This window comes from Lichenostomus cassidix, chromosome 4 (genome assembly GCF_008360975.1).
Source record: "Lichenostomus cassidix isolate B80296 chromosome 4, HeHo_3.0, whole genome shotgun sequence".
NCBI lineage: Eukaryota > Metazoa > Chordata > Aves > Passeriformes > Meliphagidae > Lichenostomus > Lichenostomus cassidix.
In genome coordinates, this window is record NC_139484.1 from 37,757,598 (window position 1) to 37,901,776 (window position 144,179).

Below are 144,179 nucleotides of genomic sequence, written 5' to 3' on the forward strand. Positions count from 1 at the left end.
TAGACACCACTTTAACTTTTTATGAATGACCTGAAATTTTCCTGCAGACTTTGAGCCAGTGGTGAGGCTTGTGTGCTGGAAATTATATCCCATTCTAGTATGGATACATGCAAAAGCAAAAAGTTTCTATGTTCTTCTCCACTTTCATGCCTTCAACTTTTATGTAGATTAATGTGGTTTAGTTTTGCATGAAGTAATTTTGTCTATCATTCATCACTGTAGTAAAAGATTTGTTGTTATCATGTAATAAAAGTCTAAAAGATGACTGACATACTTGTCCTAGAAATCTGAGCAAGCAAATAGAGTTTTTTTAGGTTGTATTTGTTACCCTGGCAAGTTGTTGGGGTGGCAGGAGGAATGACAACAGTAAAATCCTGATAGAGCTTTCCTGACATGTAACCTGTTATTTCAGTGCATTGAAAGTGTCAGTAGTGGGTTTGTGTATAATCGATGAAGGGTTTTCAGTTACTATCAAAATTAAGTCTGTTCTGTCTTGTAAAGTAGAATATCACTCTCTCCTCTTGTTCGTACAGTTAATGAAGAAATCCATCCTTCCTGTGTTGGAAGTAATTTATCTTTTGTACATCCTAGTACAATTCATTTTACTCATATCAAGCTAACTTCATTCAAGGTTCCAATCTCACTGTCGTTGTGTTGCATCGTAAATACTTTATATGATTGTTCTGGGATTTGGTTTCCTTTGTTTTTGTTTTTGGGGGTTTTTTTGGTGGGTCTTTTTGTTCGTTTGTTTTGGGGGTTTTTTGGTGGGTTTTTTTTTTGGTTGGTTTTTTTGGGTTTTTTTTTTTTGTAAATTTTTGGGATTTTTGCTGGGTAAAGGGCAGTATGTGCATCAGATTCTAAACATCTACATTGGCTCCTAAAATTACTGGAAATATATACTGGCTTTTCACTGTATACTAAGTCATAGAGAAGAAAAGAAGTAACAACAATACAAAAGATGGTACATTTTTAGTGACAATGTAAATTTTTTATAACTTTATGACGTAGAAATCTGTCTTTTCTTTTGGGCAGGCAATTAAATGGGCGACAAATACTGAAGATTAAAAAGAAAGTAACATTATTTTTAGTAGGTACTGGAATGGTCAAATTTCATGATAAACTAGTGTTGTACTAATAAAACAGAGATTTAAGCTGGACTGTTAATTATATTGCTATATGTAATGGTATGCATTCATTCATATAGTGTTAATCAACTGTGAGAATGTATTATTAACAGAAAATTAGATTTAAGTTTCCAAAATAAATGGCCACTAATTATCAGCATGTTACCAATAAATATTCTGACAATGTGAAACTTACCTATCATGGACATAAATCTGTTTCCCAAGGCAAGTATTGAGGACTTTGAATTACTAAACAACTACCTAAGAAGAGAGACTATCTAAAACATGGAAGTTTTTGTGCCAAAGGATATTTCGTCAGTCTCTGAAGTACATATTAGCAGAGAGCATTTGTGAATTATTTCTTTAGGGCCACATTTTTGGCACACTAACTAAAATACCTGCTAATACCTTTCTTAATAAAGAATGGATCATTATACAGTTACATAAATCCATCCAGATACTCCAGCATTAAGATTTAAATTCAAAAATGCTTTTCATTTTTTTGTAGATTTAAAAAAAATGCCTTCACCTCAAATATAAATGGAACACATTTCTCGTGTGTCTCTGTTAAAGTACTGCTTTAATTACTTTGCACAAGGTAATAAACAAACGTACCATATGCTGCCAAATTAGTCAAATGCCAGGAAAAGCTAAATATAAAAATGGAGGCAAACTTTTAATTACACTCTCTGAAAACCTTTGGCAGTAAGTAATATTCTTTACTTGGCATTCTGCTTCAGTGTGAAAGGGCAGAAAATATGACCAAGCTAATGTATTAAATGGTAATAAGAGAATTTTCCAAGAAAAAAGGAAAGAAAAATCCAAGAAACAAAACCCCCACACAGCTAAGCTAATATAAAATTTTGTTCTAAAATTATTTAAATAAGAGTTGACTCCCAGAGTTATAAATTAATAATCCACAGAAAAATAAAAATAAGGAAATGAGTTTTAAACAAAAAATTAATTATTTCAAATCATACTGGAAAAAAGAGTTTAACTCATGTTAGTTTTGGACTCAAAAGTGTTGGTACTTTGAGCTTAAAAAAACCAAACTGAAAAAATTAAGCACCTTCAAAGCATAGTTTCTCTCCCTCTCACATGGACCCTGGAAATAGTGTCAGTGAGTTGAAGATGTATGACCTGAGCCCACTGCTGCCTTTCTACTTGTATTGTATTCCACAGGAGAAATGGATTATGAACTTACTCAACAGTACCACTTGACCAGTAGTTAGCATCGTCTTACAGGTAACAAGAAGCTAACACCTTCATGCAGATGAAAGAGCTGCAGATTTCCCACAGTTGCTAGATATTCAGGTGACTACTTTATTGTATTACAGAGAATAGTCTGACACTTCCTCGTCTTTTTCCACATTTATAGAGGAAAACTAAAAAGCTAAATTTTTATATCAGACTTCAGTGGAAGTAGTGATCTGCTTAACAGCCTACTCTCTGTAATTGTATTTGTTTTTCTTTTAGTGTAAAAGTGCTCTAAATGACAGTGATATTTAGAAATAATTACATATATGCTATATTGCATCATAATCTACATCTGTTATGGAACTCTTCAGTGGACAACCCTGATTTTTTTTAAACTAGTAAAGTTTAAAGACTGCTTTGGCAGTAAGAACAACAGTGAAAAAGAGCTCACAATACTATTAAAAGATAGCTGTGTGCAGACTGTGTGTTTGTAATACTTTGGAACTCACATTACCCTGTACTGCCCCCAGGAATGGCTGAAAGATTGGCTTTGGTTGGGCCAGGGTTCCAGTGCCTACAAAAATTTACAGATGTACCCTATGTGCTCATGGTTGTAAGTGTTGCTAATTACATGAAAGTTAGAATAAAAATTACATTCTTGATGCATTGACATTAATGACATAAGTCCTGTTGGCTTCAATAAAACAAATATTCCAGAGCACAAAAGAGAAACTACAGAAAAAAAATGTCTTCCAACATAACAGGTTAATGCAATTGCATGTGTGCTCTTAAAAGTATTTCTTTGTTCTGATATGCAAGTTGCTGATCAACACACTATTTAAAAAAGGTAAACACCTTTGAAAAATGCACTCCTTTAAAAATAGCATCAACTATGAACTCTTAGTCCTTTAGAAAAATTGGAGACAAGTTCTGCAAAAGTTTATGAGTTTCTCTAATATTATTATTTCACCAAAGACAAGTCACTCAAACAGAAGTTTGCACAGTTTGATAGCTGAATTTTTTCTTTGGAGAAAGTGTTATGTCTAAATCCTGGTATTCTTCCAATGTTTTCATTCTTTATTCAGATAGATTCTCAGTGAAAGAAGCCCTTCATTCAGTCCTGATTACATTAAATTAATGGAAATAAAGACTTGGTAAAAGTTAAGTAATTCTCAAAATACCACCTAGTAAATGTAATTTGGTTAGTCCACATAAATATAACTTTAAACTCTCAAAAAATTGAGAAACTGTACTGTATGTAAGTAAACATAATGAGAAAAGTTATTGCTTTGGACTGTTTTTTTAATGTTATTTTATGGAACAAAAAAATGCAGTGTAATCATCATACTCCAAGAGATGCAAAAATGAATAATAGAATTGTTTCCTTGAATGCCCTTCAATGCTACATTATTTGAAATGGAGCAAAATTATTGCTCCTTCATTGCTGTCTAAAACCCATTAAGATTATAAACAATACTGCAGCTGACTGGGCTGTTATCTTAATAGGGTATTCATCAAAGTCTTTGCAGATTTGCAGTACAATGTTTCTGAAACTGAAACCAGAGTATTATTATGCAAAATTTTAGTTTAATTCATGTTTTATAAGAACTATATTGAAAGCAGAGTGTTACTTCAATTTTTTAATTGCTTTGTCAGTATGATGACTTGGAGACACATATGTGCACTGTATCCTTTTCCTGTCTTTAATGTTACCTACAGATAAAAATTACTGTGTATTTGGTCAACCAGGGGAAAATGTTTCATATAATACCCACAATTGATTGTTGCTATACATTTAGAATTCTCTCCATTATAGTTCTCTTGTTTACTATAGTAGATTTGCACTTCACATTCATTTGGACTGTATGGATATATTCTGAAATTATTCATTCTATAAGTGTATGGGATTCTGTAGGTGAGTTGAAATACTTCATCTCTGATATGTTCAGATGATGACCACAGAGATGGATCAATGGAATTTATGGGTGAAATTACTTTGCTAAATGTATATGTGTGATTCTTACTGATTTCCTTTATAAACTAGTGGTCTGGATGAGCAGGACAGTTACTTACCCAGAGAGAAGCCTACTCTGAACCTATAGTTTTAATAACTTCTTTTTTTCCCCCAAAACAAGAGTTTTTGCAGCAGAGCAGAATTTCCTCTTCAGCACAAGTGCTTTAGCAAAACTTTTCAACATGTTGAATATTATATTTCATATATATATATATATATATATATATATATATAACCAATGGATTTTACTTATTATGATAAGCTATTTTGTACGGAACAGATTTGACTGCAACTGATTTATTTTGCATAAGATATTTCTGGATATCAGGTAGTCAGTAGTCACTAAACAAAGAACACTGGCATAGTTTAGGCCCACTTAAAACAGCTTTGCTAATGTAATTGGGAATAGAATAAAGTCTGGGACTCTCATTTTTCAGATTCATGCGCATGCTTTCCTGTAGTTTGAGTAGTCTGTTGTTTCTGGGTATTACTGCTGTACAGCAGCTATATTTATCTAATTTTATCTTAAATGACATCTCTACATGCAGGCCATAAATATAAGGTTTTGTTATCATTCTTAGCCTTAGGAACAGTCTTTGTATCAGTGATAACATTGATACTATTATTACATTTCTGCTCTTGTCTTATATGTATTCATCTGTAGAGGAAAATATGATTTTTACATCCTAAATTCTGTAATTATGAGTTCTTTAGCTGTAATTGTGTAACAGAGTTTTAGCAAGCCTACATTGTCAGTTTAATTCTGCCTATATAGAGTTTGGGATTATATCTATTAAGGTCTCTAGAACAGTTATATTTTAGATAATACATGCATTTACTTTGATTTCTTACATTGGATAATTTAGAAAACCTATTTCTAAATAATTGCAGTTAATCTCTGTGACATATCTGCATGCCATACTGCACTGTAATATTAGCTGGAACCCTGTCTTGCACAACCATAAAGGATCATAAAACCGTATTTTCTGCATTGATATTGGCTATTGACTGCTTGCAACTCTTTGACTAAATTAATTATGATTGTGTATTTCCTTAATATGTTATTATAAAATGAGGGGGTTTAGGTTAACCAGCAATTTTCTGTTGTGATTAACAGTTCTCATACCACTTTATGCAAGTATATATTAGGATCTTGAGACAAAAAGAAACCTATCTAAAATTTCAATTTGATCACTCCTACCTTCCTAACCAAATCTTATGTACATAGCTAAATGATAAGTTACTTTACAAGAAATGACAGTATCCCACTGTGCTCATATGACACTGTTGGAATATGTTTTAGTATGTAGTATTCAAATACTAATAAACCTCCTGCATGTAATTTAGCAGTGGTTCAAAAGTATGAAACAACAACTTAGCAAAGAAAGCAAATCAATTTCAGTCATTCATAATTATTCTTTAGTATAATGTGAAATGCAAACTAAATGCAGACATAAAGAAGGCTGATTGTGGTCTTAAATTTATTATATGTAAAATCTTTTGGAGTCTATTAAAAAAAAACAAACAACCCTACAGGTATTAAGCAAAGAGAAGGGATGCTTGCAAGGGAAAAGTAGCTGTTATCTGCTTCAGGACAGCTGCTTTATCCACAGTTTTGGAATTTCTTATATTACATTCTTGAGATGAATGTTATCTTCAAAAAATTCTCTTTCATACTTCTCAAAAGATCCCCCCAAAAAAACCGAACAAAAAACTAAAAAAACCCTCTGAAACAAAAAGAAAATCCCCCAAAACAATAAAAACAAAAAACAACCAAACCCCGCCAAAAAAGAACCAAACCAAAAAAAAAAAAAAAATAAAAAGGTTTCAAAATCCTCCAGTGTGCTAAAGAATCACCTTTTCCTAAGAAGTTACAGGTATGACTCAAGAATCTATAGTTTATATGACATAGTAATATTAATATTTTTCAATTTTTAAGTTTATTTTTTGTTACTGCTTCTGTGCCACTGTTAGAGTTTGGGCTTGTTTAGCAAGGCTGAAGTGGGGTTTCTTTAGTTTAGAAGGCTGTGAGTTGTTGTTACAAAACTGAGGTTTTAAATATGTAATGTAGATTGAGTAATGACTGAATATTTTTTAACCAGAAATCACTTATATCACCTCAAAACCTGTACAACCATCTGATTATCAGCTATGCTTAGGGGGATATAGTGTGAATGCATAGAATAAAACCAATTTATATGAAAGTGATTTTACGGATAAATATGTCTTTCTTTTTTCTCAAAGGGGATACAGTTTAAATCTTAGCAAAGATCCGTATTAGTCAGGCAGATTCACTTTGATTTCTTTTCCTACCCTTTAATGAAAACAAGCTGGGTTATCTTTTTCTTGTGAGGTGTTAGGGGAGATTGTTTTCTCTACATAAAATCAAAAGAAAAAAAATAAACTGAAGTTATCATTTAATTCACTGTCTTATTTTTATTCCAGCACACCATTGCAATTTAATTGAAAATATTTTTTTACATAATCTCTGTAAAAATGTGTGAACTACAATAATTCTTTATTAAAGAATATCCAATTATTTGTTTCAATATTATCAAAGTTGCAAAATAAACTGATCTTAGTAGCAATTGTTTATTGCAGAAAAAGCTCAATGTGCTTCTCTTATCCTGAAAGAAACATGTCAAGAGTCACACATTAAAAATCATTCAGTAGTTTTGCTGACTTGTAATTGCAGAGATAAATGATTTACTTGAAGCTGGAAAATATATGTATTATTCATCAGCATTCAGTCTCTCCGAGTGTGTTGAGATGTGTTTGAGAGCTACCCTCATCAGGAGACCGGAATTGAAATTAATATGCTTACATATATTTCTCTGTATTCCTTTTCTTTTTTTCAAGACTCTGTTACTGGATCAACCATAGATTTTTTTTATTTTCAGATAGTAAGAACCATATCTTCCAGATGAGGATGGACTATTAGAAAAGTATTTTGAGCATAAAATCAGTTTATTTTTTCTTAGTTCTTTTATAATTCTGGTACCATGTAGTTTTGCATGATTTTTGCAACAGGTCATGAGATCAGACTGGTGGACTTCAGTTTTCCTCTTGTGTCACCTCTCAGTTTCTTCCTTCTATTTTTTTGTTTGTTTGTTTTGTTTTAATTTTCACCTTTTACAAAGCAGGAGTGTCACTGTCTTTCTCTTTTTATATTTAGCATGTTTTCTTATCAAAATGCCTTGATAAGTGTTTTCACTTATTCCCATACACTGCAGTCTGGAACAGTGTGGCAAAACCTATTTTATTAGGAGGATACTAGAAGGCAAATAGTGTCTCCTGGAATGAGGCAGACGGTGGCATGTATGTTATGTATGTGTATCCAGAGGCTCCATTAACAATAGCATTAGTGGCTTCATTCCAGAACCATGGGATGTTATGCTGCAGCCTGCCTTTTCCTATAGGACGGAATAGGTAATGACAGGCTTTTGGTTTGGTTTTTTTTGTTGTTGTTGTTTTTAGCAGTTAGTGGTGCTAGTTCCCAAATTGACTTTTGCAGCCCCTAGTGTCTGAAATTCCTGAGATTTGTCATTTCCAGCGTGACTTGGATGGTCTATTGCAAGGAAGTCGTAGGTCTGTGAGATTAACACAAGTCTGTTATAAATATTACACTGGCATGAAAGGGAGAGTTCCCAGCTGTAAAACTGGAGAGAGAGTGCTATGAGAGAAAACCATAAATAAGAAGTTACACACTTAAAATATAGCTGACTTTTGCTCTTACCTCTGTTAGTCACTTGAGCAATAACTGTTAGACTAAAGCATCCAGAGGTTAGACTGACTCAAAGCAGAAAAGTCCTAAAACAGCAAAAGTGATCACTGTCAATCTAATTGAGCATAATGATCATCAGAATCTGTCTAAGCATATTTAATCTTTAAAGCTGTACCAAAGTACTTCGAACTTCCTTAGGTTTGTAAAATGTAATTTTTGCCATAGATTAGACAATGAAATATTACTCTTGATTTTAAAGCTGATCAATTGTACAGATGTTGTGATTTTTTTTACTAGAATTCTCTATTCTTCCTATGATACTTGCTAAATTTTTTTTCATGTTGGAGAGTATAAAAAATGTTACGAGATATTTCCTGGTTTGATTGCAATTTGCAAATTCCATATCACTTAAAGAACTTGCTGGTTTTGCTGAGAAAATACATGAAAAGAAATTTCTTTGTCACATTTATAGTAACATTATAGCACAGCAAAAAGCTACACCAGTGCTGCAAAAGAACACACTCTGAACATTTTAAAGGCTTTTGACAACAATCATCTTTTAATCTGTTTTTGTTTTCTTTTGTTTGTGATCTATATATTATTATGGCTATGAGTCATAATGATTTTACAAAACAAAGTAATTTTTGTTTTCATTTCATGTATATGTTTTTCCTGTGGCCCGTTTTAGAAATGTGATGTCTGTCCTTTGTGAAACAGGACACAATAATTTCTTCTGTGTACCTCAACAACTTCCGTTTTGAAGTGGAGACATCAAAGTTCTTTTAATGTGAAAAACTTAACAGTTATACCTGTAAAAGTGATCTTAAGTAAAAAGTCAAGGAATGCCTCCCAAAAATGCATCCATAAAGGCTTCTCATAGAAATCAGGCAGGAGTCATGTTAATTTCTAGACAGTCAGTCCTTCAAAAATGCCTAATAATCAAGTTCACTGCTGGTAAGATTTTTCTAAGACTGGAAGGAAAGGGAGTTTACTTCTAGCAGGTCTAATGTGAAGCACTCTGGCTAAAGAGATTTCAGACATTGTGGAAAAAGTGTTGAGCAGTTTGTTAAGAGGACAGAGTGTAAGAATTTCAAATACTTGTAAATCATAATTGTGTGCTTTAAAAAATACATATTTATATCATACAATAAAATTGCATCAGAAGAAGGAAGAAATTCTCCCTGAATTCTAACTCTGTCCTGTGACTATCTTCATATCTTCTTACTCTCTCATAAAGTCTGCATATCAGAGAAGTAAATTCCAAATCCTTAATTATTTCCACATGTTCATGAAGAGTATTTATTTATATTTTTTCTTTCGTATTCTCATACAATTTAACTATATTTAATGCATTAATAGCCTTGAACTGAATTTCCTGACAGAATAAAATTTTTCGAATGTAGCTACACTTACAAAGATCTTGTGATATTTTTTATCACAATTTCTTGTGATCCATTTTTCACAAGATCTTGTGATATTTATTCACCATCTGAAGAAAGGATGTGATTTCTGTAGTCCTTAATGAATATGAAAAAGGTATCTGGGTATGCATTTCAGTACCACTGCTGCAATAATGTTTTAGTTTTTTGTGGTAGTAGTAGATTTGTTCTTGTTTGTGTTCCAGACAAGAAATGTAGCTGGCTATCAGTCAGAGTAATTGTGTCTTTGGACTATGACGGCCACTTTGCCTACTTTGCTAGGTATTCTTTTTTTGTCTGCATTCAAGTCAGCAGTTTCAATGTTTGCTTTTGATGATACATCTTATAATGTGGTACACAATGTGCCTTGATAGCTTTCTGTGATCCATCTTTTGGCTTCATGTTTCTGCTTTCTTCGTGTAATTGTTGCTTATCAATTTGTGACAAAATAGTTCTGTCCTAATTGTCTTCCGTTGTTGTTTCAAAAATCTTGTTAGCTGCAAAGAACCTTTTGTTTGGAAAATAAACCTTCAGACACAGACTTTTAAAATATATATGTACTTATATCATCCTTAGTGAATGTCCTTGGAATCTTGTGTACAATTTTTTTGTTTCTGGCAGCCTTGTATCCCATTAGCATTCTTTTTTCAACTCTCTGTAAATGCTAAATTTCAGAAAGATATAAAAGTTTATTGTCTGATTTAAAGGTTTTTATTCTGGTGAAAGGGAAATGCAATGTTAACAATGTTTACCACAAGCAGCTTGTTATACTAGATTACACAAGAGGTCAAGGTTAGCAGTGCTAAGCAGTTACTGCTCCGGACTAGATTTTACAGGCCTGATTGTGAAGCAGAATTTGGTATTTTAGTACAGAATCTTGTCAGGTTGAGGAGAGCCATTGCTTTTCTCATGAAAATTCTTTCATTTTCAGCCTTGTTATAAGCTGTAGAAAATCACATGGACAGTTAGCCTCATTTCTTCCCTGAAAATGACATAAAATGAGGAAAAAATGCATGGAGTCAACTAGTTGTTCAACAGCAATAATAAAAGTGTCACCTTTTTGCTTCTTGTTGAATGAGGTTTTATGGCCTTAGTAGAGAGGCAAATACCAAATATACATCCCTTTTATGAAGCCTGTACAAGAGAGAAATATTTTCAGTACCTGGAGTGTGTATTGCTATTATGTCCTGTGGATAAGTCCAATAGTATTAGTAGCTCCTTTTGAAAATTTATTTTTAGTAACAGACTAGAAAATGTCTATACAACAATTCTCCAGCCAAAAAGTTTCATATTTAGTAATAAAAAAAAAAAAAAAGATAAAAGGCTGCACGCAGCACCACAGAGGTAATTCCAGAGCGAAACTTCAATAAACAATGTCAACAGTAACACATCATCTAAATTTTTGGAGAAATTGCACTAACCGAAGCTTTTGTAGGTCATCATACCTCGGCCACACAAAGACTATAAAACAATAGTATGGACTGTATTCCACACTGCAGAAAAGAGATATTCCTGATACTAAGTAGTATTAGTGCTTACTAAATACTTCTGATACCTCCTTTTTTTTTCCCCAGGTATTTTTTAAAAGAATATCTCCATTATTAGAATGTTAAAAGAAGAGATAAATAAAGCAGCAATGCATTAGGCAACAATGCCAAATTGACAAAATAAAAATAAAAATAACCCCAACTGGGAAAATATTATAGCTATATTTTATTATAGTGGGCTTACTATGACTTCAAAGCATTCAAGATGTCAGTATGAAGATTACATTGCAGTTATTTTATGATTTCCTTCACCCTTCACTTTACAATTGCTTTCTGAAAACAAATTAATTTGAAGCGTGTTTCTCATGTAGTAGTTTACAGCAGTTAAATCTGCAAACTGGTTACTTTGTATTGCATGTTAGTATCTAGTAGGTCGCGAGATCAGATTCTTTACTAAGCTAGTCAGTGAGTTTCAGCAATGGCTCAATTATTTGTATTCCATTCCACTTACCTTAAGAGCATAATTGAAATATGATTGGAATAAACACTAAGTATACCAATTTAGATATACTCACTTGAAAGATAATGTCTCAATTGGGAAAATAACATTATAAACAGAAAGTTAATTTTATATGTAGTCCTAAAAGCATACTATATAATACTGTTTCCATGTTTTTAAGATACTAGCACTGGATTTTTTTGCAATTTGTAAAATTGAAATAAGATTTTAAATTATTGTTTAAATCTCACTTTACATATGATATGTAAATTAACATGTGCATATTCTCCAAAAGTAAGTGGAATTCTTCGGCTCCTAATGCAAAGTATTCTGGGAAAATAATTATTACCTATTCTTGTCATATTCTAAGCTACATCTGCTACTTCTAAATTAATGTTAAAAGATTGTCCTCTGTGTGTGTGTGTGTTATCTGAGAATTTATTTTTTCTTACCTTCTTACCTGTCTTTGGATAATCTGAATTTTAAGGTGGATAACATCTGAGGGCCACTAACTAAAGAAAATATGTGAGAAAGAAAGAAACAGTTGAGAGATAAGTTGAAAATCAGGGAACAGATACCAAGAAATAGTTTGTGATTGCAAAAGAACAGAGGAAACATGCAAAGATCAATAGACTGGAACAAGTAAAATGCAAAAATAAAATTAACCATAAAGGAATGCAGGAAGGAAGAAAACATTGTGTCTGCATGCAGTGTATCAGCAGCAGTTTAAATTCTGTAGCAGAGAAGTCAAATCCAATTGATATTTCTCAAATCATTATTCTGTCACTGCAAAAATGAAAAAAGATGGGAACGTTGTCAATAAGTGAAACACAGAATCTGCTGCAGAAGCCCCTGCAACTTTGACCAGCACGTTAAGAACAATCAAGAAGACTTAAAATGAAAAGGTGGTGTTTATTGAGCCTTTACATATTTCTACAAGTCTAAGCTAGGCAAGTCTATTGGAATTAATCCTGAATTTGCTTTTCCTTTTTTTTTTTTTCCCATAAATAAGAGCTTCTTCAAAACCTGCCCACATTCTTTATTTTTTGTCCTTCTGATGTCAGAATTAGATTCAGTCGTGTGTTGACATAATCACACATAAAATAATCTAGTAACCAGTTAATGAGATTGATAAGTCTTACAATAGTTAAAAATCTTCAGAGGAGATTTTTTTTTTCATTTAAAATAAGGTACTTCATATTACATAGTAATTTTTATCCTAGTATTTAATCACTGGGCTGAGGCAGAAATTTTTGAAAGCTGTCTATCTGAAGTTTGTTAGTGTCTTTTTTCAAAGGCCAACTTCTCAAAGCTATAAAACATCCACAGTTGTAGCTGAATCAACATTAATTCTGAAAACTTATGTTGCTAATTACCAAATCTGGAAAGGCCAAAGCATATTACACAGAAATATGTATACAAAACTGTTCCTTTAAACACCACAGTAATGTTAAAAAATATATTTGATATATTATATCTAGTGTATATATATACAGATATATGTGTATATTGTTATATATATGTTGTATATGGGTAGTGTATATATGACATATATTGATACATTTAAATTTCAGAAAGTGTATAAGGTTGCAACTATGGTTTATTGTGATTCTGTGATTATTTAGTGATTCAGGAAATACTCTGTTTTGCTTGTGTTTAATAGTAAGAGGCTGGTGAGTTTTGAGTTATTTTTTGAAGATGTTTTAATAAACATTCTGCTTCAGTTTGTTCCCTAACAGTAGGGAATCACTTGTGGACAGGTTCTATCCCCATTGAGCATAGGTGCAGAGATGTTCAGTGGTTATAAAGTATACTGAGCTGATTTTAAGTTAGCTATGCCAAGCACAGTCTATTTCTTGATGATCTTTTGCAAGTAATTTTCCTTCTGTCCAGAATTGCCCTTATCTGACCTGGTGCACTTTGATATTCAGTAGATGTTCTTTTGGACTTAATGAGATACCTTGATAGCAGCAAAGTTTCTGACAAGGGAAACCTACTGATGTAGTTTGAAAATACTGTAGCCAATTTCGTGGAATGATATGGAAAGGAGTACTCCCTACTTAGGTCTTACATTCCCTGGTCTTCTGGGAGCTGTGGACTGGATAGTGAGGTGGGTTGAGAACTCATTGAATGGCAGATACCAGAAGGTTGTTGTCAGTGGCACATGGTCTGGTTGGAGGCCTTTCACTAGCAGTGTTCCCCAACGTTCTAGGATTCTAGTTCTGAATCACTAAATGTTTATCTTGCTCATCAGTGACTTGTATGAAGGGGCAGATGCCTCCTCAGCAATTTCACTGACAACACAAAGCTGGGAGTGGCTGATAGCCCAGAGTGCTGTGCAGCCCTTCAGAGGGACCTTGACAGGGTGGGGAGATGGGCAGAGAGGAACCACCTGAAGTTCAGCAAAGGCAAATGCAGGGTGCTGCACCTGGGGAGGGAATAACCCCAGGCACCAGCACAGGCTGGGGCCAACCTGCTGGAAAGCAACTCTGTGGAGAAGAACCTGGGGGTCCTGTTGGACACCAAGCTGTCCATGAGCCAGCAGTGTGACCTTGTGGCCAAGAGGTCAGTGGTGTCCTGGGGTGCATCAGGAAGAGCATTCCAGCAGGTCAAGGAATGTGATCCTCCCCCTCTACGCAGCTCTAGTGAGACCACATATGGAGTGAGAGAGACATGGAGCTCCTGGAGTGAGTCCAGCCTAGGATGACAAAGATGATTAAGGGACTGAGCCATCTCTTTTACAAGGACAGGCTGAGAGAGTTGGGCCTATTCAGCATCACGAAGAAATGTCTGAGAGGTGATCATCAATGTCTGTCAGTATCTGCAAGGGAGGTGTTAGAGGATGGATCCAGGCTCTGCTCAGTGGTGCCAAGCAATAGGACAAAAGGCAGTGGTCAGAAATGGATGCACAGGAAGTTCCAACTGAACATGAAGAAAAACTTCTTTACTGTGAGGGTGACTGAGCACTGGAACTGATTGTCCAGAGAGGCTGTGGAGTCTCCCTCACTGGACATACTCAAGAGCCATCTGGACACAGCCCTGTGCCATGTGCTCTAGGATGGCCCTGCTTGAGCAGGGAGGTTGGACCAGATGACCTGCTGTGCCCCCTTCCAACCTGACCCTTTCTGTCATTCTGTGATTTAACTTTTGCCTACCTTTATAGTTAATAAATACATTCATTGTCTAAAACTAGAAATTACCAGCTGGAAAGAGGATATTTTACAAAGTCTGCTATGGATGTTCAGTTTACAAAGATATTTAATATTACCAGGATGTATACTATACACATTTCTAAAAAAACCTTTTCTGAAATTAGAGTCCTTGTAAATATGTTACTGATGTGTCATTGTTAAACAGCTCTGCAGGAGGTGATGATAAATGTCATTTCAGAATAAACATCAGTGATTGCTATCCTAATCATTAAGAAAGAGACAAATATTTATCTATAAAAGTTTAATCACTGAAACTTGAACTCAGTATAACATTCAAAGTAAATGCCTGTTATAAATAAGTAATAAATAACACTATAATTTAAAGGACAATATTAAACAGAACCAATTAGTACGGAAATGTCTACCATCTCATCTTAATATATAATTCTTCATTAGATGACATTTAAACTTTCTGTAACTTGACTCTCAAGTGTAATACGTCATGACCATTCTCATTAAAACCAGCTTCTCTTATAGCACTTACAATGTTGGACTCCTACAGATAACATAATGAGGGTAGAATGCATTTTGATTGAGTTACCACTAGGGAGAAATTTAATTTAATTAAACTGGTCTTCATTAAAGTATTACATTGAAGTAAAGTAATTATAAAAGCATGTACAGTATTACAGAAATCCTGCTGTTTAAAAGAGAGAGAGGGTTCATTTTAAAATGATCATAATTTTTAAAAAAATCTTTGTTCCAATAATTATCTCAAGATTTCTAAAGCATTCATACCTTTTAAAATCTGGTGATACATATATATCATTTAAAGCTAACGCTATTCCATCAACTTGTAATTTCTGCCAGTCTGCCTCTGAAAACAAAGGAGCACCATTCTGCTTTGTACAAACATCTGTTAAAATGTCAACATAAAAATGTGGGTGTTGAATATATTTAGATGTTTAGATGTTTAAAAACAGATAAAAACACAAGGAAATCTCAGATTTTTGAAGATTAGTTGTTTTAGCTTTTAAAAATAAACTCCAACACATGTTCTTTTTTCTTATGCTTTCTTATGCTTTCATTTACCATAAATACAATACCCCTGGGCAGTTGTCATCCAACTAATGCATTCTTAAAGTGCAAAGCCAGTACATGTATGTCAAGAAGTACATAAGTACGTTAGGGTAGTTTTCAGACAGAGTACAATGACATTCTTACTCTTTTATTCTTCTTTTTCCATTGTTTTTTTATTTTTCTCAACCCCATTCACTTCTCTTGCTTTCTTATTTCTGTGTGAATTTTCCCACTTGGTTCATTTTAGTTTGTTTTGGCATTGTGGCTGGCAGTTTTCTTGGGCAGCAGCATAGGCTGGATTTTGGATGCTGCATCTGCTCCAAGAGATGACAACGACTTTCTTAAGTAGTTGGTTTAGCTCTTCATCATTATAAAAGCAAGCTGGAGATTGTGGGGTCATAGTTGTTTTGCCCACCAGCCCAGAAATCTCTTGTCTTCAGCCTGGACTTCAGGTACAGTAGGCACAATTTCCATCTTTGAATGGAAGGTGATGTTTTACTATTTAATTTAATTTGAATACTCCATATTAATTTATTGCATTCGCTTTCCAATGCATCATATTACATTTTATTCCAACCTGTTGTATATAGATCTGGAGATTTCTTTTTTTCTTCTTTATCTGTTGTAACACTTTCATCTTTTTGCATAGCTTAAATATAATCCAAACTTCACAAAATTAAAGGCAGAATTGGTATTGCTGATCCCTTTGTTAACTGCATCATGTCAATTCAATCTCTGTCTCATATTTGACCTTCCTGCTTAGTCTAATAGGATGGAGCTGGAGATTTTATTATAGTCTCATCAAGTAGCAATCATTCAAAATAACACATTTTGTCCTTTCCCCAGATTCATTGAAACCTTGAAACCCATTCCTTGTATTTTATATTCTACATAACTCTCAAATTGCCTAAAGGATTTACTGCATTCCCCAAATAAGGTACTTCTAAAATATTTCCTGGTTATGGATTTAGAGTCTGATCCTTCATTGTCTTACTGTCTCTGCAGTAATACACATCCTATGTGATTTTGTGAAGACAGGCTGGGTACACAATGTTATCAAATCAGAATATGACCCTAAGTTTTGTGTGGTGAGAACATGCCTCCATATAGCTACTAAATTCTGGCAACAGGGGAGGCTGTTGCTGAGCTGATACCAGCCCTTCTCACAGTGACCACTACCTCATGGTTGAAATTTCTTACATGCGATTTGTAATTAAATCATCAATAGTAAAGTAAACAGTCCCAGGAATGTTCCTGAGAACTAGAACTTTATCATATATGCTGCTGAATTGTTATGATGGCCTCTGGAGTATTTTCCAGTTATGCCTTTTGGCTTGCACCCTTGCACTTGCTCCAGACGCTGTGCCACGGGCATAAGGCTCTGACCACTGGTCCTACCCCAAGGGCTGGCGCTTGTTGTCACTCACTCTGGTCTGCCTGGTCACTGGGACCCAGTCTGTCATGCTCCTATTCTCCTCTGGGTATGTAGACAGGCCTTTGCTGGATGGATAGCTGGTGACAGGCCTGGCAGGAGCTCCTCTCATTATCCCTCTGGTCTACTCTGTGGGTGTGCAGATGAGCTTTTACACATAACCTAATATTTTTGAATGGTAGAGAGCTTTTGTTGTGTAAATTGCTTTGGAGGCATTTAAGTGTGCAGTATATAAAAGGTTAAAGGGACACACAGAATAATATGTTTTTTTTAATATGATATGACAAAGTAGTTTTAATTTGACTTAAACATGTGGTCTAATTTTAATTAGGTGATGCAAGTTATTTCTGCCTGTAAGATGCACAAACATATAAGATTAAATATACCAAATATCTTTATGGACTTGTCTAGGTCCCAACAGGTGCCTGATAGTCTGCAAAAGTTTCAGTAACCTTAGACTTACTACTACAATTTACCTGTAATTTAAAGTTGTCATTTACCATGAAAGAAAGCTTATTTATGCTTTCATGTTCAGTTTTCATGTAAAGAATTTTAAGACAGTTACCGTTCCTTGTAGTACAATAGTAAAACAATTATAAAATGATCCCTTCAATTAGCTCAAATTACATGCCAGACAAAAAAAAAAAAAAAGAAGAGAAAGCTTTCAGAGCATTACACTATCATTAGTACATCTTAACAGTTCTTAGCTTTTACTTACGCTATATTCTGTCTGTTGTCCAGACAAAACAGAGCCACGTCCCTTCTTTCTTCCTGTTTCCAGAGGAGTAAAGGTCTTCCTGTGCTATGCTGTTGTCTCTCATGCTAGCACATATGGGAATTACTTAATCCTTATTTATAAGACTTCTGAAAATGTCTTAGAACAAACCAAGCAAACTAAAGTACTAAAGCACAAAATAAGAACCAAAGCAATAGGTGCTAGCTGGAGTATTTAATATTGCATGGATCTAGGATGTTAAGTCTGCACAAGAGAAGCAATTTGATGTCCGGAAGTAAGTCTGGTCTAGAGTTTTTTAAACTGCTTTTTCATATGGTTTACGGGTAGTGACCCTTTGTCATTTTGTAATAGGCCCTTATATCTGCCAACATCCCACTGTATGGTTGGGTATGTTTTTTCTTTGATTTGGTTTGATTTTTTTCAGAGTGACATCACATTTTTCTTTGGTTGCTTCAGGAGTTACTTTTTTTCTCTTCTTTGTTGGTGCCCTCTGCATTATGTGTCTCTCAGCTTGTTGCTTCAATTAACTTCTTAATGGACCCCCTGGTAACTTGCATTGTCTCCTGTTTCCTATTTCCCTGCTGCTTTTTATCACTTTGCTTGTATTTTGGTGATCACTAATCGGCTGCTTAGACAGTTGTTTGGAGCACTAGTGATTCCCTGCTGATTTTATCACTTATTCTTTACAGATCTTTTCTTAAACTTGTGTTTTGTTCTTTATCCGATTTTGATATTGGGTTTCTTTCTGTGGAACTCTATAAACCAAATCCAAAATACCTTTCTGAGAAAAGATCAATCTATTTAGAAGAAAATTACTTTTCTCTGAATTTCAAACATTGAAAGTGCTTATATGAGACAGAAAAAAATTTCCAGTTAAAAGAAATAAGACCCACAATTTTTTACTTTTTGACTGTATTCTTCTTGCGGTTCTTTCTTGTATTTTATTGCCAGTTATTCATAAATTACATGAAGTATACTAGTACATTGCACTGTATGACTTCTCTGTTTCTCATTCAAGACATGTAAAGTATCTGTCCCTGCTTGTAAACATCACTTAATACTTTACAACTTTAATACTCTATTTAATAGTTTAAATATTAAAACTTTTCATGGAGACTTATGGTCTCATGGGACAGTCAGAATAGTACTATGTCTAAGTCAGAAACCAGAAGTTAATTGTATATATGTTACAAATATTGTAGCATAAATTAAATAAAGCTATAACTTCCAGATGTATGGGTTTATACAGAGAAACAGGTGTATTCAAGAGCCCAGCTACATTTTTCTGGTAAATTACTCTAAAAACTAACATATTTTAAATTTCATTGATGAGAGAATGTTTCACAAATCCATCAAAAATTGTTCTTTCCCTATTACAGTCAGACATTCAGAAAAAAAAAAAAAATTGGAAGTGTAATTTAAACACATCTTCACAGAAACACATATATTGAATAGCAATGATCTGCTTGTCCTGCTCAGGACACCATTCAAAGTAACCTTGTATTTATACAGAGACATATGGCACTGTATAGTCTCCTTTAATATTCTAAGTATAAAAAACAAATTAGGGAGTATTTTCTTTCAGTATTTGATAACACATACTAAACGAAAGTCCGTACTGTTTCTTACAGAAACAGTATGTTTGTAATATGTTAGAAATGCATAATGCTACCATGTTTTATTGTTACGGTTGATAGGGAGTTGCCGAGGTGAAGTGTTTTTTAAACTGCATCAGTCTAGATTGTCAGATCAGATTTAAGTCAATGGCAGGTGATGGTTGTAGAGTTCTGTTCTGTGGATTAACTTTGTATCAATGCTACTACCCGGTTCCTTTGTTAAGTATTAGCATAAGCTTCTTCCAGAGCAGAACGAAGTCCTTTAGTGTACTTCATTTTAAATATTGAGAATGAGCATGAGATCCCCAGTTAGTCTGGGGTAAAAACAGGTAATAGTTTGTGTACTAGCCATGTTCCACATGAGTTTGCAGTGACAACAGTTTGGGTCTGAAAGTCTTCAGTGAACGAATGAGGAAACACATTTTGTGATTTCAGTCTCCCAACATTTGAGGATGCTCATAAAATACGAACTAGGCAGTTAGCAGAGTTCTCCAGAGTAGTTCTGATGTGATAGTCTGTCTGAAATTTCAACTGGATTTTATTGATTGTTTGTCAGCCAGTATTCACAAAAATGCTTCTGGATTCAGTGATTATGACATAGGAGGGTGACAGTATTTTTTTAACTGAAAAATAATAAAGGAATGACACTGTCATTATGGGAGGACACACCTGTGGAATAAAGAAAGCTCAGACTGAGAATAAACAGCCAGTTTGGGTTCTGTAAATAGAACAACACATGAAGATGAGAACCAATTTTGTACGTATATCAAAGCGACTCCAACAGTTTTAGCAAACAATAATTTTAATTACTCTCAGCATCTGTTTTCCAATCTGGAAAATAAAAATATCTCACCTTCTGTAAAATATTTATGTATTAAAACTGTCTCCCCGCATTAGCAACAGAGAACTTACTCTGTATTTTTGCATTTAGTTTATCATAATTGCATTTATAAGTACCTGTCAAAAAGAAGCTATAGCATACACAATACTTTCATATGAAGTTAATATATGTTTGATAGATACAGTTGCCCCTATTTTCAATATTATGAACAGATATATTACAAGTACATTTTATTCAAGACAGAAGTTTTTTCATAAAATTGGATGGGATTTTATGTTTTTCTCTGAAAGAAAAATATTTTAAAACCATCAGAAAGACAAAATTACCTTTTTTAAAATTTCTTTTGTAGATATCTTGAAAATATTAATCAAATGTGAAATCCAAGATTATGTTAACTATGTGGTTATTTAATTAAAGGTCAACTAATCCAATTATTGTGCTCATAGTAAGAAAAGGTTGCCACATGAAACAGGACTTACTTATTTCCACATACAGTCATGAAACCTAGTGCTGTGGTAGAAGCTCTGAGTCTGGGCTATCATTGCTGTTATTTCTTGGCTAAACATTGTAAGTGAAGAATAGGGAAATTACTCAGAGGTAGTAGAAACATAAATTATATTGTCTACATGTGTTACTACAATATGATCAACATTAGTAACTCAGGTCTAGATGCAGCCACAGTAGTAAAACCTCGAGGCTAAGTATGTACTTCTCGTATAATCTAGCAATAGATCAATGCAGCCAGTTTGTATCCAGCCCTAACAGATTGTATATGAGGTTGTGCTCAGCTAAACAGATTTACTGTCAGTTTAGTGCATTTCTGTGGAGATACTCATACATCAGTAATGGTCCCTGTCTGACACTGGCTTAAACAAGTAAATGTCAATGTGATTAAGGTGTATTTTCTATCATCTACTACTATCAACAATTCCTGTTGTTACTTGTTATACTTCATTTTGATTTAAGTTTGTTTGAGAGTAGGCTCTATGCTGTAGTATGTGTATCCATAACACTGAGGAGTCTCACAATTCAGACCCACAAAATTACTCAGAGCTCAGTTTGATGAAGTTCATTTTCCTCGCCACACTCTATTTGCACCAGTGAAAAATGCTCTTTTTCTTCCTGTAACTGAAATTAATTCTCCCTTATGTGTTTCCTATTTGTATTTTTTTCTCCTTGTTACTCTCTGAACTTCTCCCAACACCCAAATTTTTATTGCTTGTTAAAAGAGAATACATAGTGGTGAACACTTCAAAGAAGCCGAATGCACAGTTAATGAGGACTCCAAGAATCCTACAGTTATGAATACTCTTTTAGTTAAGAGTAGGATTTGAGATTTCATTGTTTGTTTGTTCTTCTTGAGGCCATGAAAATGGATATTAAAAGAGTAGCTTTAGTATGAATGTCAGCCTGGGCTGAGTGCATTAACACAGCTACAGTGATAATTGTTCAGGTTTTACTTTCACAATAAATAATGACAAATTTGGAGTGAATCTGCTAAAATAAATGAAGTTATAATAGGTTTACACCAGTGCTGAAGGTGATGTTAGAATACTTATTATATTAGCTAATTAAGTCAGGCTGAACATAAAATAAGTAAGCATGTGGAAAGGGATAATTACTGATTTTCTCCATATAGCTTAAATATGTCAAAAGGTGTGTCATAGGACTTACAAATTCCATTAATGCTATTGGTGCACTTTATATTGTAACTTTACTGTAACAAACATGCTTAATTTTCTGTATGTTTTTCTTTAAAATTAGCCATGTAAGTATTTACTTCATAACAGCAATATTTGCATTAAAACATGCTGGTTGCATAGAAAAAAAATTCACTCATCATAAAGAGAAAATAGTTGTTAACAGAATTCTGATACTGAACATCATATAGGATACAAATTTAACTATAAATTGTACAGCTCATTTTTTATGGCATGGATTGTAATGATTTGGGAGTAGAAAAGGATTTTAATAAATACCTGTTCCAGCATGGATTCCATAAAATTAAACTACAGTTGTACAATGCATATTTTCTAATTTTGAATTTTGTATCTATTAGAACAAATGTTCTTAAAACAGCTTTTAGTAGAAAAAAGAAAAATGGAACAGCAGATGAATCACTTGTAGAATCACTTTCTTACACCGAAATATAGGAAGGAGTTAAAAATAGTGATCATAACTAAACTTCACTGTGTAGGTCTGGCAGTGTTCTTGAAAACAGTAAGTTTAGGTATTTAATGAATACTATGGATTAATTTGGAAATGGTTATAATTGCAGAAATAAACTTATGTTTACATAAAAATAGGCAAGTTCTAATTGGTAGGTAACAGGGGTCATATTCAGTCTTTGAATTTGATGTGTCTGTGTAACTGTTGCAGAACTGTTGCCAGCAATGCTAAGTTACATTTTAGTTCTGATTCTTGTGTCTTGTCCTAGAAAACATAGTTTTGTCAAATAATAGCCACTCTGTCCAGAATTGCCGATTTTCCCTTATAGTTGCAAAATAAAAATCTAAGATTCTTACTCTGGTTTTCCAGACTAAGAAGTTTGCTGTTTTTCCACCATAAGTGTATGTTGCAGGATGAAGACCAGAAGGTGAGGTGCAGGGAGGTGCCACTTCTCTCAAGGCCTCCAGTATCAAGTAAAATCACAAAAATGAGTGCTCTTTTTTTTAATTCACTCACATTAAATAAGCGGATATAAAAACTTGCAGAACAAAGGTGTGATACTGAAATTGTTATTTTATTACAGTGAGAGCAGATGTTTGAATAACCCTAAAGAAAGATCAGACTTAGGCGCTTTAGAATTCTTTTGTGTGTGGAATAAAACGTACAGAGAAGTTTCTGGTTCTCTCCTCCTTGAGCATCTGCTTCTGTCAAGATATTTTCCTATTAGTCTGAGATAAATCTCATCTCTTAACCAAATCAGAAACTTGTCTAGCTAACAGTTAAGATTTTCCCTTTTTTTAAAATTCAGAAGTATTTTCTTAAGCACCATCTTCTTTCTCAGATAGTCTCATTACAGTAGGAAAAGATTCCCCTCACTGGAAATGGTACAAATGCCTCATCAGGACCAAGCTGAGTTGAAGATGTATACATCCTTCAACAGTCAAGCTCTTCTTAAAAAAGCAACAGGCATTTGAAAGCATCTGTTTTTTGAGGAGGGATTTAGCTCTGGCTCAAATACTGTGAGTGGCAAAGAGGATGTAAGAAAATAAGTACTAAATTATGTACTTTTGGAGTTTTGCTCAGATAGTGCTTTGGTGAATGCTGTAGGAATGTCTTTGAGTTTTATCTGAACAAAGCTGAGATAACATATTTAATCTTCATAAATGTTCATGATCCAAATTCTGTGGAACTGCATTGTTCTTTTAGGTATGTGGTTGCACAGTAAATAGTAATACAACACACAGTTTAATTATTTCAACACGATGTCTTTTCTGTTTTGTATCTAGAAATTAAATCATCCCAGAACATTTCTTTATTTTGCTTCACAGACATAGGTAAAGTACAAGCTTTAGATATTTTTCCTTTTTTAAAAAACTTCACTCAAGTCAGTCTGTCAAAAGATGCTTCTCATTTGTATACCTTGTAATAATAAGACATAATCTTATTACCCTAAACCTTTAATAATGTATGGCATATAACTGATTTTCAGTTTTTGATGGTAGAAATTGCTATGGCAGATAGAAGATTCCAGCTTTTATTACAGACAGTATTACAGTATAGAGAAATCCTCCACTAATAGTTGCATTAATATTATATGATTAACACCATGTTAATTCTGTCAGTTTCATGAAAAAATTTTAATCCTCCTTACTAGTTGAATATATCCTTTAAAACTCCTGTCAGGTTATTGGTTTGATGAAAAAATCCCTAGTCATCTTTATTTTAAAAAACCAGTAGTAATGAGAAGGTTTATTACTATTTATCACAAATAAATATTATGTTTATCATTAGATAACCTTAAAATCATTGCAAATTGTATAAATACTGCACAGCAACGTACTGATGTTATTACAAATCCATTTGACTTGTAGGTCTTTCCTGTGGTTCCAAATACAGATCCGGTGTATATTTTATTAGGATATTTGGAGAACAGTTAATGAATGAGAACGAGACCTTGCTGTAATACCTACTATTTGCAGTTGTAGGTTATGAACTTTTATGAATAAAAAGGAAGTGACTAGGAAGCTGAAGTGGGTTTGTGAGGGAGTACACTAGGTATGATGGAGCCAAGGTAGGCATTGGATAGGAAAAGAGGAGCACCCCAAGAAATTCATACACTTTGGCTCACAATCACAGTTCCCGATGTAATCAGCTTGATCTCCCTTAAGCCTCCCTCATTGTTCTGGAGTTCTTCCTCCACTTTCCTAATTCCCTTTCTTCCCCTTCTACGTCTCCTAACCATTTCATTTGTCCTCAGCAGCCCTTTTGAGGCTGCTGTCAGTCTAGGTTTCCCGAGATCTGCTCACATCACTTTTATCAGGTGTCTTCCTCTTCCTCCTTTTGTTTCTCTATTAGATATCCTTGCTTATCCTTTTACAATGATTTTTGACTTAAAGGGGTATGACCACAGAGATCAACTTTGAGGCATGTCTGGATCTGGCTGCCTTCTAAGTCTCAAAAAAAGGAACCTTCTTAAAGCACTGATCTAATTTTCCCTTGTGACACCCAGAGTAATACTCCTATGCTGTTGTTCTGTTTCTCTTAAACTGTCAGCTTGTATCCATGGGATCATGTGGTCAATTATGTGATTAGGCTGAAAATTAGGTTAAAACAATAACAAAAATTCTTCTTGGGTGAATCAGCCTCTGAGACACAGGCATGCAAATGCTTAGAGTGGGAGCAGCTAGAAATTCACAATGAACAAAAGAAGAAAGACTGTTTTATACTCAGATGGTGTATTCATGATTTTAAGAAAATGATTTGATTCCAGTTTAGGCCTAACCATTTATTTTAGCCTTAATATTTCACTGTGAGAAACTATGCTTAATAAAATGAAGAATCTGCCATTCCCACAGGGCTTCAAGAACAAGGATTTGGTAAATAAATTAAGCTTTCCTGCCATCTCTAAAAGAGCACACGGGAGTGTAACATATTTAATATACAGGAGTGTTTTTACTGTTTTTGCTAAATTGTCTTTGATCAAGGAAGCTTGTCAAGAGAGCAGTTGTACTACTACAGGTGACATTTTTCCTAACTTGCTAGAGAAAATTTTAAAGTCATTGAAAGTAATCTATTTTTGCTGCCTGTTAAGAAATCCAACAAGGTTCACAAAAAAATCTCTGTTGAGAATATATTGAGTCCAAGAGAATGCTCAAACCAAATTTGTAGAAATAAAGATTGCAGAATAAGTACATTTGTGTTTCAGTGTAATCCATGGAAAATCAGCAGAAACACTTGTGAGACTAATGCGTTAATGTCATAACTTGGGAAATAAAACTTCATGTCCACATGAAGACTAAAAATAATGATCTAAGTAATACACAATTGGTGTTGTAGTGCTACTAGAAATTGAAAATGATGAAGGAAAATGGGCTTTTGACTAACTTGGCTACAGTTTTGCATTAAATATATTTCTTCCGTATTTAGCAAAAACAATACTATATAGCTCAATGTGATTACAGGACTCTAATTAATCTAAACAGTTATATTCCAGCAACCATGGCAACACCTGGAGGATAACATAGTTAAGAAAGGGAAAAAGTTATTGCTCAGGAGCAAATTGCAGCCAGTGGAGAGAGGTAGACTATGTGAGAGCAACAGGTCTGCAGGCAGTAAGGTCAGTGCTGAAGGAGTTGTAGGAGGCACCAGAGCAGAGATTCTGCTGCAGCCTGTGGTGAAGACCATGGTGAGGCAGCTGTGCCCCTGCAGCCCAGAGAGGTCAGTGGTGGAGCAGAGATCTTCCTGCAACCCCCTGAGGACCCCACATTAAAGCAGGTTGGGATACTGTGGGAAGGACACACTGGAGCATGCTCATGGCAGGACCTTGGGGAGAGCAGCCCACAGTGGAGCAGGTTTGCTGGCAGTGACTTGCTTGGCAAGGGACCTACATTGGAGCAGTTCATGAAGACCTGTCCAATGGGAAGGGTTCAGGTCTAAGAACTTGATGGGGAACCGTCTCACATGGGTGGGACCCCATGTGTCCCCCCCCACTGTTGCAGGGGAAGAGTGTGAGGAGTCCTCCTCTTGAGAAGGAAGGAGCAGCAGAGACTGTGTGTGATGAACTGACCACAGTCCCCATTCTGTGTTCCCCTGTGCCACTGGCAGGGAGGAGTTGGAGAAAATTGAGAGTCAAAGAATGTGAGAAGAAGGGAGGGGTGAAGAGAAGATGTTTTTTAGTTTTATTTCTTATTATCCTACTCTGGTTTGATTGGTAATAAAATCATTTCCCCAAGTCAAGTCTGCTATGCCCATTTTGGTAATTGCTGACCGATCTGTCCCTGTCCTTATCTCAACCCATGAGCCTTTCATTCTATTTTCTCTTCCCTGTCCAGCTGAGGAGGGGAGTGATAGAGCAGCTTTGGTGGGCACCTGGTGTCCAGTCAGGGTAAACCCACCACAGTTCTAATTACACTGTTTAAACAGGTGATGAGAGCTGTAGTGAAAACTAAGGGAGGAAACAAATATTTATGTTTTGCTGAAGAAACGCATTTTGTGTTGCTGCAATTCATGTTAAGATCATTAATCTACCTGGTTTTTAAAGTAGTTGAATTATCTTTATGTTACTGAAATTAAAATGATGTCATTTATAGATTGAATGTACCTTTGTACTTTGAGTCTGTCAGCAGCAGTGCAGATTTGAGGTGAAAATTGCTTTTTCCAGTTTGAAATTTTGCCCATGAATTCACTTTCTGCTTTTATTTTTGATCTTATACTTAACCTTTGAAGCTATTCAATCCACTCCTGATATCTATGCTCTTATTTTCTGAATCCAGAAGCTTTTTTTGAAATTTCACTTAAATCTTTGAAGAGCAATAGTTTTATACCTTCAGTTGCTATTCATCTTATGCATTTTGTCTTCCAATTTCTTTCTCAGAAAACCACATCCAGTGTTAGTTAGATGTTACTAATAGTAAAAATGTATTTGCTTTTGTATTTTTGTATTTAATACAGTGGGACATTGGTATAATATTCTTGTAGTTTAGAAGAGAGATGCAGAAACCTCTGCTATTTGCCTGAGCAGTAGAGTGAGGGGCAAATTCCCTACTTTGCACAGGAACCATGGCAACTGCGTTATCCCAGCGATATTCCTCCTGTAATGGGTAACTGAAGATTTTATGTAACTGAAAAGGGCTGATGTAAAACTCGAGAGACATCAACTGAAGTGTTCAAGAAAGATTTCAGATCATCACTGGAATAATATGAGGCATTTTAGAGCATGAAACAATTATTTGTTACCAAAAAATTTGGAAATGTGTACATATTGGTAGGATATAAGAAACTGATAATTGTGTTTAGATGATCCATATCCAAAAATAATGTTTGTCTGTCTCAGTTGTGTGTAAGCTACTTCAGTATCTCTGATAATGAAATTTCAAATACATTAAACACATCAGGATGATTCCTATTATACTCATATTCATTGCACTCTATTACAGACATTATCAGAAGCTTTTATCAGATCCATTAGTTTTGAATTTAAATACGAATCATCAGTTTTCATAGAATCATAAAATGTCCTTAGTTGGAAGGGACCTACAAGAATGACTGAAGTCCAGTTCCTGGCCTTGCACAGGACAGGCACAAGAGGTACACCATGTACCTGAAAGCATTGTCCAAATACTTCTTGAACTCTGTCAGGCTTGGTGCTGTGACCACCCCAGTGGAGAGTCTGTTCTAGTGCCCAGCCTCTGGCTGAAGCACTTTTTCTTAATATCCAACATAAAACACCCCAGCACAGCTTCAGGTCATTCCCATGGGTTCTGTGACTGGGCACCACAGAGAAGAGATCAGTGTCTGCCCCTCTGCTTACTCTTATGAGAAAGTTGTAGATTCTATTCAGGTTTCCCCTCAATCTCCTCTTCTCCAGGCTGAACAAGCCAAGTGACCTCAGATGCTCCTCACACAGCTTCCCGTCTAGACCCCTCCCCAACTTCATAGTCCTCCTTTGGATGCTCTCTAATGGCTTAATTTCCTTCTCATACTGTGGCATCCAAAACTGCATGCAGTACTTGAGCAGAGTGGGCCAATCTCCTTTGATCAGCTGGCGATGCTGTGCCTGATGCACCCCAGGACATGTTGGCCCTTCTGGCTGCCAGGGCACAAGGGCTTAGATTCAACTTTCTGTCAGCCAGAACCCCCAGGTCCCTTTCCATGGCACTTCTCTCCAACATCTCATTCCCTGGTGTGTGTGTACATCCACTCCCCAGTCTGTGTGTACACTCTTACCCAGAGGTTCTCAACTGTGCCTTTGTCAAATGTAACCTCCATAAATTCCAGCCCTTCCATCACATACAGCAACACCCCCTATCTCACCTCCCCTGCCTATCCCACCTGAAGGGCCTGTAACCATCCAACATGGCATTCGTGTCACAGGATCCATCCCACTAGGTTTCACTTACACCAGTGAGTGGGCTCTGGGGCTGGACCAAAACTTCAAGCTTCTCTTGTTTGTTCCTCATGCTGGTTGCATTAGTATAGAAACATTTCAGTTGAGATTCTTTCTAGCCAAGACCTCCTGAACAGATTGAAGGATCTCAGTAGAGCTCAGTTCTTCAAGTATTGGTGTGCTCTCCTGTTGCCTCTCACTGGCAAGCCTGGTTGTGTCCCTTTGAACTTCTCAATCTAGTTTAAAGGGCTCTCAATGAGTCTTGCTAATTCCTGATCTGAAATAGTTTTTCCACTTTAAGACAGGTAGACTCTGTTTGTTGCCAGCAGCCTTGGTCTTGTATAAATTGACCTATTATCAAAACCATAAAATTCTTCTGGCGACACCAGTGTTGAAGCCAGATGTTCATCTGAATGATCTTCCTGTTTCTTCCCTCATCATTCCCTGAAACTGACAGGACAGAAGAGAACACAACTTGCCTTTCACATCTCTTGACCGGCTGTAAGAAGCCTGAAGGTCTTCTTGATTGTTTGCATCCTTCTTGTTGGGACCTCTTTACTGCCCACCTGGAAAACCAGTAGAGGGTGATAATCAGTGGGCTGTACCAGGCTGGGAAGTTTCTTTGGAATGTCCATTACCTGGGCTTCAAGGAGCTAACACCTCATGAGTGCTGAGTCCAGTGAGCATACTGGACCTCTCAAAAGGGACTCACGAATAACTACTACCCTTCTTATTTTCCTTTGTTGAGGAGATCATGGTGACTGTTCCACCAGTCAATCTCTTCCTCAGAGTCTCCAGTACTTCTTAGTCTTTCTACTTCATCTCTCAACTCCACCACTAGGATGAGCAGATCATCAACCTAATGACAGCTCACCCAGTTGTTGTCCCTGCTGCCCTCTGTGAGCAGCACCAGGCTCTGGCACTCTCTACGGCCTGAGACCTGGACCACTGCATGCTTTTGCGCGTGCTCCATCTGAGTCACCAGATCCTTTCTGGTGTGCGCAGAGGAAGGAACTTCGTAATGATTTGGGGCTTTTTTGCCTCCTGTGTGAGTAGTTAAATAAATTATCTTACCATCTTATGCAAAATAGTACAGTTCATTCTTTTGTGTCTTTGCCTGCAAAATTGTTTGTGTACAGTAGGAATATACTTTAAAATTTGTGCAGTTTATCTATTACAATATATACACTGGAAAACTAGATGTAAATAGTACAGAGCTCATTTTCAAAAGTGCCTAAATGTTTCAAGTTTACATAGCATCTGTTCCTTGGGTGAGAAAATATGGACATACAGGTGCTTTCATTTATTGCAATTTAAGTGACTTTTGTGCACTGAGGGCTTTGTGTTCTAACTTTGATTTTGTGGTTTATATTTTCTTAGGCATATTACTTTCTTTACACTAATTATTCCTCCCTTTGTGGTAAATACTTAACAAAGTACAGAATTAACATTACAAGTTGTGAGAACAACAAAAGTGGATCATGTCCAAGTCTTCCGTTATTAAATCCTTTTTGAAAGTCTGTGCTGAGAAGCATTATTAGGCATCATTTCCAGGCCATTGGCTCAACATACAGTTGACAATTGTCAAGACCAAAATAAATGCACTTTCATTTTCAGTAATGCTCTTACATTCAAAAAAGGTACATTTTAACAAAAACAACAAAGGAAAGTAAATGTTCTTATGGAGTCTCTGACACCTTCTCTTTGCTAAGTCTGTTGGATTCTGCTTTTCTAAATATTGTTTACAAATTGACACAGTAAACATGTTAGTCAAAAATATAAAGTGGCTGCTTTTTTTTTCTACACAGTAAATTCAGATATAATAGTCAAGGAAGTCTAAAGTCAACATATAAAAAAATAATCTCATTAGCTCTGGGCAAAGATAAAATTTTGTTAGTTTTCACTAATACTCTCAGTGACGTTGTTTTCACACAAAACCAAAATAAAATCCTTTTATTTTAAGGATGCTGTAAACAGTGACTGTTGGTGTGAATACAACACAACAGTGGAAAAGAATGTGCACAAACACGTGACATGCACTTTTACACATTTTTTTTCTGTTTTTAAATCATTGTGTTGTTAGCATGAGAATTAGTTTTGTAGCTCTTTCCCCAGACAGAGGTCAGGCATAGAGTTCCTGGGAAAAATAAAGGGGGTTTTATGATCTTCTACACCTTGTACTTCTAGAGAAAAACTGCTATAAAATTTATGGCTGTAATAGATAAAGCTGAAATTTATAGGTAAAATTTATGATTAAGATTATCTTATTTACATGAGTATCTCCATCCATTCATCCATATGTTGTTTATTGGTTTTATTTTTTCATTCTTTTACTCAAGTAGAACTAAACATCTTTCTGTAAGTTACCACTTCACTGATTAAAATGCTGCCTTTTGTTCATACAGTTTGTAATCCTGCTTCTGGAAATAGGAGGTTTCTTGCTAGTATTAATGACTTGGGTTTACACAGCTGTGTAAAATTTCAGATTCCTCCTGATAATGTGTAGACTTTTCTCTTAATTGTTTCATGGGTATTGAATTCTTGAAAAATACAGCTCTTACGAAGTTAACCTACTGCATTATTTTAATCAACTTTTTCATTCTGCAGTGCACAAAACATGTTTCCAAGAAAATTACAGGGCACAAATTGCAAGTGAACATTGAATTCCTAATTCAGCAATTGTTCAGAAGTTCAGTGCAGTAGTTGTGCCTAAGAGTCTTTTATGGATCTGGTCTTATTTGTGCTGAGAAATTTCACAGTAATTCCTGCAGTTAAAACCTTTGCATTTCAGACTCTTGCTGAAATCTTTTTTGCTTTATTTTCGCGATTGACACTTGTACTTACTGGTCTTTTACACCAACATTTTCCTGGTGGCTACATATGTATTCACACAGTAAAGAAGCTAAAACAATTTTCTTATATGAAATTTCACTTGAGCAATGGTTGCTGCCCTGTCAAAACCCCATATTTATCAATGCATTTTCTGAGCTTCAATAGCATGAATAAACTTGATGATGGCATTTTTATTTGTTATGAGTTGTAAAGACTGAATGAGAGAAATCAATTTAGCAAGGCATTTCCAATGTTTAATCTATATTTATTCTTCCTGAGCCCTCTGCAGAGATTTTTAAACATAGTTCTGAGTTTTCTGTGAAGAGTTTGAAATACATACGCAGGAAGATGTTTGGTATCTAATGTTTTCCTAATTACTATTTAGAGGTTCAAATAGTTAGATTTCAATTTGCACTCAGTTTTGTGGCTAGAAACAAGGGAAGCTTTGTACATTTCTCATGTTGTCTTCAAGCCCAAACTTTCCTTTTGAGTAATACCCACAGAACAACTTTTAGTGATTTTCAGCAAAGATTCAATGTGCGTCACCAGGAAAGTGATGACAGAAGTCTCATTTTCTGCAAGTCTAGTCTCCACTTGGCAGCATGCTGAAAGGAGGTGAAGGGGTTTGCTTCTTCATCTTCGTAAGTGTCCATCTATTCCTTCAAAACTACCGAAACCAATGGCCAGTTACTACAGGCATGTGTGAATGGCCAATGAGTTTGGCTGAAGTGGGAAAAAGAGCTATTCTTCCCCAAAACAACATCCTCCGAATTTATTTAAGAATGAGATTAATAGACACAAAAGACATTTTCAAAGTGCATTAGACTGATACTATGTGCTAGATCACCTTGTTTAAATGGCAATTAAGATTTTTCTTCTGACATACCTGATATCTGAATGTTTTATATGAAGATGTAAATTAAGCTCACAGCCATATATGAATTGCAGATATCCATGATGCTTTTGCCCAAAGAAGGAATCACATAACAGGAAACAAGTTGGATTTTCTTTTTTGCGTGACTAGCCTGTGAGGCAGCTATCATGCTATGAAACTAAGACAGAATAGCAAAGCTATCTGTCTTGGAAGGGAGGTTTCTTTTGAACATGAAAGTGTTTCTGGCAATGATAATTACAATTCTGGCTTTAAATCAGTAAAGCACTTAGAGCACCTGAACTCAAAACTTACGTTTACAGTTGAAGTATTTGTTGAGTTGGGGCTTCAGCAGGTGGCACTATTCATTCAAGATAGTTTAGTGGGAAATGACATAGTTCTGAACCTTGTTTTCAGTCAGTGAAAATATGTAAAATTCAATGCAGATTCTCAGCTGGTGAAGCTGGCAGAGCACCATTAACTAGGGCTATGACACAAACTGTCAAAGGCTGTGCTTGGTATTTGGTTTTGGAAACTGGCTGGATTCCAGACTAAAATCAAAGTGCTGAATTTGGAAATCTCATATTGAAAAACCTTTCCTGTTAGTCTTAAGGAAAAAAACCCCACGTTTTAAAAAGACAGAGAAATTGCTCTTAATAAGGTATATAATATCTAAGAGCATGTCAATAGAAGAATTATTTTAATCATAGTGGCATTTTCTATTTAAAATACTATTAACCCTGAATAGTTGGGTTTGTGTCCTGGAATTAATATTATAGCTACTACATTTGTTTTCAAAGCACATGTGTTTGTAATAATTACGCATTTTTATATGTGATCTTACTATATTAATGTCTATCTATCCTTTTATAAATATCTGTGTACTGTAATTTTGAAGTCACTCTTTAATATAAAATCTGTCCTCACTTGTAAAACATAAACGAAATTTTAAAAATTCATGTAGAGAAAACAAAGAAGTGTAAAAATATAATTTAAAAAATAACATTTTCTTTATTAAAAAGGATTAGGTTTTTAATTATTATTATTTTATATAAATACAAAGATCTGGGGTTTGTGTGTGCTATTGCCCTTCTTGCACTTGAGTGTCTTTTAATAATAATTTCTGCATATACTTAGTATCTCATCTGAAGAAGCAGCTTGAAATGTATTTCTTCATTTGAGCTAACACAATATGGATCAAAATAGAGGCATTTAGTATATTGACCTAATATTGAAATTTTGCAACAGTGCTTTCTAAGTCAGTAATTGCAATCTCTTTGTAAAGTACGTGGCACTCTATTGATCCAGGGCCCATCTCTTGTGTCTAGCCTGGTATCTGAGCCTGCTGGTGATAACACTGACATCTGCAGCAGGTGAAAAGCATTAGAAAATAAGTGGTTTCCTTCTGGTTTCTCACTTTTCGATCAGTAGTTTACTTATGTGTATTTCTGTACTCTCTTGGGACACAGAAGACCGTTTCTGTTGCAAAGCAGTTTGTTAAAAATTTGCTTATTTATTAAGACTATTTGACTGACATGATACTACATAGAAAAGTTTTTTTTTGTTTAAGATACACTGTAGAATAACTCTAGAATTGTATTTAATGGTTGAAATGCAGCATTATAGCATAAAAAAAATGGCAAAGTCATATTCTAAGGATTTTATGCATATCCAATCCAGCTTTCCAATTCATATGAGGTGACATATGCATATTTATTACTGTCTAAAAAAGCTTTTCATCTTTTATTGCTTCATTAGCACAATTAGATTAATGTCATCATTCTCACATGAATTTGTGTTTTAATGGTATACAGTATATAGCATTATGATAGGATGGTCACCATTTCCTTGGCAACAGACTCTGCATACTTGTAGACAGGTAAAAGATTTCTATGTATGCCATATTTTGTACATCAGTAATGAAATAATTTTAAAGAAATTGTATTTTTCAATTTGTGCCAGTGAATACAAGAGAAAATGTGTTTGTGAATCTAGAATGGAATATTCTAGAAGGGGCTTTTGAAGAAGTTAAAGGAAAAATAATTGAATTACTACAGCATCTTTAGGAAACATGCGTTGGCACTCCTGTTTTTCAGTCTATTATCAGACATCTTCTGGTCAGGTTTCACTAGGTTTTCTATGGTACTTGATAAGAAGCCTTTGAATGCTTCTGAAAAAATTCTCAGAACAGTTTGTAACGTAATCTGACCTGTACTGATCTCTGCAAATTGTGTTGTGTTGCTATTTTCATTTTCCTGATTTTCACTTACTATAGTCAGATCAAGAGTAAAATAAATTAGTATATTAGAACATATTTTAGAAAATAGGATAGTATTATAGCTACAGTTCAAAATATCACAAAGTTCTGCCTCTAATGTTAAAATCCAGATGACAGAAGCCTATGAACAGATTTGTGTGTCTGTTGACGTGTATGTTTGTCTAAAATGTAAGTTTTGCATGCTTTTAGCACAGTTGGATTTTCAGACCAAAGTTTTCTTGCTATGAGTAAGTAGAAACATTCATTCATAAAATTATTTCAATTTACATATTTATATTCAGCGTTTTATATCAGCTTTGCTCACAACCTTATGTGAACAGAGATACTTCATACTAAAATGTATACAGAAAGAAATCATGCTGTTTAGAGAGTCAAGGAATCATTAATAGTAGAGTACAGTAAATGGTACCTAGTCTCCCCCACTTACACTTCCAGAGAGAAGATGGTAATCCAACAGGTGCAGAACTCCTTCTAGATGCCTCAGGAAGAAATGAGGTTAGAGGAGACTACATGAATCTAACTTCCTCACAACTGAAGCAAAAACAAAATATATGAAAGAGTTGGCTACTTTAGCTTATCACTTCAAAGAAATGCAGCCAGAAGTGGAAAACATAGTGGAAAATATTCTTTGAGAGTGGGAGTCAGGTATTCAGCAGGTTGCCAAATACTGGAGCAAGAGGTACCTGACGCAAAAGTGTTGTAAAAGTTTGATCTTTCGTCGCTGTATGTAAATATTTGCTGTTAAACAAACACCTGAATTTGCATTTTGCTTTAATTTGGCTTATGTTAAAAATGATTTCAAGATAAATGGCGGTTTTTTCCCAGTGATCAAAGATTAGGAGTGAAATTGTCTGGGAAGTGCCATGAAAGCACATATGAAACCAAGATCCTGAGGAAAGGCTTACACTTCATCCAATACTGAAGCTTTCTCTAATACATGGAGGATTTCTGCGTCTTGCTGCCATTTTGTTTTTTGTTGGGCTGGTTTTTGTTTGGTTGCTTTTTCCTTATGGCAGCCTGACTGTTATGGGAGTTACCATCACCCTGGGTTTTCTGCATACATAAAATATCTGTGGCAGCAGTGTTCCATAATAGGGAAAGGGATTGCAGGAAAATCCCCCCTAGTCTGAAATAGAATGTGCCCTTCTACTGGACTGCAATTCTCATTTTCCCAAGCTCTGTTTTCTAAAAATGATGCAGGCTTTTTCACATTAAATATTTTTTAATAATGCAACATACTGGAATTTCATGCTACTGTTGCTGCATGTGTCATTCATACATTTTACAATCATTTAGAGATAATGGAATCTGTCCTACAGTTATATTTAGTTAGCCATCTTGACACCATAAACTGCTGTTACATTATAGTTCTTACTGCCCTGAGAATATAATGCAACTCTCAAGTATCTCATTGGACTACAAATAGAGTAATCAAAGTGGGGAAAAAAAAAAAAAAGAAAAGAAATAGTTAAAATTACCTATGTAGACTTTAACTGCCTTCTTTCCCTTTTTTTGTTCTGTCTTGTTTTCATACCGGTTGTAAGACACCAGCAAACATCAGGTTTATGTGTAGGGACAACAGAAAAAGCAGATTAGAGTTTAATATTGGATGATAAGAAATTTTAAGCTTTTCCTTGGTCAATAGTGATAGTTCCATGTGTCACACCATGACAAGAACAAGTCATAGTTTCCATGTCTCTCAATTTAGTTCAGATTAACATTACAGCTAGGAAGTCTGCCTACCTCTTAGAAGTGCTTTAAAGCCAAAAAAAAATATTTTTGTATAAAATATTTTTAGATATTTAGATAAAGTGTATCAAGGTATCTTTAATTTTTTTTTGTTGAGAAATTATAAATTAACTTGATTTAATATGAATTCTATTTTAAGAAAGAATAAATAATTAGTATTGTCTGAGGAAGAACATAATACCCTAGATGAACAACGTTTAGGTATCCATTTAGTGCAATAAGAATTTCTATTATCCTGTCACTCACAGAATTTAAATCAGAATCATGACCTTAGAACTCATTAACTGCTATAAATAAACATGTTATCATCACATACTTTTCTTTTGAGGATGGAACTTCTTTCACCTGCTTAAGGACATAGATCTAAAGTCAGTAACCACATTCCTTTCCTCCTAATGTAACACTTATAATAATCTACTATCCAATCTCAATTACTGGTGCTAGACATGATAATACCATTGAAACTTGTGAAAATGAACAGTTTGTTTCTCCCAGTAAAAAAGTTGCCTTTGATTTAGATTTTTACTCTTCTGACTTCTACCTGTATTTTTTAAAGGTAGATCGTTGCCTAAAAAGCCCTACTGCTGCAGTTCACTTTAGGTGATGTGAAGCGCAGTGCTGTTTTCTTCCCTCATATTTAATAGATCAGTGTATTTACTAATTATTTCCATGCAAGTATTTAGAAAAACTCACCAGGCACTAGTTTACCCTAAGTTTTAGAAAACAGTTCCCACTCTCTACATTTTTCCCTTTTTCTAAGCCTTCAAAAGAGTAATATTTCAGCCATGTTAGGTTCCCCCATTAGCTGCCCTCATGCTAGGTGCTGGAAAAAAGCAAAATATTTTCCTCTGAACTATCAGTGTCCTTTCCATTGTTTGATATTCCTCTTCTAAATCATGTTCTTTGGAAGGACTTTTGGAGCAAATAGGTTTTCTATCCTCTCTAAGAAATCCACTAAACCTCCTATACTGGTAAGATTTTATGAGATTTCTCTTGACTCTTGATGGTTCTTCAGTTTTGAAGTGTGACGTATGCAATTGATCTTCTATTCACTACCATTTCACCTGAATGTGGAATAGAGTTGAAGGAAGGGTAATTGAGGAATCAAAGTGGGAGCAAACAGGCAGGAGAGTATTTTGTTTCAGCCATGCTCAAGTGCTTTGTGGTCCCTCTAACCTTCCCCATACCAACCCTCTCTTCCCTCTCAGTCTTACCCAATTTCTCCAGTCCTCCTTTTAAAATACCTTCCTGCTTAAAATACTAATCTTATCAACAGCTTTCAGATGAAAAGTTATGTATCAGGGGTTTTCTATGGGATGCTAACCATGCATCTTTCCTGGACTGACTTTATGTAAGTACTGTTTTGCAAGCCAGCTTGTCCCGTAGTCTTAGTAGCAAGTCTTTGGAAGTAGTAATAACCCACAGTCCACTTCACAAAGGAAGTGGGACTCATTCCTTGAGTTTCATACATGTTTTTTGATAAATGCTTTGGAAAAGTACTCCATATCTTATCCTGCAAAGTCAGTCTTCTATCTAGATAGCACAGAAATCATGGGCACTAAAAAAACAAAACAAAACAACACCAAAAAACAAACAAACAAAACCAAAAAAACCCCAAACAAACAAACAAAAAAATCCCCCAAAAAACCAAAACAAAAAACCAAAAAATTTTCGGGCTGTAAAAATGCAAAGCTTTTTTTTTGCAGTAATTCATATTATATCAAAGCATTGCAGGATTATTATAATTTTTAAATATATAGTATTTGAAGAAGCATCATAAACTGGAGAGAGATTGCTTTGCTGCAAAAATCACTTCTGGGATAAACTTATATTGTAAAACATCTCTTGTAAAAGAAAGAATTGATAACTTTAGTAGCTAACATTCCCAGTAGCTCATCAATTAAATTTTATTCATAAGTGCCCCACATATTGATCAAATTTAGCTTAGCTGAGACATTAAACCAACATCATATCCCTGTATTTAACTGTTGCTGGTTTTTCTGTATTAGCAAGTACAAAGATTATGCTTAAGCCTTGGTAAAACAGTACTCTGTATTTGCATTAGACAAGTGTCTCCACCACAAGAACTAAATACAAAATGTGTAAACAACAGTTGTGTTTACTAAATGCATAGTACATATCTGAAAATAGAGTTTTATTCTTTCTTATTATGTAGTTACACACATTAATAAAAAATAATAGATAACATTTTTAAAAGATGTCATCCCCTAAAAGTAACAGTATGTACTCCTGTTGAAAGTCTCATTTGACGTTTCTGTTGCAGAATTTATAAAATGCTTTTTAAAGCTTCTAGTTTCCTGAGAGGAGAAACTTATAGTAATTAACAGTTTTGGGGAGCAAAAATATTATCTGCTGTCATTTCTCACAGCCCAGGACATAAAGGTGGCAAACTATTTCTTTTTAATGTTTTTTGTGTAACTGATGTTCCTCTGCCACAAGGCATTTCCTTATCATAATATGAAATTAAAACAAAAGAGGACCATGTGGACTTGACTGTCTGGAAACTTTAATTTGTTTTGGAATTGTATTGAGTTGTTAAAATAGTGCAAGTGATCCATTCTTTCTCCGATCATTGCAGTTTTAGGGTGAGCTACCACCTGGCCTCCCATCCTGCAGCAGCTTACTAATAAGGCTCCAGAGCACTACATCTTACTGGTGGAAGATATACAAAACAAACAAAAAAATATGACAGAACTTGTAAACATTCTCCTGTCATGTAAACCTTAAGTGGATGTTAGCAGAGGGATTCTTGTTCACTATCAATGGGCAGAAAACTAAGTGTTCCCAGCTTTCTTCAGAGCCTTCCCTTTCTTCCATTTGTAGCTCTAGGTTATTAAGGAACTGGTTGCTATGGGAAAAGTACTAGGAATGAACACCTGCCAGAAGGACAATCCCAAATTACCTTGTTAGACGCTAATCTCAACCTAAAATTAATTTAGATCTTGGACACTTAATAAATCTCTCTTTCAAACCATCTGTTTGTTGCTCCTAAACAACTAGGGGTATGCCTGCACTGCAAAAATAGAGGTCCCAAACCATTTAACCTAGAAGAGCTTTAGTCAAGAGCTTTAGATAGAGCTGTGTAGTTATTTTTCTCAAAAGCTGATAGAGGAATATACTGAAAACTTTGGTTCAAACAGATATTCAAATAATTATTTTTTCATGTTCTTTTTTCACTGCCCCACATCAATGAGGAGTAGTTAATTTTTAAACACCATCATAGTTTTGATTGCTGGGAAAACTTTATAATCTAATACTGATTTTAATAATGTTTTGCTAATTGTAATCCCCGGTGTTTTTCTAAACTTTTGCCTTCACCCATTTCAAAATCAGAGCAAAGTGACTTACTTTGTCACCCCAAGACTAATATTTCAATAATCACATTCTTTAACCCGGCTTTTGACAAGAATAGTTCATTGATTATTTCCTATGTATGCATATATATATATATGTATGTATATATGTATATACGTACATTTACATATATACTCATATACAAATATTTACATACATATGCACATATTTTAAACATGAGTACCTGTGCAAAAATGGATGTTAAAATTGGATATGCATTATATGCACTTTTTTAATTCTTCCCCTTGTTGAGAGCTCCTTTATCTAAGTGATTTGACCTCTTTCTTTAGCTATGGAGAGCAGAAATTGCAGCCATAATGAACCCTGTAATAAATCTCATTTGTGTACTCAGTTCTTTGTAGAAGAGAACAATGCATAACTTGGAACTGAACATCCTTAGGGACTCCTGACATTTTTCCCCAGAGGCAGATTGCTATATGACCTACCAGTGTTCGGAGCACATACTCAGCATTCTCTCTGCAGCCAGATGTACAGAAATTTCTTTGCCATTAATAAACCTTAGTTCATAATATTGTTTTCTATCACTGATATTCTATGAGAACCATAAGCAAATAATTTTCATTCTGCACAATTTGTGCACCAAGTAGCTACTGCACCTTGTGAATGCTGTTGGTCTTCTTACAGTATCTGATGCTCATTTATTTCATCTGTGGTTTGAGCTGCATGTGATTCCTTGAAAGCATACCCTTTTCATTTATTTCTTCTGACCCTAACAGTTATCTGTACCCAGGCTGTTTTTTGTTACACTAGGATGTATGTGTTAACTCAAGAAGAATGCTGCTACTGAGCAACTGTCCTGATGCTTACATTAGTACACCTTCACAGACACAAATAGATTTAAACTGGCTTACACTGCTGAGGTTTAGATCTGGTTTTTTTGCAATCAGGTAATGATTAGCAAGAAGTCATCTAGGAGGTAATTAATGAATGTCGGGTTGGGAATGAAGCTGAAATGGAAATTTTGTCTCTCACTGCTGGTTTGAAAATACCTGCATGTACTGTTCCACAAATTTCAAAGCTTTGTTCTAATATTGTTAGAGAAAGGTGCGAGTTAATTGTAGATGAAAGATTTACTGTTACTATAAAATGCTGTCAGTAAAAAATGTCATTTCTCTTTATACAAGCAGCCTGTATGTAATTAGTTATTGTACTCTGTTAAAGGCTCAGAGCACAAGTCAAAACAGGCCCTGCTTGCTCTTAGCCTGGTAGTTCATGACACTGGTTTCATATGAAGTGGAATGGTTTCAAACTCAATAATGCTTCCAGCTACAACTTGTGGGAACTCAGCTAAAATGTCTAAATATTTTAACAAGAATTAACTGAACATCTTTAATATGTTTTTAGATGTGTTTTTGGCAAGATAAATTACTGCTTCCAGTAATTGAATATAAATAATTTGATAATTGAATATAAATAATTTCATATTGACAGAAGGCTTATTTCGTATTAAAAAAAGAAAATGCTGGGAAACAGTGCATAAAAATGGGGGGTTTTTTCCCTCGCAAAGAAGAGGTAATTGTTAAACAAACAATTTACATGCTGTCACTAATGAGATTGTTTTGTAAGCCCCTAAATAATATAAATTATGGTGCATTTAAAGTGAATGTTTATTAGCAAAAAGTAAAAAGTACAAGCAATAAAACTATTAAATGCACTCTTAAAACAATTTCCTTTAGTCTTAATCCACTGAGATTGGAATTTCTTGGGAAAGATGTTTTTTTCTATGTCAGGTGTGTATTAAAGTATGAATGTTATTTGGATCCTTGGTCGGCATACCTATTTGATGTAGAAAATAGCATACTGGGCTCCATGACTGGGACATATTAGTCATCAGCCTGTCTACTTTGGAAAAGAAATTTATTTTTATAAAGGTTAACCAGGTGTATTTGGAATTAAACTCAAGCTGATAATGCTCTAAGGCATTTCATTTGATTTTGCCCTTCATCAGCTTGTGAATCCTGTTTAGAAAACAGCAACACATTTTAGAATGATGTAAATGTAGAAACACAAATTTTCAAATAGTAAGTACTCAAATTGACAGTTGCAAAAAAGAGCTTCTAAACAGTACACAGATGAAATGGATTTAAATGAATTGTTTGCCAAATAATTTTGAATAGGGAACACTTTTTGGGAGTATCAAACATTATATGGACAATTGATGAAGCAAAGGAACACATTTTAAAAATTTGAATTGCTTCTGAGTTGATACTTTGAGCCATGAAAAATTTATGTTTGGTATCCTTGCAGACAAGTATGTTTTAAATAGGAATTTTTTGCATTCCAAAACATAGAAGAATATGCTTGTTTAGTATACATGACTGTTATTACTCAGGCTTTGTTTTAAAGTAAAGTTAGCTAGATTTTCTGTGGCAGTGCTTGTGCATTGTTCATTGTGTACATTAACCACATCTATATTTTATTTCTGTTTCACTTGCACTTTTTGACAGCTTGAAAATTTCTACCTTTATCTTTAAGTTTCATTAGGAAATATCTGCAGGGTACAGGCTGATAGTCAGAAATAAGAGGAGCCCTATCATTCTGACCTTATCAGCCTGCTGTGGACAATTTTTCTTCTACCAGCAGTACTTGATTCCTTTAATCTGATGCTTTTTATATTAAAATTTAGCATATCTACTGAAAAAGCAAAGCTGTCTTGAAATAAGAAATGTTGAACTAAATAAAAAATTCCTTTTATTGTATACCATGTGTTTAAGGGTTAGCAAGATAATAGTTGAGATATCCACAGCTGCCCTATAAGTACTCCTAAAGATTTTTAAGTTATTGGCATGCCTTTTTTACTCTAGTAACCAACCACAATATATGCAGTGCAAATGAGTCCTTTTCACAGAATTGTGTGGTGATGGGTCAATAGATTGAAGTGCATAAAACACTGCACAGCTCCTTGAATGGAAGGAAAATGTATGGGGATGACTGTTAGCTGAGGTGGACATGTGCAAGAGTGAATTCTCCAATTAGTGGTTTTGTCTCACTTGAATACTCAAAATAAGCATGCAGGGGTTGTTTTGGGTTTTTTAAAATAAATTAAACACATGCAAACCCATTTACTACAATTTGAAGTGAAAGCAATAATACATGAGTTTCTTTATGAACATAATTAATTTCCATTAAATTCACCACTATCAAAATATTTGAAAGATCTGTATGTCAGTTGTTTTTTTCCTAACTCATATTTCAGCAAACAGCACATGCTTGGGAAACAGCATGGATCCTAACGAGTCCTACAAGTCTTGATAATAGGTGCCTGTGTCAAGGACATAGATATTTTGGATGCAATTGAATAAGAAGTATGAATGTATCTAAAATGCATTTTGTGTGTCATTTCCTTTATGCAACATACCTTTTTACCCCCTCCTTCATGGTCATTGGAAGAAATTTACAATAAACATTGTCATAGGACTAGAAAGAGGAAGAAAAATATCACGTTGCTGTTGCTGCAGTTTTTCATGTGTAACTTCAGCTGACTGCTAAAAAGACTGACTTGTACATTTGAGTCCTTTCTATGACTGAGGACAATTTTGTGTACAAGAGAAGCTTGAACATGTATGTTATTGTCAGTATAATGCCACTGATTTCAAAAAGACCAACTAGTTGGTATGATCCAATTATTCAGGTTCCTTAGAAATTCCTCTGCCCGAATTAAGGTGCAAACGAGACCTTATTTATTTGCACTTCTTACGAGCTTTTTATTTTTCCTTCATTTTGGCATGCTACCTCTGTGTAACATACAGTACTTTTTTAATACACTTCTAAGACATTAATTTTGAGGTGCTATTCCATAGCATCCCTGTAGGTAGCCTGGAAATACTTCAGTAACCCTTCAGTTTGGTTTAGGAGAGCTCTGCCTGTAAGTTAGTTCAGTCCTGCATCTGTTGTATACGCTGATTTTCTAAATTTCCTGCCAAACAAAACTGAAATTTAGTAGGAGAAATATCTTGGTTCAGTGGATAAGATAAAGTGTTTTCTAATAAGATGAACATTTTATAGAATTGTTTGCATTTAGGGATTTTGAGTAAGATCATTCAGGAGCAGAAAATTTTGTGCTGTGTCGCTGAAGTAGTGTGTAGGAGCAAGTATTGGTAAGACATGTGAATGGAAGTGATGGATTTTGTCCAGTAATCCATGCTGGACAGCTGATCTGTATTGTTAAACAAGGAAGGATTTAAAAAGGAAGGATGGCTGGTAAAATTCATTTAAAAATGGACAAAACACCTCAAACCTATCACTCATTCATTTTGGTATTCGAGTGGTGATGTCATGCGAGACACACTGAAGTTAATTTTTAAATACAGGTTATCAATTTTTTAAATAACTAATACCCACATTAGGAAGGAAAAAAACAGTGAACCTTTTTTTACATAATTTGTCTCCTAAATATGTGTGGTTGTTCTGTGATTTATTTTCCTGAGTAAAAATTTTCCTTTTATCATCATCATTACTACCTAAGAATACTATCCATGACAAAGTTCAACATTCTGAGTTTATTAGTTACAGGAAGACAGTGGTTCTCTTATATATACAACAGGCAGGAAACAATACTGCAGCAACACATAATAAATCACAAGAAGTATCATGTTTACCTTAGAATATCATATTTTATCTTAAATATCTGTTTATCTTAAAACTATTAGGGCTATGCTGAATCAGAAAATGATGAATGAAATTACATTACAGCAACTACTCCACTCTTCTGTAAGATGGTATTAACTTAAAAAATGAACAACACCCTCCTCTATACCTGTCCTTTATTAACAAACCCCTTATTTTTAAATATATAACCTTAAATAGAATATTTAGGCATTTGCTCTAGTCAGCTTTCTCAGTGACAGAAATTTAGTCTTTACAGTTTATTTGAACACTTCCTCTGGATTTTTTTTCCATATTTCATGCACTGCATTATATCTTTCTGTTTCAACACCTTTTTTTCTATGAGTGCCAATTTTTAATTTAGGTTAGAATAATTCAGCCGCTGTATCAAAGATTTAAGTTCAAGACTTAACATTAGGCTAACTTTATATTAATATTTCTAATAACATTCCTGTCATTCAGAAATATATCAGGTCACCATTATCTGCTGCCCCACAGGTGTAAATTTTACATATTTTACATAAAATTCATGAAAAGTTAAGTTAGGGGAAGGTCACTCTGCTGTGTGGAACTGTAATATTACACTTGATGTGCTATGAGAACTCCAAACAAATAACCAGATTTTCCATAATAATTAATAAAACCTTTTAAGAAAGGATGACAACTTAAAGGCAGTGAGGTTACAGACATATTTTTAATATATTTTTGTATTTAGTATCTGTGTAATTACTTCCAAATAACACAATAAGAGCACAGAGGGACTACAGAAGTTACAGAAGAAACTGGGTGCACTTCAAGCATGTGTTGCTGCTGTTGGTTTATTCTGATGCTGTACACACAAGTGTAAGAGAAGCAGCTGGCTTCAGTCATGCATTTCATCTCTTACCTCACGGCCTTCCCCATATGCATTACCAGCCTTACCATCTCTCTGTGCTTTGTGTCAGTTTCTTCTCCACTCTTTCAGCACTCCAGTTATTTTGTGACCTAGTGAAGCTGAAGAGGAGCACGGGTGATCCTTAGGGATTGTGTTTATCACTGAGTTTCTCTGGTTCCCTTCTTTCTGGTGTCTCTCTGCAGTGATCTGCACTAGCGCTGCAAGGGAAGGAGCTAGGAGAGCAGCTGGCACTCTGGAAACCAAATGCTGATCCCGTTCCTGAAACCAGAGACTACGTTTCCCATAGATCTCATTTCAAAAAGTCCCTGTTTGTAAAAACTATCTGCTAGATTTAAGCTTTTTAGAAAACCTCATTCCTGGAGAAAAACGCAAACTTCATTTTTCATGCAGTTAATAGAACTAATATATCTTGTAAAGCTTATTCTTTTTGAACACTGTTTATTAGTCACCACTTGAGTCCCCTGATTCAACTGGATCAACACTGAGAAAATGGAAATGCATCTTTCTTATCAGGAGACAAAGGACATTCATATTGTAGAAGTTGTAATTCTGGATAATCTGCTCCATGCTAGACAGGCTCGGGTGAAGTATTGCCTATTTTTGTGCATTTTTATGATATTTGAAGATTTAAAAAATATTCTGCATTATCCATAGACATTTTCGCATGTAATTGCTTTTGGGGTAGTTGTCATCAGTTTTGTAAAGTGATTTAATACTTCTGCAGGGAATAACTGCACAGGATGTAAAACAGCTTAATAGCAAAGAGATTATGACTACAAATGTGATTCTTAGAATAGTACACTACTCTTGTTATCAAATATGAATGAAAGATTAGGACCATCATTGTATGTGTCATCTACCTGCATAGTATCCTTCAAGCCAAACCTTATGATTTGGGTGCTCATGCTTTGGATTATAGCAGTGGCAATATTCTTTCATAATGGTGTGGGTGAGGAAGAGGAACACTATGGGCATTCCAATGGCAGCACAAGTCAATCATTCTGAAAATGTCCTTTTGGAAAGAACCGCCCAAATCAAGCCAACCAACTGATCTGTGGGTTTCCTGGCTGTTGTTTATTCCAATAATATGTTAATTTCCTATTTGTTTTTCTGTTAAATGACTAATTTAATCTGAATGGGCTTCACTGATGTGAAGTTATGATGTGTTGACTCTGGCCTGCAACTAAGAATCCACCAGCTGCTCACATATTCCAGCAGTTTGGGGAAGAGAACTGGAAAGGCAAAAGTGAGAAAACTAGTGGGTCAAGATAAGCATAATTTAATAAGTGATAGGAGCCAAAGATGGGGAAAATAAAGGTGATGCAAAAGCAATTGCTCACCGCTTCTGACCTGCAGACCAATGTCTGTTTCTGTGTCCTCTGCAAAGGGATATCCCGTTAATCAAGATGGCATGTTTCATGAATTGCACTTCTGAAAGAAAATGTCAGTGCCAACTTTCTCATTGCACTTTAAGCTATTTACACAAACCTCCTCTCATGAAATAATAGGCATTTCATTCCCAGTTCCGATGAACTACAAGGTCCTTTGATGGTCTTCTTGCTTCTGGTTTATGTACTAAGACCAATAACTTCTAAATATCTGTCCTACGGTAGATGCAGTATAGACGGCCATGGTGCTTTTGTGCTCTCCCTTAAATATGTTGCTGCTTAGTGAATTTAGCATTTAAGATAATCAGTAAATTTCCTTCAGTGTATTAGGCCAGTTTTTCACTTCAGCATAAGCTGAAAGCAAAAATAACTTTTGGTGTGGAGATCATATCTCCTCACTGGAAAACATTAAAAATATGTCAATTTCTGAAAAAGTTACAATAGCTGACCTCAATATTTTCTCATTTCATGAGTTAGAAGACTGTGATTTTATAGTTTTGTTTCTATATAGTAACTTTTTTTTTCTTAAAAGAGAAGATCTTGCAGCCTAAAAAAATGAATTCATAAGTATCTGCACAGCATTTACTGAATTGTTTGTACTGCTCAGGCTATCACCCTTTTATTTTATGTTGTGACTGCTGTGAAATAGTTATGAAATAAAGGTTAGATGCTTTTCCAGTTAGTCTACTTTGCCTTCCATAGACATTCAATCAGTGTCAGAGAATGCTGTGAAGGTTACATGAAACCACAAGCAAGAGTGTGAAATCACATTGAATCCAATTAGTCAAATCATTAATAGGGTGAGAATGATTAGCTTTATACCTTAGCTGTATTTTGAGAATCATATTAAAACTGATATGTACTATCACACTAAATCTTTTGAGTGAAGAATTAAGCTTTGCAAGAAAATTTCTTGATAGAATAGCACACTGAATTGCCTCTTAAACCTCCTGAATCCACGAGGTATAAGATAACTTCATGAAGTCATCCCAGTAGCTCAAAATTTTAAGGATGTTAGATTGTCTACTTAAGGTTGAGAGCATTATGGAAGATATTTCCAGTGCTACTTTACCAGGCTGTTCAAGCCTCTATTATATTTATTTAGAATCCCACACAACAATCCTACACGATTTGAAGAGAACCAATTTAACCAGGTGGAAGCCAGCCATTTGATAATAACTCAGCAGTCATAGCAACAGTCTCCCAGCCAAGGCAAAAAATTTGTCTTTTTTATCTTGCCTCAAAATACAGTCTAAGAATCACTAGCTGACCTCAGCATCTATATAAAATAATTAAGAGAGAAATGAAAAAATGTCTGCATTTTTTCCCAAGATCTACAACAGTATTAAAAACAAGAATATTATGAAATCCAGATACAGAACAATTGTTTAGGCTGTAATAGTTTATAATGATTCCTTTTTATTGAATTATTTCAAATTTTATTTTAAGAAAGATGTTCCCATTTACAAATGCTTTAAGAAACAACCCATTTAGTTTAGGCATGTTTGTATATATATTTTTGTATGGGTATATATGTATGCATATATTTAAATTTATTTTTATTGATTATTTTGGACTTCAATCATAATTTTTTCACCAGTTTCCATATGAAATGAGTACTTTATTCTCACTAATTTTGTGTTGGGTATCCTGGTAGTTGACACCTGGAATTCCCAAGCACAGGCATATGATCCACTTTTGAAAAGACTGATTTTTAGTTCAGACTGGTCATCTGCCACTGCTGAAACAGATGATCATTTTTGAGTCCCAATAATAGCAATAGGAAGGAAAATGCCATAATATATTTTTAAAGAGGATTTTTTAGAATAGATTTACTTTAAATCTGAAGTCTATGAAATAGTGCTTGCTGATGTGCTGCCAAGATGCTTATTCAAGTTAGTAAACTTGTTTCTGAAGCAATTATGATAAACAGAATCGACTGTTGTGAATCGTCATTGAATTAAAAAGGAGTTTCTGTGCTTAAAAAAAAATACCTTCTCGTAAGACAGGAATCATTTTAAAGATCATAAAGTTTTAGTTTGGGTTGTTTAGTTTTATTTGTTTGAAGGCACAAAGCATTTTCAATGTTCTGGTAAACTGTGAGCCATAATTTTATGGTTTTGCAGGGCACGTATTTGGTAATGGGGGGAATAAGGGGGCTTCTGAGAGAAGCTGCTAGAAGCTTCTCCAGTGTTCAGTGGAGCCAATGTCAGCCAGCTCTGAGATGGACAAACCTGAGCCCATCAGCAACATCGTTAGCACCTCTGTGATAGCAGAGTGAAGAAAGGGAAAAAAAAAAAACTTCACAATTACAGCTGTAGACAGGAGTCAGAATATGTGCGAGCAACACCTCGGCAGACACCAAGGTCAGTGCAGAAGGAGGGAGGATGTACTCCAGGCTCAGGAGCTGAGATTCCCCTGCACCCCGTGGTGAAGATCATGGGCAGGCAGCTGTGCCCCTGCAGCCCAGGGAGGACCATGCCAGAGCAGGGGAATGCCTGAAAGATGCTGTAACCCCGTGGGGAGCCTCTGGCAGAGCCTGCAGTCCCGTGGAGAGAGCAGCCCCGCAGTGGGGGAGGCTCCTGGCAGGATTTGGACACCGTGAGGGACTCTGCAGCAGTCAGTCCCTGAAAAACTGCAGCCTGTGCGAAGAGCTCACCATGGAGAAGTTCATGGAGGACTGTCTCCCGTGGAGGGATCCACACTGAAGCAGGGGAACAGTTTGAGGGATTCTCCCCCTGAGGACGAAGGAACAGCAGAGACAATGTGTGATGACCTGTCAGTAACACCCATTTCATGTCCCCTTGTGCAACTGAGCAGGAAGGAGCTGGAGAATTTGGGAGTACTGTTTAGGCTGGGAAGAAAGTAGGAGCAGGAGCAAAGGTAGTTTTAGGATTTGGTTTTATGTCTCATTATCCTACTTTGATTTGCTTGGTAATAAAATAATTTCCCCAAGTCAAATCAGTTTTGCCCATGACAGTGAGGACTGAGTGATCTGTCCCCACCCTTATCTTGATTCATGAGCCTTTCATTATATTATCTCTCCCCTGTCCAGCTGAGGAGGGTGGGCACCAGGCATCTAGCCAGGATCAACCCAGCATATAATATTATAATATTATAATATTATAATATTATAATATTATAATAAATATTATAATATTATAATATAATATTATTTTAACAATTTTGTTTAAGCAATTTTTAAGTAATCCCCTTTCTTCTGATAGGCAAATCATTAATCTTCATTATTTACACTTTTACTTTTTCACCAAATCTTAAGGATGTAATTTTAATTTTTAGATACTCCATTTTGTTAATAAACTGGCACCAGAATTAGCATACTAGAAGACTTTAATGCAAAAATTCTGTACCCTCATCAAAATAAGATTAAAAGTACGTCCCAGATTAGGAACATCCATCAGTGATTTATGTAAGATAAAGAGTGAACAAAAGGCTGAAATATATACCTTGTGAAGCTGAAACCCTATTTTAATAACTGGGTATGTAACTAACTGGCGTTGCTTTTATGAGTGCTTCATCAAGTTGTACTACACTTTTACCAAAGCCATTGAAATCATGACTCCATTTCCAAGGTGAACACCAGCTATGAGATTACAATATGTACTCGCACATATTACTGTGCTCTGTAAATTCATTTCAGATACCATAAGGAGCACACCAACGTTGGTAAGCTTCTACATAAAGGAACCAGAGAATATTGTTTAAAAATCCACAAACTAATGCTTGAAATGTTCAGAGGTAACTGGATTACTGTCTGCTCCTTTAATGTAAAGCCCTGAAGTCAGGTTTTCTATCATGGATTTTCCAAATAGGTAGGATTTCAGCGAATTTCATATCCGTTTGGTCTGTACTCTAGCCCAGCCTTATAGAAATCCAGATACAAGGCAGTTAGAGCCAGCGTTTTTGCTGGAGTATCAAGCCTGATTATGTCTGGAATATCCTGAATTCTTTGTCCTGCCCATGTATTTAACCTGCTGGTCTAGGGAAATTGACGTGCCAATACTTCCAGAGACACTTTTTGTTTAGACTCAGAATAAATTGTATCAGCACTGTATCTTTTTCTCTATCTTTAGAAAGATCCAGACAGGGTTTTCTTTCACACTACTGAAATTGTATGCTACTATTCAGGTTTGGGAATGGATAGCTCTGAAGTCTGTAATATCCCTAATGTGTGTTCAGATCATTGGTTGAATGCTTGAAAACTATGAACTGGAACAGCTTGTGGCAATGGAGCTTAACTGAAAGCAGACCTGCCCCTGTTGAGAAGGCTGTTTGTTTAAGACTGGTTTTGGTCTTATCTTTTGACAAAGGTTAAGCAGCTCCCTGCTAAGAGTGTTGGCTGTTACAGACCGCATTGTTTAGGAATTCTGTTCTTCCCTTGCTAATACAACTGCAGAAGAGAACCACATAGCTGCCTAACCTGGACATAAGCATTCTGCTAGAGACACAGTAGAAAGAGTACTATTCCTAGATAATCGGTGAACAGGAATTTAGCCCAAAGAGATTTAAACAGACATTTTTCAGCACACTTAGGAATGGTAGAGAAATTTCTAGTGATTCATGTGACTTAAAATTTCATTAATTGTATGTATATTTCTATTTTAAACACAGTAGATGATGTTTTAACTATACATTTAGCAAGAATGCTGCTCATTATATAAAGCACTTGAATATTAGAAAATCATTAAAAATAGCTATCAATAATGATGAATTTTTATGCATCCCTAATGAGTTAATTAAAAGGACAGTAATGTTTCAATTTTAATAAGAATTCTTCTGCTGTCAATGAGATGAAAGTATTTGGGCAGATTTTTAGCACCTTACCTTGGTGCCCAGTGGACATAACAACAGAAATTAAGCACATGTAATTAATACCAACAGAAAAAAATAATTGTTAAAAGCGATAATTGCCATCTGTTCTTGTCAGTATTATTAATGTGCATAGAATAGCCTTTATTGCAAAACAGCTTACAACTGTAGTGTTGACAAAACTTGTTTCTTTCAAAGTAGCTGGACTTGCATTAAAGAAGGTAAGGTGAGCAAACAAATTCAAAAAGTTAACACAGCCTAAGAGTATTGGTGTATCAGCCAATTTATAATTAGCAGAAGTTTGTAAGGAATGCAGATCTCACAGGAATAAAACCACAATAATATTTGTGGATAAGGTTCAGAACCATTCATGCATTATACCTTGATACCTTGTAACTTTTAGAGTTAATCTGGCAATGTAAATTTGATTTCTTACTTTCTGAGGAAAAATTATGCCTTGTTTCAGTTTCCATGGCTACTAGTGTTCAGTTGATGTATTTGCTATGCAAAAATGGGTCTTTTTTCAGTTTTGTAAATTTAGTATACTCTATATTGCAAGATTTTGGAATAATTTTCTTGGCTTAGAAGGAACAATTTAATGCAGTTTAGTAAAATGATACTTTACAACTAGTCATTATCAGATTCTCTTCTAACATAGTTTCCTAAGGCTTATTTGTGTTCTCAGGTTATTGCCCAATCCCTACAGTCTCCTGAATCTCTTCAAATCTGGTAGTTAAGTTCTGCAACTTGGCAGAGGAGTAGAGGTCTGAAATACTAGGTACTTAAAACATTCAGGTTTAGGTAAAAGAAGTGTGATTGGTAAAAATGATTATTTAGGTAAAAATAACATGATTTTATTCTTTATTCTCCATAATACAGAGGGAGAATGTTCCATGAGCTGAGGCAGAGCTCACAGCAGAGTGAGCCAGTTGCGGGTGGCCAATGCTTGTAGCTCACAGAACATCTTCTGTCTAGCCTTAAAGAACCAAATGCTGCAAGTTCCTTGGATCACTGAAGAACACGTGCTGCATTTTTTTTATTGGCACAGGATTCTAATTACAGTTACTTCTAGTTTGTGGAGAAATTAAATATACATTGCTATTCAGGACGGTATTTAAGCAAATGCATAGCTTTAGCTAAATGTTTATACACAGATTTTCTGGTGCAGAAAAAATATTTGAAATACTTTCTGAACTGAGGCAATAGAAATTTGTCTCTTGAGGCAGTGAGCTCTGCAGCTTATCAAATTCATAGAGACATCCAGAAAGGTAGTTCAGACAGTGAAACTGAGAGCCTTGATGGTATCTCTGCTCAAATAACAAAATCAGCCTTTTTGCTAGATTGGAACAATAATAATTTCTGTTTCAAATGTAAGGGACTTTGGTTTGATTTGTGTTTTTAATGTGTGTGTTACTTCATGTACTTCTATATGCCCATTTTGTTATACTGGTCATACATTACTCTCATTAATTAATTTTTTTTCAGTTTAATTTAATTTTAATGCCTGGAGTTCAAAAGAAATTCTTTTAAACAACAGCATCTGTTAGAGATCACCAAGTGTGTCTTGAAACTAACTCTCTCCTGTGTTTTCGGTTTTCTCACAGTACATTTAAGATTTAATTCTTCAAATTGTTCATCACTGGGAGATTACCATCCATTTCTATACATGGATAATATATGACAGGGGGTTTTTTTTCTATGATTTTCACAAGGCTATTCAATTGCTGTTTCTAAGGCATAGTTTGAGAAACATTTAAAAAATTATGTCATGTTAGGTTTAATTAACCTGAAAAGAGTTTCAGATTAAAAATATTCAGTTCAATATATAGAGGCTGATGAGCACAGAACGTCAATACCTCTGGAAATACTTTTTTCTCCATATAGTAATTTCAGCTAAAGAGATAAAATGGCAAATTTCATGTGAGAAATAGTGACATTTCTTAGTCCATCATTAAGAATCAGTTGACATAAATATGTTGCTGATGCTGACAAAGAATTTATATATTCCTTTTATATTTGTCAGTTTGCAAAGCACCAGTAATCACTCACAGCAGTTTATAATTCTTAAAGCTCTGGTCTTAAATCTCTTACCAAGAACTTGCCTGTGATAAAAGATCTTAGAAAACTTCAGTGTATTCAACTGTTTTGTGCTTTGGATGTCTCCTTGCACTGGAATAAGAGGCTTTTAATTATTTGCAATACCGAAATAGCTACTTAAGTTGGTTGATGTGTCTTTGTTGGGTCACTCTTGTAATTCCTATCTCACACAGTTAAAAAAAAAAAAAATACAGTGCCTATGGGTTCTGTTTGTGATCTGCTTTTACTATTACCCACTGTGCATACAATTGCCAGGCATGGCTTTTTATGGATTTGGTATGATATAATTGACTTCCAAAAGAATTTCATGACATTAGATGCTTTCTCTGAAGCCCTTGAAAACTGTTGTATTTCAGTGTAGCTAAATTCACAGTAAAGTTTATTTTCTGTGGGAACTTTAACATTATTGTTCATATACAATGTGTGTGTAAGAGTCAGGAAACAGCTGCTGACAAAGATGTTTCCAGCACTCCTATATTTAAATACAGTTATTCAATTGCATATCAAGTTTTGAATGATGCCACCTCATCACAGTTAACTGCTAGGAAAACAAGGACCAAGATGTAAATAATAATGCACTTGTACACCTCAATGGTGTAATATTTCATCCAACCCAAGTCAATTAATTTATGCTGTTTTCAAGTATACAAGAACAATGGTTCATGCCAAATATGAATGCTTGCTATGTTATCTTCAGGAGATTTTCTTACACCTTTTTTTTTTGGTCAGTATGTTACTCAGAGAACTCATGGTTCTTGCCTTGTTAATATATAAGAATCTGGAATAAAAGAGCTGTGTGTTTAAGGAATTGTTAAGATCATAATAATTAGAATGTAGGAGCATAATAAGAACATAATCCTGGATTAGGAACAGATACCAAATGATGAAACAAGATGCTATATTTTACTTTCATTAAGGACCTTCAACTCCTATCAACTATAAAATTCCAGAAGCAACGTGGTAGTCCTTGCCTATAAAAGCTGAGCATCCATTCTTCATTAGTAAATGGTCATATACACTTAAAAAATTATTAAGAAAATTAAAAAAGCCCAAAAACATCCAAGAAGGGTGAAAAAAAGAACAAATGCATTACTTAAATAGATCAGAAAATAAATGCTGATGGAATATTTCTGATTAAATTACATGAGTAGATGTCAGTCTAGACTGATTGGTCTAACTGATCCTAATTATAGTAGTATGTGTACAGGTTGTCTCCTCTACCGTAGCATAATGAGTAACTTCACAATTATGTGCAGTAATTCTATAGTATGATTCTGCACTACACTAGTTTCTATAAGCATCTGGCACTACTAAGTAGCTAGACTTTGTAAGTTCATAAATCCATGTATTAAAACCAGTACAGCTACAAAATTATCTCAGTTTAGGACGTAGCCAGCTTACACACAACTAAGTTATGTGAATTTAATGCATATACTGTCTTTCTGAAAGTCAGAATATATGTAAAGGGAAATGTCCAGACTTGTGCTGTGGAATTCCATTGTAAAGTTATTTTCCTAAAAGCTGTGTTCACGTAGATGGTGATGTTTACATTTAACCTCGGTTCATTGAAGTAATTCTCTGCTTTTGTCTTGAACACCAGGAATATCACTTGATGAACTTACAAGAGAGTTTTGATTTGGATGATCTTACAAAGTCATCTGTTTTTAAAGAATTATGTCTGTAGACAAGTTCTTATCACTGGGCCAAATTCTACATGAGGAGAGAATTCTTCAATGTTTAGCTTCTTAAAGAATTACAAATGCTAGAGTAGATTCATAAAATTTATTAATTTATTATGCCACTCATTATCAGACCATTCTGTTCATTTCTTACACTTAGCATAAATACAAAAAGAATAAATAGACTTGCTTTTGTAATCTGAGCAGTCCCTAGTTTTCTCCAGGAAGCTGTCTCCTTGCTGGATGCCACTGATAAAAATGAAGGAAAAATGAGCAAACTTTTTTTTTTCCTACTTTTGTTTACTAGAACATAAAAAATAATTGAGAACTTCTGTTTGGACTCTTTTGGTCCTGTTTTGTTGAACTGATCAATGGGGGAAACACCCAGGAGGAGTCATCTCTGAAGAGCACAGCAATTTTGTTTGTTGTCAACTTGCTCAAATGTTCATTTTACATTAATTTTCAGTGTTATTCAAGCAGCTTTCAAATTAATGTAATTAACAATATTAATGACCTTTAAAAAGCAAAGGAAGTATTAGCAATGGAGTATTAAATATAGAAACCTTCTGCATTTGATATCAAGTTCTCTATCAAACTACAAGTATTTCTGAAATGATGGGCACTAGGAGAGATACTAAATTTTTAAACCAGGTATTGAAAAGCCATATGTGTGGCAATAAAAACTTCCTTCTCTGACTTTCTCTTCATTTCTTCATGCATACAAATTCATTTCCCCTGTTAGCTGTATGCACTGATACAAGCATCTTTTGATCATAATTTCTTATGTATAGTGTGCAAAAATATTTTGCAGGTGCTGGACTTAAAATTGTCACTTCAGCTACCATTCAAATGGACACAGGAATGCAATTTCAACAACACCATAAATCCTTATGCCTCCATTGTCTTTATGCAGCTGTCTTGAGGGCTATATGTACATTTAATTACATAGCTGTATTACACTTAATTTTTCTTCATGTTTTCTTTGTTTTCTTATTTTGGGTGTGGCCATTTGTGTTGCAGTCACTTAATTTTTTTTTTTCTGACAGCTTTCTGTACAAACTAAGACCAAATACTATGACTTTTAGAGGGAGACATGAATAGAGGCAAGATATGATACTGAACCAACACTGGAATATCAGTTACAGAAAAAAAACCCGTAATGACCCATTAGTTAGATTTTTGAAACTTATATTTTCTTCATTGTCTTGTATTTTTATCATATAAGTAGTAATGTCAAAGGCTTCAGAAGGATAAAAATAACATAATTACAATACTATTTCAATAGTGTAGTGCATGGGTCAAATTAAAGTGAAAGTGAGCATCATCATATTTGTCTTCCTGTGAGACACTTCTTATTCATTCATCATCTCTAACATGTATTTTCTAATTGTTTAAGTGTTTCATGCAATTTTACTAGGCTGTGACTGGGTTATAATATTTATGCTGTCAGTAAAGTATAGGTAGATATTTTCCTGTAAGTCTTATCCTCAACATTTCTATACTGTTTTACTGTGTGTAAGCTAGAAAAGGAAACAAAAATAATAGTAACAACATCCCCCCAAAACAAAACCTACCAAATAAAAAGTCAAAATCATAAAAGCCCATAATGATGTCAGAAGTGTTATTTTTCATTGTGTTGAGTAATGCTTTATTTTTCCTTATTTCCATTGGAGCTGGAAGATACTAATTTGTATTTGAGTTGAAAAATTAGGAGATGGGGAAGATAACAACTTCAGTGGAAATACTTTCCATTTCCTGGTAATTTTTTTGGTAGTGTTAGTATAAAGTAAGGGTGGCTTTTTTGTGTTTTCTTTGTTTTGAGACTTCAAATAGAAAGGGATAAAATATTAGTTATTGTACCATATTGTACTACTGCAAGAGTTAAGATCGTAAGGTTTTTTTTCTGAACTGGTAGTTGGGGGGGTTTTTCCCCTCCCCACTCTAGAGCTGCAGTATATGGGAATTGCTTACCATTCTCTTAGTTTTTCAATAATCTAGACAGGTTCAGAAAAATTTGTGTAGTATTTGCAAGTAGGATTTTGTGCTTATCTAAGAAAAATCAGGAAATGCTTTGTATATTTTATTTATCATTCTTAAATTCTGTTTTCTTTTTAATATGTAAACCATTTTCCAAGGGGAATTATCATTTAGTTCTGTTGCTTTCCACTTACTACTTCATTTCAGTTTTAAGTCATCAGTGCATTTGGCAATTCTACAGCTAGTTTCTCTGTTTTAGTAATTTATGTAGATTAGAAGCAATGAAGATCTGAGAACTGACTCCCCTGTGGCCCTTTTCAACACTTTACTTTCTAATCACTTTACTTTAATCAGTTCTTTATCTGTTCCCATGTTTAACCTGAATCTTTCCTGCTTTCAGTTTAAGATGAAGACTATCATTTGAGACACTATCAAAGACTTTATGTAGATTCAAATTATGGTGCTTGTACTATTATCAATTGTATTACTAATCTTCTCAAAAATAAAAGATGACTGCTTGTCAAGATTTAAATTTCTTTAAAGGTATTATGAAGATAAACTGTATTTGTTTTAAATTATTGACCATTATTTAACTCTTATTATCTTTAAACAAGCTGTATGCTATTGTGTAAACTACAAATTTTCAAGGTCAGTTCTCTCACTTGTTTCCTGCTGATGCCACCATGTGTCACTTAGTGTGTGTGTGTGTGTGCACTCACACACAAATATCAGCAGTAATGAGGCAGGCAAAGCAATGACTAAGAACTATTTTGGAGTTTCAGCACATGAAAAGCAAATTACTGTGGAACTCTTGCAGGTTGCAAGAGAGTTATGTACTTTTGGTCCTAACAGATCAGATGAGACCAACTATTTAGACAGTCAGAGAAATGAACCTCAAAGCTTTTCTCCTCTGCTCACTGTCTTCATTTGAGGGAGATAGTAAGGTCATTCCAGATGTTAAATGCCTTTTTGGACTTTGAATGTGAGTGGTCTTCTGCTGAGCTTAAAACTGATGTCTATGATTGTGAGTCATAATAATATGATCTATATAATTCACTAGGTTTTTATTTTCAAAACATATTCTAGACCTACTCATGTTTAGAATAATATCCTAGGTAATGCATTAATTTTTCATTTACAACAGAGAATGTTTAAGATCGAAAAATTAGAAAGCTTATGGAAAAGCAGAAAAACTCGAAGTAAGAGCTAAAATTCCATATATGTGTTCAAACTTTTCAGTCTAGTGGTTAGTGTCTGATCTATTACAAAAGGATGTTTCTGTGGGCAGCTACTCAAACAGGTTGACACTGATTAATTCTGAGTTACTTAAGACAGATTTTCCTACTTAATTCCACCATAAGTATAAAGGAACTAGTATTGACATTGATCAAAATTATAAAGGTTTATTTGAGAAACTAAGGATAAAATTGAAGGTAATGGCTATGTTTTTCTCATTTTGATTACAAGTAAAATTAAATGGAAGAATGGGCATGTGTTAGTGGTTCGGGATAGGCATGTAATTCAGGATATGTTGCCACTTGCATAAATCATTCTGATAGCTTCAAAGTCAAAGAGAATTTAAAATGAAATAAAATGAATACAAATTGATTCAGTTTCTGAAGGCACCCTACAACAAAGATAGACAGGGACATTTTACAAGCACATGTACTGACAGGACAAGGGAGAAAAGATTCAAACTGAAAGAGATTAGGTTTAGATTAGATACCAGGAAGAAATTCTTCACTGTGAGGGTGCTTAAGGCACTAGAACAGGTTGCCCAGAGAAGTTATGGATGCCCCATCCCTGGAAGTGTTCAAGGCCAGGTTTAATGGAGCTCTGAGCAACCTGGTCTATGGAAAAGTTTTCCTGCCCTTGGCAGGGGCACTGGAAATAAATGATCTTTATGGTCCCTTGCAACCTAACCCATTCAATAATTCTCTGAATCACTTACAAACTATCAGAATTTGGGTATATACATTGAAAAGGTGCATATAGTCAAATGCACATTGAAGTAAAGACACTGACAGAGTTTGAATTCTACTGTCTCAGAGTCACCTACCAAAACAGACCACCCTGGCATGCACTCCGAAGATTAACAGTTAAAAAGCCCTCACTAAGTAGTTCAAGTAGTAGCTGTAGTTCAAAAACTGTCATTAAACAAAACAGATTATCTTCCACCTGTAGGGAAGCCTGAGTTCCTCAATGTTTAGTGAGGCATGGTAGAAAATCTGCATTCTGAAATACATTAGAAGACTTTGCATTTAACAGTATGTAAAATTAATGTATTTGACAAGAGTATTACAGAATAACACATTCTGAAATAACACTTTAAAAACTCATCAAAATGTTTTAAGACAGAAGAACTTGGTAATTTTTTAGAAAGGTCTTTTTGCTCACTCTGCTCCGATACAGTGTACAGTGAGTGGCAACCATGGTAACATACTTAATTTAGCAGTCTTCAGATCTACACTGGCCTCAGTTCCATGAACATCTTTTTCAAAGAGCAATGCTAGAATAGATTCATAGATTCACCCATAATTATAGCTATTAATCACTTTAGATAACACGAGGATGTGTCAGCTCTATATTTACCTAGCAGCATATGCTTGTGTGGTGAAAAGGCCCATACAATCAAAAACATATGCTCAAGTTTGGAACAGTCATACTTCTTTACAGTGAAAATGGCAAAAGGTTAGTCAATATTTACAACGAAAATATCCTTTCTGTTTGCTTTGAAATAAACTACAGTACCCCCAAAGAGAAGAACATCAATGACAGTATCAAATAGTCATTAGAAGAAACAGCAGGCAAAAGTAAATAGAATTTATTGTTCTTGTAGTATGCATCTGAACAAAAAGAGGAGGTAACTTCTATTAAAAATACTTTCTTCATTTGTAATAAGATAATGGCCCCAAAAACTGAATTTCCCAGGTTATTTTTCATCATATATTTATATGATTTTATCCTTCTTATCCTTCAGACTGCAATGTATTATTTTAGCACATAACACTTTGAACAGAGTATCTTTGCTAGCAGCTAAGAGTGTATGTAGCTATCCATCTTGTAATCCCCAAAATAAGCAATTTGTCCATTTTACACTCCACAAAATAAGGAATTATCTGCTCAGAAGCCATTTCAGATTACCATTGCTAACACAAGGAGAATTTGTAAGGCTGAAAGATGACTCATTTTAGTCCACAAACAAGTACGTGTTTGTTTCAATAGTAAATTTTTAAACTTCATGAACTACATATAACCTGTAAATTTCTACATTTTTGGTTTTGTAAATGTTTGTTTGTTTTTTCAAGGTTTGCAAGCAACATAATACTTTTTGATTCAGAAATACATGAATATCTCCTTTGAAATGGTGCTTATACCCCAAACTGTAATTCTAACACTTGTCTTCATCTTTGTGCATATTTGAAGTATCAACTCAGTATTTCCTGGTTATTTTGGCATATTTAGTAGCAGATGTTATTGCAGTAAAAAATTATAGACATTCCTAAAGTCATGAATCCTTCGAAGATAAGTAACAAAAGCTTTGTTAAGTCATGAACAGGTTTTAATGCTGAATATCCTTCCGCTAAAATAAGGTTCTCAGACTTTCTGAACAGAGGTGGGAATGCATCATATCTTTTTGTGGCATTTCAATCACACAATAATACAGTGTTTTAAATGAAGCTAAACTCCTTTTTTTAATTTATCTTACGGTTTTCAGTGTTTCAGATGAAAAAGACTGACATACCGACACAGAGTAGTTTCTACCCCATTTTTACTCTCATAGGTAAATCTGCCCCATTTTTACTACATAATGATTTCTTTACTAAAGACTAGTGTGACTTATTTTTTTAAATAAATTTGAAACATAAAATATATTTAACTGCAATTTTTAATAGCATAAATATGCAGATGTCATTGCTCTTACAAGTAGTTATAAATAGTGAAGGAAAGAGGGAAAAACTTTGTTCATTCCTTATGTTAAAAATGTTTGGGGTTTTTTTGTCACCCCTCCTTGTACTTTCCCACTCAATTGCTTTTTTTTTTCTACAATGAAACTCTGGGAACACTGTCACTAAAAACTTTGTTAATGGCAGAGATGAAAAGAGCAATTTTTGTGAAAAGACTACTTTCTTAAAGTTTTGCTCTTGAAATAGAGTGAAACACTGCTATCATATGCATATGCAATTTTGGGGGCATTATTTCATGTTTTCACACTGAAGGCAAAAGGAAAGTTTCAGTTATCATTTCAGTACTTTTAAAGTGATGAAAAGAAATGAAAAACAACAGATGCACTGAAGTGAGACAGTAAATTTGATGTGCTCTTATCAGAAAGCTGCATTCATGAGACTTCCACTCTATCGGGATATTCCTTCAAATGCTACAACCTAACAGGAAATAAGGCAAGATTTCTACAAAATATGTATTCTGTGATCACTGAAGTAATGAAAAGAATGAGAAATAAGTTGATTTTAGCTCTGGAAATAGATTTGTTTCTTTGTGTGTTTCCTGAGTTTGTAAGTTAAGGAAAAGTTATTTGATGCAGAAAATTTTATTAACTTTTTAAAATAGATAACTAAATAAGAAATATGAACTATTAGTAAATATTTGTCTTAAGTCTTTGTATGTACCTTACAACAATACCATATGCTAAATTGCATACAGTATTTATTTTTGTGTGTTTAGTGTCATAACACCTCTGAGTCAGAATCCTGTTGTGCAAGACAGTTGAATTGGAGAAATAAAAAATGGCTGTGATCCATCAGAACTTAAAATGGAAGTGCTAAACAAGGGACAGGCGATGAAGAGGAAAGGAGCAAAATACAAGAAAATGCTGGACTACAAAATTCTCTATAGTCACTTGGATTTCAGATAATGTAAAAATTCTGTAGCTAGCACTTAAAATGAGTACTGAAATATGCTTAGACTAATAAAGGTGTTTTGCCCATAAATGCAAAAATAAGTGGGAGGTCAGCACTTAGGAGCTACCCGAATCACATTGAGATAATTTCTTTTAACCTTTTTGCAATTCACAGAGCACATCAGGTTTCATAAACCCTGCGGCTTTCTTGATGAGAATCAGAGAAATACACAGAGGGGAACATAATTAAGATTAATCTATATATATTTAACTAGCTAATGAATGTGGTTTACTTAGGGTGTGCATTCTGAGATACCACTAATAATACCTTATCTTCTTTGAACAGGTAAATATCCCATTTCAACAGATTGCCAAAAGAAACTGCAAAAGACTTCAAAGGTAAGGACTGCCTTAAAAATGCTTCAAATGATCATTTCTTCTGGTTTATCAGAAAAGAAAATGGAGAATGTTAATTCGTTTTGACTATCTGGCTGATAACAAAGAATTGCGGATGGCATTAATTGACATAGGCTTTGACTTCCTGTTTGTGAAGCTGTTTACATATAAAAGACAAATTTTCCCTTTACTCTTGTTTGAAAGGATAAGCTTAATTAATTTGGTAACTGCTGAAAAAAATTATGCGCAAAAATAAAATATTTAAAGCTTGTAACAATTTTACGATACTTTTCTTCATGCAAGATTAAAAGAATACTGTTAAGCTGCTAGAAAATTAAACTTGGCTATGATTCTTTTTTTCATTATGAAAGCTTTCTAACTTCACTTTTAATTTTTTTTTACTTGATAAAACTTTCTTTAATTCCTCTAAGAGATATGATTTTGACTTTAGTTTCAAAGATCTAATGAATTGTGAGAGCACTTTAGATTTAGAATACATTTGGTTTGCTTTCAGTTGTGGGGAATATCTCCGTGTCATTTTGTGTCAAGACTTCTGTTTGTGGTACTGCGTTGTTCTTCAGCTACGTCTCCTGTAGCAAATAGTTGATTAAACTCTTCTGTCCACCCTTACAGAAAATATTCTTGTCTCTCAAGGGCACAGGTAACAGAAGACAAGGTTTCACTAAAGTTGTTATTTTTAAGTCATCAAGTTTGAGAGGATGACAAGGACATTGTAGTCTGCCCTAAACGTGGATTTGTTAACCAGAGAGAAAGAAAGAGCTGTAATTTATTCTTCAAGTCATCTTCTGTGTGTCTACTTTATTTTAAAACACTGGGTATTTAGGAGCCTTTTACGTGTCATTTATGCATATTTTTTAATGCATACACTGTCAGGATAGGAGATCCTGTATCAATTAATATTTAGCCATACTTTTCTACCCTGCTTTAAAAAAAAGTCCCATAATTACTTTGTCCACCCAAAACGTAGCTTAAGAATTACAGATAATAACAGAGGAGAAATTCTGAGAAAGTTTCACAAGCTTTTGGTGATTGTGCCAGTCATCATCTGAGTACTAGACTTTTATGGGACAAAAGCATGTAGGTGGAGTATCTAAGCTGAGACAAAAAGTCAAAGGCTCATTTCAGAACATGCTGTGTTCCCAGACTGACCAAGGACTTCAAGCCTCATTTTATGTGCCAGAAGAATTCCTGAAATATTGAGCCTTTCACTATTTTGGCTTTGATCCTTTTATTAATTTCTTAAACTTTCTTTCAAAAAAAATTTTAGAAATTATTTTTTTCATCTTGATTGAAATCCCAGGGCATTGTGAGATATGGGGAGCCATTTTCATTATGCCTCAGTGTGCTACCTAACCCTCTCTTTGTATTCTTCCAGTACACCTGCAATGCTTCGATCCATCAAAAAACTCCACATTTCCAGTAGTATATTATACTTTGAAAATTATGAAGGAAATCAAACTATAAAATGGCTGATGTTTTTTGTGTGTGCAGACGTGTTGCCAGATTTGTTCCATTTTTCACTTTTTCTTGTCAGGCCTTTTCTTTATATAAAAATATAATTGATGAGGTAATTTGTTCCTTTCCAAGTACCTCAGGTAGAATTTGATCATGCCAAGATTTAAATAGTATTGGCTAAGTGAAAATATTTCTGTAAGTGTAGGAAAAAAAAAACCTTAGAGGTGAAAAATATGGAAGAGTTAAAAAAAACCCAAACAAAGTATACTTAAAAGAAAAGCAGAAAGAAAGGGAAAGGGGGGGTGCCATACTCCAAGGTCCTATTTGAATGCCGCTGAGGGTGCCTAGGAGAATCATCATTGAAGGACATAAAATATCAAGATGAGAAAATATATGTCACATTTCTGACAGGTACATCTAACTATGAAAAAAAAAAGCCCTATTCAGCACAGGAGGTTAAGGGAAGAATAGAACTAATGACATTACAATCCTCTTGAGAAGCCTTGTTTTGTTTATTAAATAAGTCATTTCAGTAAGATAAGTCAAAAGAACTGCTTAGTCTGGCAGTGTTAATTGATGCTGTCCTGGGAGTTTATTGTTATGTATTACTCTTTCTGTCCTTTCATGTAAAGATGTCAGCACATTGTACCTGACAGGATGTACTGTATATTATAAATTATTCTAATTGGGATAGAAAAACGGCCATCAATTCTTGCTACTCTGTGTATCTAAGGCATTACTTTAATTTGTACATAATATTATTTCCCAACTATGAGGTTTATTTTAGGATTTACTTTAAATAAGTAATGTTTTTATGAAGTCTCCAGATGAAAAATAGTTTATTCCATCCAGTTATGGTTTGACACATATAGATATATTTCCCTACACAAATACAATGAACACATGTGTACAACATGTACATGATAGGAAATGAGGACAAGAGATAAAACGAACAGAGCCTTTCAAGCCTGACATGACATGCTTAGAAGAGAGTTAAATACAATCTTGCACTCTTTCTTGAGCACAACTTGTATTGACAGCAGTGCTACAATCCAAAGACGGGGACAGGAAAGGGCAAATATCAACTTTATTCTGTCTTTCATATTATGTCATGAGTGCATGGAATGCAAGGATGGGCACACTGGATATTGTACAATCAGTTATAGCAATGTGGCTTTTCCCTTTCTGTAATTCTGTGGCATGTAAAGTTTTAGAGATAATTTAAAGGAAAATTAATACATTTCATTGCAGTGAATTATTTCAGGGATGCTGTTTGAATCCTAAGGGCAATTATTTCCAAAGAAGATTGCTTTCTATCCTTCTGAATGCCATTAGTGTATTGATGCAGCTTGTAACCATTTCAAGATATAAAACAGTTTGGGAGAGGTTTTTTCACCTCTTAAAAAATTCTGGTAGAGATAGTTTTTCTGAATTTCAATAAAAAATTGAAAAATAAAAGTAAGTACTGTTTTTAATCCCATTTCTGTAACAATTGAGCAATCAAGTGTGTTCAGTTTTGGGCCAATCCTGTCTATACTGAACACTACAAATATTGCTCCTTCTGGTAAAATGTGATGGAAGTGCCTTGAGGGTATGTATGCTAAATATTTATTTATTGCATGGCTTATTGCCTAAGATTGTTTCTCCTTAGAGGCACATGTATTAAGTACTAGAGCATTTGAGTTGAGATTATTTAGCCTATGCATTAGAAAGAATTAGCAATTCAGCATGTATCACCCATTTTGTTTAAAACCCTGTTTGCCAAGCAGGCGTGTTTCTAATAGGAGAAAAAACATGGTTTCCACCACTACCTTTTTCAGCTATGTGACTACTTCTCTGTCTTTAAGACAGAAATAGCTATCGCAATGAAAAAAGAGATGGAGGGATGAGAGAATCTCTTGAAAGACTTATATAGTGGTTTTCAAAGGACTGAAGTGACTTGGAAGACTAGTTTCGAAAAAAATTCAATGCAATTCAGGAGGTGACATCACCAAGCAGACAAAATTACTTCAGGCAGGATCCATAAACACACTTAGACATTGCAAGACCTAATATTCAGACCAATCTGTAGACACATTCTCTATATAGTACACAAAAAGAGTTAAGCCCCTCTGAATGAGATCCACAGTGAAGAGTGTGTGGAGCAGACATTTACCTTTAGTTAATCATTAGGAAATCCTAGGGTATGGTGAAAATGATGGTGAAGTGACAGGATTTCTAATCCTCTCGTGGTTTAGGATTAATGCTACTTCAAGTGACTAAACCTTGTTCTTGTTTCTTTCTTTAGGATATAGAATAGGGGTTACCTTTTTAAAAATGTAATAGGAGATCTGTCCCTGAAGGGCACAATTAATATGCATTCTACTTACTGTACTCCAGAATCCTATGACTGACTATATAACAGGACCCTGGCAAGTTTTCCATGCAAACAGAAATTCTTGCCATTCATCTAGTGAGAGTCATACTTATTAGTAGAGTGTTATACGAGGCAACACTCAATTCTTCCTGTGTTGTTGAATTGAAATTCCAGACACAGTGGTTAAATTTGGAGAACAGAATTAGAGCTCAGGTCTATTGCCATGCATATGGATTCAATATGTAATTTACATGAAATATATACTAAATTACATAAATATTCACTTATTAGATAAGTGAACTTCCCTTGGCCTGTTCTTGGACACTCAATCCTATTTAAAAAAACTAGATTTACAGAAAATCAATTATTGTCTATTTGTGGTATCTTTACATGCAGACACTATTTGATTCAGTGTCATCAGTCTAAAATATGTACAGCTGAATTGTTTTATCCTGACTCATTCAAAGAGAATAAATATTCCGGATTTTTTTGCTTTTGTTTTCTGAACTTTGCACAGTCTAGTATCATACACTGAGAACTGTATAAAAATTTGTAAATGCTTTCTCACTGCTTATCTATTAAATAAGGCTTCTTAGTAGGAAAATTACTTCTTCTTTTGAAACTTTATAAAATAGGAATAAATCCCAAAGCTTCCACTGCATTTTCTATTTGAGGGATTTTGTTGGTTTTTTTTTTTTTTACTATAAACTGCTGCTTCTGACAACTTAGTCTCATTAGCTGGATTTACATAAATCCTCTACTCAGGAACAGGAATTGCCTGTAGAAATTCTCCTACTAACCTCACTTGTCCAACAGTAAGAAAAGACAGGAATCTATTCTGCCTTTTAATGTTGGCATTTGGCATGCCAGTTGAGAGATTAAAATTTAAATTTCTGCAATGCATTGGGAGAAAACAAGTAGCAGTCTCTCTCAGTAAGCAACAGTACATTACTGGTCTTCTCTACTTGGGGTTTTGCTTATTCATTCTCTCTGTATAATTATTGCCACCATCCCTCCTATCTTTGGGATTCAGTATGTTTGCATTTTCACATGGTCGTGTCTGAATCTTGTCATGTGCCTGAGTTCCAGCAAGTGTCGTGGAGCAAACAAGTTTGGGAGCTGCTGCATATTCCAGGAAAAAAAGTCCTTTAATCTCCTGTCCCTTTTGTCCTTTCTGCACCAAACCAATTGTTGGGCTCTGTAACAGGCTGTCCAGGGAAGTGGTTGAGTCACCATTCATGTAGTTATTTGAAAGGCATGTAGACATGACTCTTAGGGACACGGTTTAGTGGTGGACTTGGCAATATTACTTTTGTGGTTGAACTTGATGATCTGGTCTTTTCCAACCTAAGTGATTCTATGATTGCTCCTGAATCCCACCGAAGAAGGAAACTCAGCAGGAGACAGAAAACTCTAGCCTCTCCCAGAGGACTTGTACCCTAACTGCTCTCCTTTCTAACCCCCTCCCACATCTTCATTCTGCCCCAGCTCAAGGTACAAGATTTCAAATTTATTTTTCTTTATAGAACCACCCCCTCAGTTGTTCTTTATCTTGTACAGGGAGGGTTTCTTTTTGAAATGCTCTGCTATCCTCAGCTACACATGTGTCTTGGAGCTTTCTGTTATTTCACAGTTCAGCCTTCTGGTACACCATTTTTAAGATGCCATATACTAAGATTTCTAGAAAAGGCTTAAGAAAATGAGTGTGATATGTTCCAAATTTTGTGGTACACATTTTGTGGACTGTGGCTATCAGTAACGTTAGAACACAATGGTATATCAGAAATTAATGACAAGCTGTGCTTATTTTATGGCGTATAATTTAACTGTTGAACTCTGAACTAATTTAAAGGCATTACATCATTTTACCTGGAAAAAGAAAAGTATTAATATTGCAAAGTACTGTGATCCAGTCAAATTGATTTAAGGAGATAGAATAATATACCCAACTGACCAAGTTTACTTCTGTCACTCTTAAAATTGAAATAAGAATTGTTATTGCCAAAGCAGCACTGTATGTAACTAGATACTGTTTAATAGTGCAGGTAATGAAGCAACTGTAATTAAGCTGCATTTAAAAACCTCTACATTTTCCAGTTTATTTCTTTAACTTCTTTTTGTGTAAGTGCAACCCCAGTTTTGACTTGGCAAACCAGACAAGGGAGGGTTAATACGCATGCCTGAGATATTTTGGTTTATAGCGTTTTGACATTTGATTCTTACGCTATCATTTCTTATTCATTCTATCATATATTTCAATTGAGCAAAACAAACCTGAAAACAAGCTTGCTTTTCCCTCTCCTGTTGTTAGTATCTGGAGGTCCTATTTTCAGAGTCTGTTCCAGAGATTGTGCATCTCTGCTTCACTGGTGGTTGTAAGAACACCTCAGCACACTATGTAAGCTGTCAAGGGTGTCTTTCAGGAAGAAATGGAGGCATAATGCATAACTAAACGTGAAATAAAAATCAAAGCAAAGCAAAATGAAGTCTTTCCCTCTGAAGGAACTTGCTTATTTGAGACATAGGGTGGGATTTAAATCCTCAAAATATGCTTAAATATGAGGTTTAGTCTATCATTATATGAAGCTTAGTCTATAATTATCCTCTTGCCTGTCCCTCCTTCCCCTGATTCTATTTCTGTAACTGACACATGCAAAATAGTACTAGCACTCATTGTAGCCTCTGAAGTCGTCTTTTACACTCCCTGGTATTCCAGGCATATTGCTTTTAATCAGTATTGTGGTTTGATATTCGTTCATCAAAGAGTCTATTAGATTCAACGTTTCATTATAATTTACATCTGCCAAGAACTGCTTTCTGTAGTTGGACTGCATGGTTTCCTTCTAGTGACTAATAGGAAATGTTGTACATAGCATCAAAATTGTTGTAATCTTGATACTTTAATGAACATATTTTCACCCTATATTCTTCATCCTCTGCTAGCTTTCTATTAATTTTTATAAAATTCTGTTTTCACTGGTATAATCTGGTTATATCATACACATTACACGCAGAGCTTAAAGATCACTTCCTGTCAGCAGTCAGTGAATAGTAAAGGCATACTTCGCCCCCTTTTTATGTGATTGGTCTTGTTCAGATTTTGCTCCATTTATGTTCCTATTATGATCTTCCTCTTTAGCATTAAAAGCGTGAGTCTCTCACAGCTGTCATATCTTCTCTGTTAGGACAGTTCTTCCATCTCTTCTGTGCTCAGACTTTGTTCACAAGCTGATAGTTTTTTCGTATAAAATTTGTTTCTGACAACCAGTTGGCTGTCTCCCAAGACTAGGCTGTGTGAGTTCTCCATCAGACTCCTGCACTTAACCTGCTGCAGTTTCTGTGAGGCCAAAGGGGCACACAAGCTGTGCGAAGCAGAGAATTTATTATCTGCTCAAGTCTTAAAGATTTGTTCCAGGACTTATTATTATTCCATTTATTATAGGAATGCTTTTATTTTGAATTAGATTTGCTTAAGACTAAAAAACTCTTTCCAGTATCTACCTGTTTCCCTGGTGCTGTGTTCACCAGTGTAGGGCCACCCTGGCTCCTGAGGCTGGTGGCTTCTGTCTTAGAGAAGAAGCTTGTCATGAGTTATCATCATCCCAACTGTTCCAGCAGGAAATGACTGGTTTTTATAGTTGGGAGGTTCCTTCCCTCAAGGATTAAAAGGTTTATGAATATGGTTTCTTCTTCTCTTCAATGTCACCTTGGGGGCACTATGTTTTTGGTGGCATGTACTCAGTCACTGTATGTATGTGCTCTGGTTTACATACTTGGTTTCTTGCACTTTGTTTACTTGTTACCCTCGAAACTGTTTTTCCTTAGTACTGTTTTATTTCCCTAATAATCAGAAGTTGACTGTGGTTGAGTTTTCTGCAAACTTCTGGTTTTAATCTGTGCCTTTACTTCAAGGCAATGCTTTGATATATATATATATTTATATTTTTGTGTATATATCCCTGCTTATTTGGAAAATACATGATGTTATAAGTCATTTAAATTCTGTGTTAACCAATGTATAATCTTTTCCATTAAAAATGCATGGCAGTTTATTATGCAAGCAGTGCTGGGAGGAGGACATACACTTGTTTTTGCACTGTGGTAAATGAACAACAGGATTTGGATTATGCAGAATTCCTTTGAAAAAAAAAAAAAGGATGCTTAAACCTAATTCCATACATTTAGATTTGCATGCCAGGATAACTGGTCTTGCATTTAGAAGTGTTAAACAGTTAGCATCTCCTGCTGAAATAACTGAAAGTTATTGAATGTATTCTACTAATAGGAGCAGCAATGTTGTGTTATGGAAGAGTAACATAGCATAGTGGTCTGAGCTGTAATTACTCTTCAGACAGCCAATTGCTTCTGAGCATTAAATAAACCATGGCTTTTCGGATTATACTATTTTTTAAAAGGGAAGCAGTGCTTACTATTCCCAGTTTTACACTGAAAGTCTGGAAGGAAAAAAACCAAACATTGTAACACAGTAACAAATACTGCATTTTTGGCTTCAGGAATCAAAAAGGAATCAATTCTATGTTTCTCAAATTTTAATTTAATTTTTCTTCTGATCAGGTTAGTTGGGTTTTCTTTCATGTATGCCTTCCTTTGTCTTCTTTCCTTCCCTCTATTCAGGTCTGTAATATCCTTTAATGGACCACAGTTCAATTACACTGTAATGCAAATAATTATGATGAGGGAGTCTTTTCTTTGCTCTAGTTATGGGAATTTTAACTGTTTGACTGTTCAACTGTAGAAAAGAATATCTACAAATGAATGCTGTCTATAAAATGTTTTTAAAGAAGTGTGATGTGTACATAATGAAAGTGATATCGGAAAAGCCTTTTTGGTTTGTATTAATTTTTAAAAAGTAAACTTTTCTCTTACAATTCATTGTAGAATGTTAATTCTCTGATATTTATCAAAATGCTTTAGTTCATGAGCATTTATCAGCATTATTTACCACCATCATCTTTAGCACAGGTCTGTATCTCCACTGTCTTGACAGAATTTTCTGATGAATTGGCTGTTGCACAGTCTGTGAAAAAAAACCAGGGTGTAACTTATTTCTTAATATGAAGCATAATACAAAATGATTCATAACCAACTCTGAAGTGTAGCATTTTTCAAATTTTTCAATTGAGTAGGAATGCATTACAATAGGTGGCTAGACTGGAGTGCCCTCAAGATCAGTTTAAAGAATCATGGCTTTTCTTGTGTTCTCTTTCTGCTCTTCCCTTAAATCAAACTGTGACATCACTTCAGAAGTACACATATATTGGATAAGCCTTAAACAGGATTTTTATAGTAATTCGGGAGAGAGATAATTGTTTTCTGGTGTTTCACAATACATCTACATATCTGAAACCCCAGTCTGTTCATTATCTTAGAAAAATTCAACATTGCTGAGGAATAATGTGTTTGAGGAACCATAACATTAAACACATAAAAACTTTGGGGTTGATTGAAAACTGAGTTGAGATATTTTCAGGGCAGAGTTACCACCAAATATTTTTAAAGCTCTATAGGATTCTTTTTTTTTTTTTTTTTTTTTTTTTTTAACAGAATCTCCATTACAACTGTTTAATTTTAGTAGGAAGCATTTGGTCACAATCAAAAAGGGTATCCTTAGACATAAGATTCATTTGCTAATGCTTTTGATTTTTCTGCAGACACATGTCTGTACCAGTAGTGCGTATATACTTGAAGGAAAGATCTTCTGGTTTTGCTTTTAAATTCCTGACTTAGTACAATAGTCCTACCCTTTGAAGGGTCATGTTGAGCTAATATTATACTAAAGAATTATTACATCCCTGTAAGCAACCTATCTACAGATGGGGATGACTCCCTCCATCTGGTGACTTCTGATTTGCTGTTTGTTCAGGAAAAGTGCTATAATGTAGTTGAAGATAAGGGTAGGGGGAAAAAATCACTGTTGTAGCAATCCAGTGCACTGGGAGGGGATGGAAAGCCTGGCTTAAATGTACTTTCTATATTGTTCTAAAATACTGATGAATTCCCTGACCAGTATCAAATTCATCAACTCTCCATTTAATTTCATATTCATTATATTCAACAATCACTAGTATATCACAATGACTAGTGATTACTTTACACTGCCTCTTTTATAGTGTAATGAGAAATCATGGTGATCTGTATTTGAAATCGCTTACTTCCTGATAGTGCACGGCAAAGATTTATTTTCCCTGGATGTAAAATAATATTATGTTATGTGGCATCATTACACCATTAAATACAATGGGGTTTATCACTTAATCCTTCTCAAAAGTATTTTTCAATGACCAAGGACATGAAGCAAATAGAAATTTATTATTTAAAGCTGGGAGGATTATTTAATTCTTTTAAGGAAACAAAGGCTCTGGAATTCACCCAGAATATTTGTCTTTAAAACTTGCCCAATTACCACAGTTCAGAGACCAAAGTTGTTATAAAAAGCCTGAATTTATACCTCATTACCATAATGGTCCTCATTCTCTTGTTGTCTTGGGGCACAAGGTTTATATTCACAATCTCTACTTCTTGCAGAGCTTGTAAATGCAATTAGTGATTCTCTATGACCATACTCGCCCTGTTTATGCCCAGTGACAACTTCTAACGTAGGGCAGCAAGGATGTGATTTCAGGCCTCTTGGTGGTTGCAAATATTCTGTATAGGCTCTAGTGAGGTTGGGATGAGTAATTTTTTTTCTTTTTTCTTTTTGCTTTTTTTTTTTGCTGTGTGTGTGGTGGTTTTTTTTTTGTTTTTTTTTTGTTTGTTTGTTTGTTTGTCTGTCTGTCTGTTTGTTTGTTTTTTTACTGAAGTAAAAAACTAGCGAAATTATTTCAGGTACACAAGAAGTGAACGGTGTTTCATTTTCTTGGCAGCATGAAAACCAGACTGAAAGTGGGAAGTAAAATATTTATTTTACACAATCCTTTCCTTATTATCTTTTAATTAAATGAAAAGTTCAGTATAAGAAGACAAATACCAAGACAAATATTGTAACTTTGAGACAGATACTTTTTCAGGGCATCTTAACTGATTTTTGTCTTTGATCTGTACCTTTCTTTCTTTCTTTCTTTCTTTCTTTCTTTCTTTCTTTCTTTCTTTCTTTCTTTCTTTCTTTCTTCTTTTGGGCAAATGTCTAATATTATAGAGAAATATTTCAGCCATCTTAAATTATATTCCTAACTTGTATTCATGACTTAAAAGTTCATTAACAGACCTGTATATTCTATACTTCTTGGGGGGTTTAAATAATGTTTTCTCACTCCCAGATTTCTTGATGTATTTTCCCATTACTTTCTCACTTTCTGATTAGTTTCTTCCATATCTGAAAAGTATCAATTTTTAAATTTTTATTTTTGATGCCATTAATGGGACTTCTATTAGAAGTAGAATTTGCAATTTTAACCAATGTTTGGGGTTGTTTTTTCAAATGTTTCAAAATTATTTTCAGCATATTTGCAAAGCAGGTTGTTTTTTTGAAAGAGCTAAATGTCTTTTTAAATATCATAACTTTTTGTATAATTTTTCTCAGTGCCATTTTAACCTGTGCAGTTGCAAGGCCACCATAATATTGACCATAATTCAGGTATGACATGTACCATGCTTTTAATCAGACGAATGAGATTTTCTCATTTAATGAGTTTTTCTACCAATTTACAGAATCAAAACAGATTCTGTGTCAAAACGTCACAGAACAGTTGGAAGGGACCTCATGAGACTGGCTGCTCCAACCTCCCTTCTCAAAGCAGAACTAGTCTACCGCAGGTTGCTCAGTGCATACTCAGTCAGGTTTTCGATATTTCCAAGGATGGACACACCACAACTTCTTTTTGCAATCTGTTTCATTGTTTGATCAACCTTCCGGTACAAAATGCTTAAATGCTTAAATGAAATGTCCTGTGTTTCTGTTTTTGACCACTGTCTCTTGTTATAGGAGTGTGGAAAGCCTTGTTAAAGTTAAGATAATCCACTGTGTCCACCAATCCAATAATATTGTTATAGGAACCTATCATGTTGGTCAAGCACGATTTCTCCTTCTTAAATCCAGGCTAGCTTGGATTTGCCACCTTCTTCCCCTTAATGTGTTTGGATATGGGTTTGAGGGTTATTTTTCCAACACCACCCTATGAACTGAGGTCAGGGTGATTAGCTCATACTTTCCTGGATCCTCCGTTTTTACCTTCTTAAAGACAGGAGGGACATTTTCCTTGTTGCGTTCCTGGGGAACATCATCCAATTTCCACGATCTTTCAGAGTGTCATTGGAGTGACATCACCCAGCTCTCTCAGCACTGGTGGGAGTTCAGCATTATGTCCTATTGGTTTGTGGTTCCCAGCAGGTCAGGTGTTCCCTTACATGATACTTCTCTACTAGGAGCCAGCCTTCATTATGCCAGACTTTCCCACTGGGAGGAGGAGGATTGAATTTCTGACGGAAGAGCTTACTAGTAAATTCCAGGAAGAGCACTTTGACCTTTTCCTTGTTCTTAGTCAGCACCCGGCCCATTTAACAGTCCTGGGTTCTGATCCTACTTTTCCCATTGTCCCCTTCTCTCAGCATTCTGAACTCCACCATCTGAAGGTTAATGCAGCCAAAACTTCTCCTGACCTTCACATTCCTGAGCAGCTCTTCTCTGTTTGCAAATATAAGGTCCAGCAGATTTCCTTCAGTACAGATTATGTGCATCCAAGCCAAAATACGGATTTCTGCACATGTAAGAGGTCTAAAATTCCAGATTCCAGTCTTTATTCTTGAAAGAGAATTTCATTGGATACTTATGGTAAGACCTATTGAAAATGAAGTCAAATGAGACAGCATATGCCTTTTCTGGAGATAAATAATCATGGGGATGAAAATGCATTTTGACCACGTCTGTAAACTAAAGTGAAGCGTGTATGTATCTAGAAAAAATAAATGCACACACTCAATGATGAAATCAAATGTGGTGATTTTGGAGTAAGCCAAAAACTTGTTTTGCATCACCTTAAAGTGTATTGTGTTTTAAATTGATTGATGGCATTGTAAATTAATTCTTTTCTTTTCTCATGTTAAAAATCTGCCAATTTCTAAGTATTTTTTTCAGACAGTAATAAAGTCCGCAATGCTTGGAGCTCCTCATGTTGGCGTTGCAGCAGCAATTAATTAACAAATGCTATTCCCATTGTTAGTCTGCCATGTTTGATCTTCACGTGTTAAGATACTTGACAAGATAGGTGCTATACCTAGCTTGATTTTTTTTTTTTCATTTAAAGATGTCAATTCTAATGTCAGCTTGCTCAAAACACAAGGGTTGGAGAGAGTCTAATATGTGCTAAGTGGAAAAAGACAAAAAGGATATTGGGAAAATTATTATTTTCAAGCTTCCAGTTAGATACTACAATCAATGGAAGTTTAAAAATTAACAAGAGAGCTTGTGAGGCATGTGTGTCAAAATACACTCATTCTCCAAACTGGTATGGATTTCACTGGGAAAATTCCAAAACCTATTTCATACTCCAGCTCTACTAAACCTTTCCCTTCCCCCAACAAAAGTCTAAGTATTCACTGATGTCAGAGAATATTAGCTAGGAATGGAAGAAATATATATTCATATATTCATATATTTCCTTTGTTTCCAAATTGAGAATTTAAGCATGCTGTAATCCTCAAAAATTAGATGGTCAGATTGTTGATTGGTACAAAATAAGTATTTTCAGTTTTCAGAGTAGAACTTTTCAAACAGATTTCAGTATAAACTAAATGAAACACATTTCAAGGAAGTGGGTTTCTTCTTTACATTTGGTATGTGTTGTGTTCAAGAAAAAGATATTTAGAGGTTTTAGAAATGTTGCCATAATATTTTACAGTAGCAGCAAATAAGGTTATTACCCCTCAATTTATCTTTGATATAAGCACTTAATATGATGGGGAGGATAACAGCTATGGCAAGTCATCTCTTTCATTGGCAGAATCCACAAAAATAACAAAAAAAAATTTAACTCAGAAATGCCCTAAAAAGCCAGTTTATTCACACTGTTTCTGAAGCCTTCTTTTCCTTGGTTTTATACTAGGAAATTACGGATCTGTATCTCATATGCAGAATTTAGTATTTAGAGTATTAGTATATAGAGGAAAAAGTAGTATTGCTTGCTACTGTGTGTAATTTCAGAACTTCATATGTAGAATTTGGGAATATTTTCAGTTGATTTTGGATGTGTTGGTTTTGATTTTGATTTAAACTCCAGTGTTTGGCCAAAAACTCTAAAGAGTAGAATTTCTCAAACCTTTTTCCTGTGAGGTATTTGTTTATGTCAATCTAGACACAAATTACATGAGTTTTCTTTTTTTAAGTTACTAAAAGAGTATTGATTATTTTTAGATTTATTTGCAGATACAAAACCATCATAGGCATGGTCAGAATAAAGAGATCAGAGAGGTAATTCAAAACCATCTGATGCGCAATGTAAAATATATGTAATTTCTGCCTTCAAAGGTGCGCACAACAATTCTTGTACCATGATCACCTGGATTAGGAAACCAATCCCCCTCTGTCCTTGCTGCATAGACAGACCTGTGTTCTATAATTTCTGCAAGACACACCTTAAACCAGGTCTGTGATAGGAATATCTTCATGCAAAATGTAGATTAGCAACAGAAGTTGGAATTCATTCAAATCAAAAAGATATCAAGAGAGGTATTCCCAGCAGCATTATCTTCTCTGTGTGCTCATATCCTCAGAAACTAAGAACATTTCTGAAAATGGAGTGCACATTGAATTTTATGGTTGAGTCTGAGAAAACTGATCTTTTAAGTAGTATTGTTCAACAAATCCACAGTGTGTTACACAGAACAGCATATTGCCAAGGCAGGCTGATCCCTGTTTTCCTGATGGAATGCTCTTACTTTATTGATTCAGCCAAACCCAAATGAGCTGAAGGTAAGTCTGCCAAACTCTCCATTAACACTGTGGTCTTCTACATACTGAACAGGAAAATATCAAAGAGCAACCTAATCTTTTTGATTGGGCAATTTAAATGGATCTGCAGGCTTGTCAAGCTTTTAACAGTTTTTTTGTGGGATCTTAATGCCATAGCTGAGGATATAACTCATATCCATGTGATCTTTTAAATGGGATATCAAAGTGAATGAAAGCAATTGGACGTTCTGCACTTGTGGGCATTCTGCACTTGTGAGTTTTGCTTTGTATTTAAATAGTCATGAATTTGCTGAGCAACCAGTGTGTCTAAAGCTGTTAAGTGTAGAAAGTCCTTTGCTTGAAATAATTCTAAATATCAGAGAATGGGGTACAAATTATTCCTACTTATATCACCTGCTTTAATCTAGATTATTCATCAGATAGCTGATAATTTGCGTAAATCACATTCCTAGTTTTGTATTTTTACTCACCAAACTTTCTTGCAGAAAGAGATGAATGTTTATGTAAAGAATTCAGCTTTGAAAGTATCGGTAGTGTGCTAGTATGACAGGTAATGAGGCAATTTGGCAGAACATCAGAAACTAATTGAGCTCAGCTCACATCAGTGCAGCTTTTTTAGTTGAAGCTATATCTTGGAAAATGAACAATAGAATTACTTAAGACAATATGGCATGTACAATTTTAATTGGAAACTCTAATTTAAACTATTTAAAGCATGTTTAGAATAATTTGAGAATCTACAGACACATTCTTATCCCATTAATTAAGCCTCTTCAGTGGGTTGTATAATAGCTTAGTGTCAAAAATATAAATTATGAAAGTCTCTGCACACATAAATATTCAAACAACTTTTAAAGAGAAGGGATTTGGGGTTTTAGAAGAAGGATCTCACAACTGCACACTGCTGTATAAAATTAACATAGAACTTTGTAAGCTAGCTATTAAAATCTGTAAGTATTGTAAAAATACTGTTTAATTTAGAAAGTAGAGCTTTGATTTGGTCGCACAACAAAGGAAGGTTTTAAAATGTGATTTAAAAGCATTTCAAAGATTGTTAAATGATTTTGGTAACACTGATTTTCAAGTATTTATATTAATCTCTGGGGGCACTGTAGGGTGTTACTAAAGCATTGCCACACATGATGTTCTCTTACACTGGGATGGCTACTGAGAATCTGTTAAAGTATTAAAGGATAAACATCTCCCATAAAAGGGAATGCTAAAAAATTATTTGGGGCAGGGACTGATTGTAAGTCTTCATCAAACCATTGTTTGAGTAATGTCCATGATGATTCACTTACACTATTTATTTTTTTTCATATTCTTTGATGAATAACATTTCCTGCTCATTCAAATTGGAAAAGACAATATGGATATACTTAGTATATGTTGCATATAGTACAATATTATAATCAAACCCTGTAGGAAGAAGAGGAAATATTGTATCTGGTTTTATGGGTAGTAAAGCTGTTATGCACTAGACTGAATTGATTTTGCTTCAAAGTCACCAATCACATCAGTGTTAACACTAAGAGCAGAAACAGGACATCTTGATTTACAGGGTAGCATCCTCATCAGTGGTTCACATTCTTTCTCTCATTCCCTTTTGTTTTATTCTGCTGTGCAAATAGTCTGAAGCAATAGAATTTCTTGTGAAAAGAGACCATGCTGACCTATTAATATTTAAATGGCTTTTGGTAGTAATTTTTATTTCCTAATCTTACCAGGTTTTAAACTCTGCTATTTCTTTAATGCATTATGTCAAAATGTCTGGATTTCAAGCAGCAAGAGTTTTTGGATTTGAGAGGGAGTGAGGGGAGGTTTGGTTGTTTTCTTGTTTTGCTTTGCTTTTTGGGTTTTTAAAATGTAAATAAACACATTGCTTCTGACGTAAAGGCATTTTAACAAATCGAACATTTTGCATGAATCCCTTACCAGTATTGGTAAACCTGCAATAATTAACTTCTTCACTTAATCTGACTTCATCCTAATATGTACCCGCTGAAAGTAAGTTTTGAAGATCTATATGGAATACTGATATAAAACAGTGTATGTCAAGCTTATTCTTATAATTAATTCTGACGTACAGAATAATCTTGTCTCACAACCACAAAACATTTTGAAACAGGAAAACTGAAAGTGACTTTTAATTGCCGTTTCTAGATAGAGTCAATTTACAAATTCATTGGCAGTTGTCAGATATTACTAACATTTTTGTACACTTCTTCATAATACCAGACAAGTGCATCATTAATTGTGTCTGGGTTGGACATTGCTGATTTCTTTTTCCCCATAAAGAAACACATTTTAGCAAACTCAGGATATATAAACACTCATTAACAGCACAGACAAATGCACTGCAGTTGTTTTGATTAGCTTCCTTTTACAATTTTTGAAGAACTACTTACTACTGACTGCTGCTATAAATTTCAATACTTCCTTTCACAAACTGTCTCCAGCTAATATCCATGATTGACTCTGAGGACTTGAATGGCATGGACACTGGAAGTCTGCCTAAAAACATTGACAGCTTGAATGATTATCTTGCCTCATTCTTGGTAACTCTGTCAGGTTGTCTGAGAAAAATTATAAAAGAAACACAGGTCATTACAGAACAAATATGATGTGTCCAAAATGGTTCCCTAGAAGCTGCTGGAGTTTACTTAGTCAATAATCTGTCATGAAAAAGTAATTCAGTATATTTTATTGAAAGGCTGGACAAATCAGGTCTACGGTACTCCAGTACATTTTCAGAAATGTCATCTAGCTTCCACTTTAAAACTCTTCACATTATTAAAAATTTAATAAAATTATTACATTCTAAGCTGATTGCCATAATTTTCTCCTAATTGTCTTTTGTCTTAAAAGGACATACAACAATATATCAGCTATTAAATCTAATATTTTTCAGATCTATAAAATTGCAACATGTTTTGGATATAATGTATGGGTTTCTTTATTTTAAAACTATTTAAAAGTAATGGTAATTTTAATATGGAACTAATACTCTCTGTTGTCACAAGACATATAGAATAGCCACTGTAACACATATGGTTTATTTTCTGCTAAATATATAGAGAAATTAACTTGTTATTGTTGTATTTTTAATACTGCCAACACTTACCCATTTCACCACTAAATATGAAAATTTCTGTATATTTCTTACTTGTAAAATTTGCTTGTATTAAGGAGAAGTATTTTTTTAATCAATAATGTCATAAAACTACTTGTTAAGTCCAGTGCACCAAGCACAAAGTAACAAGTAGTATTTGGTGAATGGTTATTCTTAGAGGTGTAGTAATTCTGATATGATTACACAATTTTAACGAGAGCATTTTATCTAGGTAAGCTCAATCTTAATGTACCTGCTTAAAAACTTGTAGACCAGCACTGCAGTTTAATAGTAGTTTGTAATATGCAAGCACTGGCTTTGCAACAACTCATTTTCTGTTAGAAACCATGAAGTGTGTCCAGTGAAACATGATTTGTGTCAGCTAAATTTGTAGCCTGAAGCAACTCAGTGGGCTATCACTTTAATCTAGTTATTGCAACCTTGAAGTATGTGTTAGCAAGCTGAGGGTAAAAATGTCAAAATCACCGTTGAGACTGATCACTAACAACTTCTAGAACAACAGAAAATGGCCCCAGTTATTCTTTTTTTTTGAGGCTGATCAACTGGAATTGAAGTCATACTGACTGTGGGGTATTTTAAAAATGTAGGTTATTTTTTAAATATCAGTTATTTATAGGAAGTTATGTTTTTCTTCAATGAAAACTTCCATAGCTAGAAATTTACACACAAAAAATTTACTGTCATTCAAAGAACTGAAATTATGAAAGGTTTAATTTGCCACTGGCTTCTGTTTGTCAAATGAATGCCAATGTTCTGTATTTGTAGACTGCTAGAACAGGATATTATAAATTCTAATACTGCATTAAACAGTACTTAATAGGTTTAAAAAAAAATTAATATTGTGAAAAATAATCACTTCTTTGATGGCTAATACCTGCAATAAGCTGTAGCTCCCAGACTACAGTAACAGGCAAAATTACAGAATGGTTGAGGAAGTTTGTCTTTTGGTTCTTCTCCCCTGCTCAAGTAGGGTTATCTAGGGCTGCAATATCCAGGTCCAGATGGCATTTGCAAATTGTCAAGTATGGAGACTCTGCATGTAGAATGTATTACTTGCACAATGCTAAAAATAGGTGAAGTATAGGTTTCCTTCATTTCACGCAAAAGGAATTGGGAAGCACACATCTGCAAGTATATTAATATAGCTGTTTTCAGTGTTGTCTGTGTTTTCATTCTAGAAAATGTAAAAGAAAATGGACAGTGGACTGTTGTTAACCAAATGTTGGTAAAGGTTTAAGACCTAAAGCCTAGTATGTATATTTCTTACATACTAATTATTCTTATATATTCATTTTATTTTAGTCTTCATTGCCATTACTTCAGTGCCATTACAAATATTTTGAGGGAAGGGGTTTATTATGGCTTTTAAGTCATTGTATCTAACAGCATAGGTAAAGAGAGAACATAATGTGAGAATTTTCAATTTGAAGTTCTACAATAAGATGCTGGATTTAATGTGTTTCATGTGCTGAAATAATTTCATTCATATTTTAAAATAATTATGTCAGTCTGTGTGCATATCTATGTGTATTCTTGACGTGTTTTTTCTAGACACGTAGTAATTATTCTAGATAAATTGGACATCTGTACCAATGTTCAAAATTCATAAATACCCACTAAATTACTATATGTGATTACTGTGTTTTTAACAGTATTTGAAGTATTTCTCACATACATAGATTGCAATATTTTCTTGCATAATATTCAAAAGGGAAAAAGGTTGCATTTTTGCCTTGAACTGTCCGTGTCTCTTCTCTTTTTGAGAGCATCATCCTGTATTTTATTTCCTTCAGTGAACGAGGAACATACAGTTGTGCTTGAAAAAAAGATGCTTACCTGATGTGAACTTTTACTGCTAGACATTGTGAAGATGTTGTGGCACCTGGAAAATGTTATATTGCCCCATTGGTACTGCTAGTCACGCCTTTCTCTAGATTACATTCATTCTTAATTATTCTTCTTTAAAAGTATGATGTGGAATTATGATCTATTACATTTCCTGGTAACTCCCAGTTATTTGCACTGGAATTACTGAATATGGGCATAAACTTGTGAAACAGAACCTGGGAAGCACAAGCAGCAAATTGTCAACAGCTAAGTGGTTATTCAGAACATGTTCTGGTGCTGAAGAACCACACACACTACTATATCTTCTTTTCTACCCCTGAACACTGACCCTAATTTCAGACACAGTTGTACAATTTCCTTTGTCTCCATAAGTAAATGCATTCTTTATTGCATAAGCTGTGAGATAGCTTCTCTTGAAAGTTGCTGATTGGTGCTGAATACAGCAGTCAAGAAAAGTGAAAACATCCTTTATTCACAATACAGATGGTGTGTCTATGGGCACATGCAGGCATCTGGTAAGGTTTGGTATTATTGCTGTAAAATTTCCTGGCTTCATGATAACAATGGTTAAAAGCAGTGACACTGTAAAATAAAAGTCTTTTCTTATTTCAAGTTTAACATGACAAGCAGAGCATGCCTGTGCAGTGGGTAAGCCAGTCATAGTCCTGAAAAAAATAATAACCTCAATTCATATAGCTGAAAAAAATAATTACCTCAGTTCACATAGCTTCAAACAACTTGCTTATATTGAGATTCATAATATACTTTTATATACATGTAACTTTATGCATTATTGCTTATGTAGTACATAAAAAAGCATCTCCAAGGGCTTTGTATGTTCTAAAAAAGAAAACTATAAAGCACATGTTTTTGAGATTAGCGCTTGGTATTCTGCTCCTTCCAATATAATGAAAAAACTTTTTCATTACACTGATATGATACTACAGGTTCATGGTATTACCCTGTCCATCAGGCACCAGTTACTCTTCTTTTTAAGTTTCAATAGTTGCACAGAAACATGAAATTTGATATGTCACCTTACAACTGGGATTTCTAAATCTGCTATAAATTTATATAACTTGTAGAAATTACTGTCAAGCTTTAGAAACTATTGTGAGATCAGATAAAAATAAGAAGTGAAACTCGGGAAGGCTATATGAATGGATGAAAGTAATAAACCCAAGAAAATCCATAGAATCTTTCCATTTGTTTTGGTTCCTTGGGACTTTGCATTAGGATTCATCTCCATCTTTAGCAAGGTTGTCCTTACATATTTCTGCTGTTAAATTTCCTAAATCTAAACCCTTTTTATATCACATAAATGTAACCAGTACTGTCTCAACTGCAAAGTTGATTTTTTTATTCAATATTTGAAGGATGTCATTAAAGTACTGGCAATTCATTTCTCTGGTTATTTTATACTTCTGTTTCCTCCAGGAGAAAAGAATATCAGCTATTTTTATGTGTCATCCTTTTTCCTACAGACCAAATAAATCTGTATAACCCTCCAGCATTTCCTCTCCTGATGACCAGGAGAAAATCTTAATATGTGGACATTTTAGGTGCACATTAGAGGTAGACCTAAACTGGAACTTTACCTTTGTTCAGTACTCGAATGTCAGGTTAGGTGAGGACAGGTTTGTTTTTTTATTTTTAATTTAAAAACATATGAGAAGACATTTTGAAGACCAGAAACAGAACCAATTGAGAATTAACTTTTCTTTGCTATTTTTAACACATGGGATCTTTCTAGATTAAATGTATTTTGATAATGGTCTGGAACAAAATTTATTTCAGCATTTTAATTGCAAAACTGGGAAGCAGACCAGGATGCTGGAGATATATTCAAACTAACCCCATCTCTTCTGCAATATGCAATTACAGAAGCTTATTGCTACAAAATAATGGTAGGGAACGTATTTTATAGTGCATAGATAAAAGGTAGATAGACAAAATGCATATATTTCAGTAATAAAGTCAATTTTTTTTTTTTAGCTTGTAGTAAAAGGATTTAATTGTGAAACAGTAATGGGTAGTGAGACATGAGGGAAATACACACTTACCTTAACATGACCAAGATTATATGAAGGTCACCCACAAATGGAAAAATAAGACTTTAATGAACTGTGGTAGAAACTGACCACAGTTTTATTAACTGTAGCAAAACAAATTAAATAATGTATCATCTCCTTGAGATTCCAGTAGCTAATTTCTGTTATTTGGGTTCATCTTAGTGTCACCTTGGCCCAGTCTTTTTTCAGCACCACATCTACCTCCATGAAATCTCATCATGCCAGCAACTGCTTAACTGGGAATTTTCAATTCCAGCTAAAAATGAGATAAAGCATCCCTAGCATGGGCATTTCTTCTTCTTAAGTAGGTTTCACTGTTAATTCTGTAGATAGAGTGTAAACAGCTTCATTTTGCCTCTTGAATTGTGGCATTAGAAGCAATCAGTACTACCATTTAACTACTGCACACAGAGACTATGAAATAAAGTAGTCAAATCCTTCTTTAAAGAAGTTCGACAGTCTTCCATTCATAGCTCTGAAGCAGACCACAAAATATTGTTGTTAACAAAACTGCAGAGTATTTGGGTGCGGATGTAAAGCAGTGTTGGCAAGTTCTTTTACATAGTGTTCTGCATGATTGTTATACTTTTAGTCTCACCTAGGCTTCTTCATGTTTGGAAATGAGGACTTTCATCCAGTGTTAAGAATGACTTTACAATAGGGATAGTTCCAACACAGGAAGGTTAAAAAGTAATTACAAATTTCAAAATTCTAATTTTTCAAGCTTTAAAATTGGTCAACAGAAGTATAATAATTTTTGGTTGGATTTTTGCCTTATAAAGATCTTGATTACTTTCACAATAGTTTCAGTAGTATTTGTCATACTTCAATAACGGAAAGAAGTGGAAGTCCATATTAGCATAGCCTCTCTTCAAATGCAGAGAGATCCTGACCCTCAAACTTCAGAAACAGCTTCTATTAAAAAAAAAAAAAAAAGGTACATGAAAAGTATCAGCTGCAAAATATTTATATGAGTCTTCTGCAGAGAGTTTTATTTATTCTGCCTAGTATGATGTAATTTCAAAAGAGTGAAAGAATTTGAATCTGAAGCAGTGAAATCACCAGTTTATGTAAGCAGGGTATTGCCTAAATTTTCCATTGTACCTTGTCCACATTTATGAATAACTAATCTCCCAAAGTAATTTGTGAATCTCTGAGGATATTCTTGTTGGTCCTTATGTCTACTGACAGTATTTTCTTTTTTGATTTCACAACTGTAAAATTGTGTCCATAACAGAAATAGATCAAGGAATGCTAATTCTCTGATAAGTGATTTGGAGAGCAGTGATAAATACCATGTAATTATTATTTTTTATGTAGGTAGTGATAGAATTTTGGTAATGTTCATACTCTTGAACAGTAGAGTACTGTTCTACTGTTCTACTATTCTACTGTTCTACTATGGAGTAGAATAAAATGTTTAAGTGTTCATCCTTTGTGGCATAGTGAGTGTTAAAACTAAGTAGTTGAATCATGAGAACATTCAGTCATTGCACATGTGTTAATTATCACCTTAGGACAATTACCTCCTTCTTCACTATCTTTTACCTATCTTTTGTTGATTTCTACTTTACATATTGGAGCATAAATGACAACTACCTTTATATAAATGTATAGTGTTCATTAATTTCCATAGGCTATACAGAAATTTTAAAACATAAAGAAAGAAGCACTACGCTGTGAGGAGTGTTTACAGTTGAATTTAGATGATAACTGTGGCAGCCTGAGTCAAATGCATTTGGAAGATTCCACCCCTTTTCTCCCTATTTGTAGCAAAGCAAAAACAATCCCAAAAGTTTTTCCAAAGCACAGCAGCTGAGCCTTCCCTTTGAAGCCAAGTAGAAGCCCACTATGCCTTGTAGAGAGCATTAGAATGCCCATATCAGTGGCTGGATATAAAGTACATTTTGAGGCTTGGTGATGTGAAGAATGAGTTTCAAATGTTCCACATGGTTTGTGATTAGATTTGGAAGAGTGCCAACAATTGCTATGCAGAAACTAAAAGTACCAAAATATCTGAAATACTCATCTGAATGAGTATCAGTCAAGGGCAGAACAAGAGTGTTTACAAGTGTAGATTGCATTCAGCCAAATTACATTGCAAATTAGTGTTTTGAAGCTATTTGCCTAAAAATAAAATAATGTAATATGTTGAAATCGTTTATGCTAAGGAAAAATGTATCTATGCCAGCAGCTTGTAAATGAAGTTACAGCCTGTTCCAGCCCAATGCGTTCTGAAGTGACCAAGATATTAAACTCACAAACAAGGTTGTCAGATAACAAATCAAGCTGCAAATTAGCCTTCTAATCTTATAATCTGGTTACAGCTGCCAAAGTACAACTGACAATTGATTTGCTGTTTGTGGTCCAGCACAAAATGTCATATATTCTTTTTGATGAGTGTCAATGAGCTCATTAAGTGTATACCAGCCCATGTCTTCTCTGCTCCATTGCAATAGTTCTAAATTGCTACAGTCATTATCTATATGAACAAATCCACTACTAGCAAAATGCAAAGCAGAATTTGCATGTGACTTTTCTGCAATTATTCACTTGCAAGAAATGTCTATTCTTTTTTCAGCAGATATGCAGAGCAGGTCTTTTTGAGGTCATTTAATGTGCTAGCTTTCTGTGATGACTGTTATAAAAGTAAATATTTTCAGGTAACTACTTTGGTAGACTGTCAGGAATTATTAACAGAGTGTTGTGTTTATTTGTAGCATAACCCCTTGTAGTTACCCACAGTTTTCTGTCCAGTAACTCTGATAGGATTTAAATGGAGTTTTCACAGAGTATGTATGACTTTTCACTTGTTACAGATTGATAATAAAACTTCTGGCTTAGAAGATTCAAAACATCTGTTTGTGTTGTCTAGAGCCTTGAAACAGACTGATCAAATAAAAAGTACAGAAGGAAAACATTTGCTGTTATAGAGACTGATATGGAAGAATAGCACTAAAAAATCTTAACAACTCTTCAGTTAATGAAAATAATGTTGTAGAAGGGTGTAGTTTGTCCTACCTGGCTTGGAAAAAGCCTGGGGAAGACTGTGGTAAACCTGTATCCTACTCACAAAAATAATATTCTCAGTTGGTGTCAGTGTAGAGAAAAGCACTCTGGTGTTTATACTGTATGGGAAAAACATTGGATAATTGACTCTGTGGAGACTGGGTATGAAGCTGTGAAAATTCAGTCTCTCACTGTTCTTCTACCTCAATGAATTGCCCTTGAAATTTTACTGAATTTTACTAATGGGAAAATTGTCAATAGGGTAATGTCTGTTAATAAAAACCTGATCAGGAAAAAGGTGAAACTGAGGCACAGTTGAAGTGTATGGCTTGTCAAAACAAAAATAAGAAGATATTAAATATAGATGACTGTTAAAAAATGTTGTCAGGATAAATTACTTTAAAAACTGTGAATTGTTTCTTTTTCAAATGCTCTAGGAATAAATAACACTTAGATGCCATGTAGCTAGTTCCAGCTTCAAATTGTTCTTGTTTGGATTTGAGTTTTTGTTTTGTTTTTATTTAGGGAGAAGCTATAAAACTTTAGAGAGAATGGTTTATGAAAATTGACATAATTGACAAAATTTTAGCTAATATAGCATAAACACTGTCATTATACTAATAGACTGCAGAACCAACTGTCAGAGTAAAAAGATTTTGGAAGAATTTTATGGTTTTAGGATAATTGTAGGAAAAAAATATTCTCTGAGACACATAAGCATTTACCTATTTTTTGCAACACTTTTTCATTATAAATATGTTTAAATATTTAATCTCAGTGAAAAATAGTAGAACATACTATCTTCTTTAAAATATAAGTGTTTCTTTGTTTCTAATTTTCTATCAATACTCATAAAGAAAAAAATCTATTCTATTTTTTTTTTTGTAATTGCCTTCCTTCCTACTTGGTTATACAGACCTTAAGATAGGCAAACACCTGTTAGTTTTAAAACAATCAGAGTGTAAATGAATGTATGGCTTGTTTGGTGAAGAGTTTGATAAGAATTTTATCAAGAAAAGGAGAACAGAAACACAGTTTCTAGTAAACTGAGCATTTGATATTTCATGCATCCTTCATGAAGATGTATTTTCAGAAAATTTGGGAGAAAACATTCCAAGGTCTAGAATGTAACATACATAGATCATAGAATCATAGAATTGTTAAGGTTGGAAAAGATCGTTAGCGGTCATCAAAGACAATCCTTGACCCATCAGTTCAAAGTCCACCACTAAACCATATCCCCAAGTGCCACATCTCCATGTCTTTTAATTATCTCCAGGGATGGTGATTCCACCGCTTCCCTGGACAGTTACTGCAATGCAGGAGCACATTTTCAGTGAGGACATTTTACCTAATACCCAATCCAAACCTGTTCAGATACTACTTAAAGCCCTTTTCTCTTGTTCTATCACTTTTTAACTGGTAAAAGATACTAACTCCCTCCTCACTACAGCCTCCTTTCAGGTCATTGTAGAGATCAATAAAGTCTCTCCTGAGCCTCCTTTCCTCCATGCTGAAGATCCCCAGCTCCCTCAGCTGCTCCTCATAAGACTTTTAATCCAGAGCCTTCAGCAGCTCTGTCACCCTTCTGTGGATCTGCTCCAGCACCTCGTCATTTTTGCAGGGAGGGGCCCAGAACTGGACACAGCACTCAAGGTGCAGTGTGAGATAAACTGTGAGGAATACAAAAAGCAAATTGTTGGTATCTAGCGGAGTTAGAGAACAAAGATCATGACAATTAAATTCAAAAGAATTAGTAATGTTAGGGTACAGTAAGTGGCAGAAAAGGAGTCATGCTTATATGTGTAACCTTAATGCAATTTCCTGCTGCTTCAATTAACTCTAAACAAGAGATCATGGAATAAGAAAATTTATATTTGCCCATGAAATTTACAGCTCAGGTGGCACATTTCTATCTAATTTCACCAGTGTTGACAGTGATGTTGGGTTAGGATTCATTCTTAATATGCTGAATAATAGGTATATAAATGGTAAAAGCTCATGGAAATAGAAAAAAGTTTTAAACTGCTAAGAATAGCAACTTGATTCTGAAGTATTTTAGTAGTAGGTTTTGTTTGCAGAGTGGTGGATAAAGAGTATTTTATCAGAGCTTGTGTGAAGTCTAGAGTTCCTTGTGAATATATGTTCGCAGGAAATATTCTCTCTCCATTCACCCTCTCCTCAACAGGATTCTGAGGATTTCCTTTTGATAGTAATATGGAAAACTCAGTGAGCCCCTATCTCCCTGCAGTTCTTTCCACAGCTCACTTGCTACTCTGATCTATTGTATTTCAGGACAGTACATTGTTTAAAAAGTCATTTTCATTTTTTAAGTATTTTTCCTCTTCCATCCTCTAACACTAAAAGTACAATAAAAGCAATTGTTCATTGTTTTGAACTCTGAGTCTCAGTCATTAATTTAAGTCCCAGTTCTGCAAGATGCTCTGCATGAGCACAGGCATTTTGGCTGCATAGAGTTTATATGATCTTGGACATAAAGAAAGTAGCATTTTCTGTATTATTTTGTCTCTAGTTCCTGTGGAGACTTAATTGAAGCCAGTCAGCCCAGGTTCTATTTTTAAATACATATATTTGACAAAGTGTCATATCAAAACAATTTTCTATCTTTCCTTCTTCTAAAAAAATAATAGCACAGCCATAATTAAGAAGCTGTGATATCGTATAAAGCTTTTGCTTTTCTTTTTTTAAAGAATAATCGAATTACTTAGACAACTCCCACAGCTGAAAATTGGGGCATATTTTTAGTAAGTAAATCTATCTAAAACAATAAAAAAAAAAAAGAGGTATGAAAAAATCTTCTCTATTGAAGGGCAATAATGGGTGTTTATTTGCATATGTATAGTGTCAATGGTGAAGATCATGGTGGTATTTGGACATTTTCAGTAAAGCAGAGTTTCTCTGAATAGCATGGCATTCCCTTGACATAAAGGCATCCTTCAGTTACTAAATATTCAGCATAAGTAACAAAAATTTTGTTTTGTCTGTTGAGTAGGAGTACGTAGTATTTACGTAGCACTTCCTGTGTTCACAATGAAAGATTAGAGGTCAGAAAGTCTGTCTTAAGAGAAAGACATGAAAGAAAATCTCACTGCAGATAAGAGAAGATGAAAGGGTTGCAAAACATAGTTTTCTGATAAAGTTCCTACAAGGAAGGTAGTAAGTTTTTATTTATATTGGGGATGAGATGAGAAATAATGGTACAGAATTGAAATATGATTTTTATCTATGTAATGGGAAAAATGTTTTTTGAGGACTAATAATATCTGGAATAGTTTAGAATCTCCCGTATGGGATCTTCATATGAAAGTTCAGCTAAACACTCCTCTAAAATATTTTAAATGTTATATTTTTGAAACTTTTCAGTGTCAGTGAAAAGCAAATAAAAAGAGATGAATAAAAGAAGAAATAGGCAAGATACAATTAACCTCCTTTTGCCACAGAAAATGTTCCAGACATCTACAGGGCTAGTACTTCTCTATTTACAATTTTTCTCATTCATGGTCGCACCTGATATTCTGACCTGGGTGTAAACACAGTTCTCAATTCTGTTTATTAAGGAAGGCACCTTCCTCTATCCAGTGACACCATTTGATTGAGAAGGACTTCATCCCACAGACTTTGAAACTGTGCAGTTTGTCTGACTAGAAAAATCATTGAGAAGCGGTGGTTCAAGAGCAGTGACTCAGAGGTGAATAAGATCCAATAAAATTTGCATTTTTCATAAAGAAGCCATGCACCAGAGGTAAAAAAAAGTGGATATTGGCCTCTTTTATGTTTGATATTTTATTAGAAACTTTAAAACAAGACTCAATTATCCTTAGAGTATTTTAAATTTACAATACTATAAATTTACTATATATTTTATTATGCAATACTATAAATATCTATATATATATACTACAATACTATAAATGTAGAATATGGAAAAAACCTTTCTGCAGTAATATTACATTGATTTCTATAATCAGGATTTTTTTTTCATGGACTAGACTGACAATTTGATGTAATTAAAACTATAAAAGTTTCTTGAAAACTCCTTGAAACCAAAATTAGTAGTCTACAGTACTTGGGGGTGGGAGCTAGATGATCTTCAAGGTCCCTTCCAGCCCAAACCATCCTGTGCTTCCAGTAAGTAAACACTGAAAACTATTTGCAATATTTATGTTCCTTATCTATTAAAATAGATGTTAACAGTAAAATTGGAATACTCTTTTCAATAACAATTTTAAAAGTTTGACCTTCAGATCAGAATTACAGATTTCCTTCTATCATGATCCTCTTTATCTTTTCATTACTGCTTGCAGTACTGAGCTCTGTATAAAAGAAATTGTGATTGATTTTTGTAGCCTGGGCATAATCAGGAAAGTGCCTTCTGCTCTCAAATTGTGCATGCTTCTCTTATGTTTGCCTTTCGTCTTCAGGACTGGGTTTGAGTAAAGTGTTCATTCCCATCCATACCATTCTTTTTCTTATTTTTGTTGCTTTTTCATTACCCATATTTGTATTTGTAATTGAATTTTTGGTTGCATTAATGCTTGTGACGTACTAGCAGCCTTATTCTAGGCAGTAACAGCCTAGAAATTACAGTGTACAAAATTGTTTCCTCATTGCAAAGAAGCTATTTTAGTCCAGTGCTCTTATTACTAATTTACAAAAAGTAACAGTAGAAAAGCATTGCATATAGGCCAGAGAAAATGTCCAGGGAAATTAAAAGTTAAGCTGCCTTTTACAATCATAATCTATAAGACTTATTTTATTCCTAGTTCTTTATTTTAAGCTCACTGCACACTTTGCACTTCCAGACAAGGTAAACCTGATGTCTTTTTGCTTAGAACTTACGTTTATTTTAGATTGTCTTTTCTAGAGGAGGATGAAACCAAGTACATTACAAATGTATACAAGCATATATATGTGCTAGGTAAGGTGAATTTCCCATGAAAATCAAAGAAGGTATAAACACCTATACCACTATATATTGCCACTAAAAAAAATTACATATTTAAACAATCTATGCAATAATTTCCATGGAAGATTTACATTAAAGGTATTCTTAAACTTGTAACTTCTCACATACTATGAGTTATGACAAAGTTTCTTGAGTCTAGCCTACAGATGGTCAAGCCTCTGTTTTCTGGAGGGAAAGGAAAAGGAGGGAGATCTGTTCTCAGAGCTATCAACCTGCTCTTCTTTTTGTCCTCCATCCTTTGTATTTCTCAGTAGGAATTTGTATTTCAAGATAAAAGGAGATCTTTCTCCTATTCCATACCAAATTTCAAAGGCAGGCCTTACACACTTTAATGGCTTCTGATTCCCAAGCTACCTGAATATCTAGTAGGCATTTTCCTCAAAAAAATGAATTGGTGAGATAGAGTATATATTTCTAATTCAGTTCATCTTTTTCTAATGAATGAAAATTCCATTACTATTTTTAGCATTGGACTTTTCATTCAGCACTTTTAATCAGATTCACATTCTGTAATTTATGTCTGAATATTGACCAAGAAGTGGCTATATTCTCTCAAAAAATTTTTTTTAATTGCTTTGCCTAAGTGAAGGGCTTCAGCCTCTGTAGTATGTCAGACTTAAACAGCTGATAATGTTCTGCTTAGCTTAATGGTTGACAGTGATCCGTGATGATTACTTTACAGAATAAATAAAGATCTTTATAACATCATTTAAGTAAAGCAACTTACTAAACAAAACTTTAATCAGACTTCAATAATCATTCTAATTCATACTGTGAGTAGTGGCTGCGCTACTTTTCTCAGGCAAAGTACCTTGTATTTCCATTTCAGCAGTATCAAAAAGTATTTTCTTACTATTTTTTTTATTTTATTGGTGTGCACATACAAATAAAAACAGTTCTGGCAAAATTGCACTCACTATTTCACTTAGTGTCTTAATACTATGGTGCTTTCTGCAATTCGTCATGTATTTGAATAATTAAAATCTAGTATAATGTGTGAATAGTTAATTTGAGAAATCTGTAATATCTTATGGACAATGCCATTATTTCTGTACTATGATAGATTCCCTGCTTTTGCTATCTTTCCTTTGCAGTTTATCATATGACCACAAATTTTGTGCTGGGGGAACAAATCTGAGCTCAGAAAAAAGGAAAAATAAGCATGTGACCTGAAGCACCATAATTAGAAAGCATGCTTGTCTATTGAAAGTGCTATTAAAGGATAAGAAAAGGTTTTCTAAAACTGTGATAACAATCTCTAATTGATGAAAGGTTGTTTAATGTCCAGTAAAAAAGATATACTTTATGAATATGAAAAAAGTAACCATATAATTTTCTTTTTCTATTTATATGTTTGTCAAGATTCCTAATCCCTTAAACAAAAAATCTTTTTGAAGGCATTAAATCTATTTTTAAAACATGTTCTTGTTTTCAGCACTATTTCTAAAATCTCACTTGTGCTTCTCCAAAATCTTCTGCTGTCCACATATCAAAATCTCTAGAAATGACACTTTCAGAAGACAGTTGGCTTTCCAAGTTCATTGTTCTGTTCAGTTGGCAGTAACAAAAATACCTGCCTTAGCATATTTTTACTTGCTAAATATGCATATTTGTCTGCAAAAACAAATTAATTCTTAACAATATATAGCCAAAATATACAAATAATTATTTCGTAGGTGATCCTGTAGTCAAACTAGCTTGTTTGATTACATTTGTTGTTTCTACTCCTTTTCCACCTATGCCTACCTGGGACCCAGGAGGTAGAACATTAGTGTTACATCATAGATAAATCTTTATGAGAATACCAGTTGTTACTGGTGACTTTATCAAATAATGGGGTAATTATTATTGTCCAATACATTTTCGTCCACTGTAATGTTAGTTTGCTTGGCTGTTGTGTGGATGTTTCCAGCCACTTTCAACCTGCGGATGTTGTGCTCAATGTTTTAGTTGTTAGTTTTCATTCATCTGGTACTTTTTACTATTATAGGACAAAAAAAATGGCACTTTTTAAATTATTCATTCTTTATGACACACAACTACTTGTGGTAGCTTTCCACAATAAATACTGGATTTATTCCTAGCTGAATGATACCTCAATTTTTTTGTGCTGTGGGTGGACAGACATCGGTGGATAGGGAGACAACAGAGGAGAAGCAAACTTCCTCTCCCGTGTGCAAGCAACTTGTCCTTTTTAATTCAGTATCTATCCATAGTGTATGTCTATACAACCCTTTATCCTTTTGTTTGTGGGAAATCAGAAGTAAGAAGAGAAACCCTTTACATTAACATGAATCATACAACGTCAAAAGCTGGACTTTATTTCCACTGTTTTTGCCAACAACTGCACAGTAATAATAATTTCAGTTAAACAATTCACCAGAGCCTGGCTCCATTTCCAGCTCTGCCAATGGACTTTGCATAATGAATTTTGCAGGACTTTATCTCAACTATTTCATCTGTAACACCAGATAATGATGTTCTTTTTCGCACAAAGTAGGAATTGCATAAATTCCTGAACATTATTATTTTTTAAATATCATTATGCCTTATATGGATTTAAAACTGAAGTTCAAATATTCATTTCTTCAGCAAATGCAAAGTTCTTCTTATCACTCAGAAACCACACATTCATAAATGTCAATTTTGTGGAATCACATTTCTGATCATTATCACTTTTAATGCATATGTTAAATTATCTATCATGTAGAACAAGAATAATTCAATTCATCTCAAGATTACTTTAGAGTGCTCAAAGTTCTCCAGGAGTGCTGTTGGAATTTTTATTGCTTTCATTTTCAAATGTTAGGTTGGGTTTTTTTTTCAGATAACATGTATATTTAACATTTACTGACATGTCACATGAATAAATAATTTGAAGTCATTTCTTGTGAAAGTCTGTATAAAGACTTGATGTGATTTTAGGTTGGAATGCACTTTGGTAGTTTCTGAGGAGCCAATTGTAATAGCACAATATTAAAAGTGAGCAAAGAAGTTGTTTCAAATGAAGCTACTCTTGTGATGTCTGAACTTTCTCATTTTAACTGCTTTGAACAAAGTAAGTATTTTCTGTTCTTCTTCTCTAGAAAAAAGGTTATATTGGTTTTCCTTTGAGTAGCACAATGTTCTTCTCTTGAAGTAGAGGTTAATATGTCTGCCTTTTGGGGGTTTTGTATCCTCTTATATGAAGCATTTCAAGTAAATTCTGCCCTTTCTTACTGAAGGAAATAAACCCTAAACTCTTTCCCCTTTTTCAAAATTGCTCCCTAACAAAGAATCTCTTCCATCTGACTGGTCAATGTTTGTACTATACACTGGATAGAAATAAGAACTCCACTATCTAGGAAGCACTAGGTAAAATTAAACCAAGTAAAGGAGGGACAACTGTAAAATAAAAGACAGAAAGAGAATGGGATTGAAGCTGTTCTTGTCCATCTTAAGTAAGTCTTTCTGGAGATGTACTTCAGGGTTATCTCTGCTAATACAGAATACCCATTCTAATGGATAATATGTAGCTATATGTATCTTATGTGCAGAAACCAGAGGTGTGGTATAAGATCTGAATTTAGTTTTCATGGAATCACTACCAAAGCAATAACTCAAACACATGTCAAGAATCCTGGAAGCAAAGAGTGGATTATATTTTCAAACACTTGTGAAAAGAAAAATCTTACAGGAAGGATAAACACGGAAATAATAACTTGTTTTTGAACGCAACAGCTGTGCATTGTTTTTTGTCTAGGAAGGAGATTTTCATTCAACTATAGTGACTTCCTTGAGAACTTTCATTCATACATTAAGATTTTCCAGGTAGCTGAGTCAGGTTTAATATTTTGTTGTTCTTGTTATCCAATCATACTTTCTCAGACAGCTGATTCCTTATCATCAGCTGTGTCATCTACTTCATCATATACTTCCTGGCTGATAAACCATGAGTGTTTGCGGCGAGACATGTATCTTACTGCTTAACTAGCTAGAATTATTGCACATGGTTTTAAAATCTAATTATTTTGGTGGCAAATAGGACTTGTGTTGGTGTGCCCAGGCCTGTACATGTGGTTTGTATTCAACTCCACTAAGCCATTCTGTGTGACTTTGGTTTTGGTTATTCATGCTGCTCTGGATCTGGGACTCCAGAACATGTAATAATCCCTCTTCAGAAAACTACTACTTGGAATACTCGTGCTTTAAACCTCTTCACTTTGCTGTCTATAAAGATATCCTGGACTCTTTCTTTTACGCTCTCAACAATAACGTCATAGATTGCTCTTCTAAAGCTTCTCTCTTCCTATGATCATGATAAAATTTCTTATCTACTCCTTGAATCTGAGTTTTAAAGGAACTGTTTTTAAAGCTTCTTTTGTTGTCATGACAGCTAATTTAAAGCCATTGTCACAAAACTGAGGAGTACCTGCCTTAAGAAGTTGTTCTTGATTTCTTTTTCCCATTTCTCTGTAGTTTCTTTTTCTTTGTCAAATGTTCCAAACACCTGTTTTCACGCTATTTGTGTATATGTAGTATGTTTCCATGTTGTATGCCAGTGTTTCACTCTTCAAGAATCATCTCTGCTTTACTACCACGTGTTTCACACACAGCTGCATGATAACAGTTGCTCCAAGTAACTTTGCATTTGTGTTTTCTACGTCTTATTGTCACTTTTGATCTTCTAGTAACACCTTTAGTAACATTATTGCCTTGTCCAAGAGCAGAGTAGAGAGGTGTCAATAAAATCAGACAAATCTTAGCAATACCTATATGCTGTCTGGCATCCAGACAAATCTACCCTTTGACATTGTGGTAAGAAAGTGGATTGGCAAAATGAAAGAAATCTATTTCCATTGCATGATAGTCACTCAAATTACATTTTTGAATACAGAAAGTTATTTATTAGTTAAATTATGGACAGCATCCATTAATAAATACTGATTTTTACTTTTCTTGCAGTGTCTGATTACCACAGCTACTAAATTGCAGATAATTTAAGATTGCCTTACACCTATTGACAGATGCTTTCTCTATGTTCTTCTCAACATACATACACAGAAAAGGTGAAGCAGCAGGAGATTTTTGTAATAGCACCTCATTTCTTTTAGAACTCTGTTTCATTGCTCTGTTAAAGATGTGTTAGCAGATGAAGACATTGCAAAATCAGAAATCAGAAATTATTGAACAACAACATCCAATGGAATCAGCATTTTATTTGCTTATCCAAAGCAATCTGCTGCCCATTAATTTCTATACATAAGCAGATCTATAATCTGTTATATTTAGACCATGTAGTATAGAAAGCATTGTGTGTCACACAAAAAAAAAGTTGTTGTGTTTTGCTTGTACTGCACTTTCTGTGGAAACTCAGTGGATACAGAGGATTGGAAAGTACAGTATGGAAATTAGTATTAGCTCCACTGATGACTTATTCCACGTGACTCATTTGCAGGCAGAGATCAGATTCACACTCATGCACAACTCTAATCTTACTATGGAAGTACCAAGGTCAGAACCATAACCTATGGCATGAGAATGAATGGGGTTGGTGGCAGCGAAATCAAGTTAATAGATTGCTCATATTTACCCTCTGGTATTTAATAGCCAGGTAGGCTAATTGCTTTCATAGATGGCCCTTTCATGCCTCAGATCTTAGCATAACAGCACAATAGCTTATTTTTTTACAAAAGCATAATGTGTGTGCCCAAATGTATTTTCCAGAGAGGTATCCAGTATTGCTTTGAGTACAAGAAGAGACAGAGAATCTAATTTTTCAGTACTTTGATCCAATGGTCAACTATTTTTATTTTGAAGTTCATGCTTTACATTCAACTGTCTGTAGCTAGATATCTTGGTTGGAATTATTTCTGTTTAAGCCATGAGGCTTTAGTGTTATAAGCACAGAGCCAGATAATCACAGTTCTGTTATCTCTTAAGCCAACTATTATCTTTGAATTTTATCCCATATCTCTGAATTTCCTGCAAAGAACTGGAATTAGTGGCCAGCAGGGTACAGCAACACAGCAGAAGTTCATGGGGAAATTATGTGGGGTCCCGTCTGACATGAAGTCTCCAACTTCACTGGAGAAGACATCACCTCTCCATCTCTTCCTTCTCTTTCTATAAAGTCAAAATGGGGCAGCAGTCAGATCCCAACCTAAAAATTATTCCCCAAGAGCACATGGAAGTGTACCACTGGCACTGACTCTTGCAGAAAATATTTTGTTTCTGATCATAATTGTATTTGGGCTAGCAGTGTCTGTGCTTTCTGTGCAGGGTTCTCTAAGTAACTGAAACTGTATTACCAAGGCTTGTGTTTCCAAGAAGATTTTACCTTAAATAGGTTAAAATACTCTCAGACATACAGGCAGTATTTATTTATTTATTTATCTATGAAAGTAAACAACTGTTTTTGTGGATTTTAATAATCTGAATAAGTTAGCTCTTTAATTTCCTGTCCCTCATTCTAAGGCATTTTTTCCATCCTTAATTGCTTTTGTGTTTTTTTTTCCATTTAACTAGATATAAGATACTAATATTGTTATGTGCAGAGTATTGCTGTGTTAGTCACAAATTTTACTCACTGATTAAGTCTAAGCATATCCTTTTTTTATATATGTTTTAAAAAAATTCACCTTTTTGCCACAGTGGTATGTACACTGATTTGCCTTAGACTGAATTGGAAAATTACTGCTCTCCAGGGCATGGGCACTTTTACTTAATATGCATTCTGTATATTCTTTCCTAATCATTTATTGTTCATAATTTATTTTAATAATTCATTATTTCTTTTCTAGTCTACTTAAAACATTATACTTTATAACAAGTTATTGATGAAAAATGCACATGGCGTTGCCTAGTTCTGGCAATTTAATTATGATTTAATCCCAAAAAAGCTGGTTAAATATGTTGATCTTGATGATGACAACTCTGATTTGACATCTGTCAGTTCTGAATTCATTCCATGCTTCTACTGCTCAGTGTTGGTTTGCTTTCATGATTAATATTATTGTGCTCTCTCCCAATGAAAACTATAATATGAAGCTGACTTCATCAGAAAAATCTGGGATTTAAAAAAATCAGTTTATAATACAATTATCTAGTTAGGATTATCTATAGAAAACCTTCTGCAGGCCATATCAGGACTTAGTATTATGCCAATACCCTTTATAAAATACAGCTTTATGCCAATACCCTTTATAAAATACAGCTTTGAGAACCATGAGGCTGGATGTGATTCATCAGCTTTTAATTTTGTTTTCATCTATATCGCTTTTAAAAAATCAACATAACTTTAAAGAAAGGAAATAGAAATCAGATGTTGGAGGTTTATTTGGTGTGCTTACTGGTTTAATGAGAAGGTGAAATGCAATGTTATTTCCATAAAAATAAGTCCAAAAGAAAATGGAAATTCACATTCAAAAATTTGCTAGAAATGCTTTCATCCATTCAGTGCAGAAGCTTTACCTTCTGAGCTATCTCACAAACAGACAGCAACTTCTCTGTAGAGGACTTGAAGAGATCTCTTCATAGTCAATATTCTCTTACAAATACAACATACCAGAATTTGGCAAATGATCTCAGCTAATGAGAAAATTGTGATCTGCTTGTGTGTATTGTGAAAGTAGAAAAATTGGCTCAATTTGCTCAGTAAATTATTCATTGCAAGTTACTCATTCATCACTAACAAAGATGCTGTCTTCAAATGTTTCAGCTATTTGGTGTTTCATATGCAAAGAAAACTGATTTTACAATCTGTCATTCCTACCGGTGTTCTAGAGAAATATTCTTTATTCTCATAGCAAAAGGACGCCTCTATTCTTCCATCTCAGAAATTAAACAAAATTATCCTAGAGATAGTATACTTCAGTTTTTGAGGGGGGGAAAAAAATCCAGTGAAGAATCTGTCAATACAAGACTAGAAACCAGGAAAGTATTTGGTACCAAACAGAAAATACTGATGTATATTGTCTCTTCCCAGTGTTTTAACTGGTTTGTTCTCATTTAATAATTCTTTGGATATGTAGTTAGCTCTAGGGAAAAGATTTTGGAGTGGTTAACATATCTGGTTTACTGTGTGAATTTTCCCAAAATGGCTTTGAACAATAGTGGCAGAAAGGTAGCAAGCGGGGTTAGCAGATAACCGTCACTGTCATGACAGCCAGTTGAATGCTTGGAGCAGCATGGTGGAAAGGATTATTTGACTTGCATCAGAAGAGAACTTCCAGGATTGTGAAGTCTGGAACTTCTCCAAAGGGATCAAATATGACTGTAAAAGTAGTTGACAGGAGCTGGTCCACATTATGTATGCTGCAGCTTCCTGGTGAGTTACTAAGCCGGGGGCAAAATAAGGCAAATAGAATAGAATAAAATAAACTCATACTTGGAGCAGTTTACATATCTAGTTGTTGAGGTGAAACTGTTAGGGGAAACTAGTAGGATGGACAAGAAGTCCAGGAAAAGAGCATGTTGACAAATTTTCTTTTATGCATTCAGAAAGTATCCTAGAACATTTTCATAAAAATACAGAATTTAAAACAAAATATTTTCAAGTATCTTTGTTTAATGTCTGAACTGCAGAGCTATATTGTGTGCAAATAGAGAAATGATGAATGTTGCACTAATGGATATCCTCAATAGCAAATAGAACATATATTTTCATGCTGTTGTTACAAAGCTTCCTGTGTTAATTTTGTTATGTCAAATTACTAATAAATCAGTGGCAATTTTATGTGCATCACAACAAAAAAGGACATTTATTTCTTTGAAATAAACCACATTTCTAGTTAAGCTGATTGTAAACTAAGATAATCAATGCATTCATGCATATCTTAAGTTTAACTTACTATAACAAGATATTCAAATAATTCTCCAGTGCATTCAACATCTTACTGTACTAATGGCAACCTGCATCACTACCTGTTGTTCTAAGTCAGGACAATTAAGTCATCCAAACCATTTGCTTAGATGTATATTCTATTAAATGCAATAATTATGGGGAGGGGGGGGAAAAAGGGCCCTTCTTTGGTGAACATGAGAGTATTAATAGGTTTTGTACATTTTGAACAAGCAGTCATCCATTAAAATCTTTTGGGAGATTCTTTAACATTCTTAGGGAGTTAAAGAATTCACAAGGCATGTAAGGGATTTGAAAACTAAAAATATCTTCAGTTTTAGCTCATTCCTTACCATTAACTATTTGGAAAGATCACGCTTGCTGAGTGCCCTATCAGTTCATACTTGGACCTCAAAAATAGTAAAATATAATCACTTTAATAGCAGGACAATTACTTGAAGGAAACAGGTCTCAAATTCCATATGACTTGAATATTAATTTAAATATGAAATAGAAACAAGAAGAATATAAATGGTAGAGAACCAGAAGCAAAGCCACTGCTTTCTTGTGTTCATCACTTAATGTTACTTTATAGAAAAGCTTTAAGTTCTTTAAAAACAGAAATATAAAAAGAAGTTTCAATTTTTAACTTTCATGCATTTATCTTTTCGATGAAAGATTGACTGATAGATGCATCCTTTTATGCATTATTTTTGAGTCTGAAGGTCAGAGTGAAGCAGTTAGGCTGAAATAAAAAGCAAAAAGTTAACTAGCAATAACTCTCAGGAACCAATCTATTGTAATAGAACAAGATAGAAGTGGTTATGAGATATTGAAGGTAATAACTTAAAGTCTTCATCTGAAGACTCATGAAGCTGTATTTCCAGTGTCAGAACCCAGAAATTTGGAAGATATTCCTTCTTCAGAAGGAAAGGGAGATGGTTCTGATTCCAAGATTCCAAAATTGTCATAGACAAATTGTCATAACTCGTAATTGAATGTGACTAGTGAGAGAAGAGCTTGATATGCCAACTGATCATCTATCACTGCTAAAGGAAGCTCTGAAAAGGAGAAGTTTACTTAGGGAGGCGTCTCTTTCTTCTGTCATCTCTGTAGATATTGTTATGCTGAGGCTTTATTAATATGAAATTTACTTGGAAAGAGAAGCTAAAATTGAAGAATGTCTAAGCTCATGAAAGCGAATGCTTTCTGATACAGATTTCTTAATATCTCACAAAATTTGATGTGTTGTTCACATAAAATATGTATCAATTTATCCTTTCATTGAATACTTGGGAAATATTTTTTGCTAAATATCTCCAGAATTTTATATTGCTATTATAACATGTAATCATTTGAATTTATTTTTATGATCAAATAATAATTGCATATTCATAACTTTCTGCATTTTTTTAATTAGTAAGAACTAGTAAGGCAGTAGTTACATGTCAAATAAATATCTTATTTTGGTTAGCTTTTAAAATCGAAACTACATCTAGCAAATAAATATTTAAGAATGTCCAGCTTTGGAAATACTCATAACACTCCTGCACAGAGCCCTGTGCACCTGCTTTAGCCAACCATACTTTGAGCAAGGAGGTTGGTCTAGGTGATCTCCAGGTTCTACCTTTCCAGTCTCAGTGATTCCATGATTTTATATGTAACAGTCAAATGCTTGTGTCCTTTTACAGATTTAACTAAATTATTACACCATTTTGAAATACAGTTTCGTTTCCGTAATAACAGAATTTTTAAATAAGGAAAAATAAACAGCTGTAAGCCACATTTTCTCCTTCCAGAAATCTGGTGACAGCAGGTTTGAGGACTACTTTCAAGAAAAGCTATTCCCCAGATTTAGAATTAAATCAGTACAATGGTAATAATTAATGTTATAGCAATAGTGTGGTAGTACAAATGTACACAAAATGAATACTTACAATACCCTGACTGAGGCAAAGAAGTCTGCTTTTAATAGCTATTTATGCTTAGAGTGTAACATATTGGTATTACTCTTAGTTGTTACAGATGAAAAGAAACATTTTGCACATCTGTGATTTTCCCCAATTTCCATCAATCATTTCAAATATTTGTTGTTGCTGTACTTCCAGTATTTCCTTTAGAATAACACTATAAATGCAAATCATATTAACATGCGATATTAAATGACTATTAGGATATATTCACAGAAAAGCAATGGTCCTGTGCTCTGTGATAAAGTGTGTAACTACAAACAGTTTCAATCAGAGGAAAGCAACTGGGGAAAAGTACATTAGGAGCCTGAATAAAAAAGCTGTACGCAATCAGTTACAGCTGAGTGCAACAAAAATTACTTTCTAGGGATCAAAGGAAATTAATGATTGACCAGTGTAACCAGAACATCCCACAGCATGTTGAATATTTAATGCCATGCTACTTCTGCCCAAAACAATCTGAGGTTTGGCATATATCCACCAAAATAGCTCATCGTTAATTAATTTGCCATGTCATTTTGCATAAAATTAGTAATTAATACTAGTCACCATGCACTACAGTGAACTTTTTTCAGTTAAAGATTCAATCTCAGTAGTTTCAAAAGCTTGATAAAATGGTCATTTTTTATTATTCTTAGAAAAGAACTTTCACATTGAAAAAGGTATTGCAGTCAGAAGGAAGGATATATCAAAGTTTATAGACCAAATATATTTGAGGTTGTTCAAGGTCAATGAATTTTTCCCTCCACTTGCTTGAAATTATGAGTAATAGAATATGAATAACTGGTACTGCAGCTGAAATGAACTACAGTGATGTGCAACACTATATTTAGCTGTGTTTTAAACTGTTGCAGTCTCATTTAACAGGCTTCAAATTAAACCTGCCTTCTCCACCATTTTAGAGGGAACATTTAGCCTGAGGTTTTGCAAATTGATTTGAAGAATTTCCAGTAATTATTATTTGAGATGCAGAAAGAATGCATTCTTTGAAGAAGTACTTAGGGTAACCATTGCAAGCAGCAGTCTTGAATAAATTAAAACAAAAAAGTATTGTTATAAAACTTTCAGTTTGCCTTGTGGGAAAAAAAAATTAAAAAATATTGTTATATGGAAGAAGTTGTGGGTTTGGGACATTTTCGTAATCTGTTCATCTCCCAAACAGATGTTTATAAGTGCAGTAAAACACAATTTATCCTGAGCAATTGTGCAATACCAAACCTCAGGAACTGCAGTCCTACAGTCAAAAAGCCTAGAGAGTCATTGAAAGCTAACAGTACTCTGTGAGAGTCTGCAATGAGCAGGAACAGCCTTGTAGCAGAAAAGACAGAGACTGGCAGATCACTAGTAATTAAATTAATAGCATTGAGCCCAAGGCCATGTTTCTTCATCTTCTGTTTCTCATATTGCCTCTCATTTTTTCTGTGATAGTCTTTTCATGTTTCTTATGCCTAATTAACACTTGTTAACACTTTTCTTTTTCCCTTTGGCCTCTTTTGTTTTTTTAATTCTTTCATATAGTTTTGTTTTCATTCTTCTTGGTGTGTGTGGCTTCCCTGTTGGTTTATCTCCATTCATTTTTTCTGGTCCTCCTACTACCCTCCTGCCTTCACTGTTCCTTCTCCATGTGCTTACTGCTTCCTTCTTGCATTGTGCCACATTTCTGACTTCTCTTTGTTTAACTGTAATGGTTTTCTGTCAGAAAGGACTCCTCCAGCATTTCTGATACTGCTTCCTAACTACATGTGAACCGTTTGAGTGGTGTTAATCAAAGAACAGTTTTTTTTGCTTTTCCACCAAAAAAATTCAGGCCCTTTTCAAAACAGTGTAGTTCAGTCTGCTCCAAGCACATATTTTAGGATTGTAGCTGCAATAAAATGTCATGACAGAAGCTTAAACAATAGCAGTAATATTATATGAAGTGTGAATGGTATACAGTGAGTCTAAATCTCAGCGTAGTTCAGGATGTTTTTTGTAACTGGTAATGCACATGTGCATTCACTGGTACAGAATTTACAGGGGATGGTGCAATACAGTATAGTGATATGCTGAAGTTTTTCTAACCTAAACGTATGTCACCATGCAAACTCCCAATCTACATTATTTATTAGAGGTGGAATTGCTTTTTCTTCTGATAGGGAAGATGTGTGCTAGTGTCTTTACAAACAATTTGATGTATTTGAGGTATGGCTGTTAACCTCTTTAAATGGGTCTTAATGTCTCTAACAAATTCAAGCCACTAGTTTGTTAAAGAGCCCAGACAGCCTGACTCTTGAAATAGAAAAATGGGTCTGCACAAGCATCAGTTTGTGAACTTTGGGGGCAAATGACACGTTCAAGGGGGGATGTGTGTTACATGGTTCAGGAAGGCAGTGTCTTCCTAGTACCTCAGCCGATAGGGAAAGGAAGAGGGCAACCTGTGGCCAGTAGTTCAGGATAAAAGGAGACTGCACCCACTGAAACTGTTACAAATGAAGTAATGGAGTTGGCTTTCGTAAAGGGTTATGAGGTATTTGTTACGGTTATTTGTTAATGGTTGTGTGTATGTTCTGGCTACCTCTATAGTTTTGTTGGGGTTAACTGATAAACGTTATGGTTACATCTATAGGTTCATTATGTCTAATTGTTAATTTGTTACGGCTAAGAAAGGCTAAGCAGCTAACCTACCAGAAGACCCTAGAAAGGATGAGGCAAAGGCCAATCGGAGCACCTGGACGAGGTGGGTTGGGTTAGGGGGGTATAAAACTGTATCCTCCAGCCCGAGGGTGTGCCTCTGGCTATCCCCATGGGAGGCTATGCACCCAGCACTGCACTTTGCTTTGTGTAATGGCAGACAGCCATTCTAAGCCTCTTGTCGTTGTTTGTACTGTGAAAATGAGTGAGTAAACTCTTCCAAAATTTGAGTAGTGAGAGGGAGGACCTTTCTCACAGAAACCTTGAGAGAGAAAACTCCCAAGTGGATTGTATGCCTTTATTAAAATAAAATTGCAGGACTCCTCTGTCTCCTTTATGGACACTGGCTTTTATAGTGTGATTTTCTGCACACTTCCAACATGCCTTCAAGACAAGCAGTGAGGATCAATGTGTTGGAAAACTAGGACTTCTCACACAGGATAAGACATCAGGACAAGGTTATACAGCCTCTGAGTACATAGCATCTGTGTTTGGACCATTTCTTCATAAAGGACTAAGCAGTCTCAGCCTTCTCGGGTTTCCTTTGCTGAGCAATCCGTGGTGCAGGTATGTGGGTGCAGCTGAATTCAGGCTGCAGGCTGAGCCGGCTAGGGAAGGCCCGAGACAGAGGCTGTGAGCTGCAGCCCTTTGCCCAACAAGGCCAGAGCTGTGGCACTGCCAGCTGGGCGCTGGGACACACGGCAGAGCCGAGGAGCCTGCAGCAGAGAGGGACCTGCTCGGCCTGGGACTGGGAAGGTTTGAAAGCCATGGGGATCCTTTGTTGGGTATCTCTCCTCGGAGGCACCAACTCAGGCTATTCCTGCCTTACTGTCCCATGAGTCAATGGCTGTATGGAGCAAGAGACTAGGACTGTGCTGTGGGAAACCTGGATCGATCCGGTAAGGAAACCTGGTCTGACTGTGAGTGTGAGTGAGTGTGAGTGTGAGTGTGGGGTGTGCGGGCAGTCGAGTGGGGACACAAGCTGGGACCGCCGGGTCAGTGGGGCTGCTGTGAGGGCGATCGGTGCCACCTGGGGAACTCTGGTGTGCGAGTGGGACTGAAAGAGCCTCATGCATGGTCAGACCGGGAATTTTCCTTAACATCCCCCTGACCATCAAGGTAAAAGTTTTAGTAGGTCTTGGCTCGTTGAAATATATGATGGTAGCAGGATTTTTCTTTTTTTCCCTGAGAAATCAGCATGTAAATGTTCAAAATACTGGATTTGATTCTCACGATGTTTCAGTAGTGTTTCAGTAGGCAGGATGTCTTGGTTTAAAAGTCATGGGATAACAGAAATTCTGTTGGAGCTTTCGTTTTAAACAGATTTTTTTTTTTTTTAAGGGAGGGTAAATTATAGTGCTTCCATATCAGAACTTGGACAGTAAGCAATATAGAGAACATTTATTACCTCTTCCTTTACACTGTTGTCAGAATGTTTTGCAGAGGAATATGATATTGTGAAGTGCAATGTTACATAGAGAGTGACAAAGAAATTTCTGTTAGAACTTGTTATAAGCCTTCTGGTTTGGGAATATAAAGAAAGAAAAGAAAGATCTGTCTTTATGAGTCAGAGGATGCCAATGACCAGACATGAAAAAAAGAAATGCAATCACTGCATGAGTTGAGAAGTGTATCCACTACCAACAGAGAGAAATCTCTGCATTGACAAAGAATTTTTCTTTCTTTTTAAATAAAATGTGCAATATTTTCAGTTGAAAGTCAGCAGAAAGTTTCTAATCTCTGAGGAGAAGGTCTAGAATTGCTTTCTGTGAAGGTAGGGTAGCTAGAAATAAAGATGAACACATGTGTTTGAATTATAAACTCTAGTTGCTTATCATAGGCAATAAACTAGTGATCTCTTCAGAGCTCCCTATGAAACTAATGTAGAGGCGGCCAGTTTCCATTCTCGTTATTCCATTATTCACATTTTACCTTAATTCTTACAGTTCACTTTTGGAGATGGTCTTGTCTCTCTGTTTTCTTGAAGCCCTAATACCATGACATAAAATCAATGGACATACATTCCGTCTAAACTTCATAGCACACTTTACTACTTGGATGAGGTTAGTAAGAAGCAGTTTGCTTTGTCTTGCTGCATGGCTGATTGCTTTGCAATGGCAGCAGCCTTCTAGTCCCTGATTGTACAGGAAAAGAAAAAAAGCCGGATTTTCGTATCTCTATAATAAAACATCACTCTACCACAGCTTAAATTTACAGGACAATGTGATTTTTTTTTTAAAGGGGACTTTTTAAAAAAACTTTGTTTGATTAATTATATCATACTACATTATGAGAGTGCTTTATTCCTGACTGAGCTACGTTTTTACTGAGCCTTTTTACAAGTTTTACTTGATGTAAAGCTTGATTTAGGTACCATAACAATGTAACTATTGGGGAAAATTGTTTTCTCTAGCTTAAAAGTGAGTGTACAAATAATTATCGAGAAAGAAACTTTTAAATAAACTTTCCAAGTGCATTGATGCAGTAACAGGTTAATGCTGAGTTAATAGAAGAGTTTGCAACCTGGGATTTAAATACTAGTACTGGTGCTAAATGATTTTTCTTTTATGAAAAAGAATAAGTATAATGAAATTGACTAATATAGACACCAAATACACTTGTTAATTAAAATACATGAAGAAAATTATCATCTTAATTATTCGAACACAAGGGACTTTGTAAAATAATTTAGGTTGAAAAAGACCTATGACATCATCAAATCCAGCTGTAACCCAGCACTTTCAAGCCCACCACTAAAGCATGTGCCTAAGCACCACATCTATGTATCTTACCTGTGTTTCCCCAGATCCTCTCTCAATCCCTTTTGTAGATGAGTATTTAAATAGGTGGATTTGTGAAGACAAAAGAAAATTTAGTAGAAACAAAAGATTTATTTTTCTAACTGTGTATGGGGAAATTTGCACATAAAATATTGAAGAATCGTTTGTAAAATAATGTTCTATTCCATAAGCTTATCATTCTTCATCTTTATCATAATTTAACTGGTCCTGAGAAACCATTATATTCCAGGCTATTTTTTTTAACTTTCTACCTTATAAAATGCTCAATAGGAGTGGCTCAAGATCAGAGCCTCTCTTATAGCTGTGGATCTTACATGTGCTGCTTTGCCATTCATTCTGTTACTGACGTACTAAGATCTGTTGCTGTAGAACTTTCATAGCATTTTCTTGATTTTGGAGTAAGTTATTTGGTGTCTTTTAAAGAGTAAGAGGGCAGTTTTGAAACACTTTTGCATTTTAAGATACCAAAATTAAATTTACCAATTAAGGCTCTAGCTTTAGTGGCCTTTTACATACTTTAAACTTCTTGCTTGATTGATTTTTTTTGTTTGTTAAAGCTAATTACTGTCTTAGTAAAAAGAAGTGCAGTATGTCAATTCAGGAAGAGCCCTGTCTTTCACTCCTAAGAGCAATTGAAATTAAAAGTAGGAAGCCATGACAGGAAATTAACTCCACTCCAATATTAAAATTTTTCTTATGTCTAGCATGTACCTGTCCTGTAGTGTAATTCTGAAATATTTCATTAGACATGTATTCAAAGTCTCCATGGTCTAGAAAAAATAAATTATATTTAGACAGGTATATTTTCCTTAAAAATGTATTTCCTATTCTCCTAATTTAAACAATCCAATGTTTTTAAAATATCTCTTTTGCTCATGTTCAAAACAGTTAAAAACAGTTGGTATTTTTCTTAGTCTGCAATGTATTTTATGTCATATGTACTCACATGCTTCATTTAGACCACAGAATAACTTCAAAGCAACTATTAATGTACCTAAAGAGAGAAAATACTCTATTTTTCACAGCTTGTATTTATAAGGTGGATCATTTTTTTTTTGTTTATATTCCATTGCCCTGTAAAGAATCCATGGTTCCTCAGAAAGTAATGACATTCTGTAAAGGCAGCAAATGTTTATTTGGAGGAATATTTATTTTCTTTTCCTTCCTGTTTCCTTCCAGTCTCTAGGGCATATTCACTTCATATTTCAGTAATTTTCCTCTCAAACACAAGCATCTTATTTAGTTACATTTTTGCAAAAATGAAAGTGACAGGTAGATCAAGGAGAGATGTTTGTGAGAAAGCAAAGCATATTAATCTTCTGAAAAAATATGAACGTTTGCTACACTGTTATAGCTTGCCATAATCAAGTATCAAACAAATAAAAAATTATTAATAGTAACATTGAAATATATTATTTTGGCATCAGCTATTAACTGTGAGAAAAGGTTTGTAGCCCTTTGCCTTGGAGAGTGGAAGTAATAGATGACAAAATGTTTCTGACCTCACCTCCTTTGCTACTTCTACCAAGAAATCAGTGTTCGGAAGAATTTCCTACTAGGGAAAAAATACTTTTGTTCCTAAACTTTTTAATACTATAGTAATTTTTTTCTGGTAAATTTTGGTGTAAGATAATTTATAGAAATAATTTAGTATTTGTCTCCATGCATAGCCAACATTTAGCCTCACTGAATATTCAGTATGAAACCTTGAATACATAAAGGCATTATACACACAAGTATGGTATTTATTTTATAACAGAAGAACATTAATGGGCTTACTCAGGATATACACACAGTTTCTCTCATGGCCGAAGATTTGATTCATGAGTAGTCTTCATCAAAGCAACATAGATCAATTTTCATACCTTTAATTCAGGAAGGAAGTCACATCAAAATGAAGGCACTTACACCTAAAATAGGATTCATTAATATAGGCTCAACACAAGGATCCAAAAAGCAAAATAAAATCATACACTGCACTGGTCTGTAGAGACAACCATAGAGAAATTACAATAAAAACATAATATAGATATAATTAAATCACCTTTTGCAACTTTAAGCTTGAAGCCTGTTTGCCCTTTTTCGTGCGTCCTCCTGGCAGGGTCCTGTCTCAAACCCACGACATTCTTTCCGAGATGTTTAAATGTTGTATATCTATGTTTATACATATCCTTAAAGATATACATCTTGACATATAAATTTCTTTCAGTCCTCTTAAAAATCTGGCCCATTTATGACCTGGTCACAGGAAGGAAAGGACTATCTTGTCCTTAATACTCCTCAGCACTGACACTTCCACTAGAAGAAGTACCATGATTGTGCAAAGCACAAAGAGGCACTTACAGATCTTCTGTAGTGGCCTTGGCATGTGGAGAGGGTAGATGCTTCACCTACCCATAGTGTTTATTAGCACAGTTTAAAAGCATGGTTTCCAAGACAACTGCCTTGGAAAGTGTGCTGTATTGAACATTTTAACCTGAGTCTAAAATGGAGAGCTATGGGGAGATTATAACTTAGGAATCATTCTCTCACCTCCACTTTGAGAACAGGCGTGTATGTGTTGCCCTTTGCTTATCTTTACTCCAAACTAGCGTTTGCAGATTAAAGCAATATTAACTATTAGTTAATATTGCTAATAATTAGTTGACAATTAGTCCACAAAACTAATTTTCCTTTCTTATAGAAGGAAAGGGTAAGACAGATGTGCAACATATAATTTCTTCTTTCTCTATATACCATGCACAAAGAAAAACTGGGGGAAAATGACCCTATAAATAACTACAGCTAAACAGAAGCAAGATCTTGCTGAGCTCAGAGGGAGCACTAAGATATGGAGTCCTGCCTCGCATTGAGCATTTAGTTCTGAAGCCTTCCTTCACCTGAGAGGCAGCAGTTTCCTCTCATAATTGCAAAATTTCACTTACAAACTCAGCAATAACTATGACAGGGAAGACCTCTCAGCTTCCACATCCGTCTGAGTTGTGGGACTTGGATGACCCTGGGAGATCAATCTTTCCTGAATGGCATGACCCCCAGGCTCCCCATGAGCTCAGAACTCAGGCAGATCGTGCATTCTGCAATATTTTTCACTGACAATGGCAGCTGGATCACAGGTCAAGAAGGAAGGTTTCTTCCCCTTTTGTTCTTTTTTTTCTTGGCTTCTCTTTGCTACCTTTGCAAGAATCAGTCAGCTTAGATGAAGTAGCTTCCTCTTCCTTTGGCAATGAGCTTCAAAATTATCCATGGAGCTTAGAGCAGTTGAATGGAAGCAGAAATGGGGGAGCCCAGAGAGAGGCAGCACTGTTTTTAAGGGACCCAGTGGTGTTTGTAGAACATAGTGAAAAGGTATAGAATAAGTATGAAAAGGTATAGAATAAGTAAGGAATGCCCCAATAATAATTGTGTATGTATGTGTAATAAAGCTCTCATTTTCCGTAGAGCATCAGCCATCCAAAACTTTAATCTGAGTTATGGTGTTATCATCTGTAGGTGAAGTTTTATAAAAATGACAGTAAACGTTTAACAGTCTGTTCATGGGTTTGATAATACCAAATTTGTGAACAGTCCCTTTCTGTGTGTTATTCAACTACAAACCCACCAAAAGGGCTTCCTGAAGATTGTCTGTCTTACATTAAGTTTTCAGTATTTGATCAAGAATTCTTGAATTATCAAAATTCTTTAATATGTACTAAAACCGATGCATGCATTTAGTGCTTTTGGCTTTAATGGCTGTGTTTCAATAGCTTAATTCCAATACATCATCACCAGAAATCAATGAAGGGATACATTGGAAACACACCTTATGTCTAACTGAAGACTCATTAACATGGTTACAGTGCAATGAAAACATCACAGCATAAGCAAAATCCAAACCTAGACGTGTGCAGAGCTAGAATCATTGCGCGCTGGAATGCATCTCTCTTACTGTATTGACTTCAAAATATTTTTATTAGGCCAATTAGTACAAGATGCTTGATAAATTGTTACAGAAATAACTATTGTCCCTGTTTTAATATGAAATGATACAATGTCTTTTTAAAAATTTTTGTTAAATATATGTGACATCACTGCAAGATAAATTCCTTTTTTATATTATTTACTCTCTTTAAAGTCAGGAACCCTCACTGAGAAATCAGTAATAAGTAAGCATTCTGTGTGCATTTTGAGTTCTTATATCATGTGCTATAACCTTAAAATTTTTGGTTTAAATATACTACTTGAATAGTGACTCTTACTGGATGATTTAAATAAATGGATTAAAGTGTTTTAAGTGTTCTTTAACATGTTCTCATGCATAAGTAAAGAATGCCTAGCTTGTTTCCTTCTTGGCTTTGATGTGCTTGAAATCAGAAATTTTGCAGTTTGTGAGGGGCTTCTTTCCCTGTAGTTGTTAAATATGAGCTTGCATGGAAAAAAGGGGAAAAAATGTATTCCCATCTTGATTTCATGCTGGGTTCCTTGCAGCAAAAGTAGGATGTTGAATGAGAAGGAGGAAATTTGGTAGGCCTTTAGCTACTACGATGCTGTCTTAACCTTAAAGACGTGTAGAAAAGCCTTCCACTTTGTGTGCCGCAGTTGAGAAAGCCTTTCAGCTCTTTAGGAGGAATTTTAATTTCTTCTAAGTTTACAGAAAGCAAAGCTTGATTGTAAAGAGCTTTTCAGTGTTTGCTTAACAGAAGGTGTCATGGTTTTTTCCACAATAATGTCTGTAAAACACAGAGAGGATTTTGAATTGTACTTTCAGAGAGTCATGGCAGGACCAGCTGTAATCTCTTAAGTAGAAAGAGCACAATATGGAAGGGGATGTGGACAAGAACATGAGCTAACCAGCATGTGGGCACATTTCAAGAATAAAACTGTTAGGAAGGTTTTAAAGGTGGATATTTATTCATGGGTAAATTCATGTCCAAAGATGAGTATTTAGGCTCCTGAAAGGATATTGACAATTTATTAAGAAGAAAAAAAATACAGTCTTCATTTCCAATTCATTTTAATACCTTTATGATTCAACAAGAAACTAGAAATGAAAACATTCCTTCAAAATAATTATTGTTAATTAAATCTCATGCTTTATCTTGAAACCAAAACCTCAAATTGTATTCTTGATTTTCCCACTGTGCAGTATTCTTCCTCTTTTTGATACTTTCCTTAAAGAATAGTTTAATTTTTTCCATCCATTTTGTACAGCAACAGAATTATCTAAATCAACTCAAGACATTTCACAGATATCTGAATTACTCTAAAGGAAGTATCTTTCATAGGCCTCTCTGGTCATTTTCTTTATGTTTGTCTGTTGCTGAACAAGTCTGCTTTCAACTGAAATCAATACGGATATACAATACTTCTTTGAATTATTAAGATTATTAAGCTTGGAATCAAGCCACCCAATTTCTTGCTGTTCATGAAATTCACTTATTTTTTCCCTCCTCAAACATATAGCATTTTGATACAGAAGTACAAGTTTATGACTAACTGAATCCATGGAATTAATACGGTATTTTTAGAAATTATCTTTGTCTCTTGTCTGTTAATTTGAGGTGTTGCACTTTTGTGAGTCTTTTCTTTAATGGCTACCTGCTTAGGCTTTTTAAGGTCTAGACTTTTGTTCCAGGGGTTTATGATTTGTATTTATTTTGTCATGTTGTATTTTAGTACTTGCTACGCAGGGGTTTTCATAAATAAGAGGGCTAATGATCTGATGTCATGTTAGAGAGTATTGTTTTTTGAAATTCGCTGTTTTCTCCAGTGCAGACATCCAACTTTCCTGATTTCAAAAAAATAACCTCAAAAACCCAAACCAAAAAAACCAAGCAAAAAAAAAAATCTTTAGGAACTAAAACCAGCAGCCTACTAGCATTAGATGCCATAAATGACAGAACGATAAGAAAATTTTTTGTTTGCATCTGAAGGTTTTTGGCTATAACAGTAATTTAAATTTGGAATGGAGAACTTTTCACAGTTGCTCTATAACTTGAGCAAGGTTTTTTCAACGTATTTTCAATTAAAATCAGATTTTCAGCCTCCAAGATCAATCTAATGATGCAGAGAAGCTACTGCAGATAATGATCCTCTTGATAGGACTTGTATCTGTCTATCAGTAAATAATAATTTTCTATTTGATCAGTTTATATAATACATTGAAGTAACTATTGATGGCAAATATAACCTACATTCTGATTTGTATTTTCTTTGTTTTCTGTGAAAGCTGTGAATTTTATATTGGGAGAAAAATAATACACATTGCTTAGCCAGGATTGTCATAGGCTAAAACTCTAAACAAAACCTTGTGGAACCCCTCTGGCTTCAAACAATGTAACTACTGTTTGTTAAAGTTGTTGGAATTAGGAATTGGTGTCTTAGGTATATGTCAGGCCTCCTATAGGCCTATGACATTTAGAAGAAGTGTGTTGAAGAAGGTTGTAATAATGACTGCTAAAATAAAACCTCCGAGTGATAAATGAACAGACTGCTACTGTGAAAGTGTTTAAAGGTTTAGGACTCCTACTGATAAAATCTCCAGAGAGAGTATGTAGAAAATTACTCTCTTCTCACCTTTAATTGCATTATTTAACTTGAACATTTTCTCCACTGAAGGGAGTGCAAATAGTAAAACCTTTTCATTTACTATGCAAAGTCCTTTACAAACAAAGTATAGAGACTATGAGTTAGGCTTGCTTTATTGAATTAAATAACTGGCCATCTGTAATGAAGTTCATGGTGGAAAGTAAAATTGAAATTTGACTAAACCAACAATGTGTTAGGACTTTATCAAGGGGGATGTTGCAGATATCTTCAGGTGGATACAAATAAGCCTTTCCACCGGAGAAAAAAAGAAGCCTCTCTAACAGAATGGACAGTCTAGAAACACTGGAAGATGGTTCTGCTGAGACAGCGACTGAAATTCTTAATGCCTTGTTTTCTGTGTCATTGATATTGCTCTCTGTACACCAACATTTTTTATTAAGTTTTACTGAATAATGGAAGCTACTTGTGAAAGGAAATATTAATTTTGAAAGACTGTAAAATATTGTGAAGAAACATACAGCAACAGAAAACATCCTTCCTGTATGCTTATAACCCTATTTATATCTTTTCTTATTTCTTTCTTATTCATAATATACATAAACTGGACATAAACATTTTTAATTGGTTGCAATTACTTCAGAAAAATAAGATTCAATTATGACACATTTTAAGCCAGAGGAAACATACAAATTAGCTTGAATGCACTTTGCCTTTTTCACATTTCTTCATACATGAACTGCATTCCATTATATAAATACTTGGACACGGGAAATGAGGTACCTTACATGTGAAAATGTAGAAGTTCCTCTGTGATGAGGTCTATGAAAACACTTGACCCACATGTAGACAAATTAATGTTCTTATCATCGAGAACATAGCTTAATTTTTCATTTATTATGGATATTGCACAGATTTTACTTTTATTTAATGGCTATTCAAGAGTAAGATTTAAAAAAAGGGAAAAAACAAGAAAAAATCAGAAAAAAAAATTGCTGTCTTTTTTAACTTTTTGTCAATTACCGCTTTTTGAATCTCAAAGGAGAATCTGATAGGAGAGTGCTTTGTGAGGAAACAGAAATTCTTATTTCATACAGAGGGGAGAAAATGGTTGCAAAATATAACAATACATAGAAAATTCTCCATAAATTGATTAGTTATACTTTTATGTGCCATATCTTGCACAGCACAGATTCAGTTTCATTTATTTCTCTGTAATTGGCATCAAATGGTACACTTAATCTTCCAAGTTATTGCTTCTCAACGTCACCACTTTTTTCCATTATGTGATGTACAATTGGTTCCATTTCAAGACCAGATATTCTTTTTCTGGTCATAAAAATTTCCAGAGAATATATTTTTGGAGTGAGATATGTTTGGCCAGCTAGACAAATGACAGCAGTGTGAAAGTACAGAATGCTGTAGAACTACACGTAGCCAAAGAAAAATGTAGCATCAAAATCTTCCTACTGTGGATAACACCAGAAGATACCAATAACCCTGAAATTAAAGGGTGCTAATTCTAAAACAGGCAAGATCACACACTGGTGAAATGTAACAATTTTGGTTTTATTTAGAAAATGGTTTAAACATGGACATTCTTGTCTTATACTTGTTTTTTTTAGTTGAGACCTCAGTACTTCTTCTGCAGCTTCTGGTAGCTAAGCTCCAATGTCCTAAAATGGATTTAAATTTCTAGGCTTTCTCAAAATTAAAAGAAAGCTAAATAAAAAAGCAGCCTGTCTTAAAAAATTTTGGGAAATCTGTCTTCTAAGGAAGTATGTAGTATCTAATTTCATTTTATTGTGCTGTCTAATTTCACAACCTGGTGTATAGGTTTATATATATTCTATGTATCAGTCAGATTTATCCGTTCCAGTGTGTCTAAATTACCCATTCCCTGTAAATTTGTCAGATGCAGGTAGAAAGGAAACTATGTGCTTTGGTAAGAGTTATGTAAAGGGATCAGCAGAATTAAATGGCATTTGACTTTTAATGATTTTGAATAGCTTTTTGCTTTTTCATGCATGCAAAGATGTCTTTTTTTTTGTTCATTTAGAAAGGTTATGCTTTCTATGTGGGAGCCTTCCCATTCTGGCATGTTAACAGTCAGCTGGCTGTATTTCTTCCTTACTCAGCCAGGCACTGCACTTGGGGCAATCCAGTGTATTTCTTGTCATAGTAGCTGAATGGTACTTCACTCCTTAGAAAATCTTTATTTCTCAGTCTTTATTTTGAAGACAGCTTGGCTCATAAGCCAGCATCCCAGATAAATTTAAAAGCCTGGTAGCAAAGCATGTGCCCTCCTCACCCTGCTTCCACCACCCACTGAGGAGCCAGCTCCTTTCTCCGCCTATGGAGCTGTGGTAGTAGAGGTTTGTGCTAACAGTGAGGCTTATTAGTGGGGCGTGAAACATGCAGATTGCTAACTGTAGTTGAGGGTGGCTGTCCAAATGTGCTGATGAACCCTAATAGGCTTTAGCTTAATTTTTGTAATCTTTTAATGAGTTAGTAATGCAACCCATATACTTGTTCTAGCTTTTCCCCCCTGCAAAGACTAAATCACTGTTTATATACTGGAAGCAATTATAGATTACCCAGAGCTACCAACAACAGTGCCTCATTTTCCAGGCTTCTCTGTGTGGTTACAGAGTAAATAGGTATTTTTGTCTTTGAAAGTTCCTCACAGAATGCACTATTTTTAACAGAGGTTCAAGATCTTTTCAGCAAATAGTGTGCTGTGTATGAGGAAAGTAATCTTTCAAATGCATACGTTCTTTAAAAAATATGCCAATTGATTTTATCCAGTAGTCTTATTTTCATAAAAGGCCATTTTAAACAGGTATTGTGCAACTAGAGGCTAAAGAATAGAAAGAGACTGTAAATCTTCTCTAGTCACACAGCTTTGGATTTTTCCCACTCAGAGAATATCTGGACACTAAAAAGATGGTGTAGTTATCTCCATACAGCCTTTAAAACCTTCCTGTGTATTCTGAGTGCAATGGAATTGCAGCCTGGAGATGCTTGGATTATGTGAACAGCTCCTTGAAAGCCATCAAAGTTTCTGAATGTTTGCAACCTGTGTCATATCTGAATAAGGTAACTGGTCATCAGGATCTAAGATTCGAGGCCACTAATACTTTAAAGCACAAGAAGTCACTGATCACAAATTATTAATCTCTTTCCAACACTGGCATTTGCTTTACCTTTCCTTTCAGGATGACTTTTTGCACCTCTTAGTAAGATGGTGAATGCAGAAAGCAAAGCCTCTGATAAGTGAGAAAGGAAACTTAACTTAGCTTTAAGTTGTTTTGCTTCTTTATATTATGTTGTTCCCCATGAGGGAACCAGGGGGAATATAAGACCGTTTTATGCATGCTGGTTTTTTCACTTGCAGAGGCTCTAGCAAATCATGTGATTTCTATAACTGAGTATTTCTGTATGATTCAGTGTAATTGACAGTGCCAGAAACTAGCCCTAAGCAAATGAAATGCAACACAAAATCTGCTGTAAGCAAGTTAATCACAGTCTAAGTGATAGAAAGCTTGCACTTCATTTCTTTTCCAGGATACATTTGTAACAGAAAAATAATTCTCTTTTCTCTCAAAAGACTAGGGAGGCTGTCAGGTGCTTTGGGGCAATCGAAATAAATAGTTTATGCCTCCCGTAAATAAAGATATGAAATGTTTTTATTTGTGAACAAAGGCCAGAGTAACCTCATAAATTTGACATTCTAGGCTTTGACTCATGGGCTTAGACCACTGACAAATGGGTCACTGCCCCAACTCTCTGCTCTTGCACTTCTCATGAAGGCAATTGCCTTAATATTCTGTGCTGTAATTTAAGGCAACGTTGCTAGTACCATTTTTGAAGATATCTGCTTAAAAGATTGGTCTGTTCTTATTGCCTGGAAGCATATCCTTTTAATTAATCTCTGTTGCTCAAGATTTTTATTAAGAAGGAAGTCTTTTGGACTTTATACAGCACTGCCCCTGGGCTTGCTGTGCAAGAAAGTTGTTTAGACATATGTTTTTTCTGGATATTTCACCATACTAAAATTAGATATTTCATATCTTTGCCATTTCATATCCTTATTTATTAATCTTTCAACAATGTCTCTTTCTAGTGTATCTTGGAAATATATTTTGCACTTTGAATACCTTTCTTTAAATTTCAGAAAATGTAATTATTTCTCTTTTTAGCCTAGTTTTAGTTTGATGGCTTTTTCCTTTTTCTTTTTTTTGTTCACAAAGCTAAGTCTAAAGCCTCTGATCACTGTGACTTACTCTTTTCCTTTAGATCAAAACTTTGAGAGATCATCAAAAATGTAGTTTCCAGTGAAAAAACTCAGGAGCCAAGCACATGACAAATGGAAGTCTATGAAAACCATACTTTCCAAAATTAATATTTGCTGTGTATAGACCATTCATGTCTTGCTAAGGAGGATAGTAAGAAACTTGAGAGCATATGGCTTAGAAAAATAGCCCTTTGCTAACAACCTATAATATCATCATATTTTCCTCCTTGTGAAACTACCAGCTTTTTCTGAGCAGCAAGTCCAATTGCACTATCATGCAAATCCAAAAGATTTTCTTCTAATTTAAAAGCTTGAAAAAAATCAGTTTTTCTAGAGGACATAAAAACTAAGATAGTTGTACATTTTTACATGGTAAGTATTTTACAGCACTTCTTCACTGGCATTCATTCCCTTCCTCTTGAAATACTAAGTTCTTTGAATCAAACCTGTGGCTGGGCAGACATTTAAACCAAATGGGATACCTGTTTTCATTATACCATTGCAAATCTTAATTTTTCTCTGTTATCTGAGTATTTTATATCTTCAGTGGAAATAAGGTCATTGTCCTAATTGTTTGCCTTTTAATAGATTTTAATTGCTTTTGTTTTGAAGCTTTAATGTTGTTACTAATACCATAGGAGCTCATGCAGTAGTTCCCAATTAAAGAAAACAGTAAATATGTCATCAGTTTTAAGCCTATTATTGCGACCTTATCCTTTGCTGTGTTGAGAAATTAATATGGACCTGTCGTGCTGGTTTGGTTGGGTTTTTTCCTCCATACTTACAAACTGCTTATCGCATACACTTCATACCCAAACATTCAAGGTTGTTTTTCAGAGCAGATCAGTGACAAACTTATTTATAGATTTACATTTTTATTCTCTGTGTCCTCATCAAAACTACTTTTTTTTTTGCTCTCTCTCTTGCTTGTTAGGATACAGCAGTTCTCAAAAGTTTATGCTTTGGATTTAATATTTTACTCTGTATTTAAACCAATCAAATTATTTAAAACTATAAGGTACATCAGGATCACGTCTTAGAAAACTGCAATTTTCTAAAGCATGTGCACATTTCATGCAGTTGTAAGTTGAGGAAAAGCTTGAATTTCATCCAGCTGTCTAGACAGTTTAACCCTTTGGAGCTAGAAACTGTTCTATTGTTTCGCTCATTGCTTCCGTTATTATTTCTTATTAATTTTGTTGCACTAATGGCTAGTGTTCAATAATCACTCCACGATTAGAGAAAAAAGGAAAGCTGCTCCAGTGTCTCAATTCCATTTTTTCCATTGTGTGACTTAAGGTACCAACAGCCCTGCTCCGCTGTTGGCATTATCTGTAGGTCCATGTAACCACACTGGACTTCACAAATTGCTGCAGATTAGAAATGCTACAGAGTGGCAATAATTAATTTGGACATGGAATTTACTGTTACAATATTTACTGTGATCCAATATCTGAATTTTATTTTTAATGGTTTTTATTTGGATACACTTTCGTCAGACTTTCCAGAGTTGTTAGATAAAATGTAGGTTTAATGATCAAGCCATACATATATGTTCACTGTAAGCCTCTTGAAACTATTGGTGGGAATCCACTGGTTTCAGTTCTAAAGTAATGTTTCTGTTTTAAATTGAGAAGCGGCCTCATATAGGTGTAAAATCAAATTCCTTCTAAAACTGGTGTATCTAAAATGTCAGAAGATTACAAATCAGTGAGATATTCCAAACCAGTCTGGAGATTCTTGCTGTATTTATTTCTGGAGTTAGATCAGAATTCATGTTTTAATCAACTTCAAGATACAAGACAATAATAAAAGATTCTGAGAGTTAGATATTTCCAGGTCTGCTGTAACACCCTAGATGAGGAGCTAATTAAACTTAGTATTTAATTCTTTCTAATCAGTTCAGGGGTGGTAGGCACCTTTTTTTTCATGGTATAAACACATAAGTGGTGCCACTGCACTTTGGTAGCAGACGGGCTTTTTAGGCAGTCCTGTGCAGGGTTCAGTGAGTAATCCAATCTCAAAGTGATAAAGGTAAAGCACTCAATCTGCAGGTCAGGATGCAACAGGAAAGGCTGTAGTTCAGCAAGAGTCTATAAAAGATAAAAGCTCTCTTTGACCACAGGCTACTTACATTGATTGGAATTCACCACAGTCCCAGACAGGTTAAAAAATATATCGTTTAGGTGTAAGTAAATTAAACTATTAGACATGATTAATTTTTTAGATTTAAAATTTTATATCAGTTTTTACTTTCTGCAAGATTATTTCCTCTTTTCAGCGACATGCCTTAATGTTAAGAAAGCTCCATACTTTGGGAACAGAATTCAGATTTTTCTCTAAACAATTGCTTTTTCTTCCTCCCTGAAGAAATATAAAAAAATGGGGGCAGATTTTACTACTGTACTGCCTTTTCAATGGAACCTTTTATTTGGAAGCTATATTTAACCCTTTGGACTTCATTTTTGGTATTTTTCCTAGTTATGTGGGGGTTCATTCCCTCTGTTGGGATTAGTGGATGCTGTAAAAAAGCCATCAAAAAATAACTTCTTAAGAAAAACAGCAATAGTTCTTTTGTCTCCGGGCATAAAGAAGAACTGGATTCTAATACTTTCATTATCCTTTAAAATCGCCTTAACTTTAAAATACAATTTGATGTCCTGATTACTTGAAATGAAGCTATCAGTGAAATTCTACATTAATTTATATAACTATCTGTATCTAATCTATATCTATATCATCTATATCTATCCATGAGTGATAAGAAACTTTGTGATTCTTTTGCTGAAGTAAGGCAGTGTGAAAGGGGCTCAGAAAAGTTCTCTTGCTGTTCTCAAAATCAGTAATGAAGAAGGAAGTGTTAAATTCAGGCTAAGTCAGAGCAAAACGGTAATATAGCAGTAGACACCAAATATGATAGCTTTGAGTTCAAAAGTTACGTTGTTACTGATGTTATCCTGCCATGATTCTTCTCCTCTGACTAGACATTTATTGCTACTAGAACATAGTATCAAAATACTTAAAAGCTCTTGACAATGTATTGAATTAAGGAGGTGGACAAAAAGGAGTGCTGGGGATAAGCATCACATGAGGAATCCAATGCAATTTTATTTTTGAAACTTCCTGAACAGTTACGATCTTGCTGGACTGACATTAGTTCCTTTTACTGAGCTATCTTCTGTATCAAAGAATACATCAAAGCATCACAAAAGCTCCATGAAAATACTTTCATAAGACTGCATACAGAAAGTTGTAATATAAAATCTTTATTACTTTCACTGTAGATAATGCATGTTATAGAAATTCACAGATTAGAGAATTGTATCATAACTGTAGTTGGCTGAGAGAGCAAATAATCATAGTTATCAGTTTTTTACTAAATTTGGAGGGAAAAAGATTTGCAAACTGTTAGAGTTATTTAATCCTATGCAAAACCCCCTCAACTGTTTGTCTATAAAGCATAAATGAGAACGAAGCTGAATGTATCACTGACTAATGTTGCAGCATGTAATTCAATGTGTCACACTCCTTTAGACTGAAATCAATGACGGTGGGGCAGCTGTACAAAGTCAATGTTAACATATGTAGAAAGCTCTCCTTAATTTACTGTTCTTCAGTGTTTTTCAAAATCGACAGTTTCCCTTTTGGCATCATATAATACAAGTGGAGGAACTACATGTTAGTCATTCTCTAATAATTAACTATTGCTTATGGATATGGCATGAATATTTCCAGTGGTATCTTTCTGCCTGAGGAATTCAGAGTAGTGCAGTCCTCTCCCACTTAGTACAAACTTAGTGAAATACTCCACGAGTGCTTCAGGTTTACTCCCAAAGCAGTTGCACTTGGTCCCAAATAGCCTGTTGTGGACAACTTCTAAGCTCTTTCTGGTGGGCTCTGGGATAGGTATATATGTGTGTGTCTGTGTGTGTATATATATGTGTGTGTGTATATATATGTGTATGTATGTGTATGGTATGGTCATGGCTTAACCCTAGACAGTGGCTAAATACCTCACAGCTGCTCACTGATTAGCACATTAGCACATATGTAACCTCTGCACCCAGTAGGATGGGGAGGAGAATTGGGGATAATAACCCTAAATCTTATGGATTGAGATGAGAACAGTTTAATAATTTAAACTACTACTACTAATGATAGTAATAATAAAAAGGAGGGGAAATAAGAGAGAAAAGACAAGAAAAAAACATGCAATGCACAATACAGTCATTCACCACCCACTGACTGGTGTTCAGCCGGTCCTTGAGCTGTAATTGGCTCCTTTGAGCCTAGTTTATACACTGGGCATGACATTCTATGGAATGGAATATCCCTTTGGCCACTTCATGTCAGCTGTCCTAGTAATGCAAGGAAGTGGAAAAGTCTTAGGGTATGCACTATTTAACAACAATCTGAACATTTGTGGATTATCAACATTCTCATATTGAATCCAAAACACAGCAGTTACTAGCTACTAAGAAGAAAAATGGATTCTATCCCAGTGAAAACCAGGACAGGTGTATGCAATCCAGGCACATTGAAGGCTCTTTTCTTCCAGTGGGGCAGTATGCACAGGTAGGAGTCTAAGAAGGTACCAGCAGGTAATTTTGATGGCGATTTATAGCTAAGACTCGAGCATGACATTTTGGTGTGGCTATTCTGAGGAAGTGCTCACTCCCCTCTCCTAACACAAGAGAGCTGTTAGGTGAGACAGTAGTAATTTAGTAAATGGTGAAAGGTGAACTATGTCAAGGGAAGAGACAAAGTAACTTTCAGACTGAATGGGAAGCAGCATTGAAAATAAGCCGCTTTTTATCTTCTTCCTGGGGAAATGATCTTACATCCAGTATTTCATTCTGGGCAGACTGAATAATCTGTGTAGTCATTGACAGGAAACAGTAATATAATAGTAGACATTGCAGTATATCCTGCCTGAAAATTTCAAAGTATCTTCTATTGCGGATATAAATCTGAAGTACCTATCTTTTCTTTTCTAATGCCTTAGGTCTAAATATGTTCTGTTTTCCGTGGAGAGCATCTATAATTTAAATTATTTACCCTGTGCATAAAGAGTGCGAATTCTCCAAGTGTTCTGCTTTTATTTCTCAAAGAAAGCCCTTAGAAAAAAAAGCAGCTTAAATATACAGTTATTCAAGATGTGGGTAGAATCTCTGAAGTACTGCTTCACCTTAAAACTATCAACATAGAAACACATTTTAAAAACAACAAAGTGACTGCTGAGCATATGAACAATATTGAGATGGCAGTGCAAGATCAATCACTTCTCCCAGGTCTTTAATATCAAACCAAAGACAGAGTTTGACTAAGATTAAGGTTACCACAAATAACAAGATACACACATTTGCATTTTCAAGTGGTGACTAAGTCAGTGTGTAGGGGTTATATTTCATATCCACACTATGTTACAGCACTATTTTCTTCTGGCGTTGTGCTGCACTCATTGTTCTTGTGACAAAGGCTTTTTGGGGTATGTGAAAATGCCTCCCATTGTCTATAATACAACACTGCTAATTGTGCAAAATATACAGGTGCTATAATTTAGTGACTTCCACCTGTAAGTTGACTAGTAATTGGGGAGAGGGGTGGAATTAGAAAACTATAAGTAGAGCTCTACAAAATGCATCTTATTGTATTGTATTTGCTGCTGTTTGTATGTCTGTTGAATCTTTCCCATCTCTTCTGTTTTTCCCTTTAAAATGGGACTGTATGGACATCTACAGTTGTTTTGTTTGTTGTTTGTTTTTTATTAGAACACTCCCACAAAAAGATGTTTTCACCATTAATTCTGTATTAGGATGACTTACTTTACAAAACGTAATTTTTTTATTTCTCTCATTCTTTTAGCTACTTGATCATATCTTATTTGAAAAGAATGTTCTGAGAATAAGTAGTTAACTAATTCAAAGCATTTTGGAGGAAGAGTCCTGAGGATACAGAGTTAAAACAAATGGTGGCAGTAATGAATAGTTAGGACTTGCAGCAAAAGTAAAGACCAGCTTGTCTCCAGCTGCAAGTCTCAAATAGAATCCAGTGTGATCCAGACAAAACCTCCCCTAAACCAGGGATAGATTACCTTAAACATAAGTTAATCAAATCATTAAACCTGGTTTAAAGTATTACAGGAGAAAATCTATATCCCTTTTCTCCTTCATAGTTTACACCACCGTGTGAAAAGAGGCAGCTTGATTTCTGATACCCAGTGTTTCAATGGACTCTATGTTATTTTTTAAGCATTGGGAAACTGTTGCAATTCCAATTTTGGTCCTACCCTTACCGAGATATTGTTAGCCCACTGTATATACTCTATGTAGTGAATGTGTAGTGGTTTTATTAATTGCCTGATAGGTACAGGAAATCCTTTCCTACTCAAATCAGTTGTAGCAAATTTCATGAAAATCTGTGAATGGAGTAAATGATAATGTTTTGTATGTGAGCAATGATCTTTGCAGTGGAAGCTTCAATACTGAATGGAGGTTTGTCTTGTGTCTCATTTGTCTTCTCATAGTGCACATGCACATGCTGACCTTTTGACAGAGGTATACATATGAATTACATGAATATGAGAAAAACGGATAAATTTTCTCCCAATTTTTTTGCACAAAGAAGTGCTTGTAATGGATTTTCCTTTCAGAACAAAGTATCCAAAGCATGCATTTGAATTGTACACACAAACTCTGCACCTGAACATGCAAAAGAGAACATTGCTAAGGAAAATATGGAAGAAAGCAGTGGCCTCAGGTTTTTGAATTAATTAGTTTTTTATTTTTATTTTAACTTCTGAGGAAAAAATATTGTGTCGTCTTTTAATTAAAGTAATCTGCATTTCTTTTGCATTTTCACCATGAGGTGGCCTGTTACAGTTATTCAAATATAAAGAAAGGCAATTAGGTGATACCCTAATGACATCTACATAATTCAGAGCCAGTCTGTCATGCAAAGGAGGGACCTTAGAGCACAAATCTATATCAACTGTGAAAGGATGTTGCTCATTATTCAGCTTTTATTAATTTGTGCAATTAATTTTTTTAAGCTTTAGGTTTTTAATTTTCTTGGTCATATTTCAGCACTGCTTTTACTTTCCCAGTTATAAAGTAAAACTTCATTAAGCATTTTTGTCTGTTAATATATATATTTTTTTCTTTGTAACTTCGGCTGTACTTTTCTAAGATTAATAGGTTCTAACCAGTTTTCTTTTAATAATGAGATAAAACTTCCCTCTGCCATGGCTGTCTTATAAAATGAAACACATTAAGTTAGGCTTCTTTGACTTGCTAATCATTCATATTCAGCTATTGACATGTAAAGTCCAGATGGTTGACTTCCTGACTATCCTAATTCATTCTTTTGAATAGCAACAGTTTGCCTTTTGTCATGTATTTTCTCCATTTGTAAAGGCTTTTGTTATTTATCTGCATTTACTGAATAAGCTTACATATTATGGCATCTAATAGGTTCTATGATCTTTAACAAAGTTTTCTTCAGATGCAGAGGCACAGTACCTGTGTAGGAATCCTGTAGATTATTCCATGATATTTCTGAAAATCTGATTGAATAGTGCTATTTCCATCATTTATTTACTTCAATGAAGCCATTTTAAATATACGTGTGATTAAAATCTGCAGAATCTAAAGAAAAAATATTGAAATTAATGTACTTGAATTTTACATTGAGTTTATCGGCCAAGGAGATTAAAGGGAGGCATAATCATAGTGTTCTGATGCTGCGCAACAACTGCATGTCTGTTTGTAATATTAATGTGTGGGTGATTCTGCTATAAACTTACTGATGTCTTTTTCTTTGTTTGTTTGGTTTTGTATATTTTGCCATTTACATGATGCTATGTCTTTTATTCCGCTGCCTTCATACAGAACACTTAGAGGACCTTTATTATGAAATGTGCCATATATCTAAAGCCATTGCTAGCTGTCATGATTTTGCAGAGTATTTGTCCCTCCTAAGAGACTGAGAAGAGAGTGAAAACAGAAAAATACATCCTGTGATAGTAAATTCCAACACCATCAATCACAGTGGTTTCCTTTAATTTCATTGGTGAAAAACTTAATTACGTCTTTGAGGCAATTTACTTAATTGCTAAATCACAGTGTACATGTTTTCATAAGATACTTCAGTAAAAAGTACAGAATGTATTCCATAATCTCAAATATACTTCAGACTTTCTCACAACCATGGTGCAGATGAGTAGAATTGCATTTTGGGAGTTCTACATCTGGGAACACTGTGTGAAAGATAATTATGGGTAAATGGAGCATTTTTGGTACCAAAGATAGTCTTAGAATGGGAAAGAATAAAGAGATATCCTATATTTAGTTTCTTCAAATGAATATTCCATTCTATAATGTAAAATGATTGTTGGAAATTATAGTTTTAAAGTGACTTTGAAAATGTCCTTGATTATGAATTCTGATTTCATTTAAAATTTCAGTGTCAAACTAGGCTCTTGATATCTTTAAATGGTAATATATAAAAATCTAATTTTATTTTATATTTGTCAGTGTTGGATTACAGAAAATATTCATGCGAAACTTCAGCAGGGATAAAGCATCAAAACTTTCATCACAGAATTTTAACTTTCATAAAGATATTTTAAAAATAACCTATTTTGTGTCTTGGTCTTTGTTTTCTATTTGCCTTGGTTTTGGCCTTTTTTTTATTCCCCCATGAGATTTCTAAAATGTTTCTTGTTACTGCCAGAAAGATAGGTATATTAGGTTAATTCCTAAATGGAGAATGGTGTTTTCCTGATGATATGTGAGCCTCCAGGTAGGCTATCCAGTTGAATGGGCATTTAGAGCTGTCAAAACTTATCTGAAATAATGAATTTTTTCTCCTGTTCAATTTTTATGAAACTATTGGTTTTGAATAATGTACTCACATGTTTATGACACGTTAGTGATGGTCAAAAAGAATTAATAAATACATGAAAAATGGTTTTGTGATACAAACTGTAGGTTCTATTCTATTATTTACTAATACATATATATATAATAGATAATGCTAAGAATCCATAGATAGGCTGATTGCTATTTTCTGTGCTTTGGGCAAAAAAATATCATTATAGCTGAAACGTCATAGATAGAGGGACCAGAGGAATTATCATCATGGCTAAAGTTTGCTGATACATTTTACGAGCCATTTAGGACACAGCAGATAATCCTTTAAAAAAAAGGCTACAACTAATGACTGCACTAACTATTTTACATAAATATATTTAACTTTTTATAAAACAGGAAAAAATGTAACTTACACAAGACAGGTGTTTTAAAAGAATATTGTCTTAGTCATATTTGTGTCAAATATGCACAAACTGCTGTAAAATAATGTGTTTTTTGCGGGTAAAAAAGATACCTAAGCTGCGGTTACCTTCCTCAGTGGGTACAGATGGTAGCAGTGCTGGTGACAGGCAGAGGTGCAATTGTAGAAGCAGAAGAGCCTGATCCCTAAAGACACTGAAACCAGTGTCTAAGTCTTCACTTACACTTTTGCTAAGCTGCTTTGAATAGGACTTGTCAGTAATTCTTGTCTCCTTCAAATAAAGCCTTGACACACTTGTAGGATGACAGTATCCTTTGGCAAGAGCACATATTCCAGGGAAGCCTACAGCTAATGTGCAAATCTTTTTTCCCATTTGTTTTTCAATCACTCAAGCTTGCAGTCAAACAACAGAATTATTTTCAAATGTTTGCTGACCAGGAATATAAAGTTCAAGTAATATTTAAAGAGAGAATAAACAACTGTCTTGTTTAAGTTAATTTGACTGTGATTTATTAACTGTTTAAAAAGTTCATGACTGGTACTTTTGTTTTAAATGATAGAAAATGTTATTCATGTGAATATATATCAGTGAAAATTTATGTATGAGAAATTTTTTCTTCCTTTCTCTACGATTTACAGATTAACTGTATTAGCACCAAAAGTATTATTTATTTCACTGACCTTTTAAATTCATTGCATTCAGGTTTGTACTTTTCTTTTTCCTACAGTAAATGTAATGTTGCAATTACTAAAGTCAGCAGTTCCAGTGGAAGCACTGGTGAACTCATTAAGTGCACTGTCAGGTGTTGCCAACCCCAGATGTCAGCCAACTGAATGTGAGATATAAATAACTCTTTACAGAAAAATTGCAGTCTAACAAATTTCCCATCTTAGACAAAGCTAAACTAGTATCCTGTGATTTGGTTTGCTACTTACTAGCTGCTAATGTGGAGAACAAATGAGATGAGCATATGCCCCTTCTTAGAAGATATAAATCAGATTAATGACTGCCTGATTCCCAGAAGCCTGTTCGACAGGTGTCCATGCAAAATAGAATTGAAATGCGAGAATGCACGCCAGTACTACCTTTCTGTTTATTGTCTCTCATATTATTCCTCTCTATAACCAAGCTATTTACAAAAAAGTGGGATTTATTGACTCCTAAATTTGTACATCCTCTGAACTGTCTGTAATATTTCTTGTGGATTTTAAGGAGCATCTAGGTGAGAAGTACTACAGAACAACAGCAAAAAGTTCACATGCAGCAACAGCAACAAGGTAGGGGAGGGAAGGAGGTGAGCGAGTTTTACTCATCTCCCCTTCTTCTCCTGAGTCAGTGTTTTGGAACTTAAAAGTGTTGGAAATACTTCTGTCAGGTGCAAATGGATTAAATTACATTTGCAAATGCAAATGTAATAAATTTCATTTGATAAGCTTCGCAGAACACTTTGAAAATTACCACCTTTATGAGTTTTAATACTCTTTTATGTAGGGCATACCTTTTATTTACAGCAAACCTTCTATTTCTTCTGAATTCCTTTGAAGGTTAGGATGTGTCTCCTATATTTGTATTTGTATAGTTTTACAACTAAAGTCTAAATCTTACCTTGACTGACATGGCCCTTCCGTAGATTTAATGCAAGAACACTGAGTTTCAGAAAGAGAGCATGTTTTATATGTACTGTGTGACAGATAAATGTGGATGTGCTTGGCAAGCATGATCTTGAGGCAGAGAAAAGCATGAATGTAGAGTTTTGAACTTTGTAGAAAGCTGAAAGAGTCTGTGTTACAAATAGCCAGATGAATCAGTTCATTTATGAAAAATCTGACTTAGTGTTCTACAATAAAATATTTATGTAGATTGGAGATCTGTCTTCCCTTCTTGCTTCAGAGGTATGTCTTCTATTGTAGAAACCATTCACATGCACTTGGAGAACTGTGATCACATTGAATTACAGGTCATGGCAAATTATTTTTCCCCTGTTTGTTTCTGAAGTTCTTTGGTATTAGCCTCCTTTCCAAACAATAGAAGAGTTGCAGATCTTCATTAAAGAGTGTAAATGACTCAGACATGCAATGTCTTTGAGATAAGAAATCCTTAAGTGAGCTAAGTCTGAAATGGATGTTGGTGTGGGCTTTGGCTCAGCCTAACTTGAGAAGTATTAGTATAAACTATACTCATGGCTTCAACAAGCAGCTTGGAGAGTGTTGACTGAGAGGTGAAACTCAGAAGCAAAAAGGGGTCAAGCAGAGCCAGTGTAAACAGTTTTGATATAATAAGAAATAAAAATGACATTTGCACAGTATAAAAGGAGTAGTCCTTAAAAAAAGTCATAATGTCAAACCAGAAATGTTGAAATAGCTATTTAGAGTATTACACTCTCTTTGCATAAATTGCAGTTAATACAAATACTACTACTCCTCCTGTTGACATACTTCACATAGATCTTGCCTAGTAGTTTTGTGTTCGCCTGAATTGTCACTCCAAGTATTAATTTAGGAGTTTTTTGTTTGGAAGGTGCTTAACAATATATTCTTTTATTTTGTAGTGATTATTGTTTAAGTGACACCATGGGCTGGTTTTGTCTCATTGTCCTTGTGATAATTACAAGGTTAAGAACTGAACTTACACATTATGTGAGTGGGGAAAAAAGTCAATACTGGTTGAAGAACGCAATTTTGATGTCATCATTGTGGAATACTTGTAATTTACTTGCATAGAGCTGGTGAAAAGCTATCACAGGTGGGATGGGACAAAACCCAAAAATCTAGGGAATGTTTATCTTTAAATTACACCTAGAATTACAGAAGTCTTCTTTAAAAACAAAAAACAAAAAACACTTCCATTTGTCCATTGACTTATAAGGAAACTGAAGCCCTTTCTTATGTGAGAATTAGAAATTATCTATTAGATTAGATAATCAGTGTTATCATCATTGTTTGATCCTCAAAATGTTCAATGTCTTTTGCAGTCTCCCCATCTTAGAATTGGTAACATACTTGCTTTTACCACATACTGTCATGAACTATTAAAGGAAAGTAAAAATACATGTATTTTCACACTTCAATGTCAAGGTTTGCTAAGCTTTTAGATTGGCATTTAATCTCTGTTGTCTTGGCTTGTCTAAGCTTTCTAAATATTTTGAAAATATACTGAAAGTTCATGCAGTTTTCTTTACCTTTCTTCTGAGAGCTCCTCTTCAATGGCAGTTGCCCTGACCAGGAAAGCTGTGGAGCTCTAAATCCTTATATCTAACCCGTGCTGCATCATCTTTTATAATAGTGATGTTCCAATCATAAATACTATTTGCTTCTTTCTTCCAAATTAGTTAATTTTTCATTACTTCTCGGTCAAACATCCATCTTGATCTTTGTGAATGACACAAACAGCATTTGTATACTGCAGAAATAACAACTTTTAAACAAGTTAATCCAAAAGAAATACTATCTGTGTGGCTTTAACGTGACCAAAATGTTTTCCTCTTGGAATTTCAGTTGCCATAATTTCTAGGAAATACCTAAAGATTTCAAAGGAATTGCTTTGGTTGCAAAGTATGGTTTGGGTGAATGTTTTTCAGTAAGTCTCATCCCAGATGTTAGCAGGGAAAAAAAATGTGTCTTAGATTTGAACTGTGTATGTTTTCTTCAAGGATAAAACTGCATAGTGAATAGTAAATTGAACACAGAGTTTCAGATTTAATACATTGTACAGCATTATCATAACCTTTGAAACTTCACTAAAAATGCATTTTTTGATTATTCCAGTTTTCACTGTGATGTGAACTGTGTACATGTTATCCAGTAAAATACAGTTTCAATTAACAGGCAGGCACTAACAGAGTGAAAGGGTGAAATAAACTTCCATATTTTCACATTTGTAATTCTGCCTAGCAGAGAGTGTGCCTTTAGGAGACAGTGTATCTCCTAAACAAATCACAGAGACTAGAATAAGGAATTTTGTATCCCTGACTGGTGTCTGCAGCCTGTCTCAGAGTAACATACCAGAACATCTGCACACCGTGCAGAGAGACGTGAAGTCAGGAAATGCTCAGCACGGGGATGTGTTTGGATTGTTATGCCTGAGAAGCATTTAGTGACTCCTCTCATACAGAATCTGGAACCTGTAGTGTCTTCCTGAGGACAAGCAGCTGTGCATGTTCCTTGACAGAACAAAGTAAGTATTTTAAGAAACAGCCATTGAGAGAAATGTGATACTGATTTACCTTTTTGTTGTATTTCCATGATTCCAGCCGTTATCTGGGATGTGGGAAACCCAGATTCATAATGTTCTTAACTGAAAGGTTAAAATTTGGACCTCTCAGCTCTGTAGACATAGATAGTGTCTCTGTAGCGAATGTTCATGGTTAAAAGATACTTAAATTTGAGTTTGAAATAACCAAATAACGAAAAGATGGAAAATTTTTCATCTCTTTTTCAGAAAGTCACATTATAAAATAGTTTCCAGGGGAATTAGGTAATTATTTGATAGCTTATGTGATAAACTTCATGAAGTACAAAGAGATTGGCAGTACTTGCAGTGATGATACAAGAATTAGCATTATATATTGAATTAAGGTGTGTGATGGATTTCATCTGAAGAAATTGAAATTTTGTAACTCAGCAAGCTGTTGTATTTTTCTGGTGCAGGACATAATCTTTTTGTTACGTCAGAACTAGGTTCTGGCAGTAGAAGACCAACAGTACCTATATTACCTACAGTTGTAGATTTGATTATTGAGCAGAGGTTAAACATCGTTTTGGCCACAGATTGATTTTCAAAGAGCTTTAAAATTCTAGTACTAATAGAGATGACAGTTTCAGTCAAATGTAACTTCATAAAAACATAATAAAATATGTTTAATTAGATTCATTATTGTAAGCAAAAGGATGTAAGTTTGAAATTCACAAATTAACAACTCACTTTCACCTGTCATCACTTGATGTTATTGAAGATAGTATAAACTAGCCTCAGTAACACCTCCATCTTTGAATATCAGTTTTTTCATATGTATTTGCAGCTCAAGCTTAACAATGTTGCTTTCAAGGAAATAAAAGACATCAAATGTAAAATACAGTTTGTTTAGCTGTGTAATGTGTTATATATACTGTGATGAAAAAAGTTGGTGATGTGTTGATAGTTTATTTTTTTTTTAATTCACACTAATTCTTTAGTAGAAGATACTTATTTTCTCTGAATGTTTTTTTAAATTTTCATTCTTTTCTTTCCTCTGTATGCATTACTTTCCTTAGAGATTTGCTCCATAGCTTATTTGGGTAGACAAGAAGGAGAAGTTACATTAGGGGTATGGCAAAAAAGTTTTTTCTATCTTCAGAATACATCCCACCAGGCAGGGTTAGTCAATTCTATCTTAGATGGGGTCATCCATTTTGAATACACCCTGAAGAGAAGACCTTTTGGCCCAAATAACACTTAAACACTGTGTGTATGTAGTTCATGGTTACTTTAACAAATAAGTTTAATATCTGTTTTTAATGCAGTTGTCCTTACTATTTTTCTTTAAATATATTTGAGTTTATAAATATGAATTTTTGGACTTTATTAAAAAGATTTAAGGCTAGAAAGTTTTACCACAGTGCACAAGTACAACTGCAGGTACCTTTCCCTTCTGTTTTAACTGGCTACATACATCTCATGGGAGGTAGAGCAAGGTTCCCAAAAGCTTCAAAGGCACCCTCCTATGTTCTGTGCGTGCAGTTCAGAGACACAACAGCACTCCTCATGATTCTGGAGGACACTGTGAATTCACACTGTTCCTTATCTTGGCCTCTACTGGTGTGTTTGATTTCTCATGTAGAATTCAAAGCAGGTTTTACCCAAATTTTGGCATGAAAAAGCATTGTTTGCCATAAGTGGTTATTATAATACAGAAATGCAAAATATCTGAGCATTCTTTATGTCAGTTGCATTTAAATCCAAGTATCTTTTCTAATCTTTAGACTGTTATTTGTAGACACTACCTAGCGATCAGGCAATACCTCATCATGATGTTAAATATGAAGTCTGGGAATATCTCAGTTGCCAGAAAAATGTCAATATCCTGATGTGACATTCACAGAGCAGTGTCCTGTTTGAATTACTAAACAGCTGTCAATGACACAGTTTAAAATATTCAACCATAAGAAAGACTTCAAGCCCTTATAAAAAGAATTTAATTATGTACATGTACCTTATGTAGGAAGTTTCATCTTGCAGTAATGAAATTATGCATACATATTTTAAAATCACCTCTCAAAATATCAGTGTCAGAAAGATAATCATCTCTCTCTTCCCATCCCCTGCTCCCCCCTTTTGGAAAAGATACCTGATGTAAAAATGTAATGTCACCCTTTATTGTCTGGCAAATCTTATGAGGTAATATAAAGTGACAAAAGTATAGTCTGTGTATTTTTATGCTATTTTGACATTTTGTCTCAGTGACTGGTATTTTAGAGCAGATCTCTTGAGATTCTTATTGAACATTATTTGTTGTTTTTCTGCAAATCACAGTTTGATGTCACTTGTTAAGAATTAAATATTTTCGTACAATATAACACCAGATGCAATGCTTTCCCTATGGTAGAAAATCTGTGTATTGGGTTTCCTCTATATTGATTTGTATCTAAGCCTTTTTCAATACATTTTGCTTCAATTTTTATTATAACAGCTTGCAGTGCAATCACAAGACATGCTTGTAAGACATTTTTACCCTGAGACAGTCCAAACAACCCCAGTCAATGCATAACACCAGCTTGGCATGGAATGCAGAGTATTGTGGGAAAATATGCACCATGGTTTTCATATTCAGCTTCCAAAAGTATTATGTAAATAGGAAAAAAAAAAAAAGGAAAAGAGAACTGTATCATTGGATTGCAAAAACAGAATAACTTTACCATCCTGTAGTTCTGAAATTAGCTGACTTTAATAAAAAGCTTTAACAAGCATCACAAATCTGAGATCCAAGAACTCTGATCCTTCCACTTCAAACACATGGGCCTGTAGCACTTGATATAAAGGGAGAGCTTGTTAGCTGTTGGCAACAGAAGTCCTTTCCGAGCTGTGCCAGTCAACAGGGGACAATTTATGCAGATGAGCATTGTGCATAAGCCTAATGCCATTGAAGGCAACAGCAAAACACTGTTGTGACATTATGGTGATCAGCGTAGGGCACAACACGATTCACAGAAGTGGTTGCTGAGCAGTTATCTGTTTTCATGTTTTTTTCTGGCTTGTAAAATGAGAACATTTGAAAAGATAGGAATATCCTATGTGCAAACTGCAGCAAAACAAAACCGTTTTTGACCAAGTTAGTATATCACATTGCTTTTATGGGAATTGTCTTCATATTTAGACATTACCATCAAATCAATTTTTAGGTCCTAGGAAAAACAAGTTTGTCAGCCCAAACACAAATGTAGTGCAGGATTGCTTTATAGATTAGCACAAACTTGTGGACAAGAATAATCAGGCTGCATAAGCCTTATAGCTGGAGGTCATGGCTAAAACAAAGAAACAGTAACACCAATGTTGATACACTCTTATTAAAAGAATAGAGTCAATGTACAACTACTTGTATCATCAAGTACAAATGCAAAACTTGCATTTATATTTTCAGAGGTAAAGTAATGAGCTCTCTTAATGAAAGGGTGAGAATTCATATATATCTCAGTTTGGAATGTATCTATTCACTGATAAAGCATCTAAACAGTATTCTATGTTTGAAGTAAAAGCAAGCATGAATGGATAAACATCCCTAGTTTCCTGTGAACAGGTGATAATCCGTCTATTTACAAGCTGTAACTGGGTTAAGTCATGTTATGAGAACATGGTTCACAGCTGTATTTACTTGCTTTCTAAAATCAAACCTTAGATGATATTCAGCAAAAATAGAATAGCACACTGGCATTTCAGGTTGTGGTTTGCTAGTTTATTATTCTTTCCTTTTGCTAGAAAATGTGTTTCATAGCCACCCACTAATATCTTTTATTTTGACAAATGGCTTTAGAGACCATATTTCTTACTCATCTGTTGGGTTCTGCCTGTATGCTATGTGAACATGTAAGTAACAAGATATAGAGGACTTGCTTATTTTATTTGTCCCAAAAAAATTATACATTAATGAAATTTTTAATTACTGAGGTTTTAGATAGCTTTCATATAATTTTGAATTTCCAGTTCAAAATTATCCTTTAGCTGTATTGTTAATAAACTATGCACTGTTATCAGTGGTGCTTTTTCAATAGTGAAGCTCTTTTTGTTGAGAAGCAAATGATGGAATTGACTGCTGTTTTCACTACTGTTTTTATTAAAATCAGTTTAAGAAATGAATGAAAGGCTTCATAGCAGAACTGAACATAATTTCATTACTTAAAATGTGAACTTACATATTTTGAGTATATATTGAAGCTTGAAAAATACAGACTGTGTTGGACACAGAATTGCTGGTAATGCTGTGTGGGTAAGGAAAAGAACAGACACCTCTCCTTGGTTCTGCCTCTTGAGTATGTCTAACAGATCCAAGGAACCAGCAGTTGGATATTGCTGAAGGATTTCACAATCTAACAGGTTTAAAGTGGTTGAAGCAGATTGGAACCAGACCCCAGTGGATGCAACTGCCTGGCTCCTGAAGGAGGAAGCACAGCCCCAGGGATTGTACCTGGGCCAGGGAGCTGGGCTTTTCCTCAGGCAGAAACAGGACAAAACGGCAGTGGAGAATCAGAGAAGGAAAACAGTTGCTCTTCTCTGCTTTTCTGCTCAATAGGGGTTATTTTCAGTTAGAAAGCTTCTTCTCAGTGCGTTTTATTTTGGTCACAACTTAAAATCTGAGTGGAAACTACGTGGGGACTGAGTATACACAGTAGCTGGAAGACTGAACAGGAGAGACATAAACCATGCAAATAGCTGGAGAATGTTTGTTTTGTGGGTTTGGCTTTTTTTTTTTTTTTTTTTTTTTGGTGAGTTCCACTTGGATGTGAAACTAGACTAAAGTTTTTTTTACTTGCATCTGTGAAATAAGCTTTCATGGCCTGAAAAGCTTTCTAGATGTCAAATAGAAGTAGTCAAGTCACTTTCTCTTTTCCTGTGTAAAATCTAATTTCACTTTTACTGGTGCCAAATGCAGAAATAATTGTCACAGGTGTCTTAAGATTCATGAGAGCAAAGAGGGACCTAGGCTGTATGTCTTACTGATTAGGATGAAAGTAGGAGTTTTAGTTTTAATTTGTGTTTTTGTGCTCTTCCTTCAAGGGAAAATGAACAGAAGTGTTGAGAGCAAGGGCCAAAAATCTCTCTAGGGATTGGACTCATTGCAAGGCTACAGTCTTACTACTTTGTCCTCTTCACCCTGTTTCTGCAGTTTTAGATCTTGTAAAATAATTGTAATGGAAAACACAGGCAAATGCTTCCACAGTTTTGTAGAATAATTGAGTGTGGAAATGAGGTCCAAAATTTTTGTTCAAGCATGTGCTCAGTGCCATTCTTATTAAATCAAGTTTCTCACATCGAGGTCCACTTGAGTGTTGAACAATTTAAGGATACTTGAAAGCCACTCTGGGGAAATTAAGCAAATTGTTCTGGTATTTCACCCCCCATAGTAGTATAGCATTTTTTAATGTAACTTTTCCAACTTAGATCTGTTGCTGCTCATTCTATTGATGGTTAAAAAAAAAAAAAAATCAGAAAAGCTTTAAGAAAACCAGAAAATGTGCAGCTTTAATAATAAAGCTACAATTGAGCAAAGAAATGTGATTAGACATGCATGGGCCTGTGCCTGCTGTTTTGGTAGTTTAATACATTTGGTAGGGGAGCAAAGTAAATTCCAGATCTATGCAGCTAGATACTGGTATCTGCTGTTGCTGGGAAAAGGAATGAGAACAGGCTGAGAACAGGCACAGTTAAAAGAATTCTTAAAGAACATCAACACAGACTTTCTATGTCTTTGTGTCCATTAACACCCTGACCACCAGGAAGAGCTTGGTTTGACTGGGACTTTGCTCTTCTTACAGAGATGGTCTTTTGGTGCCTTCTGAAGCTCCCCAAGTCAGAGATACATGGAATGAGCAAAAGGCAGTTAGTACCTTGCAAAGCTATCAGGCTTTCTGAGGAGTCATTAAAAACCAAAAGAATAAACTGTAGATAGTGATAATTCAAAATTCACTTTTCATTCACTTTATAGTATAACACCTGATAACATGATGATGCCACACTAGGTTTAATTAATGGGACTTTTGTTCAAAATCACAAAATTGTTAGGCTAGAAAAAAAAATTCCTTTAACAAGAGTGTGCACTTTTGCAGAAATGCTTTATAGCAATAATTATTGTGTTCTTTTTTTAATTTTAAAATTGCCTATGAAGTATATTTTGTAATTACTTTTAAGTATTTCAAATCACACATACAAAGAAATCAGCTTTTCTAGAGCAACAATTTCCATGTGATGAAATTTTTTCCTGCAAATTACCCTACAAAAAATGCTATTGCATTTAATTTACTGGGCTTTTTTTACAGCTTATGGCATGAAAATTCTCTTCCTAGACCTGAGCTGCATAGATGCTGGTTTAATTATTTTCTGAGGACAGACTCTTAATACAATTTATAGAAGTGTGCAAAAGAAGTGATGAGGGATTACTGCCAGAATATCTTTTGGGAATGAAAATCCAAATGGGTGTTTGATAACAGCTCCTTAGCTGGGGAAAGAGGCATGTCCTTCCCTTGGCTTGCAGGTAATCCTCCCCTAGGGCAAACCTAGGGCAAAGCAAATTTGGAGTATCCAAAACACAGCATGTTTGCTGGAGTCCTTTTTGAAAGGCAAGTTCTAGGTCAGTCAGTCCTGCAGTGTGTCCTGTCTCTCCAGTTCCTCTGCAGAGAGGGGTGACATCCCCCACACCTGTGAGCAGTGCAGGAGGATGAATAGACTCCCACCCATTCTAGAAGTCTGGGTCTCGAGGAGCAACAGAGCCACCCATGTTAAATGCTGAGGAAGATTAATTCTTGGTGATTGTAACTTTTATGTAAACATACATCATTATTTATGTAAGATACAGAGATGCATAACTTGTTAGGAACTCCTTAGACCTCCTCAGTGTGACAAACAATATCTTAAGACAACACTTCAGTAGAGTGTTCTATATACAAGAAGAATTTGAAGTGTTTATGAGATACCACATCACACACAGCATATGAGAAATAAAAGGAATATAAATGAATGCAAGAACTAAAAAAAAATCTCAAAACTGTTTGATATGTCAAGTATATTAACTTTTAAATAATTTTGGGTGAAGTCTGCTCTGGTTTGGGAATAACTTCCTGATGAATACTTGTAAGCTAAAGCAGAGAGGGTGAGAAGCAGCCAGCTGGAGAGGTAGTTCTGGGAGCCAAGTAGGCTAATAAGAGCACTGCATACATCTTCTAGAAGGCCATTCCTCATTCCTCATTCCTGTAATAGAAGACTAACAAAAAAATAAATATTTTCAATGATCAGAGACTTTCAAAAGTACATAAGATGGGCAATGTATTTTCAAGGTAAATGTTAAATATGTAATTAACTTTGTTCTTTGTGATTCAATTTAGAATTAGACTTCTTACACATTGTACCCTCCTTTCTATTGCTTTATCAGTAATTTTTTTCTCACAAAAATACTTTTTTTATGTCAACTGGAATTAGGGAGACAGATGTTGTCAGGTTAGGGTATTTTCTTCTGCCACACCTGAATAGATGTAAAGTGGCGTGGTCTGTGTAAGAGGGAAAACCAGAACAGAACTGATTGCACAGGATCTCTCTCAAGAGAAAGGAAGGCAGTTACTATGCTGACTTGGGTGTACACTGGGGCACAGCAGCTGTGTGTGTGTACAATCTTAAGCAGAAGGTAAAAAGGGTATTTTGCTGTCCCTTAGTTGCTGTCTAAATTAACTGGATTTGCTTCTCATCTGCTGTGCACACAGTTCCCACAGCTCAGCTGATCTGTCATGTGTTGTTAAAGCAGTAAATTATTTATGTACCTAAACCTGCAGGCAGTGTACACCAGTGAACGAAGAGATAAATCTACTCAAGTTAGATTTAATTAAAAAATAATGTAAAGGTTTTGAATTCTTAGCATAAGCCAGCTGATTTTGGAGCTGAGCATTTAGAAAACATAACTAGAACATAGTCAAAGATTATTAAAATTATCCTGTACACTGTTTTGTAGTCTTGTAGAACTGTGACTTGCATTTGATTTTAATTTCATTGCATGCCAATAATTTCATTGTTCTTTCCAAAAAGAATCGTAAAGAAGAGGAAAAAGTAGTGTTTGATACTAATAACATACTAAGATACTTGACTACTAAGTATTTATAGACTAAGTACTTGTTTAATATTCCTAGGTGTGTTGTGAAACAGATCTCTCTGCATTTGCCAGGAAAAAGTAAATTATTTCAAGTTGAAATGGCACAATACTTGAATAACTTCCAGCAAATTCGTTGCTATGAGAATAAAGGCAGAATGCTCACAAATAAAAAGACATGATGGAAGTCCTTATCTTACCTATTGGGGTATATATACCTTACAGATGACTTCCAGACTTCTATGGCAGTTCCACCACTCTTTGTTCTGAGTCTTCCATGTTAATTCAGCATTTTAGAATACATACAAAAAGAATAGTCACCCCATTTTATTTTTCTTTTCCCGACTACTACATGAGCACTGTCAAAACAAGCTCAAAGTAATACTTCTATTCCTTTTTGTCTTCCTGGACAAAGTTTTTGTCAGTGTATCATACAGCAATTGAACATAGCCTTTTTCCCAGGCTGTAAATTCCATCTACTGCATATATATATATATATTCAAAATTTTTTCATCATGTTGTGGGAAGATCAGCTTAGCAAACTTGCTACTTTTGGGAAAACAAGAAAAGATGAACTGGAAAAAAAAGAAAAAAAGCCCCTTTTCTGGCTTTCAAATATGTCAAAATCAATTATATAGACAATATCTAGCTTTTAAAAAAAGAAAAAAAAACTTGGTTGACGCAGTCGCTGGATAGTGTTGCATTTTGCATTCTCAAATGAGCTCAGTGAGCACAGATATATTCAGGAAATCAGCTGATTATCTTGTGCAAACAGAAGTTCTTCCATGGTTAGGTAGTGTACACATACATTAAATCTAAAAATTTTATTGAAATTTCATAATTTAAGCCTTTTTGATTGTTGTTTTTCGTTCATTTATCTTTTGTACTGGGAGAGGGAGAACAGACCTTCCTACTTAAATTCCCTGTTTTGTTATATTTTATATTTTCATAGTGTTGCACAATGTCTCTGGTCTCTATTCTTAAAGGAATTTTCAGTGTACTTGGCAATTGCCCTCATCGTTTTCTGAACTGTACAGTTTGGTTCTTCAGGTTGTGAAACAATAACCACTAATGCTGTTTTCATTTAAAGAGTAATATACATAATGGTATTGGAACATTGTCTATATTATTCTCCATTTCTTTTGCATATTTTGTACATATTTTTTGATTCTTTGGCAGGATATGAGTATAAAATTAATATAATTAGTGAACTTCTTCCAGGTATTTTAAACCAATAGGTATTCTTTGGATATTTTATTTTTCTTTCAATTCTGAATTAGTCAACTTTAAGGACTGTTTATTATTAACCTTGTAATGCACCTTATATTTTCTGCCATTAAAATCTCTGCAGTATGCTTCTCGAGTAATTAAAAATAGCAGTAACAAGAAAGAGAGATGAAGAGCAGTTGTTTATTACTTTCTAGTTTTGTCTTTTGGTCATTTAATTTATGACCACTTGAAATCCATTTTTCTCAAAGACTGTATATTCACAGCCATTTTTTTCCCAGTGCTAGCATAATTCTCTGAGAGTCTTCTTGTTAGTTTTCCAGGTAACTTCGATTAGATAAACTGCTCTTCCCAAGTACCACAGAATGTCTTCAGAATTCATGTTTTCTGAATTTTGCTGACTTGGTGTATTTAAGCATTATACCTGTTCTTTGTTTATTGCCAGCACTCTGTTTCCATTCTGATTAAAACTAAAGCCATCTCCTCTGCATTAAAAAGGAGAGCGAAAAGCTGTTACCAGCTGGTCTGATGGAACATAGAAAATGGAGGAATATTTGCAATCCCATTTTATGTGTGGGGTGACTCCTCTAGAAGAGTCTGGGCAACCTTTGCAATAGAGCACTGGTCAGCTGATGTACCCAGCTCATTCCACACAGTGAACTGGCTAATGATTTTATAAAAACAAATAAATCCCACCCTGCTGTCAGCCTTTTTAAAAAGCAACTAAATGTTACTCTGACATTCTTCAGAAAAAATCAAGTTATCTTTTCACAGAATGCATACTCTCAAATACAAACTGAATAATTGCCTCTGCATGTCTAGTTCTATTTAAATAAGAATTATTATATTTTATTTGATAATTTTGCAAAGGAGAAATAAATATTAAAAAAAAAACAAAACTGAAAGCAGCAAACACCACTTTTCTAGAAAGCAACTGCTATTTTGTTGGAGGAAACCTGGGATGTGCCCACAAACTTCGTTACTAGAACCTGAGAAGAAAAAAAAATACTGCACTATCATCTAATCAGTGTGTGTAATAGATCAAAGATACATACAGCATCCTTGGTGTAATTTCTTTCTCAGTTGCATGAATCCAGTGGATTTATTCGCATTTTCTTTCATACTGTAAGATATATACAACTCAGGGACAATTAGTAATAAAGAAACATTAAGTACCAGAAATTAATCTCCTCAATATTTTTTGGAATTTTTTTTTTTTTTGCCTGAAGGGTTGATTTTATGGCTTTAGAGCAATTACTATTTATCATCTCTTGGTTTACGGGAAAGAATTAGAGTTATTAGCTATTAAATTATCCATGAAAATTTGACACTATACTAGACCAAACAAACCCTGGGGCTTGCTGATTTTCCCAGTATGAAACATCTGTGACTTCAGCTAGAGAGAACTTAACATTGTCTAATTAGATTTCTAAGATTTATAAGGCTCAAATGCTCTATTATTAGAAACCTGAAAATTGGAGCAAAAGTTGAAACTTGCATTTACTGAAGATTATTTAAAAACATTTCTAACAGCACTGTGTGTTGCTAAATACTTCTAGCTTGTAATTGGTAAAGATTATCATATAATGTATTATAGTTCATAACAACAGGAGTTCAGGAAAAAATGTGCTCCCTACAATTGTAAATAAGTTGCAGCTTTCAATTTCAGTAATTAAAAATGCTTTCTTTAAAAATGCTTCACTAATTGTATGTTTATTTTTATATTCCAA